Below are 141,935 nucleotides of genomic sequence, written 5' to 3' on the forward strand. Positions count from 1 at the left end.
TGTACAACAGTGTACAAACAAGTTATAGGTGGGATAAATTGTAAATGGGTCACAAAGGGAAGACACTTTGTTTAAAGGGGGATCTGAAAAGGTTTCTTTAGCTGAGACTCAAAAGATGGCAGGAGGTCAGGGAGATGAGGAGGGATGAGGGGTATGGCCAGTGCAAATGTGCACTCAGGAGATAAGAGTAGCTTGTGAGGGAAAATAACAGAGGCTGGTGTCACCAGATGGAAGAGTATGAGAAGGAATAAGAATGGAAAGTAGGAAGGGGCTAGGTTAGGATGAGCTTTGTACCACACATCTTTGAGGTGAGAAGATGAGTCCTTGAAGCTCTACATCAACTGAATTTTTTTCAAAAGTAAACCCTGGGGGCGTCTAGGTGGCACAATGGACAGACCACCAGCCTTGGAGTCAGGAGACCTAAGTTTAAATTGGGCCTTAGACACTTCTTACTTAGCTGTGTGACTTTAGGCAAGTCACTTAACCCCATTGCCTTGCAGAAACAAAACAAAACAAAAAGTAAACCCTGATCCCAACCCTTCAAATGGTGAACCGCTTGTAATTTTAAAGTATTTGGTAGTTTGATCACAACCCTTCATCTCCTCCCAATTCCTGTTTCATCCCTTCTACAGGTTTTTAAAAACCCTCCCTTGTAACAGATGGAGCCTACACATTGGTCATGTGTGAAAACATTTGTCTTCTGTGTCTCTAAGGAATCAGAGGTTTAATCAGACTGACAAACATCAAACAAAAAATATTTACTGAGCAATATGTGTGACCTGTGTTTTAATCTTACCCAACTCTGTGACATAGGTGTTCTTTCTCGACAAATTTAGTTGGGATGGTTTGCCCTTTCCTTCTCCAGATGAGGAACAAAGGCAAACACAAAAGGTTCACAACTTTTGAGTTAGTGAAACTTCAATGTGGTTCTTTGCAACTCCTCTGCCCTTCTTCCCTTTAATCATACTTCCTTTCCCTAACTGCTCCTAGGTCTGACTTTCTGGCCAAGAAAATCAAGTGAATTCCTCTTGGACATTACATGTCCAAGGGGGCAGCAAGGTGGTACAGTGGATAGAGCACCGACTCTGGAGTCAGAAGGACTTGAGTTCAAATTTGACATCAGACACTTAAAATGGCTTACTTAGTTGTGTAACCTTGAGCAAATCACTCAACCCCATTGCCTTGCAAAAACAAAACAAAACAAAAAAAGATATTACAAGTCTTTTCTGCTCCAGACCAAACATTCCCGGTTTCTTCAAGTGGGAGAAATAACCCTTAGTCCACCTGGTTGCCGTCTTCCTGATGCTCTCCATCGTATCAATAGCCTTTCTGGAAGGTGGCACCTTGAACACTCTGACTGTGGTTTGACTCCAACAGAAAACTGGGGCTCTGAGCTCCTTATTCATCAACGCTGTATCTCTAGGTGGTGCTGTGGATAGAGCACTGGCCTTGGAGTCAGGAGGATGGGAATTCTCATCCAGCCTCAGACATGTAGTAGCTCTGGGACCTTGGACAAGTCACTTAACCCCGACTGCTGATCCGGCCACCCGCTGGCTCCCCAGGAGAAAGTGAGGCTGGTGACTCGGCACAGCCCCCCTCCCCTCCCCTCCACTCAAATCAGTCCACCTGCTTGTCATCCTGATGACGTGGTCTGAGAATGAAGGACAAACTATTATTATTATTATTATTAATAATAACAATAATAATAATCTCTGGCCATCAGTCCGTTAACCTGCATTTATTAAACGCTTCCTGTATGCTGGATAGGATTCCATATACTGGGATAGAAAGGCAAAAGATTGTCCGGGGTCCAGGAGGGGCAGTGCGGCCGGGAGCCAACCTGTGGAGCACAAGCTGAGATGGAGCTAATGGCAGAAGGCGGGCATTGTGGCCCGTATCGATCCCATACGGGTCCCCTATCGGTCCCATACGGGTCCCCTACCGATCCCATAGGGGTCCCCTATCGGTCCCATACGGGTCCCCTATCGATCCCACATCGGTCCCCTATCGATCCCATAGCGATGCCAGGTGCCTTCGCTTCACAGGTGAGGATTCTGAGCTCCCCGGAGGGTCGGGGGTCCCGGGTGCAGCCGGTACTCGCGAGCCTCGCCACGCCCCTCTCGCGCCCCTGCGTGGGCCCCTGGGGCGGAGCGGGGGGCGCCCCGGCCTTTGCCCGGCCCGGGCCGCGGAGGAGGACAGGCCGCGGCCGGCGCGGACGTCACCGACAACCGGGGAAATCCCATCCGGCCCGGCCCCGAGGCGGAGCGTTCTTAACTCCGATTGGCCGATCCCCGTCAGAATGGCGGCCCTTTGGACCAATAGCCCCACGAGGAGGGCGAGCCCCTGAGTAAACAACCCCCGAAGGTACTCGGGGCCCCGGGCTCCTCCCCCACGTGGGGACCGTGTTAGCCCCTGGGCCAATCTCGGCTCCGGATCGGCGCGGTCGGGCTTCGGCCAATCAGTGACAGCCTTTCCGCAGCGCTCGCGCTCCACCCCGAGGGGGACCCCGCCAGAGCCCCCGAGCGTCGGAGTGAGGGAGGAATGACGTTTACTACATCCAACCAGGAGCCGGGACGGGCTCGCGGAGGGGGCGGGGAGACGCTCGCATGCGGGCCAATCCGAGCCGGAGGTGCCCGTGGCTGGGGCTGAGCGGCAGCCCCCGCCGCCCAACGGGCCGGCGAGGCGGCGCGCGAGGGCCAATAGGAGGGCGCAGGGGCGGGGCGCGGCGAGGGTGCCGAGGGTGCTAGCGGAGCGGGCGGCCTCGGCGGCGGCGAGGGCGGCGAGGACTGCGGGGCTCGGGCTCCCCTCCTGGTGCTTGCGGCCGCGGGGCGGTGGCGGGGACGGCGACGAGGGCGGCGGACGGCTGGCCGGCGGAGAAGCCTCTGCCCGTCCCAGGTGAGGGGGGCCGCGGCGGCCGCGTGCTCCCGGCCTCGGCGCGCGCCCCCGGCTCCGCGGGCGCGCGCCCGGCGGGGAGGGAGCGGCGCGGGCGCGCGCGGGCCCGGGCGGGGTGTCCGGGGCTCGGGACCCGGGGGCCCCTCCCCCGCGTGTCACTCCTCGCCTCGCACCCCGCTTTCCGAGGGGCCCCCCAGGCTGCCCCCTAAAGCGGGGAGCGGGGGCCCGGCGCCCCCTCTTCGCAGGGTCGCCCCGAGGACCCCGGGAGCCTCCGGCCCGGCGGGGGGGGCCTCCCTGCTGCGGCTGTGGCCCCCGGCTCCCAGGGGCCCCTTGCTGCCCCTCCGAGGACCCCCCGCCTCTGCCCGAGGGAGCCCCTGGTCTGTGGCCTGGGCGACCCCCCCGAGGCGGCCCGGGGCCGGGGTCCCCCACGCCGGACCCGGGACCCCCGGAGGCGGCCCCGGAGCGGGGAGGGGCAGCATCACTTCCCCGGCAGGTTTCAGGGGGACAAGCCACAAAGGTGCCCGGGCCTGCGGCCCGCCTCGCCCGGCCCTGCCCGGCCCGGCTGCCCACTTTTCTTGTCCAGGTTCATCCTTTCCCTGCAGGGAAAAGCGCTGCCCAGCCTAGTGTTTGCAGCATCCGACAAAGCCTATTGCAGGAACTTCGGGGGGCTGGAAGGGGCCGGCCCGTTGCTTTACAGATGGGGAAACTGAGGCCGGAGGCAGTCATTCCTCTAGGAAGGGGCAGAGCCAGAATTCCGGCCCCAGACAGCGCCCACCGCCCTGCTGGAAGTAATCAGGCCCGTGCCCCGGCCCCCAGAGCTCAGAATAGGTGCCTTGGTAGAAACACAGTCCGTGAAGGCCAACACCGGGTGGTGGCCTTGGGGGGCAGCCAGCCCGGACTAGGGGTGAAGCTGGGCTTGCTCACGGGCCTTCTCCTCATTCTTTTGGACTTCTCTGAACTTGTAGAGGAGAGCGTTTGTCTCATTCTTGCTTACAAAACGTGTGTGTGTGTGTGTGTGTGTGTGTGTGTGTGTGTGTCTGTGTGTGTGTGTGTGTGTGTGTGTGTGTGTGTGTGTGTGTGTGTGTGTGTGTGTGTGTGTGTGTGTGTGTGTGTGTGTGTGTGATGCATAGAGCACCGAGCTTCCCCTGTGTTTGTCGAGATAATGGAACGGTGTGTTGTACTGTTTGGAAAACTTGTCCTTCTGGTCCACCCTGCTTTCAACCTTGAAACTCCACTTTCCAAGTTATACCCTCTGGAAAACTGTGGCCTTCTGACAGTCTTTGGGGTCTCTGGCCCACACTGTCCAGGCAGCTCTGCTTTCACGCTCTCCTCCCATATGTCCTCTCAGTATTCCGGGCAGCTGGATGGCACAGAGGATAGAGCACCGGCCTTGGAGTCAGGAGGACAGGAGTTCGAATTTCAGCTTCAGATATTTACTAGTTGTGTGATCTTGGGCAAGTCACTTCACCCTGTCTGCTTTGCATCTAGGGCCCGCTCCAGTCATCCCAATCCATATCTGGCTACTGGACCCAGATGTTCTGGAGGAGAAAGTGAGGCTGGGGACTCAGCACAGCCCCCCTCACCTAAATCCACTTCATGTGCTTGTCACAGCATCACTTCTCTGATGTCACGGTCTTCTTTGAGAATGAAGGACAACCATTTTATTTGCTCTCAGCACTCATTTGTCATTGAACACGACACTTTTAGTTTTCATGAGCCTGTACTTCTGCTTCCCCTTTGCTCCACATTCTAAATCATTTCAGCATCATGGCTTGGGTGAAACTGCCAGCCACAATTTTGTTGAGTTTCTACCTTTTTTGAACTTTTCTAAAGCAATCAAAGATTGATTTGTGTGTACCTCAACAGGTTTCATTTCTGTGACACCCCAGCTCTGAAGAACCAGTGAGTGCCTCCTGATGCCTCCCATCTCTCTTTTGACTTGTATAGAGTTCTAATGGTTAGGAAATTTTCCCAGGTCGTCGTCCCCCCCCCCCCCCCCCCCCCCCCCCCCGTCCACTCCAGACTAAATGATGCCAGTTCCTCCAACTGATTCTCATATGCAGTGGTCTTGAGTCTGTCCATCCAAGACTATCTTCAAGCCAGACAGTCTCCAGCCTGTCAGCAGCTTTCTTCAAATGCCACTTCCCTGCTGGAATCAATATTTCATTTCTGCCATTGCCACAGAGTACTGTGGATTATTGTTTCCTTCCTCCCCTGCAGTTTTTAGTGCAGCCCAAGATCATGGTAGTGTTTGGGACTGCCATATTGGCCTCTTAGCTCAGACTGAACTGGAAGTCAACCACATTAAGAGGTTTGGGGTTTTTTTCCAGACAACTGCTGTCTTGCTGTGCTTCCCTTATCTGATATTTGTGAGCTGCGCTTGTTGAAATTGTGTATAAAATTTTCATTCATCCTCATTAAATTTCACTTCTCTGTATCATGAAATTGAACAATTACTTATTCTCATGATGTTTTCTAAATGATTTCTACGGATTAGTCTTGGTTCCCCAAATAGGATGTCATTTCTTTATAAGGGCGGAGATCAAATCTTTACAGGCCTAGACTAGTATTTAGCAAAAAAGTGCTAATGTATAAAAACTCTCCATCTATGGAGTATTTGGGTCCCATTCATATTTCAGTGTATTAAAGTGATAGAAAACCATATTGTTTCTTGCACCAGATCTTGTACGATCTTTAGCGAGATTATAAATTAATAAGACAAAAACATGCAGTATTTGTTGAGATTGATTCATTTAAGTTTATATTCCTTAACCATCCTGGAGAGGGAAATTTAATTGCCATGTTCTAGTAAAAGCCGTAGTTGAGTATGGATTGAATTTCATTGAGCAGCCAGCCATTCCACAGAAGGGAGTTCTAGCATGTGATTTCTCTGATGAAGTGCCTCTTGGGGAATCTGGCAGTAGTGATGTCTGTATTTCCTTGTGGGAGAAATAGGCAATTGGCTTCTCCAGCTCTATGTGTGCTAAAGATTTTAGGTTCCATTATGTGAATGATCTGAGCACCCAAATTTTGTTTTTATTTTTATTTTTTAATTTTTTTTTTAGGTTTTTGCAAGGCAATGGGGTTAAGTGGCTTGCCCAAGGCTAGGTAATTATTAAGTGTCTGAGGCCGGATTTGAACTCAGGTACTCCTGACTCCAGGGCCAGTGCTCTATCCACTGTACCACCTAGCCACCCCTGTTTTTATTTTTAAGAAGTATATTTGATCAAATCCTGGGTCATAGGACTATAGCTTTGGATCTTGGTGGTCAGTTAGTTCCTTCCATTTCATTTATGAGAGAGGAAGGGACTTCATATAGGTAATAAGAGGCAGGACATGTGGGACGGCTAGGTGGTGCAGTGGATAGAGCACCGATCCTGGAGTCAGGAGTACCTGAGTTCAAATCCAACCTCAGACACTAAATAATTACCTAGCTGTGGGGCCTTGGACAAGCCACTTAACCCCATTTGCCTTGCAAAAACCTTAAAAAAAAAGAGGCAGGACATGGTTACTGACTCCCAAGTCAGTGACTCTTTCACTCAACTATACAATCAAAACCTCATAGGATATTATATATGTTTTTTTTTTTCTGGGGAAGAGTTACCCTTTTTTTTTAAAATTGTGTTCTCATTTGAAAGATTAAAAAAAAAGATTTTCAAGAAAGATTAACAAAATGGTCAAGGAATTAATATTTGGATCTGAAATCACTTCAGTATAGGAGTCTGTCCTTATAAGAACTGATGCTCAGTGGTGAGCAAAACCAAGAGCATATTGTATGCATTAACAACATTTGGAGATAATGAACTATGATGGATGTAGCTCTTCTCAGCAGTTCAGAGATCAAGGTCAATCCTAAGATACCTGTTATAGACAAAGCCATCCACATCCAGAGAGAAAAAACTATGGAGTCTAAATATAGAGCAAAGCATACTATATTCACTTTTTTCAAACTTTTTTTTCCTTTCTTTCTTATTTTTTTTCCTTTCCCCTTAGTTCTAATTCCTCTTTCGCAACGTGGAAATATATTAAACATGGTTGTACACGCACAGTTTTTACCAGATTGTTTGCCAGCATGGGGGAGGGGGAAGGAAAGGAAGGTGTTGGAAAAATGTGATACTCAAAAACTTGCAAATAGATGAATATTGAAAATTCCCTTTGTATGTAATTGGGAAAATGAAATAAGATTTCAATTTAAAAAAATTTAAAAGGAGAGACAAAAATTCCATGTTCGTGAGGGATCTGTAATTATGGCCAAAGGGTTAGTAAACTACCCTTTGACACTCCTTCAACAATATATATATATATATATATATACACACACACACACACACACAGTCACACACACACACACACACACACACACACACACACACACACACACACACACACCCCCAGTACCTGACAGAATAGGGCCATGGGAAGGAATGAATTCAACAAAATGTGGACCCTTTCCTTGGAGTCCCAACACATTGCTGGATGACAGACCCTATTATTTCCTAATTTCAAAAGAGATCTAATTATCTTCCGATGATTAGGATTTTGAAATCTGTCTCAACTTTCTGGGCTGAGTGGCTCCATTGTTAGTTCTCAGTTTATGTATTGCTCTTATTTCCCCCTGAACAGTAATAACTAACTTTCTGTCATCTTGCCAGAGCAATGTGCTTGTCATTATATGAATCACATGCCTCTGGTAAGGTGGGGAAGGGTCACAGTTCCTGCAGACAATATCTTGATTAGTGAAAATTAAAGTGACCATAGGTACTGGGGAGTTTTGCAAACCTTTGAATCGAGAAACAAGGATGGTGTCTTCTTATATATGTATTTGTAACTATATGTATGTATAGTCTTAATTTATATATATATATATATATATATATATATATACATATTTATATATTATATATTTGTGTGTATATATATATTTCTCACTGCTTTTGTTTTTTCCTGGCAGTTTCCATCTCCAAATTCTGCCATGTTATAGATGAATATAGCATTTGATTGTTTTGCCAAAATTTATAGTTACATAAGGACTATTATTATTATTATCATTATTATTATTATTATGTTAGGTTTTTGCAAGGCAATGGGGTTAAGTGACTTGCCCAAGGCCACACAGCTAGTTAATTATTAAGTGTCTGAGTCTGGATTCGAACTCAGGTACTCCTGACTCCAGGGCCAGTGTTCTATCCACTGTGCCACCCAGCTGCCCCTCATTATTATTTGATATCTTGTTTTTAACATGTATGGAATTGTGATAATCTCTGTATTTGTGTCAGTATTAATAAGACTGTGGGAGAACCAGATAATTTTGTTCCCCATAGAAGCAGCTGTGGAGAAACTGATGTTCTGTTCATAAGTACTGAGATATCCAAAGTCTCACATTTATGAACCTTAAAAATTAATTCTAAATGATGCTCAGAATAAGCATGCAGAATTCCTGCCAGATAGATTTTTTAATTGGATTGAACCAGTATGGGAATTAAGGACAGAACCTTTTAGAGTATCTGACAGAATAGGGCCATGGGAGGGAACGTGTGAGAAAGTGTGGAAGCTCTCTCTGGAGCCTTAACACTTTGTCTAGATGACAGACCCTATCTCCCACGTAAACAACATCTCCATGTAGGCGGTTGGCTGTCTATGGAGGCAGTACCTCAAGGTGTGTGGCAGATATTTAGGACAGGCATTTCAAGTGAAGCCTACAGGCTTTTAATCAGTAAACATTTATTAGGCACCTAAGTGCTAAGGAGGCAAAGAAAGGGTCTCCACAAGTTCACACTCTTAATAGGAGAGACTCTGGCCACAAAACAACTCCTATTAACACTAAGTGAGATTTCTAAGGAGAGCTGATGTTATCCTCACAACAATCCTGGAAGATAGGTGCTGTTAACACCTCCATTTTGAATTTGGGGACACCAAGGAAGACAGGTTAGCCCACCTAGAGTCATTCATCCAGGAAGAATGAGGCTGGATTCGAACTTTGATCTCCTTGCTTCTGGGGCTAACCATCTAATCTCCTCTATGCACAAACTAGATAGCTGCATGTAAACTGGTGAGCATAACAGGGAAGGCTTGGGATTGGGGAGGTGGGACCCATCTGGTAAAAAATGGGATTTTATTTGAGACCTGACAGAAGCCAGAGGAGCATTTCAGGTGCAGGGTATCGCTGTCAGAAATACAAGGAATCTGGAGATTATGAGAGGAAGAGAGGGCAGCCCAGAGGAGAATAAGTCAGCAAGGCCAAATTAAGCCCCATACTTGATGCTAGGCATGGGCTAAGCCCTGCAGAGGAAGGAGCGGGTGAGGAAAGGCTGTAAAAGCAGTGATCCTGGGGGCACTGGGGAACCCTAGAGTTTACAGAGTTGGACAGTGACCAGGTCAGCCCTTTGGCTGCTGAGGAGAGGGTGTGCTGGAGTGGGGAGAGACCATAGCAGGAAGACCAGCCAGCAGACAACTGTGGTCGTCCCGGCAGGAGGCCAGGAGAGGCTGCTCTAGACAGTGATTCTCACAGGAGAAAAGGGGGTACGGACGAGAGGTGTCAAGAAGATACATTGGATAGGAGTTAACAAATTGGGTGTGGAAGGGAGAGAGAGGGAAGAGTCAAGGAAATCTTGTTTTGAGTCTGAGTAACTGGTAGCATAGTGGTGCCCTTGACCGAAATGGAGAAGCTAGGAAGAGAGGAAAAGAAAATAGGTTCAATTCTGAATGGATTTGGTGTAAAGTCAGAGTGGAGGTCAGCCAAGAGCTTCCAACTTAATAAATGAATCTGAGAATCAAAACCATGGAGACAGTCACAGAATCCATGAAGCTGATGTGAGCACCACTTGAAGTAGTGGAGAAGGAAGAGAAGAGAAAGAGGAGGAGAGAAGGAAGTGTCAGGAGGAAGAGAATGATAGTGTCAGAGGTTGTCAAGAGACCAGGAAGAAAGAAGATTGAGAAAAGGTCATCGGAGTTGCCAAAATTAAGAGGTCATTGATAACATTTTGGTGAGAGCACTTTTTTGAATCATGAGATCAGAAGTCAGATTGTAGAGGGTTTAGAAGAAAGGTAGAGGAAAGGCCTTCTCCAGTAAAAAACGAATGGAGATGGATGAACCTACTGAGGGTTTTTGAAAAGGAGGGAAACGCAGGCGTGTTTATACAGAGTAGTGTAGCAGCCAGGATGGGAGAGATGGGGACGATGAATGAGATAGGAATGGAGCATTGGGTGTGCAGTTGGCCTTGGCAAGAAGGAATTTCTACCTCTCCGTGTGATGTTCTATTTATTTCTAGTATAGTGATAGGTTGATTTGAAGTAATTTATTATGAAATAACAATTGTTATTGTGTGATGTATTACAAGAGGAACTCTCCCATGTGATTATTAACGCATTGACTTGCTGACTTTGAAAATATGTAGGAGTCTACCTTTCTTTCTCTTTCTTAGAAAACAAATTTAATTTTCCTTTTAGATGGCTTTTACTCGGAAGTCAGTTGGACAGTTCCAGCTGGATGGCCAGCAGCATGCTCCAAGAGCTCCTTCTTCTACCCTCTTCTAGTCCCCCTCTGTTTCAAACTCCCCCCATTACTGTTGGGGGTTCATTCCTCTGTCCTTGTTTCTGTTTGCCCAGGTTTACAATTTGAATTATCTTTGACTGTCCCCTCTCAATCTCTCTCTCTTTGCACCCCTTAGAGTCAGTCCTAGCCTGACTTTCCTCCCTTGCTTCAAAACTGTTTTGGGTTTTTATGTGTTTATCTGTGCTTGTGGTTTACCCCAATAAAGGATATAAGTTTCTTAAGGGCAAAGATTGTTTCATCTTTGCATGATTCCTCAGGGCATTGACTGACTCAGAGTCCCTAGATCTCTGATTGACTAACACTCATCATTTCTAGCTTGACCCCAAGTTTTCTCTTCATGCTCTGCTCACCTCCAGCCAAACACTTCACTGACCCATCACGGATCCCTGGGCTTCCAGCTGACCATTTCTAGCCTGGCCTGGCCTTTCGTGTTGCTATTCTCCCATTGTCTTCTCACCATACTGCTATCAGCTGTGATGGTTCCACTCACGATCCCACAGTACGCTTTCCTGTTCCCCCTCTCCCAGATGTGTGGTCTTCTGTTAGAATGCCAGCTCTTTGAGAATAGGGCATGGCTGGCTTCTTCTGTTCGTATTATTAGTGCTTGAATGAGTACAAGTGTTGCTTTTATTCAGTGAAGAAAACCTGCATGCTTTCTCTTCAAAGCCCCTAAACTAATAGGGACTTGATTTTTGAAAAAAAAAAGTTTTATTTATTTTTCCAACTACATGCAATGATAGTTTTCAGTGCTCAGTTTTTGCAAGGTTTTGAATTTTACATTTTTCTCCCACCTTCTTTTCTCTCCCATCTCCCCCTGACAGAAAGCAATCCAACATAGGCTATACATGTAAACAAGAATCAAATGAAATTGGAAAAAAGACATAATACATAAAACAACTTTAAAAATTGAAGATAGTACACTTTGGTCTGCATTCAAACTCCACAGTTTCTTCTCTGGATATGGATGGTATTTTCCATCGCAAGTCTTTTAGAATTGTCTTTGATTATTGTACTGCTGAAGTAAACAATTCCATTATAGCTGATCATCACCCCGTGTTGTTATTAGTGAACAATGTCTTCTGGTTCTGCATTACTCTGTATCAATTCATGCAAGTCTTTCCAGGCTATTCTGAAGTCCCGTCCCTCATGATTTCTTGCAGAACAATAGTGTTCCATCACATTCATATACCGCAATTTGTTCAGTCATTCCCCAGTGGATGGGCATTCTTTTAATTTCCAATTCTTTACCACTACAAAAAGAACTGCTAGAAATATTTACCCTTTTTCATAATCTCTTTGGGATACAAACCTAGAAGTGGTGTGGCTGAATCAAAGGGTCTACATGGTTTTATTGCCCTTTAGGCATAGCTCCAGATTGCTTTCCAGAATGGTTGGATCAATTCAAACTCTACCACCAATGCATTAGTGTCCCAGTTTTACCATATTCCTTCCAAAAACGATCATTTTCCTTTTTAGTCATATTGGCCAATCTGATGGGTGTGAGGTGGTATCTCAAAGTTGTTTTAATTTGCATTTCTCTAGTCAATAATGATTTAGAACACTTTTTCATATGACTATAGATAACTTTAATTTCTTCATCTGAGAATTGCCTTTTCAAGGACATGTTTTTTTTAAGAAATGTTTTCAAATGATAAGTTCTGGTTACATAGTGACAGGAATAGGTTTTGAGAAGCAATCCTTTGAGAAACCATACACTTTGCTATTGTACTAAACTAGTTGTTTGGCTATCTCTAACCCATAGCAAAAATGGTATCCAACCCCTGGAACTGTTCCGGGTCAAAGATAAAATTTTTAAAATTCTTTACTAAGTATCTACCATGTGCAAGGTCCCGGACTGAAAGGGATGGGACGTCATTTGACCTTCAGAAAGCAGAATTAATCTGTCAAGGGCATGTAAAGTGAATTGGATAGAATTTAAGTTTGGATTCAATTCTAATATATATGATTGGTGCTCTTCTCTTCTCCCTCTACATTGTTTTGCTTGGAGATCTCACCAAATCCCATAGTCAATGGTTATCTTTATGCTAATGATTCTCACTTCTCCTTAGCCAGCTCTGACTTCTGACCTCTTCTCGAACTTCCACTCTCCCATCTTCTACTGTCCAGCTGCCATCTGGATCTGAATGGCTCACAGATATCCTAAACCAAACACATACAAACTGAAGTCCTTATCTTTTCCCCAAATCTCACTCTCTTCCCAACTTGCCTATTATTGTCAAGGGCACCAGCATCTTCCCAGTCAGCCTCGATGACTTCAAGATCAAATGTACAATCCTGGGAAGTCTTGAAGTCATTCCTCACCTGGTCCTTTTCTGCCTGCCCAGTTTTCTCACAACTCCTCCTGTACACAGCGATCCAGTGACCCTGGTCTCCTGGCTGCTCCTGGAATGACACTCTGCTTCCCAAACTCTGGGCTTTTACTCTGACCCCAGGTCTAGAATGCTCTTCCTCATCATCTCTTTCTCCTGACCTCCTTGACTTCCTTCAAGTTTTAATTCATTAAGCAAAATTTTGCTTTCTCTTGTTCTTTTGCACCCATGAAATTGGTATGAGAAAACTTGATATGGGAATGCTATATGTGGTAAATTTTTGTTAACTGATAGTTACATCCTTGCTCCAGAAATTGAAAAATAGTTCTTCAAGAGCATTATCTCATTTTCCTGCCTTAGTTAGCAATGTATACCAAATATAATTGACTTTTTCTTTGATGATTCTGAATTGGGTACCTGTGAAGATCCTAAAAAATTATCAGTCATGGAATGTAGAAGGGTAGGATGTTGACCCAAATTTGGGCCTAAGAATCTCCCTTAAGTTCTTGGTACAACTTGTTGCCTTGTTTCTTATCTCTTTCTCCTTGAAATTTGAGCCAAGAATATTACAGGTAAACAACCCAACAAATGAAATGAAGGATTTCCCTTTTAAATTGAATATCTGCATCTCATTTATCAGGATCAACCACACCAACCTTGACTTTAGCCCCTAGAGAAAGAAAGCAGTCTCATTTTTGCGTTGAGTGCTAATGACCACAGGACAAAAGCACAATTCTTAGGAAATGTGGTAGTTGAAAAGTGCTAGAAACGTGAAAAACTGGAGTCAAAAAACAAGGGAACATTCATCTTCTGCTGCCAGCAGATGGATTTGATGTAAATAGGAAAACACAATTTTCCCTTTTAGACTCTTTATCTTCTCACTTTGAAAGTAGAGAAGAGAGGAAAGCAGTAGCCACACCTGCCCCTTTTTGAAAGTTTTGCTTCAGCCAGTTTTTCTTGTCTGCTTACTTCTCTGTGATGGAGCCTCCCAATTGCTCTGGTATTTCTTAATTCAGAAAAGGTGCTGAGCTCGGGCTAGCCTGGTGGGACATTGGGAATTTGGAGTGGCTTCTCTCCTTAGAAGCTGAGAGCTGTCTTGTTCCTCCCCCAGAGGGAAGAGAAAGGAAAGGGGGTGCACACTGCTGAGAGGAAGGGCAGAGCTGGAGCCTGCTGTCTAGACACATCTGGCCAACTGTTTTAACCAAGGAGTGTGAGGTCATGGTTGGGTTGGGAGCCATCTGAGCTCCCTGTGTCAGATGTAGGGTTGCTTGAGGTTGGGTGGGAAATCCAGGATAGAATTCCAATGTGGAACTTCAATTACAATAACCTGGGTCTTGGCCAGGTTTTATTTTCCTTCCCATGATCTTACTCAGGCAGTTGTCCCAAGTCCTTGGAGTCTAGGGAGAGCCAAAAGAAGGTGATTGTTTTTGTAAGTGAACCTGAATTGGATACTGTGGTTCCTTTGAGGCCAGCACAACCTGCAGTTTCTCCACCCCTCTTCCTGGGAGGCTGCTTGGGCTGGGGTTATTTACCCAGTCATGTAGTAGGGAGACAAGAACAGCTTTCAGAAGCAGCTTAAGTCTGAGGCATGTAGGTCTCTCCTTAGAATATTTGTAGGGATCCTTGCCAGAGACTTGCCTCCACTCATGCTATTTTCCCGGAGCCAGTCTCTGTGCCAGTGTACCCTTTCATGGAGACCCTCCAGTTGTTGACGTTGTCCTGTTTTCTCAGGTCCCAAAGTGCCCATATTACTAGGTACTTCGTGGGTGGGGGCGTTTCTCTTTCTCAAAGGCCCATTGTAATCATGAGTGTTGACCAAGCATCCCTGATTGGATAGATGGTTGGATTGATGATAATATCACAAACCAGTGAGGAAAAGTTGTTTACTTAATGTGCTTATGAAGGCTCATAACTGGGTGTGTGGGGCATGGAGGCCGCTTTGACATTGGTTTTTCATTGAATGTTGCCTCCAGAAAGTGGGGAGTGGTTTTGGGGGCTAGTTCCAGTCTTAGATCAGGAGCCAGGACTTGAGAGTGCTTTAGATTCACTGAGTCCTTTTTATGTAGCACTTCTCACGCACCCAGGTGGGTGAAAAGAGCGGTAGGAAACCAAGCCAGAAGAGACCCTATGGATGAAACAGAGCCTGAGGAAGGCATGGGGAGTCCTCCGAGTGAAGGTCACCAGGCCACAAGGGCAGAATGCACACCCACAAACTGCAGAGTCATTTTAATGTTCCAGTCATTCCACATATAGCAGTCCTTAAGGAGGAGGATTAACCTCAAGTTTTAGGCTACTATGGAGAAGTCTGTAGGGTCACTGTGGTGGCTGATTAACATTGTGATTTCTTGGAAGGAATGGTAATTACAGCTGCATTAAAATTTCTTTTATTGGCTCTGCCATTGATTCATGGTGCCCATAATCAAAAATTCCTTAGCTGGCCTAAAACTTGGGTTTGTTTGTTTTTTTTTAACAAATTGAAGGGATTGTGTTTAGGGTGGAAAAAAAGTTGTTTGAAACTTAAAATATATTTTCTTATCAAAAGGAATTATAATTCAGTCAGGCTATCAAGGGTCTACTATCTGTAAGGCCCATTTTCTCACTTAGGCCTGAGATATACACAGATAAAGAATTTGCCCGACTTCTGTGCCAGGGGCTGCAAAGAACAAGCCTAATGACTGCCCTTGCCTTCAAGGAGCTAACGTTTGAAGGGTGGAACCAGACAATAAGTGTCTAATAAAGCATCTGGTTTTAGCCAAGGAAAAAGAAAGGGGGGAGAAGTGGGCAAGGAGAAAAGGAAGAAGGGGCTCCCTTGGGCCCCTTCAGTCAAGGGTGTCTGGAAGACTTCTCCAATCAGAGAAAGATGCTGCAGTCCAGGGTCAGAAAAAGAACCACAGGCAGCCCCTACTCTCTAAGAACTAAGATTCTTCTGGATAAACAGAGAAGAATATGCCTGATGATTGGGGATGGTGCCAAAGAGATCAGCTAGTGCTTCAGGCAAAAGATTTCTCCTGGGACAGTACTTGAAGGGGGCTTTAGATTGTTCCAAGCCAAGGTGAAGAGAAAATGGAGTTTGGGGGATGTTTAGGGGGCAGTGTGCTAAGGTGCAGGTAGGAGATATTGGGGACGAGTAAATGAACTGGTTTAACTGGAAGGCAGCAGGAGAGAATTGGTTAGGTTTCCCGGCTAGGTCTTAGAAGCTTTTTCCTAAACTCTTTCCTAAAGTTAATCTTTAGTTTGTAGTTATGTGAACTGTGGGCCAGGGAGAATTTCCTCCCTTTTTCTAGGTGAATGGTTGTCCCAAAGCAGTTTTCAAATGCAGGAATTTGTTTGTGGCCTTTTTAACCTATGTATGCCTCTGCCTCTACTGAACCTCAGTATCCCTGGACTCTTTATTAGATTTCTTTTTTTTTTTTTGCAAGGCAATGAGGTTCAGTGGCTTGCCCCAGGCCACACAGCTAGGTAATTATTAAGTGTCTGAGGTCAGATTTGAACCCAGGTACTCCTGACTCCAAGGCCAGTGCTCTATCCACTGCGCCATCTAGCCACCCCAAGTTATTAGAAATAGATAGATCAACTCCAAGACTTCTGTCTCCTTCTGTGATTGAACTATTTTAAGATAGTGAGTGTGGTTTAAAGATAATTCTTAATGAATACATTGCAGAATTTCAGACAGAATCAGGGAAGAGTTTTTGGGGGGCAGGAAGGTATGTCACCTTTACTTGCGAATCTGAACCTTTCCTTCTTTCCCCTCATTTTAGTTTCTTACCCCTTTCATTTTTGACGCCCAAAGGTTATCTATAAGAGATAGGCTTTTATAATGACTTCATGTGCTTTGGGGAGAGAATGGAGGCAGGAGAGGAGAGTTTGGAATTTTTGTAAAGTTGTTCCCTCCCAAGGTAGTAGAAGGGTTTTGGTTAGTAGAATGATTGATGTCATTAGTCCAAAGGTGAATTGCTCATTTGGTAGTTTTAAACAAGTTTCAATGCCACCCTCTTCCAAGACACAATCCCAGTTGACTTTCTTGTTTGTTTGTTTTTGTTTTTGCAAGGCTATGGGGTTAAGTGACTTGCCCAAGGCCACACAGCTAGGTAATTATTAAGTGTCTGAGACCAGATTTGAACTCAGGTCTTCCTGACTCCACGGCTGGTGCTCTATCCGCTGCACCACCTAACTGCCCCAACAGTTGTCTTTCTTAAAGAAAACTCACCAGGCAACCCTGAACAACTCCCCTTCTGTGTTGATTGCCTTCTGCCTATTCATCTTAGTCAATTCTTTTTTTTTTTTTTTTTTTGCTGCTCTCTGTGATTTTTTAGGTTGTGGATTCTTTATGTGTTCAAATAGTGGTGGCGCCATTTTCTGGCTGATAATCACTTTGAATGTGTTGGAAAGGAAAAAATGTTGGCCTAAGAGTTGACAGAGACTTGGCTTCCAATTTCACCTCATCTTCATCTCTTGACTAAGCCTGTTGTTTCTTTACCTTCAAATATAACAAAAATACTAACACTAACCTCCCAGGGCCTTTGTAAGGACAAAAAAAAGATTGTTTATAAAGCTTTTTGCATACCTTTAAGTGTTATGTAAGTACTACAGGCTTGGATCCAGCTCTCGAGGAGGCTGGATTCAATTCAGGAATATTTATCAAATACATATTACATTGAAGGAACTTGAGAAAATGAAGATTCCTTGTCCTAAGGTGTGAGAGGAGAATGACACAGGAGTAACTCCAAAGTGATCTGAAGAGGCAGAGAACAGTACGGGGGAAGGAAGGCTTCACAAGTCCTGGCTGAGCAGAGTTTCAGAGGTTTTGGAGGCTGAGCATGTCTGGCATGCTCTGTGTGAGTGACTTTATGGAGGTGGGAGGAGTACATGGTTCGGCTTGAATCTCGATCACGTGAAGAGGAGTAATGGGGCAGGATCCCTCTAACTCTAACCAAGAAGTAGAGCTTAGAACACCAGGCAAAAGTTTTGTCTTTTAATCTAGAGCTTCCAGGGAGCAGTTGGGAGTTTTTAGAAGGGCAGGAACATGCCCAGCCTTGTTTTTTAGGTAGATTCCTTTGGCATCTAGCAGTAAGAGTGACTGAAGAGGGTGGGGAGAGTGCTTTGGGAGGCTGTTAGAATCATCTCAGGAAGGCTGATGAGGACCTGAAAATAGAGGAGGGGAAGTGTCATTGATAGGGCTTGATAATTAATGCTGAGGGAGGTTGAGTCCAGGCAGACATCCAGATTTTGTGTCTGGGTGCTCATCTCAATTAGAAATCAGAATTTTTTTAAATTTATTTTTATTAAAGATGTTATTTGAGTTTTACAATTTTCCCCCCCCAATCTTACTTCCTTCCCCCAACCCCCCCAAGGAAAGCAATCTGTAAGTCTTTACTTTGTTTCCATGTTGTACCTTGATCCAAATTGGGTGTGATGAGAGAGAAATCATATCCTTAAGGAAGAGACAAAAAGTCTAAGATGTAACAAGATCAGACAATAAGATATCTGGTTTTTTTTCTAAATTAAAGGGAATAGTCCTTGAACTTTGTTCAAACTCCACGGCTCTTTATCTGGATACAGATGGCACTCTCCTTTGCAGACAGACCAAAATTGTTGCCGATTGTTACACTGATGGAGTGAGCGAGTCCTTCCAGGTTGAACATCACTCCCATGTTGCTGTTAGGGTGTACGGTGTTTTTCCAGTTCTGCTCATCTCAGTCAGCATCAGTTCATGCAAATCCCTCCAGGCTTCCCTGAAATCCCATCCCTCCCGGTTTCTAATAGAACAATAGTGTTCCATGACATACATATACCACAGTTTGCTAAGCCATTCCCCAATTGAAGGACATTTACTTGATTTCCAATTCTTTGCCACCACAAACAGGGCTGCTATAAATATTTTTGTACAAGTGATGTTTTTACCCTTTTTCCTCATCTCTTCAGGGTATAGGCCCAGTAGTGGTATTGCTGGGTCAAAGGGTATGATCATTTTTGTTGTCCTTTGGGCTTAATTCCAAATAGCTCTCCAGAGAGGTTAGATGAGTTCACAGCTCCACCAACAGTGTGATAGTGTCCCAAATATCCCACATCCTTTCCAACAATGATCATTATCCTTTCTGGTCATATTGGCCAATCTGAGAGGTGTGAGGTGGTACCTCAGAGAAGCTTTAATTTGCATTTCTCTAATAATTAATGATTTAGAGCAATTTTTCATATGGCTATGGATTGCTTTGATCTCCTCATCTGTAAATTGCCTTTGCATATCCTTTGACCACTTGTCAATTGGGGAATGGCTTTTTGTTTTAAAAATATGACTCAATTCTCTGTATATTTTAGAAACGAGTCCTTTGTCGGAATCATCAGTTGTAAAGATTGCTTCCCAATTTATTACATTTCTTTTGATCTTGGTTACAGTGGTTTTATCTGTGTAAAAGCTTTTTAATTTAATGTAATCGAAATCATCTAATTGGTTTTTAGTGATGTTCTCCAACTCTTCCTTAGTCATAAACTGCTCCCCTTTCCATAGATCTGACAGGTAGACTAGTCCTTGATCTTCTGATTTGCTTATAATATTGTTTTTTATGTCTAAGTCCTGTAACCATTTGGATCTTATCTTGGTAGAGGGTGTGAGGTGTTGGTCTAATCTAAGTTTCTTCCATGCTAACTTCCAATTATCCCAGCAGTTTTTAATCAGAGAAGGAGTTTTTATCTCAATAGTTGGATTCTTTGGGTTTATCAAACAGCAGCTTACTATAATCCTCTCCTGCTTTTACACCTAGTCTATTCCACTGGTCTACCACTCTATTTCTTAGCCAATACCAAACAGTTGTGATGACTGATGCTTTATAATATAATTTTAGATCAGGTAGGGCTAAGCTACCTTCTTTTGCACTTTTTTTCATTAAGCTCCTGGAGATTCTTGACTTTTTATTTCTCCATATGAATTTACTTACAATTTTTTCTAACTCATTAAAGTAATTTTTTGGAATTTTGATTGGTAGGGCACTAAACAGATAGTTTAGTTTTGGTAGAATTGTCATTTTTATTATATTAGCCCTACCTATCCATGAGCAGTTGATATTTGCCCAGTTATTTAAATCTGATTTAATTTGTGTGAGAAGTGTTTTATAATTGTTTTCAAAAAAGATTCTGAGTCTGTCTTGGCAAATAGACTCCCAAGTATTTTATATTGTCTGAGGCTACTTTGAATGGGATATCTCTTTCTAGCTCTTCCTGCTGTTTCTTGCTAGACATATATAGAAAAGTTGAGGATTTATGAGGGTTTATTTTATAACCTGCAGCTTTTCTAAAATTGCTAATTGTTTCCAGTAGTTTTTTGGATGATTTCTTGGGATTCTCTAGGTAGTAGACCATCATGTCATCTGCAAAGAGTGAGAGTTTTGTCTCTTCCTTCCCGATTCCAATTCCTTCAATTTCTTTTTCTTTTCTAATTGCTGATGCTAACATTTCTAATGCAATATTGAATAGTAGTGGTGATAATGGGCACCCTTGTTTCACCCCTGATCTTACTGGGAATGCCTCTAGCCTGTCCCCATGAAATCAGAAATTTTGGAGGATGAATAGATAATGAGGGGAAATGATTCTCTGTGGTTTTGACCTGTTGAATTTGTGTTTGAGATATCAAGCCAGGAAATTGAATATGTGTGAGTTGAAATTCTGATGAGAATTTTTTTAGGGTTGTCTGTAGAGATTGGGGAGTTCTTTTGGTGAACATAATGCAACTCCTTAGGATGGATGGAAGCACAGAGAGTCACCAAATATTTATTGAACCAGGCACTAGGCTAAGTGCTAATGTAAATGTAATTTAACCGCTTAAGAAGCTCACATTCTAGTGGAGAGGACAATATGAAAGCAATTGTAATAGCATGTGGGAGAGAAGAGAGAGGGCCCTAACACAGTTCATCCATCTGGAGGTCCCGACACTGCCAGGGCTTCAGCAAGGAAAACTGAGGAGGAAGGAAGGAAGTAGGAAAACCAGGAAAAGACCCATCATGGACACTGGGAGGGAGAAAGTGTCCAGGAGGAGGAGATGGTTGAGAGTCAAAAGCCAAAGGCTAAATAAAAAAAGGTGATTTGGCAGTGACAGTAGCTTGGGGTGATGATTAGGTCAAAAAAAAAGGAGCCAGTGCTTGGGGGGAAACTGAAGATGAGAGAGAGGGAATGAATGAAGCTAGGATAGGAACAAAGTTCTCACATGCCAAGAACTATCCTTAGTAAAGAGGGCCACCTCTTTAGTAGAGAATAACAGGAGGAGTGAAGATATGAGGGGAATTTTGGTGTATGGGGGAAGCAGGAGAGAGAGCTTGCAAGGGACCCTCCCTCAGTTTTCCTAATTTTTTTTTTAGGTTTTTGCAAGGCAAATGGGGTTCAGTGGCTTGCCCAAGGCCACACAGCTAGGTGATTATTAAGTGTCTGAGACCAGATTTGAACTCAGGTACTCCTGACTCCAGGGCTGGTGTGCCACCTAGCCTCCCCAACCCTCAGTTTTAATAGTTTTTTTTTTTGTTATGGATTTGATAAATATCATCAAGCATGAGCATAAAATGGGTTGTCTATCAAAATATGAGCTCTTATTGGTTAGTTTCTTACATTTATATTAAATTTTAACCTAATAATGATAAAACTATCCTGTTTTGCGCTTCCTGAACTTTAAGATTGGCCCTCATCAATGTGCTTAATAGGTTATTCCCTTCAATCTGCCACCATACTCTTTGTCATCATCTTCCAAGGGTATGTTTAGATATGCCTTTATAATCACTAAAACTATGATCTCTTGTTAATTAGTGAATCAGCTGAGAATCCACCCCAATTCATTAAATATTGTTTATTTGAAAACTTGTAGAAATTTCATTCCTTATAAATAACTTCTCTCTATAAAGCAAAACTTTTAATCTCCTTATGAAGACAGGAGGAAATAGACTTCAGAAAAGGTGGCTTAAAGATCATATTTGTTTTGAGGTGAAGAATTCACCAGTCTGACTCAGGGTGATAAGAAAGGCTTAAATTTTCACAAGTTATTGCAAAAGTTCACATTGTTACAGAAAGTTCATAAATTGCTACACAAAGTTGACAGGTTAAGTTCTATGGAGAAGCAGCAAAGTCTGAGTTTCTCAAAGAACAGGCTGGTTAGCAGAAGTTGAAGTTAAAAGGCTAAAGTGCTTAAAGGGAAATGATGAAAGAAAAGAGGCTCCTATTAGCGCAGATCCAGCCTCATGGAGCCGGGGCCATATTGGTAGTTACAAGCTGGGAAAGGAGAAGTCAAGTTAAAAAGGAAAAGAAGAGAAGGGAAGGGGAGAAGAGGGGAGGGGAGGGGAGAGGAGGGGATCAACAGATCCAGCCACATGGAGCTGGGGCCATATTGTTCCAGCAGCCTGGCCAGATTAAAGAAAAGAAGTGTGAGCCTTGGGCCAGGAGTTTAGGAGAGAGAGAGAGTTTCTACTGGACCAGAAGTCCACTTAAACTCCTTTTCAGTGGGCAGGACAAGGCTGGTGCTTGAGGAGTGATTTAACACCTGCCTCCAGGTATTCTCCAATGTACATGCTACCAAAGTGGTCCCCCAAACAGGACTCAGTGCACATGAGTGGCATTCTACATATTAAGTGCCAAGCCTTGTCCCCCAAAGGATATGACCAAAAATTAGTGACAAACAACCCTTGGTCCAAGACTCCTGCTATTATATTAAGTCTAAAGTCAGCATGAAAGCCACTGACTATACAGTGTATTAACAGTGAAACGAAGAAGACAAAGGCTTCAATAATAATGACAGTGTTTCCCTCTGAGAAGTAGCCCAGAGCACCTCTAGCCCTCTAGAGGAGCTGATGTCTTAACTGCTGATGTCTCAGTTCTGGAATGCAACTTTCTTTGGCGAGCAGCCCGAGTTTTTCAAGAATTCTCTTCTTAATGTTTATTCAAGAGAGAGTTCCAGCTGATCAACTAGGATAGACTCTGTTCTTCTCTTCTCAATTTTTCCTTCCCACCCTTGCTTGGTTTTCATGACTTGCCTGTATCACTCTCCTTTTTTTTACCCAATTTTTCCTCTCCCTCCCTTACTTGATTTTCAAAATTGTTTTTGAGCTCTTCCCTAGCCTGAGAACGATTCTTACTTTTCTTGGAGGCTTTGGATTCAGAGGTTTTGACTTTGTTACTGAGTGTTGCTCTGAGTGTGTATTTTGACTTTCCATAGGACTATTTTCTTCTTCTGTTTGCTCATTTCCCCACTCTATGACTTGATTTTAACTCTTTCATAAGGTGGGGCTCTGCTTCTAAGGTGGAGGAAGCACTATTTCAAGCTTTTGAGGGTATTTTCAGCTGTTTTCAGGGATATGCCCCCAGGGACCTGCAAGTTCTCAGGAGAGGCTCTGACTGATCTCCTGGGCTTGTCTGTGGGTGACTACCAGGACTCCCCTCCCTCTGCCCTGAAGCCATGAGGAGGGTCCCTGTTCTGTTAAGGCAGCAAGCTCTGTTATCCTTCTGCTCCTTTTCCTGAGATTGGAATCCCAGACTGCAACCTGGATCTGAGTATGGGTGAAGCTTCAGAACCTTACCTCAGGGATAGTAAAGAGATTTCTGCAATCTCCTCTCACCCCCTTACCTATTGTGGGCTGAGAGCCCTGAGAGTGGCTGCCTGGCATCTCTCTGCCAGGTGGCTCCCCAAGCCTGCTCCTGGTCCTCTGGGGCTGAGTCTGTGCTGAGGCCTGCATTAGACTGGGCTCCCCTTTCACTCTGGTGTGGCAGAGTTTTCTTGCTGACCTTCCAAGCGTCCTTGGCTCAGAGGTCTGGAAACCTTCACTACTGCAGGACCCAGGTGCCCTAGGAATCCAGGCACCCTGGCACCCCAAGGTCTGTTCTTGGATGCTTTGTAGTAGCCTAAGTTGTACTGTGGGCCCTTTCTAACCCTGGTCTAATAGATCCTTCCCACAGATCTTCCAAATTGTCTTGGATGGGAAAATTGTTTCACTCTGTGTTTTTGTGAGTTCCGCCCCTCTAGAATTTGATTAGTCATTATTTAAATGTATTTGGAATAGTTTTGGGGAGAGCTCAGGCAAGTTCCTGCCTTTACTCTACCATTTTGGCTCCTCCCTGACCTCAACTCTTCTCAACACAATGAACAAAGATAAATCTTTTTTTTTAATTAAAATTTTTTTTATTTGTTTTTTTCCAACTACATGCAGTGGTTGCTTTCAGCAGTCTTTTTTTTTTGTTGTTGCAAGCATTTGAGTTTTACATTTTTCTCTCTCCCTTCCCTCCTCCTGACAGAAAATAATCTAATATAAACTATACATGTATAACCATGCTAAACTAAACTAAAAGATCCATATTAATCATGTTGTGAAAGAAGAGTTAAATCCAAATGGGAGGACAAAATCTAACAAGCATTAGAAAGAAAAAAGACATATGACAACTTAAAAATTGAAGATAACAAACTTTGGTCTGCATTTAAACTACACAGTTCCTTCTCTAGATGTGGAAGTTATTTTCTATCACAAATCTTTTAAAATTATCTTTGATATTGTATTACTGAAATGAATAAGTCCATCATAGTTGCTCATCATCCAATATTGCTATTAGTTGCATAATATTCTTCTGTTCGCTTCATTCTGCATCAGTTCATGCAAGTCTTTTCAGTCTATTCTGAAATCCCGTCCCTTGTGATTTCTTATAGAATAATAGTGTTCCATCACATTCATATAGCATATTTTGTTCAGCCATTTATTTGCTGGGCATCCCCTCAATTTCCTTTTCTTTGCCACTGTGAAAAGATTGAGTGAAGATAATTCTAAACTTGTGATGAAAATGCCAAAGACATGGAGTTTGAAAGCAGACTGTTTTCAACTTTTTAATTAATGTTTTATGTTTTTTCCCTTTTGTTCTGATTCTTCTTTCACAACATGACTATTATGGAAATATGTTTAACATAGCTTTACATTTATAACCTTTATCAAATTACTTGCTGTCAAGGGGAAGGGGGGAGGGAAAAAATATGGAACTCATAAGCTTACAAAAGGATGAATGTTGAAATCTATCTTTTTGTGTAATTGAAAAATAAATAAGAAAAATTACATCAAAAAAAGAGAGAACATGTTGTAGCCACATTGGTGGCCTGTGACTATAATCCCAGCAGAGGGAGGGGAGGCTGAGACAGTAGCCGGGTCTTGGCTCTTTTTTCTATCGTACTTCTTAATACTTATAAGAGTGCTTTGCATATGGTGAGCACCTGATAAACTCTTGTATATTAATTCAGTGAAAAATGTTAGGATGTTTTCTTTTTCCATCTAATACTAGGATTCTTAGGCTGCTGGAACAAAGACTGGGACAATGAACATTTTTACAATTTTTTAGTGATATTTAGTGGGATCTAAATTTTCCCTGTATATTTTTCCTTACCTGTCCCTTTTTTGTCTTTTTTTATAAGAACTATGATAATTTCATTGATATAGGGAATATTTTATGAGGAAACAATGCAAATTAACAACTGTTCTTCAATTTGAAGTTTTAGAGAAATGCCTGTGGTTATGGAGGTACTAAATAACTTGTCCTGGATTAGATTCGATAAGTGTATCTGAGGCAGACCTTAATTTGTCTCTACTATGCTATATTAGCTTTTTTTATTGATGTTTTAACTTTCCAAATATATGTTATGAAAGTTTTTTTTAACATTCATCCATACCTATGCATATTTCTAAGTTACTAAATTTCCTTCCCCCTCTCCTCAGTGGCAAACACTGTACTTACACATTTGTGTTAAGCATGTTTACAGGTTAGCCATTTTTGGTATGAGAAATTAGGATTAAGGGGACAATAGACAAGAGCTATTTTTGTAAAAAGCGAATGTAGTGTTCCTCAGATTCTGAAGGATTTTTGTTTTGTTTTGTTTTTCTTCTTCTGGATAGGAATGACATTTTCCCTAGCCGGTCTAATAGGGTTTGTCCTAGCTCTCTGAAATTCTGAGAGAAGTTGCTTCCATCAGCGTTGATCATCTCATAATGCTGTTAATGTGTACATTGTTCTCTTGGTTCTGATCCCTTTTCTCAGCATCAGATCCTGGAAGTCATTCCATCCTTCTCTAGAATATGACCACTTATGATTTCTTATAGAATAATAATATTCCATAGTATTCATGTACCATAACCTGTTCAGCCATTCCCCAGTTGATGGACATCCTCTTCATTTCCGATTCTTAGCCATTACAAAAAGAGCTGCTATGAATATTTTGGAACTTGTGGGATTTTCCCCATTTTTTATGATTTCTTCTGCGTATTGACCTAGAACTGGAAATGTTAGGTCAAAAGGTATGATCAGTTTTATTGCTCTTTGGGCATAGTTCCCTTTTGCTCTCCAGAAAGGTTGGATCAGTTCACAACTCTACCAAGAGTTGTGTCCCAATACTCCCACAACCCCTCCAACATTGTCTCCCTTTTTGTTATATTGGTCAATCTGAAGTGTGAAGTGATACCTCAGAGTTGTTTTAATTTGCATTTCCCTGAAAAATGGTAAAAACATCACTTGTACAAAAAATATTCATAGCAGCCCTGTTTGTGGTGGCAAAGAATTGGAAATTAAGTGGATGTCTTTCAATTGGGGAATGGCTTAAGAAACTGTGGTATATGTATGTCATGGAACACTATTGTTCTATTAGAAACCAGGAGGGATGGGATTTCAGGGAAGCCTGGAGGGATTTGCATGAACTGATGCTGATCGAGATGAGCAGAACCAGAAGAACATTGTACACTCTTAACAGCAACATGGGGACAATGATCAACCTTGATGGACTCGCTCATTCCATCAGTGCCACAATCAGGGACAATTTTGGGCTGTCTGCTATGGAGAATACCATCTGTATCCAGAGAAAGAACTGTGGAATTTGAACAAAGACCAAGGACTATTACTTTTTTTTTTTTTTTTTTAGGTTTTTTGCAAGGCAAATGGGGTTAAGTGGTTTGCCCAAGGCCATACAGCTAGGTAATTATTAAGTGTCTGAGACCAGATTTGAACCCAGGTACTCCTGACTCCAGGGCCAGTGCTTTATCCATGGCACCACCTAGCTGCCCCTATTACCTTTAATTTAGGGAAAAAAACGGATATTATCTGATCTTGCTATCTCTTATACTTTATGTTTCTTCCTTAAGAATATGATTTCTCTCTTATCACATTCAGTTTGGATCAGTGTGTATACCATGGAAACAATGTAAAGACTGGCAAATTGCCTTCTGTGGGGGGTGGGAGGAGGGAAGTAAGGTTAGGGGGAAAATTGTAAAACTCAAAATAAGTAAAACCTTCAAAATCAAAAAAATTTGCATTTCTCTAATCAATATTAGAAGTTTTTTCATATGATTATATATAGCTTTAATTTCTTCATTTGAAAACTGTCTATTCTTACTTATCCTTTGATCATTTACCAATTAGGGAATGACTAGCAAGCTTATAAATTTGGTGCAATTCTGGGGCGGCTAGGTGGCACAGTGTATAAAGCACCGGCCCTGGAGTCAGGAGTACCTGAGTTCAAATGCAACCTCAGACACTTAATAATTACCTAGCTGTGTGGCCTTGACCCTATTGCCTTGCAAAAAAAAATATCCTAAATTTGATGCAGTTCTCTATATAGTTTAGAAATGAGAACTTCATCAGAACTCCTAGTTGTGAAGATTGTTTCCCATCTTTCTGCTTTCTTCTAATTTTGGTAGCATTGATTTTATTGTTGTAAAATCTTTTAAATTTAATTTAGTCAAAATCATTCATTTTGCAGTTTATAATGTACTCTAATTCTTGTTTGGTCATAAATTGTCCCATTTCCATAGATGAGATAGATAGGAGTTGCTCTTTATGCCTAAATCCTGTATCTGTTTTGATCTTTATAATAGGGTGTGAGATGTGTCTGTGCTTAGTTTTTGCCATACTATTTTCCAGTTTTCCCAACAATTTTTCTCACATGGCATGTTCTTATGTTCTTGTAGATTACTGTAGTCATTTTACTGTAGTCATTTGCTGTGGTTTCTTTTGAACCTATTCTAATCCACAGATCCATTACTCTATTTTTTTAACCAGTCCCAGGCAGTTATGATGACTGCCGCTTTTTAGTATAGTTTTAGATCTGGTAGAGCTAGACCACCTTCCTTTACATTTTTTTTTCATCAGTTTCCTTGCTATTGTTGACCTTTTCTTGCTCCAGATGAATTTTGTTACTGTTTTTCCTAGCTTGGTAAAATAATTTTTTGGTAGTTTGATTGGTATGGCACTGAAAAAACAATTTCATTTGGGTAGAATTGTCATTTTTATTTTATTATATTACCTCGATCTAACCATGAACCACTGACATTTTTCCGATAGTTTAGATCTGACTTTATTTCTGTGAGAAGTACTTTATATTGTGTTCATACAGTTAATGAGTTTGTCTTGGGAGGTCGATTCTCAAGTATTTAATGGTGTCTATAGTTAACCTTAAATGGAATTTCTCTTTCTACCCCTCCTTTTGGGCTTTGTTGTTCATATATAGAAATGCTGATGATTTATGATTTATGTGGATTTATTTTATATCCTTCTACTTTGCTGAATTTGTTAATTGTTTCAAGAAGTTTTTTTAGATGATTTAGATCATATCATCTGCAAAGAGTTGAAAGCTTTGCTTCTTCATTGCCATTTCTGATTCCTTTAATTTTTATTTCTTCTCATTTCTAGAGTTTCCTGATCTATTTCAATTCATTCCCTGTAACTAAAGACTTTTTAAAAATAGAAATAGGTTCAGCAAAAAGAATAGTCCATACATTGACTAAATCCGGCATTGTATGTCAGAGTGCCTCACTCCCAGACCCACTCCCTTTGTCCCTGCCTTTGTAAGGTAGTAGGGAGAAACGTACTTTCATGTCTATTCTTTGGGGTCAATTTTGTTCTTTGTAATTTTCCATCATTTGTTTTTTATTGTTTTGGGGTGGTTATTCTTTCCTTTTACTTTGTAGTAGTCCTTGTGCATGTTTTTTGCTTAGATCTGTTGACTTTACTTTGTTTCAGTTAATGTAAGTCATTCCATTCTCTATATTCATCATATTTTTTCTTGTAACAGTTATGTCTTTCATTTTATGTACCATAATTTATTAGCCATTCTCTTATTATTCTTAGATCTTATCTACCATAAAAGTGTTTCTTTTTGTCAGGGACCTCAGTGCCAGCACAGGGTAAGAGGGTATTGTCGTTTTAACTGTTTTATTTGCCTCATTCCAAGTTGCCTTTCAGAAAGGCATCCTAATCCATGCTTCCACCAGCCATACATCAATTTCCTCCAACCCTCCAACACTGATTAGTCTTATCTCTCATCTTTGCCCATTTGCTGTGTATAATTCAAAACTTCATGATTGTTTTTAATTTATATTTCTCTTATTAGTTGTGATTTGTTAGTCAATAAGCTTGTATTCATCACCTGCTTGTGCAGGTGTTATGCTAAATGCTGATGATGTAAGAAAAGGTCCTGAGGAGCCCGCAGTCCAACTGTGCAAACAGCTCTGTTCAAACTGGCTAAATGGGAACTCCTAGCAGAGGTCAGCAGCATCGGGGAGAAGAAAGGGCAGCACACTGCATCTTCTTTTCTAACATTTCCAGTTTCTGCTGGTGAACCGTTTGATGGTGCCAAGTGTTTTCTTTTTCATCTCCTGCGTAGCTGTGGCTTCAGTGGGGGTGGGGACTTCAGGAGTTGCCAAGCCACGTCTTCATGGGGATCACTCTCCTGAGTGATGGCCTTGAGGCCAAGGCAGAAAGAAGGATGGGTGGTGCCCCTCTGGACTCCTAGGCTTCCCTGCCCTTTGGTGGCAGTGAAGTTGGGCCCTGGCTCCAGTGTCCAGGCAGCTCTGCTTGGTATTAAAAACATCAAGAGCCATAGAGATAAATGTATTGTTCCTTAATATTGTCAGTAACATCTAAAACCAAAAGCTAGCATTCTCTATGTAGATAAATGCTAAAGAGGCAAAGTAATAAGACTTCTGTGGTCTTCACTCTTATTTGAAATAATTATAGAAATGCTAACTACAGCAGTAATATAAGAAAAAGAGTGAGGGGATAAGTGTAAAAAAGAAGAAATAAACCTTTTTTGCAGATGATATGATGACTTAACTGAAACAATAACTGTGTCAAAGTTGCAGATTATAAAATAAACCTACATGAAATATCAGCCTATTTTGATATTAATAGTAGAAAGGAAACAGAGAAAATTCATTCAAAATAACTGGGAGTCTACCTAAGACATACAGGAATTATACAAATATAACCCCGAGGCTTATATAAAGCCAAACACCGTGGCAAAGTGTTTTATAAATGATCTCACTTGACACTCACAACAGCTCTCTAGGGAGAGGCTATTATTTTACACTTGAGGACACTGAGGCAGGGTAGTAATTAATTGACTTACACAAGGTTATCCATGAAGGATCTGAAGCTGTGTTTGAACTCACGTCTTCCAGATCCAATGCTCTGTCCAGTATTCCATCTTACTGCCTCAAATACTACCAAAAACTCTTTACAGAAATAAAAGCTTATCCACGTAATTAGAGAAATAGTAATTACCCATGGTTGGGACATGCCAATATTATAAAAATTACAATTATTTTATAAACTTCGTTTTGTTTGTTTTGCTAAGCAGTGGGGTTAAGTGACTTGCCCAAGGTCACACAATTAGGTAATTATTAAGTGTCTGAGCCAGATTTGAACTCAGGTCCCCTGACTCCATGGCTGGTGCTCGATCCACTTCGCCACCTAATTGCCCCTTAAACTTCTTTACTTATTCAATATCATACCAGACAACTAACCAAAACATTACTTTATATAGCTAAAGAAAGTAATAGAATTCATCTAGAAAAGTGAAAAGTCAAAAATTTCAAGGGAAATAATGAAGTGTCTACCAGTACCATATCTCAATCTAAGCAGTAATAATGCAAATAATTTGGTATGAGTCAAAAAAAACTGAAAGCTGAAAACAGAAGTAGAATAACTTAACAATTGTGTTAAGGACTTGTTATACAACTCAAACTGTGGATGTGTTTGGTTATCTGTTATTTATTACATATTTGTTTTTTAGTGTGAAGGAGTTGTGGAATAAAAACTAAGAGAGAAAAGGGGAAAAAGAAACTTAAAATACATAGTTCAGATAGTTATTCATGGACAATCAGAACGTGGAATTACTGTTAACTGCATTATATATTTTTAAAATAATTATATAATTGAGATTTATGGTTTCACACAATTTACATTTTCTGTTCTTTGTATAAAGATATGATCATATTTGTTCATATTTGTCAAGTTCTTAGTGATCAGTAAAATAACAGGTGTCACCTAGCTAGGCCTGGCAGGAATAAATAATGAGCCAGGTGAGGCTCTTCCCAAAGAGATCAGCCCAGGGGTCCTGCAGGCCCAGTTCCTGTGAAGCCCTGAAATCACTGGGTAGTATGCTTTTTAAGGCTAAGCATTTTATATCAGATCATCTACTAAATAGCTCTGTGATTTTTTTAACATTAATTTTTTCTTTCTTTTTTAATATTTTCCCATCCCAATTACATATAAAAATAAATTTTAACTTTAAAGAAAAGATTTGAGTTCCAAAATAGTGTGTCCCTTCTACTCTCCCTTCCCCTGTTTCTGAGATGATAAACATTCTGGCATAGGTTATATAAGTTAAAAAAAAATAAAAATTTCTATAGAAATCATTTTGTCAAAGAAAAGTTTTTAAAAAGTAAAGTTAAAAATAGCAAACTTTGGTATGTATTTGGATATCATCAGTTCATTCTCTGAGGGTGAGCAGTAATTTTCATTAGGAGTTCTTTGGAGTTGTCTTGAATCGTACTGCTGAGAATAACTAAATCATTCATAGTTCTTTATCATACAATATTGTGTTACTTTGTACAGCGTTCTGGTCCTGTTCACTTCACTCTGTGTCAGCTCATACAAGTCTTTTCAGATTTTTCTGAAATCATCCTCATTGTCATTTCTTATAGCACAGTGGTATTTCATTGCATTCATATACTACAACTTGTTTAGCCTTTCCTCAATTAATGGATAATTTTTCAATTTCCAATTCTTAGCCACCATGAAAAGAGAATAAAAATTTTTTTAGGTTTTTTTTTTCCAAGGCAAATGGGGTTAAGTGGCTTGCCCAAGGCCACACAGCTAGGTAATTATTAAGTGTCTGTGACCGGATTTGAACCCAGGTACTCCTGACTCCAGGGATGGTGCTTTATCCACTGCGCCACCTAGCTGCCCCGAATAAAAATTTTTGTACAAAAATAGTTTTGCTGTCTTTTGTGACATCGTGGTATTGATGGGTGCATGGTTTTATTGCCCTTAGGGCACAGTTTCAAATTGCTCTCCAGAATGGTTGAGTCGGAATTACCAGAGTTAATGCTGAGAACATTCTACACAATAACCACAACACTGTAGTTGATCAACTTTGATGGCTGCAACTCCTCTCAGCAGTTTAGGGAGCTTGGACAATCCTGGGAGACCTGTTATGGATAGCGCCATCCACAATCAGACAAAGAAAAAAACAAAGCCAAACTACATAATGGGGAATGAACATTTTGTTCACTTTTTAAAAACTTCTCTTATGTTATTCCTTCCTATCCCGTGGTTTTCTTTCTTTCCCTTAGTTCTAATTCCTCATACAGAAAAATGACTGATATATGGACATGTTTAACATAAATGTACATATACAGTGTTCCACTAGGCTGTTTGCCACTGAAGAGCGTAGGTAGGAATAAAATTGTGTAACATCCAAATATGCTTGTGGATGAATGTTAAAAAACAATGGTTGAGTCTATTCACAATTCCAGAAGTAGTGTATTAATGTCTCAGTTTTCCCTTCCAACATTTATTGTTTTCTGTTTCTGTCATTTTAGCTAATCTGATAGGTATGAGGAGATGTTTTGGAGTTGTTTTAATATACATTTCTCCATCAATAATGATTTAGGACATCTCTTATTTAACTATATATATATAGTTTTAATTTCTTTGTCTGAAAATTGCCTGTTCATATCCTTTGATCATTTACCAACTTGTTTTCTTAATAAATGTGATTCTATTCTCAATAAATTTAAGAAATAAGATCTTTATCAGATATACTGACTGTTAAAAAAAGTTTTCTTCCCTAGTTTTCTGCTTTCCTTCTAATTTTGGTTGATTTTGTTTATGCAAAAACTTAAATTTTAATGTAATCAAATTATCCAGTCTTCTTTAGTCCAAAATTCATCCCTTATCCATAGAACTGAGGTAAGCTTTTTCATGCTCTTCTAATTTATTTATGGTATCACCTTTTATGTCTAAATCATTGACCTTATCTTGGTATGCACTCTGAGATGTTGGTCTATACCTAGTTTCTGACATATTTCAACAGTCATTTAAAAAAAGTTAAGTTTCAGATTCTCTCCCTTCCTCAGTCCCTTCCCCACCCATTAGAAGGCCACCAATATGATCCCCATTAGATTTATGAAGTCATGAACAACATATTTCCATATTACCCATATCCCCCCCCAAAAAAAAGATACCCTTTGCTTTTTAGACAAGTGACTTACCTTCTCAAAGCTTGTTCTCTTCATCTTTGTAATCTGTCTTTTGGGCTAAGTTTTGCCTGGGACACTGTGCTTTCCAGCCCTGACATTCTTTGACTAGAGACTTAGCAAATCTCAGGAATAACTATGAAGACAAGTCTGTGTGGGAGGCAATCTGCACACCAAACTAAATTGATGGCCATCCAAGCAGCAGGGTCTGCCTACCTTTACTCTGTCCACTACTGGAAAGTGCTGGAAAGACTCTTGTTTCAGAGCTGCCTCTTCTTACACAAGGGGCCTCCTTGGCATATGTGAGGATTGTCCATGAGAGATGGAACCATCGAGTTAAATTAGCTACATGAGAATTGTTTAACAGTGTTGATCTAGGGAAACAATCTTTACAACTAATGATTCTGACAAAGGACTCATTTCTAAAATATACAGAGAACTGAGTCATATTTTTAAAACAAAAAGCCATTCCCTAATTGACAAATGGTCAAAGGATATGCAAAGGCAGTTTACAGATGAGGAGATCAAAGCAATCCATAGCCATATGAAAAATTGCTCTAAATCATTAATTATTAGAGAAATGCAAATTAAAGCTTCTCTGAGGTACCACCTCACACCTCTCAGATTGGCCAATATGACCAGAAATGATAATGATCATTGTTGGAAGGGCTGTGGGAAATCTGGGACACTACTACACTGTTGGTGGAGCTGTGAACTCATCCAACCTCTCTGGAGAGCTATTTGGAACTATGCCCAAAGGGCAACAAAAATGTGCATGCCCTTTGACCCAGCAATGCCACTACTGGGTCTATATCCTGAAGAGATGAGGAAAAAGGGTAAAAACATCACTTGTACAAAAGTATTTATAGCATCCTTGTTTGTGGTGGCAAAGAATTGGAAATCAAGTAAATGTCCTTCAATTGGGGAATGGCTTAGCAAACTGTGGTATATGTATGTCATGGAACACTATTGTTCTATTAGAAACCAGGAGGGATGGGATTTCAGGGAAACCTGGAGGGATTTGCATGAACTGATGCTGAGTGAGGTGAGCAGAACCAGAAAAACACTGTACACCCTAACAGCAACATGGGAGGGATGTTCAAGCTTGAAGGACTCGCTCACTCCATCAGTGCAACAATCAGGAACAATTTTGGGCAGTCTGCAAAGGAGAGTGCCAGCTGTATCCAGATAAGGAGCTGTGGAGTTTGAACAAAGTTCAAGGACTATTCCCTTTAATTTAGAAAAAAAAAGCAGCTATCTTATTGTCTGATCTTGTTACCTCTTAGACTTCTTGTCTCTTCTTTTAAGGATATGATTTCTCTCTCATCACACCCAATTTGGATCAAGGTACAACATGGAAACAAAGTAAAGACTGACAGATTGTTTTCCTTGGGAGGGTTGGGGGGAGGGAAGTAAGATTGGGGGGAAAATTGTAAGACTCAAATAATATCTTTAATAAAAAAAATTTAAAAAACTGTTGATCTAAATAGAACCCTCATTCTCAAGGTTGCTGGCCTGTCTCCTGAAGGATGTCCTGTGAAAAGGCTTCCCTTGAGTTCCTGAGGGTCTCTAGGTATTCTTTGATCCCAGGGAGTCCTGGCTCAGTGAGATCCAGAGCCTTTCAGAAGAGATTGGTCCAAAGGAGACCAAGGATAGTCAATAGAGAATGTGTAGGATTCACATGCCTTTCCAATCCAGTCAACTGAGTTGTTCTGTTAGTATGTTTATCTTGAACAGACATTAAAGATGGAAGCTGAAGCAGAGGTGAATTGAAAAGAAAACATCCAGCTGGGCCCCATTTTGGAATTGGGCAGAGGTCGGTGATCTCAGGATGCCCCTTGGTCTTTCATGCCCTCTGTCCCAGCCCTCCTCTGGGGTTTCACAGGAGGCTTCCCCAGTTTTCCCAGGTAGAGCCAGAGCCCCACATGCTCAGTCAGTATAAATTAGCCCCTCCCCAGTACCTTGTCTGTCTTTCTCTCCAGGCACTCATTTGCTTCATTGTCTTTTTTTAATATTCATATAGTAATAATGTATTTTTCTTCCCAAACACTGCTCTCAATTAACTCACATAAGTTAGGCTTATTCAAGATACTTTTCTATTTGCTCTTTTCATAATGCAGACTTCTGAAGCCCAACTTGGTGGATGACCAGGGAGCAGACTTGCCACCTCACCCCTTCCCAGAGCAAGAGAGAATCACCATGCAGAAGGCAATAGCTCAGATAGCTTAAGGGCCACCGACTGTCCCTTCCTTCTTCCCCTTTGGCCCCAGCCATGGGTCTAGCTTCCAGCATTACCCTCTTTTTGGGGGGCTCTCAAAGTTAAGAGAAATACACAGTCAGCTCTTTCTGCAGAATGACTGGAACGATTTACAACATAGGAAACTTTCAGCTTAGAAATTAGCATCCAAAAAGTTTATATGTGTTTTAAAAGTTGGTGGTTTAGAATTTGGAATTCATTTTTCCATGGAAACAGTGATAGAAATGATAAAGACTTTTGTGGAGATTCCGAAGGGACTTCTGGGCACTTTCAAGGGCATTAGAGGTTGATAACACTGGTTATTATGTCTAATTTCATTTTATGACTTAATGATTTTCCTTTTTCTGAATACAGATTGATCATTAACACTATATGCTTCATAGTCATGATCAGGGTCACTTTTTGGGCACACAAATGGAATGGAGAGAGGGACAGAGGGAGAGAACAACAGAAGAAAGAGAAATTGTCTTGCAGTAACTGAGGATGAAGTGGAGAAACAAAGGGAAGGAAGAAGGGAGATTAGAGATGTGTTTGTGCCTGTGAGAGAGAAACTGTGTAAACTATAATTAATGAGCCATAGGGAAGAAAAGAGGTGATGGGGAAGAGACTTTGGTTAGACAGGGAAGAGCCTTGGTTAGAGTGGATCACATAGTTTGTAAGTAATTTTTGATTAATATAAGATGGCCTTAATCCAGGGAAAACCTTGATGTATCCTTTAAAGGGATCTAAGTGTGTCTCACTATGAGTCTAAAGGAGGTTGGGGAATATATTCTTCCTACTGTTGAAATAGGGCAGTGAGGTGACACAATGGAGAGATGGCTTTGGAGTCAAGAAGACTCATCTTCCTGAGTTCAAATCTGGCCTCAGACACTTCCTAACTGTGTGATTCCAGGCAAGTCACTTAAGTCACACTGTTTGCCTCAGGTTTCTCATCTGTAAAATGAGCTGGAGAAGGATATGACAAACCAGTCCAGTATCTTTGCCAAGAAAACCACAAATGGGGTCATGAAGAGTTGGACAACAGCACGATTGTTGTAATAGTTAATATTTCATAATTAGCATTAATTGCTAATTAAGTTGATGAACAAAGTTTCTAGTTTGCATTGGTAAAGGAATCCTTAACGAGAGTACACCAGCTCAGTGAAATCAGAAGTCTAAACTAAAATCTGAGTGTTAGGATTTAGGGCACAATGTTAGGGACTGTGTTGCTGTGACAAACCAAGGGAAATTAATAAGTTGCTTTGTAAACTATTAAGCACTCTATCGATGAATGATGCTGTTACATTTTCAGTGCCCCTGGAGTCTTGCAAGATGATAACTTGGTGGGTTTACATCATTGAGCATTCATAACAAAAATAGAGTGGAAAATGTCTAACCCTAACATTTCAGATTTAGGAGTATTTTTTCCATTTGTAATTGACATTTAAAATAAACTTAGTTTCCTATTTGCCTTTTTAGTATCTTTTATGATGGTCAGTTGCTTGAAATCTCTCCCTTCCCCCCCAACACTTTTTTTTAATTCTTTACATGTTGAGAATGCTCACTGTCAAACTTCTTTGGGTGAGTGAAATAAATGTAATGTGTGCTTACAAGGCTCAGGCTAAGGCTTTTTACTTGAAGTAGAGGGAAGATGACTAAGGCAGTAGCATTTGTGTATCCAGGCTGCTGGTGCCTCAACTCTTAGAATGCCAGGCTTCTTGGTGAGCACATAGAATAATAGTCCTATGCATGGAGGAGATTATTTTCATTTTCAGACTAACATAGAATCTTATTGTTGGGGCACTTGGAGGGACACACACACACACACACACACACACACACACACACACACACCCCCCACTTATTCCAAACTTCTGTCTCTTTCCTTGAGATACCAGAGAAGAACAGTGGGTTTATTTAGTTCATGAGAGTGGAAAGTCATGTTGAAAACAATGGAAATGTCATTGTGATTTTTGATGAAAAAAGATTTGCCTTATTCCAGATCTTATTTTTAAAAGATTTTTGTCTTTTGTTTTGTCATTTTAAAGGAGTCTTATGGAGTTAGTTCACTCCACTCAAGTCACCAGAGATAAAGATGCGAAATGTATACAAAATGAGGTTCAATCTGAAAAGCAAAGTACTTGTTAAAACACCTGGAAATAAAAGAATTCTACATTAAAGAAGAAATCTGAGTGAAGATAGTAATGGCAAGGTTGTTGCCTGCTTTAGAAGTGGGTATGGGGTATAGGGGTGAGGGGTAAAAAGCAGGAAAGAAGAATGGGAAAAAATGGAGCTTTTAAAGGGATCTGGGAAATCTGTCTGAAATGAAGCATCTGGAATAACAAATTTGATTCTGCATTTACCTAATTCATCTAGTCCCAGTCAAATGGAATTGTCCTCTGCATTTGGCTAATAAGGATTCACTTCAGCAAACCCTAAATGTTTTTTCCCTTGAAGTGGCTCTTTTAAGTGCTGGCTTACAAGGATGTCTCAGCCTCTAGAAGGGACGAAATGCACACTCAAGTAATACCTGAACAGTGGACAAGGAAATGATGCCATACTTAGGAGAGATTAGAGGGGGACCTCTAAAAGAGGGGCAGGGTATCCTAGAAGCTTCCTGGGAAATGTGGCAGCTAAGGGCTAGAGGGCTGGGGGCAGGAGACAGGGAAGGAAGTTCAGAAGGGCACAAGGAGATGGGGGGGCAGGATGAAGTATACATGAATGGAGAACTAGCAGCTCTAATCTCAGAATTTAAATCATCCAACTAAGAAGTTAACTTGAACTCCAGAAGACAGAAAGAACTGGGCCTGTGGACTAGAGGGAAACCAGCTTCCAATTATAGAAGGAGGAACTCGCCGGTAGCACCCAGAGCTGTCCAACAGCAGAATGAACATCTTTGAGAGCAAAGGGAGAGGAATTCTGCCTGATGTTCAAGCGAGAGACTGTCGGGAATGGAGGTGAGAGGATTGCTTCTTGCATGCGGTAGGACATTGGTTCCACGACCTTGAAGACCCAAGGCAGCTCTTCAGGTTCAGTGCTATGACTTAAGCCAGTGATATGATAGCACCTGCTGTAAAAAACATCAAAGGAAAACCAGGAATGAATGGAACTGAAACCTGGAATGAGGGTGCTTGACGTCAGTCATTGGCCCAGCTGGGATTGCGGCACTTTATAATTAGATTGGCTGAAGTGGCCCCTGAGTGGTCATTCTCAAGAGTGTGCCCCAGCTACAGCTGAGTGAATGACCCAGAACCTCATGGGGCTTATGCTTGGATGCACAAAGGAGCTCCTCTGGGCCTTGAGCAGAAGAGCTTTGAGAAGTACCCCCACAGCCAAGGCTGACCTGGATGGGCAGATGAAGACAAGGTGAGAGCCCTGCTAGATTTCAGCATGGTGCGTTATGTCTAAGACCCTGTCCTGTCAGTGCGTGATCCTGATGAGGTGTGTGTGCATGGATGTAAAACCACTTGTAGATGTGAACCTGCCCAGACCAATCCCAGCCACTGGGGCTTTTATTTGCAGAACTAGACCCAAGTGGAGTGTCCTGGACCAAACTGTCGCTTAAGTATTGCTACTTTTTTTTTTGTAGTAAAAAGTACCGTATGCTTCCTACCTTGAGCCAGAATGCACAGCTGCTGTTTCTTATCTTCCAGAAAATTTTCATCAACTTCTCTGTAAAGAAGAATAATATGGATTTTAAAAAAATCATGTTCGGCTTTCAAAATAGTAGCGATCTACTCCGAGCTTTAGAAATAGACAAACCAGGCAGGTAGCCCCTTCCCTGACCCCATTGTGGAGGGAAGTTGCCTGGAATGAGAAGTTTCTCAGCTTAGCAGTGACCTCCAGGCTTTGACTTTTGTTTTGGGGGTAGGTGACAGGCTCTGTGGCACCCAGTGATTCATTTGTCCTTATTGGTCAGCTATTATCATTTATTGAACACATGGTGTGGCTGTTGGGGTATGTTGGATCCTAGGGCTGTTATAAGGAAGAGGCAAGCCCTGCTCTTTGATGTTTGTCCTTCATTCTCAAAGAAGACATCAGGGAGGTGATGCCATGACAAGCACATGAATTGGGTTGGAGGCCAGGGGTAGCCTCACTTTCTCCTCCAGAGTCCTCTGGGTCCAGTGGCCAGATATGAATCAGGATGACTGGAGATGGCCATGGACGCCAGGCAGTCAGGGTTAAGTGACTTGTCCAAGGTCATACAGCTAGTAAGTGTCAAGTGTCTGAGGCCAGATTCAAACTCCCATCCTCCCCAAATGATAGCCAAATGAGGTAGATGGGACAGCAATACACACACACACACACACACACACACACACACACACATATATATCTTCACATCAAGCAGCAACATAGTAGAACCAACTATATGAAAATGAATGAAAAAATTGCAATGGAATTTCTAAAATCCAAATGTGGGAGGAAGCCTTGTGGAGACATGGGTTTTTGTGTTGAAGGAGTGGGGGCTTTTAGATAGGAGAAATGCCATTTATCAAGTTTGAGACCAGGGACCATGAACTATTGGCAGGTGAGAGCAAATTGACTCTTGTGATTGGGGGATGGAGCACAGGTGAGGTAGAGTGCTCAGCAGCTGTAGGTGTTTCACACGGATTGAAAAGATAAGCTAGAACTCCAGAGTGGTGCTTTAACTTCTTTGGAATTTCTTTTTCCAATACCCTAAATGGGAGGCCATTAAGAATTCTGTGAATGGTCATTTGGCAGAGCCAGTATCTCCAAGCAGAATAGTTCTCCAAGAGTCCATCTTCTCTAAGTTAATATCTTTCTAATTTCTAGTGATGTTGAAATGAGAGATTTGTTGGGCCATTTATTAACTATTTATTAGTATAACATATATGTGATCTTTTTAAATGTTCTCTTTTCTCTCAGTGGGTTTTCTGTCTCTATTTTGGCACCAAATGAGGATTTCCTTGGTTTACTTCTAAGAAGAGTTGAATATTTTTTCACTTAAACTATTAATAGATCCATTTCCAAATGAGTATGTGGAAGTTTTATTCATGATTCTGGCAGGAAAAATACTTTTCACCTGGATTGTCTGCTTAATGTAGGCTAAGACAAAGAATTGACCTTGACTATGTAATCTGGAATTGGTTCTTTGGATGCCCTGCTAGCCCTCCAGCCTTCCTTCATTGATTTGCCTCCCAGAATTACAGAGAAAATAAATGAAAATTCAGAGACATCTAAAACAAAATTAGTTGATTTAAAAAAACTTGATTCCTCTTCGAATATTATGTTTTCTTGTGAAAAATGTAACTCATCTTTTTGCTCCATCTTGTAACAGAAAGATGACAAGTTTGGCAACTTTTCATCATCCTTTTAAACTATTGCTCAGATCAAGATTGGCCACTTTTCAAAGGTGGTGCCAAAATCATCATTAATTTACTCTCAAAAGGGAGAAGGCAGAAGGTAGACAAGTCCCTACTTGAAAGATTTATAGTCCAAAAACACAGAGTAGGTGTTAAATGTTGGTTTTAAATCTGTGTATAAAGGTCAAGGAGACTTATTGAGGACCCTAGGCAATGGGGTTTTTCTAGGGGTTTCCTTGGATGTCATGGACAGACCCCTGTTGTCATTTTGGATTTGATTTATTAAATGTATAGATTTCTAAGATGCTGTTCTAAAAAGTCATGGCATGTTCTTAAGTCTTGTTAACCCTGTGATTTTCCTGTTTTAAATTGGAAAGTTTTCAGTTTTGTAGTCCTCCTTTAAAAAGATAAAAACCTGTCTTAGTCTGAACTGCCTAGGAGCTCACATCAATGCAGGAGACAACATGCAGATTTTTCCCAGAGGTGAGAGGGAACCACTGGAGGTGATTGAGCAGGGGAGCACTGCAGTCAGATCCCAGGTTTAGGAAGATCATTGATCCAGTTGGAGTGGGGAGATCTCGTGCAGGGAGCCCAGGCTGCAGGTTCCGATGATAGTCCAGACAGGGTGATGAGCCTGCCCCAGTGGGGTGGTAGGAGGAGAGAAGGGCCTGGTGTGAGAAATCAGCAGGAGCCTCGGTGCCTGGGCAGAGGTCAGTGCCCAAAAAGGGAATTCATCTCTTCAACCAGACCCCAAGCCTGGGGTATCTCCCCTTCTGATACTCCTGGGCTATCAGCCCACCTCTCACTCCCTCTTCCGCTCCACAGCTTCCTGGTTTGACAAGAGAAGTGGCCCCTCCTAGAGGCAGAAGCTCGCCTCTCTGGCCTGGATCCCTCGCTGTTTAGGGAGAGGACAAAGGACCTCATCTGTCGACCAAGAAACACTTCCTTGGAGCCATGACCCCTGTTGGGGGTGCCGTTTGAGGCTCTCACCAGAAGCTCCTTGAGGACAGGTGCCATCTTTGTCCTTTGTTTGCATCTACTGTGTTTGGTGGGGACCTCATAAAGGTTACTGATTGCTTAACATAAGGAGTCTTTACAAGTTTACTTCCCCTCAGCCTTCTGTATAGGGGAGCATGCTTCACCTTGAGGAGCCTGGTTAAAGACAATTTTGATTTAGGATCATGAATTTATGGATTGAGAGTTGGAAGGGACCTTGGAAAGCCTCTCATACACTCCCCTCCCAATTTTACAGCTGAGGAAATTGAGCCCAGAGGAAGTGAGAGATCCAGGTGTGAAGGCAGGTCTTGACCCCACATCCAGGCCTGGTCCTCCCTACACTGTGATCCTGCCATCCCAGAGGGTATTTATCAAATCAACCCACCGACGAAATACCTCGGGGGAGCTCTTTAAAAGAATCTCGTGGCATGTACTTCCTTTGAAAACAGACCCAGCCTCCAGCAATGTGTTCTGTGAGTGGGGGGGGGGGGGGGCTTTAGTTTGCGCTTCCTTCGCCCTCTAGCGGTGGGCTTGGTAAATGGGCAGTGCAGTGGCACCGAATGGGGTGAGCCAAGGCTGGGCTTGGTTTTTAGTCAGGACTTCTCTGTCTCTGCATAGGAGAGTTGACTAAGGACCCTCCCAGTGATAGGCCTCCTACCCACAGAACTGATGGTCACTTCTTCAAAGTGTCCTTGAAAAGTTGTTCATTTATAGCAATGCTGCCTTCAATCAGAGAACTGCTCTCAGAGTCTAAGGAACATTCTTTTGAGTAGCCAGAGTGCTGGTAAATTCTTTGATGGTGGATCTGATTTTTTTTTCTTTTTGGATAGCCAGAAGTCATTCAAAACTGATTCTGGTAGTCAGAATGGATAATAACATCTTGAAATTTAAAAAAAAAATTGTGATTGTCAAGCAATGCGATATATTTTCTAGAGTGGCTTATTGAACTGTCTCTGAAGGCACTTTTTAGATGTGACATCTTCATTGGAACACATGAGTGACTTTGCAAATTAACTACTTTAAAAGAATATACATTTGGATGGATAAGTCCTGTTATGTTTTGTATTTAATTTTCTTATGTTGTAAGTAGTTGCCCTATTATGATGTCTTGGTGCCTCTGCCCTTTTTCTTGACCCTATCTGGCACTTAATCCAAGGGCAAAATATGACTGGAAGTGGGAATGATTCAATTGGAGGTTATATTTAATAAGATAGATTATTTTACTTTAGGGACCACAACAGTCTGACTTGCCTTAAACATGTCCCACACATTTGGATGGTTAAGTGAAAGCTGGGTGCTAGTGTTTACTTACACTTCTCTGTGCTTAACACAAGAGTCCATGTTGTCAGTTCAGATTGACATGTACCTGGGAACTCCAAGTGCCAAACTAGAAGGGCAAAATGTCTAGAGATGATTCATGGGGAGATTAGCATTCTCTGTGTGCTAATCCTTCCTTTGACTTTGCCTTAGTCCACACAGGGAAGTTTAGTGACCAAAAGGAAAAGAAAAGTGCCAGAGACCCAGGCCACCTTTGGACACTTGAATTCCTGTCACCTGCACAACCAGACACACACACACACACATATCATAATCACACACATTCACATACACAAACATATACTACATTAACACATACCATACACACACTCACATTCGCACATACACCTAACTAAATACATACTCTCACACACATACTATACACTACATTCACACACACACACACACCCCTATTTGGGCTCCTCGTAATATCCTAAGGAAGTGTGCCATTTGCTAAAGCACAACCCTAGTTGTGGGACTACTGAGACATGAGCTCTTCTCCAAAGAGAAGGTTCTGTTCAACCCGGACGCCCTACACATTTTTAGCATCTCCTTTGTTCTTACTTGAGAGTTGCTACTAAAACTTTGTAGCAGATTGACTGTGGTTTGGAGGATTGTTCAAATAATAATTTCACCATGATCGTGTTGAGTCCATTCTGGACCTGAAGGAGGAGAGATGTGATTGCTGGCCTCTAAGACTTATGCATATCATTTCATAACTCCTTGGCAGCCTTTTTACAAAATGTCATAGTTTGGCATTTGTCTGATTTTGAGGCATTTAAACCTTGATGTTCAATATCAAACTAAAGTAATTTTCCTTGCTTGTTTCTTTGAGATTTTTTCCCCCCATGAATAAATACAAGCTGATTTGAACTAGCTTTGCTATTACAATTTCTTGCCAGAAACAGGCATATGGAGGGGTTTGGAAGCTCAGCCCCTTAGCTTGGCCTTGCTTCTCCATGGCACGATCTTTTTCTCATGTCATTGGAGCCATAGGGGCACCATGGCAGATGGACTGCTGAGCTCTAGCCCTTTGGTATAGCTCCTCAGACCGTTTCACACTTGCTTAGTGTCCCAGGAAATCTGCAACAACCTAAATCTTCTGTCATTTTTTTTCTTTTTTGTTTCATAGAAAACTTTTGTTTTTACACTAAAATTGTTTTAAGAGTATTAGTAAGGCTTCTTCCACATCCCATCTCAGTTGAATCCTCCCTTGTGACAAAGTGTTGTTAAACTCAAAAGGCACTCCACACCCAAACAACTCCACCTGTCAGCAGAAGAGAGTCCTCATTTCTTTCATGGGTCCAAGATTGCTCATCCCATCACCAAGGAGTGTCTCTGCAGCTCTTCACTTGACTCTCTCTCATTTTACCAGTTCACATGTATTTTAAAGCATAATAATTTTTCCTTACATTCACCTATCACAGTTTGTTCCTCTTTGAAGTCTCTTGTCTCAAATTCTTAATTAACATCAGTTTGTCTGGGGGAGTCATGTAATGTTTTCCAGCCTTAGCATAAATACCTGTTAAGTGGGAATGATAATAAAGCACCTATCTTTCATGCATGTTAGAAGGATCAAGTGAGATAATGTTTATGAAGTGTTTTAGAAACCTTAAAGTTTTATGGATGTTGGTTATGATTATTATTAATTGATTGGCAGCCTTGGTTCTTTTATTTTCTGGATCCTTTTTTGAAATCCCCATAATAAGGAGTTTCATATTGAGTAGAAACCAACATGAATTTATGTGAACAAGGATGGTTAGAAGCATAGAGTCAGACTGCATTGAAGTAGACAGTGGGTATACACTGCTAATGTGAGTGAAAAGCCCATCTTTCAGCTTTTCTCAGGATTATTTCTGGTGCTCTTAGCTCATGGGAAATCATTATGTAGTTTTAGGATTGTCTTCTTATAGTCTTGTCTCATTCTTCAAGCAGTAGGGTGATTTGTTCCTCCTTCAGTCTTAAAAAAGGATTTGATTGATTTCTCTGGCCCAGACAGATAATTCAGAGCATTGACTTTTCATTGATAGGGAGGAATCCACTTGCCATTTGTTACATCTGCCAAGTGCTTTTCAAGCAGGCGAACACTGTAACATGCCTTTTGAACAAGGTAAAGGAAGTTACTGTGAAACAGTTTATCCAGTATGGCACCTTTCATCCCAGGAGTCTTTCTTAGTCCTGCTTTGAGGCTATTCTCTTGCCCATTCTTGTGTGGTTTCTATGACACTGGCAAACAGGCTTGCCAGTTGTCCAGTAGATGACCTATGATTAAGTGGTGGAAATGGAGAGTGCTTTAGCAAGTGTATTTGGTTCCCAGGGGAATGATCCATGCCTCCTCAAAGAAGCTAGGAGAGAAATTTCCTGTTGGATTGGCCTGTTTATCATTAGTGATGTCCATTGTAACATAAGTAGAAGTCTCAAATTTTGTCTTCCCTTTAGCAATCTGGTTTTCCTCCTTTACATATACATATGTGTGTGAATGTGTGTGTGTATGTATTAGGAAATGGCACAAATTCTTCATAAGGATGGACCTAGGTTATGAATCATGGATTTGGAGCTAGAAAGAACCTTGGAGTTCCTCTAGTTCTGGGATTTGTTGCAGGTTTGCCTCCATGGAAAAGGTGATTTTTTTTTTATGCTTGTCTACCAAAGTAGGAACATGGAAACAAGAAGGACAATTTTTAGAGAGCAAAGTAGATGATTGCTAGACATAGAGCCAAAGCCTCAATTGAATTCTGACTCCCTCATGTTCTCTCTGTGTAAAATTGGCTTTTAAGATTCTGGTTACAGAGTTGGAAGGGACCTCTGAGATGTCCCTAACCCAGCTCCTTCATTGGGTGGATGAAGAAAATGAAACTGAGAGCAATCCCATTCCCTTCCTTTTGTCTCCAAGATCATTCTCTTTACCACCAGGCATACTTTCTCAACTTGTGTTCAGTCTCTCCTTGCCCCCTGGCAGTTTCACTGCTGTCTACAAACTATCTCTTCTCCATTCTTAGAAAACCCTCTCTTGATTCCTCCATCTCTGCCATTTCTCTCCATTTTGTGAATAAACTCCAGAATCACAGCACTTCCTTTCTTTTTCCTCTCTTCTGAAAACTCTGCAGCCTGGCTTCTGACCTCAAAACTCAAAGTAGAAGAATTATTTCTCAAGTCTAGGGATCTCTTAGTAGCCTTATGTAATCCTCATTCTTCCTAGCTCTGCAGGCTTTGAAAAGCTCTTCTCTCTAGATTGTTCTCAGTCCTTTCTCCTGGTTCTCTTCTTCCCTGATTGACCACTCCTCAATCTACTAGTGCATCCACTAAAAATGGGAGACCAGTCTGTTCTGGACCCTGTTCTTGCCCTCTCTTCAGTTCTTTGGGATCTCATCAGTTCTCAGGCTTGTACTTCTCATCTCTATCAGTTGATTCTCAGGTCTTTGTCCAGCCTTAATCTCTCTCCTGGTTGCCAACTGCCTTGCCTTTTAAACATTGGATGTCCCATAGGCATTTTAGATTTAACATATTCCAAACTGAGCTCAGTCCTTTTCCCCAAATCCTATTCTTCCTGACTTTTCTCTTTACACCACCCTCTCAGTCATCCATGCCAACGCCCCTCCCCTGTCTGATCTGTTGCCAAGTCCTATGGATTTTGTTGTTGAATAGCTCTTATAGGACTCCTCCTCTGACACTAAAACCTTGGTAGAGTCTTTCATTATGCCTGGATTATTGCTAGAGCAAATGGCTGGGTCTCCTTGTCTCAATGGCTAGGTCCCCATTCTAGTCTATCCTCTACCGCATCTAGCATAGTGAGAGCCAGGTCTGACTGTGTAATCCCCTATACAGTAAACTCCCAATGGCTCTCTTCTAGGATGAAAATCCTTCCTACCCTGGCCCTTTCCATTCTTATTACAGCTTACTCTGTGATCCAGTAACATTAGTCTTTCTAACTCTATGAGGCATCCCTATGCCAACTCGTAGACAGAACTTTCTCGTCTCTCTTTTAGGTCTCCCAGCTTCCTTCAGATCCCAGCTAAATTCCCACCTTCTGATCCTGCTCAATCTTGGGGCCTCCCTCTGAAACTGTTTCCAATTTATCCTCTATGTGTCTTGTTTGTGCATGCTTGTCCTCCGTTGTCTTCCTCCTCTCTTTTGCCTTTCCTTTTGCCTTGTGCCTGGCTCACAACAGGTGCTTAATCATCAGTGTTGTTGCCCATTGCCAAGTGACGTGGCAGCTGGCTGCGGGCAGTGTTCTGTTCTCTCTGCCCTACATTTTTCATTTAAAGGACTCTTTTTGTAAGATATCACATGGCTTGGAAGGATAGAGCCCTTGGGCACATGTAGGAACAGTGAAGGCAGAATGTCAAATACCAGCTACTAGGGCCGGAGAGATGTTCTGGGGAGAGAGCACTAGCCTTATGAAATATATTTTTTAGCTTCTCTTGAGGTAGCAAACACAAAGAAGAATCCTGGAGTCTTTGTCCACCATCTGTCCTGGCTGTGAGATGTAGGACAAGTCACCTACTTTCTTGGAACCTCCTTAACACTGAGTCTGCCTCTCTGCCTGTGTTGTGATCCGATGAGATAGTATATTTAAAGACTTTGTCTTTGCTCCTGCCATCTGTTTAAACCAGCTGTTTTTTCCCATCCTTGCCCTCCCTTCCAGTTTAGCAGAAGAGAAATGCTGAGTGATTAGCTGTGTGCCCCCGACCAGCTAAAACGTAAGTGCTTTTCTGTCTAACTTGAAGGAAGGGAGGAGAGCAGTGCCAGCTAATTCATCAGAGAAGGCATCAGGGAGTAGGTGAGACTTGAGTTAGGTAACATTTGAAGCATGGCCAAGAATGAAGGAGAAAGCCTGAGTATGACGTGGGGGCAGGGCAGAGAGGAGGCTGGTTTTTCTGGAGAAGAAGAGTCATGTTGAAGAGGATTGGGAAATAAAGGTGGCGGCCAGTAATAGATAGGGTTGTTGTAAGCCAAGCAAAGGTTAGATTTGATGTGCTCAGCAAGTATAGGTCTGGGAACATGATTCAAGCCGTATTTTAAGGAGGTTAATCAAAGGTTATCTATTTTAAAGCTGAAAAGGACCTTGAAGGCTATCTTCAGGCCCCTTCATTTTTCAGATGAGAAAAATTGAGGTTGAAGGAGGTCATCCAGCTAAGAAGTTCCCAAGATTACACAGTGTCTGAACCAGAGTCTTTCTGATGCCTAGCCCATCTCTCTTTTCTTTAATAAGCTGTCTCCCCTAAACTGGAAGAAGTAGAAGCTTGTCAGCAGAACATACTACTAGGGATCATGATTTTGGTGTAAGGTGTGAAAGGCTTGGACTAAGGTGGGGACAGTGAGCCTGGAAATGAAAGAGTCAGTCCAAGAGGTTGTTGTTGTTCAAGAGAGGAAGGAACATCACAGCAGTTTGTGATTAGCTATGGGGAATAGTGTGATAAGGGGAGAGGACAACCATTGGACTATAAAAAGCATCAATAGAACAAAACATTCATCTGTTTTTTAATTGAAATTTTATTTTACTTTTCCACTTACATGCAGTGGTAGTTTTTCAACATTCATCCATTTGCAAATTCATGACTTGCCCATTTTTCTACCACCCGTCCTTCCCTCCCCATTTCCCATGGCGGCAAGCAGTCTGGTAAAATTTTACATGTACATTCTTTAAAATACTTATCTTTTTAAAAAATCAAAGCTGATTCTCAGATTGTGAGCTCTGTTAGAATAGGGGACAAGTTTTATTTTTCTTTATATTTATCCAAAATGTAGGCATTCTTAATTTCTATAGACATTTATTTATAATTTAAAACAATGGTGTCAAAATAGAAACAGGATCACTTACCCATATATAAGGAACCCTGAGGCCACATGACAGTTTGAAAATGTTATTTGTTTTGTTAAATATTTGCCAATTACATTGTAATATGTCTGGGCGGTGTTGAACTGTGTTGTGTTGTTGGCCACCTGTGGTCCCTGAGCTCTGTTGGATGTCTCTGATGAAGCTGATAGAGAACTAGTTTCATATCCAAGAGGAAGCAGCAATGTTTTTATGGTCCTACCTCTTGATCCATCCTGGTTGTGGGACCCCAAGGAAGTCCCTTAGGCTCTCACTGCCTCATGCCTGCTGCTTGCTCTTCATGAATCAAGTCTCTTCTCAAATACCAAAGCAATTTATATAAAATATTGATCTGTCTGTGAACTTGGGGAAGTTCCTCTTCTCCTAGAATCAGGGATGAGACCCTGAGTCTGACTTTCAAAGTCCTTCCCAGCTTGGCCTCTCTTTTCCCCTAGCCTCAGCCTTTTCCCCTGCTGCTCCTCCGTCCGGACTGCTGCCTCCCCATCCTCTTCTCTCTGAGATAGAGCTGGATAGACATTCATTTGTCCCCCATTCCTGGGAGGCTCCTGAAAGGCAGAGACCCTGGTACCTTTCTCTGTATCTCGTGGTGCTGGTCCACCTGCCCAATCAGCTCCAGGGGTTTGCTGTAGCCTCTCAGCCAAATAGAAGCCCTTTTGTTCCGTGTTTAAGTTTAGTTGTCTGGCCTCATTGAACTTGACTCCACTTTCTTACTCTTCAGTCCAGCCTTATTGATCCATTAGCTGCTCCTAGGTGGACCCCCCCCCCCCCAATCCCTGGAATACATTGCCACTGCATTCTTCTTCAAAGCCCGGGCCTTCCAGATACAGCCTCAGGCTCTTTTTCCTGTCCACTTCACAGTAACTTTTCCCTAAACTCCCCTACAATTTACTACTTGCATATATGTATATTTATTCCCTTTAGGTTTGTGCCCTCTCTGTGTGTATGGGTATGTTTGTGGGGCATGTGGATTGTTCAGGGAGGACTGGTGCCTCTTTGGGGCTGCTCACCCACCTTTGGTGTCTGCTTTCCCCTGACCCTCCCTTGTGGATCCATGACACTGTAGCATGCATGTAGCAACACCCCAAGAAATGATCTCAGCAGATGGAAGAGAGAGCCAGGCTGAAGAAGATGTTGGACCATTTTGCCTCACTTAAATCCAGTTCACGTAGGAATTAAGACATAGCCCTGTGAGGTCATTGGTCCTCTTTGACAGTGAAGGACCTCCAACAAAGGTGATTGTACTTATTTCTCTATTGGAACATTCATTTTTTACAAGTAGAGATTGTTTCATACTTTTGCCTCTGGGGCCTGAGTACCTGACCCCTCCTAAACACTTACTCAAGTCCTTGACTCAGGAAAAGAGAAAACTCATCTTTTTCCCTTCCCAGCAAGACTAGAACTCTACAGAAACTCTCTCATTTGGTCCATGTTGGTTACTTTTGCTGAACTATTTGGTTTCTACTTTCTTTATTCTTTGTTACAAGGAATAGTTTGAAATGTTGGGTCAGGGAGGAGGGAAGCAAACTTCAGAAGTAAAAACAAAGGATGAATTAAATTAAAGACTTGGATATGTACTTCACACTCACTCAGAGACACCCTATGACCTATACTGATAGAACGCATAAGGTAGTGATATGCAATAGAAAGAGAATGGAAATGCAGGGTAAGATGAACCAGTTTTGAATCCCTGCTTTGCCACTTAGGCTGTGGTGGTCTCAACACAAGTAGCCAGACTTTCTGGAGAAAGATAAATGAGTTCTGTTTTGGAGATGTTCAGCACACACTTAGTGGTGAGAGATTGACACTCCCTCAGGAGAGGTTCATTTGAACTAGATGGATGAATCTGGAAATCATTGTGAAAAATGACTAATACATAAATATATTAAACAGAATGAAAAATGACTAATACATAAATATATTAAACAGAAATGTACATGTACAACTTTTTCCAGACTGTTCGCCACCAATGAGAGGGGGAGGGAGGGTGGTAGAAAAATGTGTAACTTAAAAATTTGCACATGGTTGATTGTTGAAAAACCACCAAAGTATGTGATTAGAAAAATAAAATATCAGTGTAATAAAAAAAAAAGGAATCATCTGAGTAGAACTAGGGAAGCTAAGAGATCACCAAGTGAGACTTGGGGGATGGATATCTATGATTACAGAGGGAATCCATCAAAATACTAAGAAGACTAGTTAGACAAGAGAACCAGGAGAGAGACAGCAGAGTCCCAACAGATTTGTCAACTAAGAGTTAAGAACATGGGAGAGGGTGATTTTGCTTGAATGATGACAGAAGTCAGACCTGAGGAGACTTAGTATACATCCCAGGTGTCAAAACTCTCACCAGCTGAGGCACACCCAAGTGGAGAAATGTTGAACAAGACAAATGTTCACTTAAACAGAAACCACATTCTTGTGTGGTTTTCCCAGTTAGTGTGCCAGCTGCAGGCCTCTCTCTCTCTTTGAGTTTGACACCACTGGTGTAGATGATTTTCTCAAGGAACTTAGTTGGGGGTGGGGGGGAGGATTGATCTGATAAGGGCTTTCTCAATAAGGAGATAGAGGGAAGAGTAGAATGTGGAAATAATAGTGAGGGGGCACTCAGCTAGAGAAGATGGCAGGGATTGGATCAAGGATGTCTGTTGAGAGGCTTTCCTTGGGCAAGGCACCACCACCTTGTGAGATGAGAGAGCAGGAGAGGGTATTCCTCCTGAACTGTGGAGCCTCTTGGTCTTGGCTTGAAGAGAAATGAAAAAGTTTGAAACAGTGACTGTAGTGAGTAAGATTGTGAATCCCTGAGGGAAGTGGGATGGAGCATCACAAACCCAGTTACAGTTAGGGGGGAATAAATTGTAGTAGATCATTTAGTAGGGGTCTGTGACTTGTTCTCAATCCATTCAGCACCATATGAACAGGAGTAAAGGAGGCAGATGGGAAGAGTAATTCCAGTCTGACAAGGCATGGTTGCTGAGAGGCCAAGGACGCAAGGGATTTGAGAGTAGAGAATAGTGTCTTTTTGGACTGCTTTACCAGTAGGTTGATATTATGAAGGATGGACAGTGTGGTCAGTGATGGCCTGGGAAAGAGCTGCAGAGGAAAGGAATTGGAGGAGAGAGAACCCAGTAGAGATGGTAAAAGAAAAGGTGGTCTGATGTGAACCTGAGGCTTGTCTACCCTATGTAGGCTGGGCTGGAGTGGTGTGAGAGCCAGACTGTGAGACCCCCTAGGGGACTGTTGAAACAATTCCTTAGGCGTCCAGAGGGCCTGGACTGAAGTGAAAGCCATAGGGAGAGAGAAGGGTCTGGTTGTGGGAGATGTGTGGAGGTGGACATGGGAAGACTGGCAGTCCTCCCGTTTGTGGGGAGTTCAATATTCAGTTTGTGCTAGGGTTGCTGGTCAGGAAAGGTCACAAAAGGAGGTTAGAGTCTGAGCTAGGCTTTGTAGAAAGCAATTTGTGGAGATGAAGGGAAGGAGGGAATGAGTTCCAGACCCGAGGGGTCCTTGTGACAATAAAAAAAGAGGAAAGGAAGGTGGACAGGCCACATGGGGAACAATCGGCAGAGTGACTGGATGGAGAAGGACAATGGATGAAGGAAATTCTATGAAAAAAGACAGGAAAGGTCCAGGGTAGGCTCAAATGTCAAGCCCCATAATTTGTATTCCGCCCTTGAGGGCCCAGGTGATCTGTGAGTAGGGCAGAGACTTGGTCAGGGCTCTGTTTTGGCAGCTCTGTGGGAGAGGGGTTGGAGAAGAGGGATGGCCGGAGAGGACATGCTAGCAGTCCCCAGGTAAGAGGGAATGAGAACCTGAAGCAGGCTGTCTGGGTGTTTAGAATGAAGCAACCAACATATTTGTCTGCAGATAAGTTCCCTTTTCTTTCTCATGACTTCTTTGGCTAGAGTCTTCAAGAGAATCGCCAGGTCCTAGGGATGGATCTGTTATGTGACTTTTTATATTACCATGCTCTTCTCCAAAAATGATTGATTAGCCTCTTGTACCATAAAAATATTATGTCTTTTTCCTTGAAGGCCTGTAAATGGTTATCCCTTCCTTATCATGGTTTTAATATATGTCACTAGTTAGGGGGCAGCTAGGTGATGTAGTGGATAGAGTACCGGCCCTGGAGTCAGGAGGGCCTAAGTTCAAATCTAGACACACACACACACACACACACACACACACACACACACGCTTAATACTTAGCTGTGTGACCTTGGGCAAGTCACTTAACCCACTAAAATTATATATATATGTATATATATATGCATATATATGTATATATATATATATATTACACATACACACACACACACACATATTTTTATGTCACCAGTTGGCATAAGAAATTAAATGGGAATTTTGGGGGAGTTTTGAGGAAGCTTCAGACAACACAGGAAAAATTTGGAAACTCAAAATGCTATTAATATATTTTATTTTTTAATATCAAAATAATTCATATTTCTTCTCTGGTATGAAGGGAAGGGCAAAAATATTTTATGCCAGTGGAGGTGGAGGGGTACGCAACCCTGAGATGTGGGCCAGGAAAACTATATTGGATTTTTATCATGGGGGGGCCAGCTAGGATTTCCTATTTAGTGAGTGTAAGATGTTTTCCTAAAATTGTCTTGATTTGAATTTCTTTGATTATTAAGGAGTTTAGGCATCTCTGCATAGAATTACAATTAGGAATTTGCATTTCAAAAATTCAGTTTATGTCCTTTGAATGTTGTTTCATTGAAGAATGTTGTGTGGTGGTGGAGGTGATTGATGGTGGCGATGATGATGATGATGATGATGATGATGATGATGTCTGTCCTTCATTCTCAAAGAAAAGTGACAACAGGGAGGTGATACCAGGACAAGCAAGTGAACTGGATTGGAGGGAGGGAGGCTGCGCTAAGTCCCCAGCCTCACTTTCTCCTCCAAGCCATCCAGGTCCAGGGGCCAGATAGGGATCAGGATGACTGGAGATGACCCTGGATGTGAGGCAGTCAGGGTGAAGTGACTTGGCCAGGATCATGTAGCTAGTTAGTATCAAGTGTCTGGGACTGGATTCAAACTCCAGACCTCCTGACTCCAAGGCCAGTGCTCTATCCATTGTGCCACCTAGCTTTTTCTAGTTGCATATGCTGAGTTTCGTTTTATTTACTGGAAATATTTTTCCCAATCTCTGTTGCTTTTCATTTTTGCTATATTGCATTTGATACACAAAATCCTTATATATAGCCTCAGCACTAACAGCTTTTAGACTAAGGGCCTTTTGGTACATTTTTGTCTGATAGAACAAGTCTCTTTTTGTCCCATTCCTTTTTGTATTCTTTGCAGATTTACATAATCCCCATACTCAAGGTAGTTTTATGATCTAATGATTTCACCTTTGCAAATCCTAGAGTCAGGAAGTTCAGACCTGAGTTCAGACTCTTTCTGTTTGGTTTTTTTTTTTTTTGCAAGGCAATGGGGTTAAGTGGCTTGCCCAAGGCCACACAGCTAGGTAATTATCAAGTGTCTGAGGCTGGACTTGAACTCAAGTACTCCTGACTCCAAGGCCAGTGCTCTACCCAATGCGCCACCTAGCCGCCCCTTTCAGACTCTTTCTAGCTGTGTGACCCTGGATGAGTCAATTAACCCTGTTGCCTCAGTTTCTTCATCTGTAAAATAAGGTACAGAAGGGAATGATAGAACACTGCAGGATCTTAGCTAAGAAAACCCCAAATGGAGTCACCAAGAGTCAAACACAATCACAGCACCTTGTTAGAGAAGCATTCATTTAAGAAACTATTCATTTAACTTGCCTTAAGGATGTTTATGTATGTGTTGTAACTGTTAACTAGAATTTTTCAAATAATCATACAAGTTTTAGAGCTACAAAATGGACCATAATACCACTCATCTGGGATATGCCTCTTATTTTACAAAAAAGATGAAGAAACTGAGGTAGAAGGGAAAGCCCCTTCTTCTAGATCACCCTGGAGAGTAACTGCCCAGGCCACTAGGTGCTAAAACCCACATCTTCTGACTATGATTTTAGAGTCACTTCCCTGGTATTCCAGGCCACATTGTGCACATACAACACATGTATGTATGTGGGCAGTTGGTCTTAGTGAGTTTACAGCTTCTAGGTCCCCCAACCCCTCAAAAAAAAGGAAAAGAAAAGGAGGGAAGGCTCTTTTAAGATGTACTCTTTATATTCAATTACTTGAAAAAGAGTAATTATATATGATCTGATTTTTTAAAAATATTATGCTTAAAGCTAATACATCTGTGAAGCAGAAATAAAGCCATGTCCTTGGGCCTGCCGGGAATTGGCATGAGACCACAGCTTAGCAGGGATTGCCGTTTAGACGTGTTTTGTTTTTAACTTCCTCTGAAGTGTAGACAGTTTATCTACTTGATAACCAGAGGCATAGTCCTTATTGGACAGGAGGTGCAAACTAATAATTTTGCTAACCCTTATTGAAAAACTGAGATGTCTGTGAGAGTATGGAATCATATTGCTACCACCTTGTTCACACTTTCCTTTTCTTTTTTCAGATTCTTTAATGATGAATGGGTCCAATGTTGCCAACACAACACCCAATGCAAAATCCAAAGAGGACCAGGTAGTGAATGGGCGAGATGAAAAGGAAAACAACCCCTTTGCTGAGTACATGTGGATGGAGAACGAGGAAGATTTTAATAGACAGGTAAAGGAAAGTGTGAGTACCAATCCTCTCTTTAGTTTTCGGGACTTTTTATCACCTTCTTTCCCCAGACCTTTTCAGGCTTACCCTTTCTGCCCCCTACCTCTCTGCTCTTTATCTCAGCACTGGGCCTTGCTCTCTCTCCCTTGTCATGATCTCCAGTTTGTCCTGCTAAAGTCTTATTTGAACATAACTCATTGGTCTGAGGGCTCTCCGATCTTCTGTCTCTCCACTGCCTGCATGTAGTGTGGTACTAGACTGATCCAGGGCTCTGGAGGGGGATGTATTTAAAAATAACCTTGGATTCCACAGATTCATGAGAGGACATCATTGTTGATGGCCTTCCTCCTGGAGAGGTTTTGGATCAGAAGTGGCTCAGGCTGGGTAGGGATCTGATTTTTGTCTCTGGGGGCCTCTGGAAGCAGTCTTCTAGAAGGTCACTAATGGAATAGCAGATTGATTTCTGAGTTCAGAGCTCCCCAATCACAGACTTGGACGTAGAAGGGACCATCTAATCCGATCCCTCTTATCTTATAGAGGAGGAAATTGGTTGTCCATTAAAGAGAGCTGGTGCTTGGACCATGCTGACCCACACCTAGCTTGGTCTGCAGTCTGCCTTCTGAGAGGACTCTCACAAAGGGGTGCATTTCTGACCAGAACACAGTGCCATAACTTAACATTTCCTTCTTAGTTTATGGACCTGTGCTTTTTTTTATGCTACTGATTTCAAGTCGTTTACTTTTCTGCTCCACATAATTGAATTATAGCCCAAATGATAGCAAAATCATCAAGGTATTTATCAAATATCCCATGTGGCACAAGGCTAAGCAAGAAGTTTAGGAACTACTCTGGAGGAGACCAAGAGTCGAATCCCCTTGAAGCCTTCGAGACTCAGTGAAGTCCCGTAATTTTCACTGATTGTCTGGAATAATAGCTTGATACTTTCTAGGCTTCTTATTTGAATGCTTGGACATCATCCTTGGTGATGACCTGAAATGGCTGCTGAAGAGAGAGCAACAAAATATACAAAAATCACTCTTCTGTAAGCCTTAGTTCACAAAACATTGTGGTGATTTGGACTTAATTGGATTTCTTATAACTTTCTGCCTTGAGGCAGGAAGCATTCTTTTATGCTAGAAATATTCTACTTTTCAGAGTTGCAAATCCCAGAATGTAAGAGTTGGAAAAGACCTCAGAGGCCATCTAGTACAACCCATCCACGGAAGGAATCCCCCTCCACACTCTCCAACAAGAGCTGCTCCAGGCTCTGCTCTTTCCAGTTTAGGCCAGCTTTCATTAAGGGAAGACCTTCTTCCCCTCTGCCATTCTGCCTATTGCTCCTGGTTCTGGCTTCTAGGCCAGGCTTGTTCTTCCTCCTGCTGACAGAACTCAAATGCCTGAAGACCTCCACACATCCATCCTTAGTTTAATTGAGGCTCAGCCTGCTCATCTCCTTCCCTCCCCATCATGGCATGGTGATCCTCTGTAAATTTCACCTATGGTGCCCAGAACTATTCCCGGAACTCTTCATGGTCACACTCATTGTCTAGCTGCCCCATCACACAGTGGACTCACTGAACTTGGAGCAAACTCAAACCTCTAATAGTTTTCAGAACAACATCTAATCACACCTCTGTGTTTTATACTTATGAAGTTAATTTTTTTTTTGATATCCAAGTAAAAGTCCTAACATTTAGCTCTGTCAAATTTCATCTTCATGGTTAGCACAGCATGCACGAGCCTTGAATCTGACCATCCTCCCTACTAGCTTTCCCTTCCAGCCTTGGAATGGCTGCCCTTTTGGTAAGTTTGCCTTGATTCAAGGTGTGATAAACAGACAAGGGCCAAGTACAGATCACTGGGGTCCTCCACTGGCACCTGCCCCCTTAATGTTGAGCTGTCCATGAAGTCTGCAGCCAGGTATCTCATCTGCTCCACAAAAAGAGGTGCTTTATCACAAGCTTGGCAAAAATTTAGGTAAAATGCTTAATGGTCCTTCTAAAAATTTTCGCAGAAATCAGTGTCAAACTTATTGAACTGTAGTTGATAGACTCTTCTCTTTTTCTCCTTCCTTTTTTTCCTTCCTTTCTCTCTTTCCCTCTTTTTCTCCTTTTTTTTTTTTTTTGAAAATTGAGGCATTTCCTCTTCCTCAGTTTTGTGCTCTCTCATTTCTCATGATTTTTCCAGTGTCTGGACAAAGACCCAGCAAGTACATTTGCCAGTTCTTTCAGAATCAGAAGTTTAGGATGCTCTCTCTGGCTAGGTGACTTGACTCCATCAGGAAAAACCGGGTGCTCTCTTACCATCTCCCCTCTTATCTTAGGGAAGTGCTCTGTTCATTTTTCTCTGCTTTTGTTCTATGTAAAAGTTAGTGAAAACAGAATTAAGCTAAGAGCTGTCACTTTGTCCCCTTCTCCATTGTTCATTTTCATTGTTTGCTCTCAACTTTTCCTTTCTTGGAGTTTTCCTTTCTTCCTCAATACAGTTTAAACAAACAAACCTTCCCAGAGATCCCTACCATCTTCCTTGACATTTTTGGTGCAGAGATGTGATAAATTCTTATATTTGTCCTCTTTTATGGAATCTTGCTCCCATCTACTATACAGTTTTTAGAAATCTCATTTGGTTATTGAGTTGCTCACTGTTATGCATCTTTCTGTCCCTTCAGACATGTCTTGAGAATCTCCTTCTTGACCACCTGCCCTCCCTCCTGGACTGACTTAACAGGGCCTTCCCTGGGATTTCAGTGTACTTACTGACAACTCTGGGTGTCCTGTCAAACTCTGTCCAGGCTCCTTTCTCACAAACCTTGGTACTCTTGGTCACCTCCCCTCAAGAACGCCCATTATCATTGTGCCACATTCTCTACTAGTAAGGATCAGTTCCAAAATGGGATTTTCCCTGGTTAGCCCCTCCCTTTTGAAGGGATGACACCGTGCCCAGGCCGGGCAAAGCCAGAGGGGACTGGTAGAGGTCCGTAGCAGTTCTGATGGGCACATCCATAGTCCAACTTGGGTATAGGGGCAAAAGACTAATCGAACCATCGAATAGATGGTTCTCTCCGGTTTCCCTCAGGATGGCTGGTGCTCTGGCACAAGGCTCATCATACAATTTTATCTGGTCAAGCAAATGATCAGAGGCCTTGAGGCTGAAATGAGCTCAACCTATTCTCAGACTTTAAATGGGTAAGAAGCCTGGCTTACTGGCTTGGACCTGGGCATGGAATGTGAGTGCCTGGTGGACCACTTTTGGTAAGCAGATCTGGCGCTGTGGGATGAACCAAACACTGGGCAAGATGCCGATACTCTGAAGAGCATGGACCCCCAAAGAGGTGCTGGTCAATAGAGAGAGCAGATGGTGACCACGGAAGTTGGAATCTGCTGAGGGAGAGTGTCCCAACTCATCTGCTGATTCAACTGGCCCTAAGCAGGAGGTACTGGAGTGTCAAGGCCAGTTTGTACCAGAGAAGTAACATAAAGCATCCTTTGACTCAACTGGAGCAAATTCTCCCCTGATTTGGACCTGAGTTCCAAGTTTTATTTTCTTGTGTTTAGAAGCCTGTAACCTGCAACCTGGAATGAGAGTGGGGAGCACCTTGTATGTTAAGTTGGAGTGGTGGTCCCAGGGGCTTCCATCTCCAGGTCAGTGAGTAAAAGACCTTTGCAAATCTTAGAGCATTCTAGAGATTCTGAAGGTAATCATTCCTCTGGGCCAAGGAATGGGAACAGGGAACATGTCCAGAGTCTCTAGAGACTTGTAGAGCATCATCAAGATGTCAAGTCTCTGCTCCTATGATCACCTCAGATCCTTACAAACACAGGCAGTGGGTGGGGTAGGGCAGCAGCCCATGTACCTGGAGTCAGAAAGTCAAGGTCAAACCCAGTCTCAGACCTTGCCTTGCCGCCTCAGTTTCCTTTCCTGAAGGTGGGGATGATAGCCACTGTCTCTCCAGGTTGGTAGGAGGACAGTGAAGTTCTGTGTGTGCTATGTGCTGTATAAAGACTTGTTTCCATCACTCCCCTTGATCCTGAGTGCTACAGATTTCTATGGCTCAGCTCAGGCTGAGGGAAGTCAAGTGGTTTGCCTAGGGAGATTTGGCTAATAAATGACAGGGCACATTTTTGAACCCTGGTCCTTCCTGACTCCCTGGTCCAGTCACCAGATGAGAGGTTAACCTGTAGAAATATTCTCTGAGGACCATGGGAAAGAATTTTCCTTAATTCAGAGTGTTTTTTACTCACTCAATTATCAGGTGATACATGTTTTTTGGAGACTTTGGATGCTTGTAACTCCCTGGGTAAGGATTTCTTTTTTGGAAAATATAGATCTCTATATAATACATATCATATTTCTATATATATTTTATATATTATATGAGGTATAGTATATCTATATATATATATATATATATATATATATATATATATATATATATATAATCTATATAAACATAGGTCAACCAGATAAGACTGAAACAGGCTGAAAGGAAGACAATCAGAACCTTTGGTGGCCTTAGAAAACCCCACTGGTTCCAGAGTGGTGTCTATGTGCAGCCCTCTTGAGGCTTCTGACTTCATCAGCTTCATTCCTCATTCATCACACCCTGAGGTTAGGGGCTGGCTCCTCGACCTTGTAGACCTGGACTCAGGTGACTTGATGGTCAAGACGCTTTCACTTCCCCTCTGACAAGTCAGTTTTCTCTTGGACAGTCCACTTAGGCTTCAAAAGTGCCACCTGTGCAGTGGTAGGCACTTTAAAGAGACCCTCCCTGCGTCCATGAGGCTGGGCCAACAGCTGAAAGCACCCAGGACGGTTTGTTTTTTGGTCTCCTTAATGTTTCTTTGGAGCAGGGCAGGGGGAGGCGGAAGGCAGCCTGCACAACTGCAGAAGGATTTTCTTACCCTTATGATCCTATGATCTCTGCCTGGGATTATCTGGCCCCGTGCAGTGACAGCTGCAGACAGACTCCCTTGCTCAGGGGTGTTCAGCCTGACGTAGCCCAGGACAGTGGGTTCGGGGCCCATGTAGAGGTGACAACCGCTCCATCAGCTAATGATGTGGGGGGGCAGTGTAGCAGGAACCATCAGCAACTGTGACCATGAAGGATGGTGGAGAGTGTACCCCAAAGACAGGGCTGGCCCTGGTCACTTTGGTTAAGTCATGAAGAAACGGAGAGGTTGCGGGAAGACAATTCCAGCTGCAAGCCCGTGATCCTGTGGCTCTCTGTTGTCATGTAGCACAGAGAACAGACAGCAGTGCTGTTTAAACAAAAAGTTAGCTGGATGTGATCAGTGAGGGGAGGACAAGTCTTGGAGCTGGAGTCAGAAAAGTCCGGTTTATCCTCTGCCTTGGACACGTGCTAGCTGTGTGACCCTAGCCGGTCACTTCCCCTCCATCTGCCCCCATGTCATGTATATGCATGTATGCATGCATGTGGGAACACATGTATGTGTGTTCGTATCCATGTGCTTTGTGAACCTTACGGGGCTGTATAAATACAAGCTATCATTATCCTCAGGTCTTCTCAGACTTTTCTTAACTAGGGGTTATGCACAAGAGAAGGAACAGTGTCTGTTGCCTCCATAGTCTGGGACTCCCAAGAATCTTAACCAGATGGAAGGCTCATCTCTCTTCCTGGTGAGCAGTTGAGTGCCCCCTTCCCTGCCACACATACCAGGTCTGTCCTTCCCACTTTGTAGCACTGCTTCATCTGAGACTCGAAGAACAGAGGGAGCTGTGGCAGGGTGCCTTGGGTGGAGCTGTGTGACCCCCTCACTGGACCAGGAGAGAGCTCAGCATCTGGCTCAGGAAGATTCCTTCTCCCCAGAGGTCATTTGGAGCAGGGCCTGGGACTGCTGAAATGTCAAATGCCCAATATGGGAGACAGCTCTGAAGTCCACGCCCTGGAAACCTCCATCAAAGGAGTCGTGAACACGGGGGGGCAGTGGAAGGAAAACAACTGAAATTACCAAGATCTCCAGAAGAAGAAGATTCAGGGAAAGACCTTGTGTATAAGCAGACAAACCAACAGGTTAAGTATTACTAGCAGAAGGGCACTGTGGCCTTCAGAACAGCCAAAAGAGTCCAGGTGCCTGTAAACAACTATGCCTACAATCCTGGACAAAGGAACATGAGTCAGCTCCTGGTGAGACAGAGGAGCCTATGGATTCTCGAGAGATGGAACCTGATCAGAATGTTCCTGAATAGTTTAAAAGAGAAATAAGAAAGTAAAATTAGAAATTATGACCTTGTACAAAGCAGAGATGATTGGCAGACTGTAGCGAGTCACCGAAGACACAAAAGAGGGGAACTGCATTCCCAATCTGGAAGACAAAGCCACAGCATTCTGTACAAGCTGAACCTGTGACTTTGGCAGGAGGCAAAGACTGTAGATCTCCCAAAAGATGAGTCCAAAAGAAACAGTTAAGGACAGTGGCCCCAAACTGGTGAGCAGAGAAAACCAAGTCACCCGTTCCAGTGTGTGTGTGTGTGTGTGTGTGTGTGTGTGTGTGTGTGTGTGTGTGTGTGTGTGTGAAGCCCTATGGTAACTCTGGTACCCAAAGTCAAAACAGTAATCTAATGGAAAGACTGGGGGCGGGGGGCACTAATGAAGCAGGAGCTCCAGGCCTGTGGGCTCCTACGGCAAAACTCAGAGCCGTACCATTTTTGTAGAAAGATCCATGGTCTGGATCTGTAAACACTATATTAGATTGCCTTCTGTTGGGGGGAGGGAGAAAAAAATTGTAAAACTCAAAACCTTGCCCAAAAGATTGGTAGAAACTACTATTATATGTAATTGGAAAAGAAAATATTTAAATAATGGGAAAAAAGAAATATCCATGGTCAGTCAAAGCAAGCTTTCATAGAAAGAAACCCAAACCTTGAGATTACCAGATCTTCAGACACACCCCCCCCCCCCCCAGACACCAGCAATACAAGAAGGGCAAACAAATCCAACAATACAAAATAACAGCAGAGGAACCATTAAGGTCTAAATGGATGGTGAGACTAGGTGAATGCAGAAGTTAACTCCATGATGGTGAGAAATAGGCTTGAACCATTGTGGTCTAAACCTCGCAACCTTCTTCATACAGATGAATTAAGTTTTGTTTGTTTTTGTGGCTTTTTTTTTTTTGCTGGAACTAAATTACAAAATGAGGTGGCATATAAAAAGGGAAGGAGGGAGAATATGAGAAGGATTAATATGAAATGTACCCTAATTTGAGTCAAAGGCTAACAACAAAGGGAGAACACCTATAGTCCCTCGGGAATGTGAACTCCAAAAGAGGCAAAAGGAGGGATCGAAACAGGGAAGGTAAAAGGAAAACGTTTCATGACAAAAGAGAGATATTCTATAAAGGAAGATGGAGGCCTTAGAAAGAATATGATTTGCAAGGATTTAGTTCTCAAAGAAACTACTCAGCTCCTGGGGACTACTAATAGAGACAGTCAATAGCCTCAGCAGAGCTGCAAAATAAACCCTCAGAAATCAAGAACATTTAGAATTACAGTATTAACAGGACCCAAGACGCAGTAATGGAAAGGGAACCCATTCCAAGTAACTACAAAACTCATTAGCACTCTGGAGATCAGTCTACCAAAGCACACAAAATACCTGTTTATATTCAATTACAAAATGCTCCTTAAAGAAATAAAGAATTAACTTTTAATAGCTGAAGGTATATTCAGTGCTTGTGACTGGACCATGCTAATGTAATAAATATGACAGAATCACCTAAATGAATTTATAGTTTTGATGTTATACCAATCAATAAATGTTATAGAAATTGATAAAATAATTAAATGCATTTGAAAAAATAAAAGATATAGAAAAACAGGAATAATTAAAAAGATAAAGGGATGAAATAGGAATAGGGCCTCCAGATCTCAAACTATATTATAAAGAAATCATCAAAACCATCTGAAATTGTTTTAAAAAATCACTAGAACTGAAAATGGAAGAATTAAAAACAATGAAACTTAATCCGGTGTTCAAAAAATTAGTCAGGACAGAGCTTCCATTTTGATAAAAACTACTGGGAAAACTGGAAATCTATCTGGCAGAAATTAGGCTTAAAACAGTATCCTATTTTGACAATATTCCACAATACAGTTTAAATGGATGTGTGACCTTAAAGATCATTAAAAATTGAAGGAGAAACAGATTATATACCTCTCACAGCTCCATGTAGGAGATATAGTCTTAACCAAACAGGATATAGAGCCTATTAGAAAAGATAAAATCGATTACTTTGGATTACATGAAACTGAAAAGCTTCTACAGAAACAGAATCCGTGTACTTAAAATAAGGATAGATTGAATGAATCTACCAAGTCTTTAGATTGAGTTTCTGATAAGGAGTTTAAGATTCAAAATTCAATCTACCTTCTCTTGCTGTTTCTCATGTATATGTATGTGTATATATACATGTGTATGCATCTGTGTCTAAAAATTGAGTCACAGAATATGAACTGTTCTCAAAGGAATTAATTGCAAAGTGTTAACTTTGAAAAAATTTTCCATTTCATTAATAAGAGCAATAAATATACCTAAAATTTTACATCACATCTTGCAAATTAGCAGAGAAATAAAAGATGACAAATATTAATGTTGGGGGCGGCTAGGTGGCCCAGTGGAAAAAGCTCGGCCCTGGAGTCAGGAGTACCTGAATTCAAATCCAGCCTCAGACACTTAATAATTACCTAGCTATGTGGCCTTGGGCAACCACTTAACCCCATTTGCCTTGCAAAAAAAAAAAAGCAACTAAAAAAAATGTTTACCTTGGGGGAGTTGGAGGAAGAGAGGCACACTAGTGCATTATTGGTGGAGCTGTGAAACAATTTTGGAATTATTAAATGAAATAATTAAAATGTCCATACCAGATGACTCATTGATTAGGCTTATATCCCATGGAGATGATTGATAATAAGATAAAGTTCCATTTATACTAAAATACTTAAAGTAGTAACTTTTCTTACAGCAAAGAATTGGAAACAGAGTGCGTGTCTATTACTTGGGTAATGGCTAAAGAAATTGTGGTATGTAAATATAATGGAATTTGACATGAAATATTACCTACTGTAAGAAATGAATGTGATTCACACAGAAAAGCAAGGAAAGATCTATATAAATTAAATTAATGCAGAATAAAGTTAAAACAGAGTTAAGAAAACAATATATTCAGTACTACTTAAAAACAGAACCCCCCCTTAAAAAAAGCAAACATTACAAAATTATACAAGAACAAGTGTGACTTGGGGGGGATAAAAAGAAATAAGCAGATACTTGTCCCCTTCTGTTTTATATAGGGAAGAATTCCACAAATGTTATAAATTGCAAATACATTCAGATTTGTTTATTGATCAAGGATGCTGATTTTTTCCTCTTTATATTTTAAAAAATATTATTTTAGGGGTGGCTAGGTGGCAGCAGCAAAAAAAAACAAAAGATACTATTTTTATTTAGAATTGGTCTCTAGCAGGAATATGATCTGGTGAATATAGTGATGTAAAAAAGCAAAAAGACATTTAAAAACTTATTTAAAACAAAACAATGAATAATTAATTTTAAGGTCAAAATTGTATTTCACATTATAAATCAATCTTTTTTATTTGTTTGTTTGTTTTAGGTTTTTGCAAGGCAAATGGAGTTAAGTGGCTTGCCCAAGGCCACACAGCTAGGTAATTATTAAGTGTCTGAGGCCGGATGTGAACTCAGGTACTCCTGACTCCAGGGCCGGTGCTCTATCTATGCAGTGCGCCATCTAGCTGCCCCACATTATAGACCAATCTTAAATAAAATTTCAGCAAAGAGATTACAAGTTATTACTAGGATAATATGGCATAATTAGGTAGGATTTATACCAGATAGGCAGAAATTTTTCAGTTTTAGGAAAACAATCAATATGATTGACCATATCAATAACAAAGCTAACAGTAATCATGTGATTATCTTAATAAATGTTGAAAAAACCTTTGACAAAAATACAACACCTATTCTTATTAAAAACACTAGAGAATGGGGCTGCAAGGTGGCACAATGAATAGAGCACCAGCCCTGGAGTCAGGAGAACCTGAGTTCACATCCGGCCTCAGACACTTTATAATTACCTACTGTGTGGCCTTGGGCAAGCCATTTAACTCCATTTGCCTTGCAAAAACTAAAAAACTAAAAATAAAATAAATATAAAAACACTAGAGAATAAAGTTTTCCTTAAAATAATAATATCTATCTAAAATCATCCACAAGCATTATATGTAATAAGGATAAACAAGGTCCATTTCCAACAAGATATCAAGGGTGAACAAGGATGCCCATCATCACCACTACTATTCCATTTAGTATTAGAACAGCTTTAGCAATAAGAGAAGAAAAAGAAATTGAAGAAAATAGACTAGGCAGTGAGAAAGCAAAACTCACTTTTTCCAGATGATATGATGATATAGTTAGAGAAGCCTAGATCAACTAAAAACTACTTGAAACAATTAAGAACTTCAGTGGAATGGCAGAATATGAAATAAACCCACATAAAACATCAGCATTTCTATATGTGAACAATAAAACCCAAAGGCAAAAGATAAAAAAGAGAAATTCCACTTAAAGTAACTACAGACAACATAAAATACTTAGAAACCTAGAAATTATATGAACACAATTACAAAGCACTTCACACAAAGTCAGATCTAATTGGAAAAAACATTAGTTGCTCATGGTTAGACCAAGCTAATATAATAAAAATGGCAATTCTGCCTAGATTAAGTTACTTATTCAGTGCCATATCAATCAAACTATCAAATAACTATTTTACAGAGCTAGGAAAAAAAAGTCACAAAATTCATCTGGAGCAAGAAAAGGTCAAGAATATAGTGGAATTAATGGAAAAAAATGTAAAAAGATGACCTAGTTTAGATCTAAAACTATACTCCAAAGTGACAGACAACAAAGTTGCCTATATTAAGAAATAGAGAAATGGACCAGTGGGTTAGGATTGGTATAAAAGAAAGTGGTAAATGTTTGACAAACTCAAAGATACTGGCTTCTGGGATAAGAACTCACTATTCAACAGAATTCCAACACTATCAGAAAACTGGAAAATAGGGCAAAAACTTCTCACACACCTATACCAAAATAAGGTCAAAAATGGGAACAGGATTTAGACAAAAAGGGCAATACCATAGACCATTGAACAGATGGAGAAATACTCTCTCTGCAGATCTATGGAAAGGGAAGAAATTTATGACCAAACAATAAATAGACAATATTATAAATTGCAAAATAGATGATTTTGACTATATTAAATTAAAAAGGGGTTGTACAAATAAAACCAATTCAGTCATGATTAGGAGGAAAATGGAAAGGTAAGAAAACAATTTTCACAGCTAGTTTTTCTAATAAAGGACTCATTTCCAAAACATATAGAGAACTTAATAAAATTTATTACAAGTCGTCCCCCAATTGATAGATCGTCAAAGGATATAAACAGGCTGTTTTCAGATGAAGAAATTAAAGCTTTCTTTATGTCATTCTTTAAGTCATGAAAAAATTGTTCCAGTTCATTACTGATGAGAGAAATGCATTTTAAAACAACTCTGGTGGGGACAGCTAGCTAGCACCAGCCCTGGAATCAGGAGGACCTGAATTCAAATGTGACTTCAGACACTTATTAATTACCTAGCTGTGTGCCCTTGGGCAAGTCACTTGTCCCCACTGCCTTACAAAAAAAAAAACAAATGAAGATTTGTCTTATGCATACATGACCTTCCTCCTATTTTTGAAGAATGAACAAATGACGTTCTCTTCAGTGAAAGTCCTTGGCTGACCATGAGGGCTCTTCATAGAAGAGTCTTGTGCCTCCAGTTGTCAAGGATATTGGTCACCTCCATTCCAAGCTGGTTGTCAGCCATGGGGCTGAGCGGCCCTCTGTGTGCCTCCCTCTCAAACATCAGGGCATTCCCATAGAGGTACTTTGGGAGGATGGGCAGAGCCGGAGTCCCAGAGTCATGGCACCGGGGCCAGACAGACTCTGGAGTCGCAGCAGGAGCCCAAGTTTCCAGTGACATCTTTGAAGGGCTTTGTTCTCCGGCCCTGCCCAATCATCTCAGGCATCTGCTCTTTCTGGGTCTGACTGGCAGCATTTTTTTAACTGTTCCCCTTTCTCACTTACTTCTCTGCCCACCACTCAGCAACTTCACCATCTAACAAAGATGAAAAAGATTCAGTAAAACTGAACATGACCCCATCAATAGCCGTTTATGATGTACTAAAAGAAAGGCCACAGCAATCCCTGCCCCCTAGCTTCTATTCTGATGGAGCTGAGAGCAAGGATTCAGTATACATACAGGAGAGAGAAGGGCACCCCAGGGCAGGAGGGAAGAACCCAACACAACCTTCTGCAGAGGGTGGCATCTGGGTTAGGTCTTGGCCCAGTGAGAGCACCTGAGAGGACGAGCTGAGGATGGAGGGAGAAGGCTCTGGATACAGTGGTGATAACCAGTGTCCCCCCCCCCCCCCTTCTTCCTCCTCTCCCTCTCCTTCCTTCTCTTCTCCACCTCCCTTTCTTCTTCTATTTCTCCCCTTCCTCCTTTTTGTTTGTGAGGACCAGTGAGTTGGGCCCTATGGCTCTGATATCCAGCATCTAAAGGGTGGAAGAAGGTGTGAGGAGCCTGGAAGGGTAGCAAAAGGCCAGGTTAGGAAGATCAGACCTCAACCAGTCCAGGGAGGACTCTCCTGTCACCTCTTCTCTGGGTCCACCCTTGGGCATCATCATTCCATCTTGTTTCCCTTTGACCATTCTGTGCCCTCCTGCAAGTCGGTTCCCTGGTCCTGCTCACCCCTCTGCAACAGTTCAGAAGGGCCTTTCTTGCCTCTGAAGGCTCCCCCTTTTCTGCTTCCACCCCATTCTCAGCCTCCTGTCATCTTCTTCTAGGTAGAGGAAGAACTGGAGGAGCAAGAATTCCTGGACCGCTGCTTCCAGGAGATGCTGGATGAAGAAGACCAGGACTGGTTCATTCCCTCTCGTGATCTGCCTCAAGGCATGGGGCAGCTGCAGCAGCAGCTTAATGGACTTTCAGTCAGTGACAGTCACAGTTCAGAAGATATCTTGGTAAGGGTCCCCCTGGAAGCGGCCTTCCCCAGTGGACTCTCCTTCCCTCTTCCTAACTTGAGGAAGGAGACTGACCACTGGACGTGTAGCCAAGGTCAGGACGAGCACTGCAGATGGCCGTCCTCTCCAGATGGCCTCCCTTCCACCATCCCTGAGACCTTGTCTCCTCCATGGGACTCCCAGTCACATAAACTACTTGTAGACAAGTAGGGGACATTGAGAAGGATCTTGTTTTTATTTAATCTTATTATTCCAACTAGTGCAAAAAGGCTCCTTAACATTCCTTCTTCTGTAAGATTTGAGTTCTACATATGTCTCCTTCCTTCCTTCCCCCCTCCCCCTCCTCTTGACATCGAGTATTCTGATATATGTTATGCATGGATACCTGTTAAATGTATTTCCAGGGGCAGCTAGGTGGCGTAGTGGATAAAGCACTGGCCCTGGAGTCAGGAGTACGTGGGTTCAAATCTGGTCTCAGACACTTAATAATTACCTAGCCCTGTGGACTTGGGCAAGCCACTTAACCCCGTTTGCCTTGCAAAAACCTAAAAAAAAAAAATGTATTTCCATATTATTAATGTTGTGAAAGAAAGAAAACAAAAGAAACCAAAAAACCATGAGAGGGTTAAAAAAGCATAAAGCATAAAACAGCATTTCTAAATGGAAAATAGTAAGTTCTGCTCTGAATCCAGACTTCACAAATCCTTCTCTGTATGTGGAGGGCGTTTTCCACATTGTCCCGTGGAGGAGAACCAAGTCCATCTTAGTTGATTGTCAGCCGGTCGCTGTTGGCGTTCATGGTGGTCTGTTGAGAGGGGCTTTTAAGGCTGCTGTTCACCTCCAGCTTAGGAGTCCAGACATATTCTGCATTTTAGCTAGGCATGGGTTTTGTTTAATTGTCTGGGGGTAAATTTCTGGCAGCATGGCGGGTCTTTGGCAGAAGGTTTGTGGAGGCCTCAAGCATTCGTTCACTTGCTAGCTAGCAGACAGCCTATGGTGCCTTCTGAAATCAGTTAAGGGGAAAAAATGAGCCCTCTTAGTGGAGCTGATTTAATGCCCAACCTCAGTCTTAGCTTGGGATGGCTGAGAATTGAGCTCATGCTGTGAGATCATGGCTCTTACACTATGACTTCAGAAGGCAGAGGTGTGAGGGGCAAGGTGGCCAGAGGGTTTGGGGGGAAGGAGTGCTGGTGGTCCTGAGGACCCTCAACTGGCCGCCTTCTCCTCCTTCCTTGTGGTTCTGACATCCACCAAGGAAGCCAGTCTGCTCTTTAGTCCCTCAGGTCCCAGAAGTCTTTTCCTGAAGCTCCAGAGGCAGCGGCACTAGGAGTGGGCCAGAGTCGCCCACTCAGCTACTTACATTCTTCTCTTGCCTCCTATTTCAGAGCAAAAGTAACCTGAACCCTGATGCCAAGGAGTTTATTCCAGGAGTGAAGTACTGAACCTTCCCGGAACCTTTCAGGAGGACTTGTGGGTCCCTCTTTCCAGGGACAAAACTGCACAAAGAGGCGGGGGCTGGAGGGGGGTGGGGGGCGCCAGGGGAGGGGAATGGAAGAGGGTCAAGCTCGACACTGTGAATCGAGTCTCTAACGTGGGTGATCTTATCTACAAGCTTCTGCGTATCTCTTTTGTTCTGCCAGTCTGCAGTTGGGTTCTCTTGGGTTTTTTTTTTTCTACTTTTTTAAAACATAATCGCTTTTTTTTTCCTTTTTTTGTTTGTTTTTGTGTGAGGGGATTGTGTTCTTTCTGTCTTTCCTTCCCCCATAGAGGATGTTTGTATGTTAAGCATCTTTTTCCAGGATTAGTGTTTTGGGAATGCCCTTCCTGCAACATACTTGTCAGATTTAAGGAAAACCTGAAGAACCCCTTAATACATCCACTGAGCTGGTGGAATAGGAGGAAGGGGAGGGGAAAGGGGGAGAGGAAAGGCGGGGGTGGGCTGCAGGCTCAACATTTCCACCCCCACAGGGCAGAGGTCCTTTTCTCTCTACACAGAATTGCATCCTAGGCCTCTATGAGAGCAGTCACCTACCGGCTGGCTCACAGTGACCATTCAGGGAGCAATGTCTCGAAATCTCCTTTCCAAACCATAATAATCACATTGGTCTCAGGTACTCCTGGTCCTGTGATGAGTCTGAAGGGTCTGCTCACAGTTACCTTTGCTCTCAATGTTCAGAAAGTACAAATAACAGTGAGACTTGATTTTCCATCTCCTCCTCTAGGGTCCCCAGCCCCCTTTTCCTTCCCTCAGCCTGTAGATCCCTTGGTTTTAAGTCAGTGTTAATGAGGCGGTGGGATTGTGGGTGGGATGGGGGGGGTTGCCACCAGCAGCTCAGACCTGGGCATTCCTTTGTGGATGTTCTTAACTCAAAAGTTGAACTGCACAACTGTGATTTTTGTAATAGTTACCTCTGTTAGCATTGGGCACCGTCTTCTCTCTGCCAGCTTTCCTCTCCATAAAGGCTGTGCTCCCCAGGGACTTGACACCACAGGGTGAGGGATGTCCAAGGAGAGGTCTTCTTGTTAACATGGGCCCCTCGTTGTGCAGTTTTGCCTGAGGGCCCTTCAAGAGGACCCTTGAATGAGGGGAGGGCACAATCAGCTCCTTGCTGGTGTGGCTGCTCCACCTGGGTCCATCAGGTCTTTCCTTGGGGTGGTCCCTCCATCCTCAGGGGTCTTTGTTATTACAACTCATCAGAACCTTAACAAAACACTAGCTTCGTGGTCAAGGGGAGAAGTGGGCCAAGGCTCCCTTCCTACCTGCTGCCACCTTGGAGTGGCACAAGCTAGAGGGGTAACCAGTAAGAACAGAAGACCACTTCCACTTGAAAGAAAAAGCACGTTCCAAGACCTAGCCACTGAAAAGAGCCACTTTGATAGAAGGCCTTGATTTCTCAATGAGCCAGATTAGGGTCATTTTTTTAAACTCTGAACCATTCCTTTTCCCTCTAATTTACCCTGGTGTCTCTTGCCTTGCTTGTTTGGAGACAGCACTCTCGTCTAGAAGGTTGCCTTTCTGAGATGCCAGCAGGGCCTCCCTCCATTCTTCCCTACCTTGAGATGTTCAGCTCCAGGCATCAGGTTTTCCTGTTCATGTTCCCAAATCCCCTTTCCCAGGCTGCTTTTCTTCTGCCTTCAGGGGGAGCTGTGAAGGCCTTGGCTCTACTCCTGTCCCTATGCTGGTGAGGAAGGGGATGGTCCATCACTGTGAGGACCAGTCAGCTATCCGGGTGTGACCTGGAGACTGAGCTCTCTCCTGCCTGCGGCATCATTGGCAAGGGTCTTGGCTTTTTGCCAGCACATCCTCTATTTGGCCAGTCCCAGATCCGTGAGGATGGAGGAGCTCTTGTGCCCAACTGGCTTGGTCCCAGTGCCGAGGCCCCTCAAGCCTGGAGAGCAGCTTTGCCGCAGGTGCCCCTCCTCACTGCTCTCACCAGTTGCCTTGCTTCACCCAGTCTGAGCAGTCAGGGGAGGTCTTGGAGCTTTGTGGGAGAAGAGGACAAAGCTGCCCCTCCTCCCCCCAGTGCTCAGCCCTTTGAAAGTTGAAGCTAGTATTTTAGAGAGCCTCTCTAGGGGGTTGGACTGAAGCAACTACTCATTTCAGTTTCAGGATCTTTTACTGGGAAATGGAAGCTGTGTAGTTAGTGGATCATAGATCGAGACCAACCTCCACATGTTACAAGGGTGGAAAATCAGAGACACTAGGCGTCTGAGGCTGGGTTTGAACCCTAGCCTTTGGCTTCAGGCCAGCTATTTCTCCAATTTTGGTTCTTGATATGCACTTAACCCTGGACCCTGGGCAAGCCTGGAAATCCTTGCTTAGGAAGGATTATAGTTGAGGTACTGTCTAATGAGTAAGATGAAATTCCTCATTAAGAGGCTTTTTTAAAGTCATTTTTAAAAAAGGCTGTTTTTTAAAATGGTGGCAGTCACCCTTGCCTTTTCAGATTTTCCCACAGTGCCAACTGAAGAGTCTGCTGTTGTCTCCTAGTGTCTTCTGATTTTGAATCCTTGTTGTGGTGGGGAGACTGAGACTTGGGGGTGTATGTGGGGGGGAGCAATGGCAGAGGGGAATTAGAAACACGTGAAGGTTTCAAAACTTTCCCCTAGGCCTCCAGGCTTCTGTAAATATGGGTCTTTAGGAAGAGGTCTTCATTAAGTTTGCAATGAAACTATTTAAAGTTTTCAAGAAATGCGAGCCCCATAGCGTGAATAGGATTATTGGTTGTATGAGAAGAAATGTGACAAGATGGTATGGCAGTCCAGAGAGGCCCTGGTACCTCAGATGGGGATGGAGTTGAGACAGGCCCTGGGGTGTCTATTAGAACCCCACAGATTTAATTGCTGGGAAGGTTGGAGAGCAAGTGGGCCAAGGGCTTCCCGCCACAGGATGAGAAGGCTTTGTTCCAGCCCCTCCCCTCTTCACCAAACCCCGGGAAAGGGAGGGTCTGAAGGCCACTGGGCCCTCTACTGTCCTAGACTAGAGCTGCACCAGACAAGTCTAGTAACAAATTTCAGAAAAAGAAATTTGTTTTATCTTCCATCTCTCCTTGCAAAGGGAGTTGGACCTGGAAGAAGGAAATGGTATCTTCCATTTCCCTTGAGCTCCTTGATTTTCTCTTCCACCCCTGTGGTCACAGTGGCCTTCTAGGGCCCTGGAGGCAGAGAACAGAGAAGTCCTTGAGATCTTCCATCACCAAGCACACTCATTTGTCTGATGAGCTGTTCTCATCCTGGTCACCCCCACTTGGAAAATAGAAGCACATTTTAAAAGCAGAAATTTTGTTTATTTAAGGTTATAAAAACGTGGAGTTTACTGTAGCCAAAACTAGATAACTAAGAATTCAGAACCCTTCATGTTGGTCACAAACACAAAGCACACCTTGACTTTCAGCCACCATTGCCACAGCTGCCTCAAGAAGAGCCATAGGAGCAGAGGGGAAAGGCCCGACCCAGCTCCCTCCACAGGAATGACCCTTCAGAGCCAGCCTCATTTCACACACTCTTCTCCAAGAGCCAAAACGTCTGCATGGGTTTTTTAAACGACAGCTTTTGCTTGTTGGAAAGCTTGAATTCCATTTGCTCTCAGTGCAAATATTTCTGGAGCCTTCCAAGGCAACTGTTGATGGAATAAATCATGGCATACCAAGTGGACTGAGCTTGAAAGCATCCAAGTTGAGAAATCTTTCCAAAGCAGTTTTCTAATGGATATGGGAACCCCTCTCCGTAGATCATGTGACCGCTGGGGAAGGGGGAAGGAGCTCTGGAGGCTGGGAGGGGTAGGACTGATGCAACGGAGAGCTCCAGCCAGAAGGGAGGCATGGACCAAAGGTGTCTTGGCTGCCTTTTGGAACTGCAGCCACTGGAATTGTCCCCTTGTCACCTCTTGTCCTTGCAGTCTCCTGGGGATGGGGAAAGACTTGTAGGAATGGCTCTTGTAGAAATATCAAAAAAGCACTTTGTTGAAGCACATGCTACACAGTAGTTGGGTGAAGAGCTATCCACAATATTTTGTTGGGAAGGGAGAACAGGAGTTTAAAATTAAATTTTTTTTCATAAAAAATGTAAAAAAGGGAAAAAAAGATACTTTTTCTGAACTTTGCTATTCAAACCAAATGGCAGCTCTTGAAAATGTCAATAAAATGAGAAGGCAATGATTGGCTGTGGCAGTCAGTTCTTCTGTGTGAGTCCTTCTTACATCAATCTCAACTGCTTTGGCGTCTGCCATGGTGGTTCTGTCTACTTGAATAGGAATCTGCCTATGAGAATCAGACTCAGGAAAGCAAGGGTGGAAATAAAACAGAAATTTATAAAAATTAGTTACAACACATAGAAAAGGAGAAAGAGAGGTAAAAACAGTCAAGCAGCATTGGCAGGAGCACAGGTCTGAGAAGACTGTGGCCCTAAGCAGGAGTCCAACACAGGTTTTTGTGTCTTGCCTCTTAATCTAGAGGGCAGAACGTGAACTCCCTTCCCATTACCGGACTAGGAATCACAAATGTTTCTGTTACAACCATTAATTCTTTATATCTTTCCAGTCAATTATTTGCATCTCCATCCAATTTCTACATTCGCAATTCATCTTTCCCCTGCATCAGTTCTAGTCCTTACTCTGCCACCAATTAGCCATCTGACCCAGCAGGCTCTTCCATGTTCCTGAGGGTCCTGATATATCCAGTGGGGAGAATCCCATCTGCCTTGCCTTCCTTGAGGTGATTTGATGAGGAAAGGGTTTTTGTAAAAGATTCTTCTCAAGAAGTCCTGGTTGAAAGAACTCAGCATGTTTGGCAAGAGAAAAGGAAACTCTTGTTTTCTAGTATATGAAGGATAATCGTGGAAAGATCAGAGGAGAGTTGCAAAAAGGCCAATATAAGTTTGAAATCAGGAAAACCACCTTAACCATCGAAGTGGTCTAGAAGTGAGATGGCTGGCCTCCCAAGGTGGCCAGCTGCCCAACCATCTCTTTTGTGGATGGGTTGGACGCCACATCTTCTAAGGGTCTTTCAAATCATATGAGTGTGTTTGGACTTACCTCTGAGCACTGTGAAGAGGTAACAGACATAGAAAGTACCAGTAAAATTTTGCTACCTTTATTGATTAACAAAGGCATTGTCCTTTTGTGGTGTCTAATGTCCACTGGCCCCCAAGTAGCAAGGCCTGTCTGAACTAAGGGAAGGAGTATTTAAAGAAGGAATCTACATTTTGTTCATAGTCCAGGGGAAGCATCTGCCCAACAGACTTAGCCCCCAGGCTTGCTCCCCCTATGGCAGAGGAATACTTCAGCTTCAGCAGGGTGAAGTGGGAGAAGGCTCTCTGCGTTTTCCTTCCCTCAGCCAGGGTGGAGATAAAGGCTAGAATGGGAGAGAAGAGAATCAGAAGTTTGAGCTCTGGCAGAGTCCAGTGTCTAGAAGCTCTAGTGTGGTAGGTTTTCTTGGCTAGTGGGTGCCCTCTTCCTCTTGCCCCTCCCTGCTTGCTCCTCACTTGGGGTCCCTGTTTACCTTCTTTTAGCAGCTCCCAGCTCCTCCATACAGAGCCCACACACAGGATGGGGAGGCCCATGGGACCCTGGAAAAGTGCCTGTGGAAAGATGAGAGTGCTTTACTGATGCTGGTTCTTATGAGGAAAGGGCTACCAGCTCAGCGTCCTCCAGCCCCATATCTGTCCATCTGCTCTGGCCCCCCCACAAAGAGCCCAAACTGAGAGACTTCCTAAGGAATGGAGGGAGATTAATGGGAGGTCACAGGTAACTGAGTCAAATGCCTTCATTTTATATTTGAGGGCAGAGGTCCAAGACTAAAAGTCTCTTGGTCAAGGTTGACATGGTCCCTCAGTTGCTACCAAGATACAGAGCTAGGATTCCAACTTGGATCCACTGCGTGTGTGTGTGTGTGTGTGTGTGTGTGTGTGTGTGTGTGTGTGTGTTAGGGGAGGGGAATCTAGATCAGTGATTTATTCCAGAGAGCCCCTAGAGTGGAAGTATCTGCTCTTGATGGAGATTGAAAGCTCCTCTACACATGAGGCCTGTTTTTAGCCTAAATGGGGTACATGCTCTTACCCAATCCTTTATCTCCTGCCTTTGGACCAGCTGTTACCCATACCCACAGTGCCCTCCCTTCTCATGCTCTGGGAGAATATGCAATTTTCTTCAAGGTTTCAGCCCAAGCAGCTCCAACAGGAGACATTTCCTGGTTCCCAACTCAACCAGTGTCTCCCCACCCATACAAAATACAATAGTGTGTATTTACTTGTCTGCATAGATAGAGAACACACTAAGCAGCACTTCTAAATAGAGCCAGACCCTGCTAAGCATATGGGTAGTTTTTCCCATGCAGTGTACGCTCCTTGAGGGAAGGCATTGTTTTATTTCTTTTTTTCCTCAGCATTTGAGTCTTGTTGAATTGGAGTGAATTAGAAAGTTGCCTGGGGAATCTCAATGTGAGTCAGGTCTTCAACCTTGGGCTTCCTGACTCCAAGGCCAGGTCTGTTTACTACACCAGACTGTCTCTGAGTCTAATGGACTCAGGTTAAGTGAGAGAAGGACAGAGATGTGGATGCATGGAAACAAGGAGCTAGAAGAGACAGAGATAAGAGAAAGAGAAATGAAAACAGAAGCAAAGTAAGCTTCATTTTAAGTCTATGGCTCTTCCCAAAGTGCCCGGCTTCCCTGTGCCCCACCCCCACCTCCACTTACCGGCTGAATACTGGGCAACACAGCCAGTATATGTCTGGCCAGTACTTCTCCAGCTTTCTTGAAAATATGCTGGCAGAGATGGTCACCCTGATCGGCACCTAAATTGGAGAGACAAAGGACCTGAAGAACAAGGGACTGGACTCAGCTTCAGCTACCCAGTCATTCCAATGCGCTATTGTCAACTCATTGAAATCAGGTCTTTATAGACCCCTCTTAAGAGCCCAACTCTGCAAGACATTTCAAGGAAGGAAGGGGAGAAAGTGGAACTGGTGGCAGTGGAAGCTTCCAATCTGGCTGGAGAAGCCTGATCACAGAGGTCAGTGGAGAGAGGGAAGAGTACGAAGAGTGGAAGTTACAGGGTGGTAGGCTTGGTGAGGAAGGACAGACACAAGGTGTTCTTATACCAAAATCATCAGGATTTGGTAACTAACTGTATGTGGGAGGTGAGAGAGCAAAGAGTAAAGTTTTGAGGTTATGTGTGGGAATGAGGGGAGGCTGGGGCCATGGACAGAAAGAATGACGTCAGAAGGAGGAGTGGGTTTGTGGAAAGTTAACAAATGTGAGGGATTCTTGGGATTAATGGGTGTTTGGAGATGTGGGTCTAGAACCATTAAGTTTGGGCTTTTCTTGATATAAGGGAAAATAAAGGAAGAGAAGGGAGTGAGGGAAAGAGTCAGATTTACCCAAAGCAAAGGTTTTGGTTTTTCATCTGTTTTCCCAGAAAGAGAGGTTCTCAATGGCCTGGGACAACTGAGAGGGCTGGGTCAAGCCTTACAAAATCATTGGAAAGATGAAGAACTGAGCAACAGGGATGCCAAGGAAGAGGGCCAATGAAACACTTTAAAAATGCACAAGAGAGAATAGAAAGAAGTTCAAGATGAAGGCCAGAGCAGCAACAGTTGGGACAATACCATGCAGAACTTTCTCTGAAATGGAGACCATGAAGTACCAGGAGTTGCTGGGTCCAGGGAGAGCATGGCCTTGGTGGACCCCATCTCTCCCACTGTCCTTTTCCCACCCAGCAGGAGCCAAGCTACACAAAACCACAAGGCCATGGCTTCCCACCAAATCCCTCCCGTACCTTCAGCAACTTTTTGGCAAAATCCTGCAAACATGGATTTATCAAAGTTTCTATAGAGGTGGGTGAGGAGTCCCATGCGGTCAGACACCTGAGGACACAGAACAGTGCTTAGACAGTCATCGGAAAAGAAAATGCTCCTTATGAAATGTAAAACAGATCATTTTAATTATATGAAATTAAAAAACTTCTGTACAAACAAAATGAATGCAACCAAGATTAGAAAGACAGCAGAAAATTGGGAAACAATCTTTATGGCAGGTGTCTCTGATAAAGGCTTCATTTTTCAAATATATAGGGAACCGAGTTAAATTAATAACACAAGCCACACCCACCCCCCACCCCCCAATTTATAAATGGTCAAGGGAGAGGAAAGGAAAGGGCAGTTTTTAGATGAAGAGATTAAAGCTTTAGTCCTATGAAAAAATGCTCTATGGCACTATTAGAGAAATGCAAATTAAAATAACTGAGATACCACCTCACACTTATCAGATTGACTCATATATGACCAAAAAGGAAAATGATAATTGACAGGAGATGATGTGGGAAAATTGTTGACATTCATGCACTATTGGTGCAGTTGTGAACTGATCCAACCATTCTGGAGAGCAGTTTGGAACTCTGTCCAAAGAACTAAAAGACTAGGTAGAGCCTCTGACCCAGCAATACCACCACTGGGTCTGTATCACAAAGAGATCATCAAAAAAGGGAAAGGACCTACATGTCAAAAGTATCTATAGCAGCCCTTTTCCTGGAGGAAAGATGAAGTCCAGGAGATGTCCATCAATTGGCGATTAGTCATGGAATATGAATATAATGGAATATATTGTGCAATAACAATGATGAAAGGTCAGAGTTCAGAAAAACCTGGAAAGACTTGTGTGATCTAATGCAGAGTAAAATGAGGAGAACCAGGAATGTACACAGCATCAGCGATATTGTATGATGATCACTACGAATGACTCAATTCTCAACAACACAATGATCCAAGACAAGTACAAAGGATTGAAGAAGGAAAATGCTGTCCATATCTAAAGAACTGATGGCCTCTAAATGCAGATCAAAGCATATTTTTTTCACTTACTTTATTCTTCCTCATGGTTATTTCTTTATATTGATGTTTCTTCTTCCATAACTGAGACTAATGTAGAAATATGTTTTATGTGATTTTATATATATACACATACATACACACACACACACACACACACACACACACCAAATTACCTACTATTTTAGGAAGAGGGAGAAAGGAAGAAAAGGAGGAAGAAAAATATGGAACTCAAAATCCTGTAAAAATGAATGCTAAAATTTTCTTGATATGCAATTGCAGGAAAAACAATTAAAAAAAAAGCAGAGTTTTTCCAGGCATCTTCCAGTGAATTGAACGGTGTCCAGCCCCATCACAAAGAATGCCAGCTTTGTGGTTTGAAGACAATTGGAGGAATTTCTTTTTAGAAGAAATTCTAGGAAGCCTGGGAACTATTTTCAAAAGATATGGATCTCAGAGCAATAGAATCAGAGTCACAGAATTTCCAGAGAATGAACTGATGAATCATCTGACCCTTAACAGAGAAAGGACCTGTCCCAAGCCTCAAAATCTTCTCCTAGAGCTAGGCAAGAATCTGGTCTCCAGACATTCATTCCAGGATACTCTTCATACCACCCTCCCTCTCTAACCACTTATGCCTTTTCCTAACAAATAGAGTCTTTTGTAGAAAAAAGTTAATTCTTAAGACTTCATCTGAAACCAGAGACCATCTAGACAGAATCTAGACCATATCCTTCATTTTATGACTAGAAAACCAATACCTAGACCAAGCCTTGATTTGCAGGTGGTCAAGATTTGAACCCAGGCCCCATATACAGGTTCCTGGACTTACAGTCTGAGACTTTGTCCACCTGTACACAAGAATTAAATAATTAAAAAAGAGAGAAGAAAACCAAATTATTATCAAAAATGAAAAAGGTGACTATGTCACTAATAAAGACAAATTCAAGCAACTATTGAGTTATTGTCCCAATTATATCCAATACATCTAACAATTTAAGTGGAATGGAAAAATATTTACAAAAAAGATAAACTAACTAGATTAACAGAAAAGGAAATATAATATTTGAATCAACCTACTTTAGCAAAAGAAACTGAACAGGCCATAAATGAACTTTCTAAGGATAAAAATCGTCAGGACCAGATGGAGTTGTAAGTGAATTTGTAAGTTCTACTAAACTCATTTAATGAAACAAATATTTTGCTGATACCTGAACCAGAAAGAGGGGGAAAAAATTATAGACCAATTTTACTAATAAATATGGAAGCAAAAAGCCTAAATAAAATTCTAGTTAAGAAACTACAACAATTTATCACAAAGATTATACATTGTGACCAAATGGGTTTTATATGAGGAATACAAGGATGGATTAAAATAAGGGAAACTTAGCATAATTGATTGTAAAAGTAACAAAAAATCATGTCATTGGATTTAGAAAAAGCTTTTGACAAAATACAAGAGTCATTCCTATTAAAAAAAACACTTGAAAACATAGGTAGAAATAGATTGTTCCTTAAAATGATAAACATCTACCTAAAACCACGAGCAAGCATTATTTGTAATGAGAATAAGCTAGAAGTCTTCCCAAGATGATCAAGAGTGAAACAAGTATGCTCATTATGATTAATATTATTCTCAATAATGTATTAGAAATGCCAGCAATAGCAATAAAAGAAGAAAATACTGAAGAATGGCCAATGAAGTAATAAAACTATCTTTGCAGAGGACAAGATGACACACTTGGAAAATCCTAGAGATTCAACTAAAAAGCTGGTAGAAACCATTTTTTAACAAAGTAGCAGGATATCAAATAAACCCAAAGAAACCATCAGCATTTCTATATAATGCCAAGAAAACACTGCAAGAGATAGTAAGAGATACCCCCTTTAAAATAACCACAGATAGCATAAAATACCCAGGAGTTTTATATATATATATATATATATATATATATATATATATATATATATGTATGTATATGTATGTGTATATGTATATATGTATATGTATATATATGTATATGTATATATGTATACACACCTGCCAAGACAAACCCAGGAACAACATGAACACAATTTAAAAAAAAATGCTTTTGAAATAAAGTCTGTTTTAAATAATTGAGGAAATATTAATTGTTCGTGGGTGGGCAAAGTCAATATAATAAAAATAACAATTCTACCTAAACTAACCTTATTCAATGCTATTCCAATTACAAAAAAAATTATTTAGCTAGGAAAAATATTAACAAAATTCATTTAGAAGAAGAAAACATCAAGAATATCAAAGGAAATGATGAGAAAAAAAATAATATAGGAAGGCAATTTAGCAGTACCAGATCTTAAAACTATATTATAAGAAAGTAATTATCAAAACTATCCAGTACTAGTTAAGAAATCAGTGGAAGTAGACAGAAAATACAGTGTAGTAATAAGTTATAGTAACTTTATACATGACAAATGCAAACATTTAAGCTTTTGGGATAAGACTTTACTATTTGATAAAAATTGTTAGGAGAACTTGATAGCAATCTGAAAGAAAGTAGGCATAGACCAGGGGTGGAGAGTCTTTTTTCTGTTAAGGACCAATTAGATATCTATATCATTTGCCTGCTATATTTAGTCAAACAATTCACCTCTAAAATGTTACTAGATTTATTGAATTTCAAGTCCCCACTATAGGTGCTGTGGCAACACCAGACCATGGGCCTTATACCCACAGGCCAGACACTTCCTGCTCCTGGTATAGACCAATATTTTATTCCATTTACTAAGATAAGGCCAAAATGGATACATGACCTAGCTATAAAGGGAGAGATAAGTAAATTAGAGACCATAAAACATATTACCTATCAGACTTACGAATAGGATAATTTATGAATAAACAAGAAATAAAAAACATTGTGACATATAAAATGAATAATTTTGATATCATTAAATTAAAAGTTTTAGACAAATAAAGTCAATTTAGCCAAGATGAGAAGGAAAGTGGAAAATTGAGGGAAAATATAGTTTCTCACTTAATGATCTCATATCTCAAATATATAGAGAACTTTGTTAAATTTCTAAGAATATTACTCATTCCCCTAAAAAATAAATGGTCAAAGGATCTGAACGGGCAGTTTTTGGCAAAGCTATAGTTATAGGAAAAAATTGCTCTAAATAATTATTGATTAGAGAAATGTAAATTAAAACAACTTTGAGATATCAATTGATACCTATCAGATTGGCTAAAATGATAGAAGGAAAGAATGAGAAATGTTGAAAGAGATGTTGAAAAATTGGGATACCTTATACACTACTGGTGGAACCATGAACTAATCCAACCGTTTTGGAGAGCAATTTGGAGTTATGCTCAAAGAATTATAAAACTGGGTATACCTTTTGACCCAACAATACCACCACTGGGTCTGTTTACCAAGATGATAAAGGAAAAAGAAAAAGAACCTACATGATCTAAAATATTTCTAGCAGCTCTCTTAGTGCAGCAAAAACTGGAAATTGAGAGGATGTCCATCAATTAGGAATGGCAATCAAGTTGTGATATATGATTGTGTAGGAACACTAATGTGCTGTAAGAAATGATGAGATGCTTGACTTGCATAAATGAAAAGATGAGCAAAACCAAGAGAATGTTGTTTGTATAAATATTGTTCAAAGATTAAATATAAACAACTAAGTTATTGAGTATTAGAACTTCCCGAATCAATCCAGGAAAACCCTGGAGACCTATTATGGACAATGCAATCCACATTCAGAGGAGGAAAAAAAACAACCCCCCACCCCGAATTTGAATGGATGCTGTGTTCGGTTTTTTAAATTTTCTCTTAGGTTTTACCTACCTATCTCATGATTTTTTTCTTTCCCGAGTCCTAATTTCTCATAAACAAAATGATTAATATATAAACATGTTAAACACAAATGTACATGGACAACTTTGACAGATTGGTCCCTGCTGAGGGGAGGAGGGTGGGAAAGGAGGGTGAATGTGTAACTTAAAAATAAGGAAGTGGATGAATATTGAAAAACTTTTATAATGTGTAATTGGAAAAATAAAGTAAAATATCAACCAAAAAAAAAAGAACTACTCAAATCAACTACAAAGGACCTATGAAAGAAGATGAGATCCATCTCCAGAGAAAGAACAGATAAATAGAAGGTTGCATAGTATGGTTTTAAACAAATTAATATATATGTGTGTCAAATGATGACCCTCCCTTAGCACAGAATGGTGAGGGAGAGAGGGTCAGTTCAGAATTTAAAATGTAATCAAAAAATAAAATTAAGAAAAAAAAGAATAAAGAACACCTCTCATGGCTTTTTCAGTTTCAAAGTACTTTCTTCAGAACCACCTGGGAAGGCAGGTGGTGTGAGAGCATTATCATCTCCATTGTAGCTGAGAAGGAGAGGTTCAGCCCAGGGAAGGATTTGCCTACTATAAAACAATCACCATGTGTCTGGGCCTGGGTTGGACCTGAGGTCTCCTGACTCAGACATCCTTTGTTTTATCTGCTACACCCATGCCCCTAAGATTTTGCTGGTTATGCTGGGTCAGAGTCCAGTTGTTAATGGACTGCCCCAGAGGCAGAAGGGTGCTCAGATCACTTGCCAGGGAAATTCTGGATGACCTAGGGCAAATCACTTTCTCTCTGAATTCCAGATGTTCCACTAGGAAGTTAGGCTAAATTCTCTCTCAGGTCTCTTTCCAACATAATTCTGGATAGCTGAATGAGCCTCTTTTTCATTACGAGATAACCCAACTTTGGCTCAGTTATAAAAGCAATATTACCTCATTTGAAGTTCACACAAACCCTGTGAAATTGGTTCCTAGTATTTTCCTCATTCTACAAGTAGAGGAAACTGAGGAAGTGAGATTAAGTGATTTGCCTACGGTCACATAGCTAGTAAATGTCTGAGGCTGGATTTGAACTCAGGTACCACCAAATGTCTCAAACATGTATAGCTGTAAGGGGGAGAAGAGAGGGAGAAAAAAGGTAAAATTCAAAACTTTGCCAAAAAATAATTGTTCAAAACTACCATTGCATATATTTGGAAAAATAAATAAAATATTTAATTTTTAAAAAAAGAATACTATTTAGTTAAACTGTACCCTACATGGAAACAGGGATCATATCTTATCACAACTTTGAATGAGAATGCCTAGTCGTCCTTTGATGAATTCAAGTTAGCAGGCCCAGATAAACTAAACTCTTGGATGGCTGACCTTCCAGGCTCTCAGGTTTGTAATCTCATATTACTGGTGATTCTTCATTCTTTTTCACTCCATTTATTTATTTAATTTAATTTAATTTAATTCATTCATTCATTTATTTATTTAGGTTTTTGCAAGGCAAATGGGGTTAAGTGGCTTGCCCAAGACCACACAGCTAGGTAATTATTAAGTGTCTGAGGTGGGATTTGAACTCAGGTACTCCAGGGCTGGTGTTCTATCCACTGCGCCACCTAGCCAGCCCTTTCACTCCATTTATGCAATCTCTTGTTGCATGTATGAATGTGTGTATCTTCGTACCTAGAATCATGCTGGGACAAAATGTAAACTACCTCCCCTCCTCCCAACCAAGGGGGATATGAGGAAAATGGGAGATGGGAGTTTGGAGGAAGAGGGACCTACCTGGAAGTAGGTAAACATGGCGTGTTTGAGGTAGTCTATGTCATGTGGAGACACCTCCAGCTTATCCATGGTGTCAAAGACTGTCTTCACTGCCAAATGTGCAATCCAGTAGGCTGTAGAGGGAAATGGGCATGCTTAGAATGGAAAGGGAGATGGCCTCCTATGAGACCCTCAGGGTCAGTGATCCACTAAGGTAGGAGCATGAGGGCTAGATGGCAGCGATCTGGGGCTCCCAACCTGAGCCACCATCAAGTGGGAACTGGGTGTGGTGTAAAGGCCTTCTGGATTTGGAGCCAGAGGATCTGGGTTCAGAATGGGCACTTTCTACTTCCACCACCAGCCCACTCCCCCCACACACACACACACACACCTTGGGTCTCAGGTGGGGCTGATTTGTAATATACTCTGCAAATCCTAATGTGCTCTATAAAAACTACAATGATTATTAACTATTTGCACAGAAGATGGAACGGAATCAAAATCACAATATCACAGCTGGAAGGGGTGTCAATTCTCCAGCAGTTCTAAGAAGAGAATCCTTGGCACATCCCCACTAAGGGGTCTTCCAACCTCTACTTGAAGACTTTCAGTGATGGAGAACTTGCTGCATCTTGTAGCAGCCTATTCCACCTATGGATATCTCTGTCATCAAAAATCCTTGTTTCAGAATTTTCCTCTGAAATTCCTCTTGTTGCTTCTTGGGTCAAATAGAGTAGTCCTAATCTTCCTTCCAAAGAGCCTATTTGGTGCCCCCTGAACCTTCTCTGCTCCAGGTCTAGGAACTCTCTAGTGAAGCAAGGTCCTTCCTAAATGGGATCCCAGGACTGAATATCTGGAGGTTGGTGGGGGGGAGAAAGGAAGGGTCTGGACCTGCGAGGGTATTAGGGGAAACTCCCCCTCCAAGTCAACTCTCAAGAAATTCACAATATCATGGGAGACAACATGAAACTACTCTGAACAAACAAGATACACACAGGATCAGCTGGAGATGATCAGTACAGGGAAGCCACTGACATTAAGAGGGAGGGGAAAGGTGTTCTTGAAGAAGGTGGTAGTTCATCTGAGACATGAAGGAAGTGGGGAAGCCAAGAGATGGAGATGAGGAAGGAGAGGGTTCCAGGCCTGGGGGAAGGCCAGGGAAAATATACAGATGAAAGATGAAGTGTTTGTGTGAGGAACAGCCAAGTCAGACTACATGGGGAGGGTGTAAGGAAGTGTAAGAAGCCTAGAAAGGTAGGAAGGAGCCAGCATATGGAGGGTGTGAAAAACTGGAGGATTTCATATTTGATTGTGGAGGCAACAGGAAGTTGGTGGAGTTGATTTAGTCAGACTTGCCTTTTGGGAAGATTAATTTGACAGCTGAATGAAGGATTGTCCCTTGCTCATCAGCATAGCATCAACTGATTAATGGACAGATATTATAAAATTATTGAGTTTAGGTCTGATGTCAGGAAAACTTCCAACAATTAGAATTGCCCGAGCATGCAAAAGGCTACAAAGTAGAAATAGACCTCCCTGGAGTTTTGCCAGTAAAACTTCAATGACCATTTGTGGGGTATGTTTATGGTCAGGTAGGGTTGGATGAGATGGTCTCTGAGGGCTCCCTTCCAAATCTATAATTCCAAGTCTGTGTTGGATGGATAAAGAAGTTCTATGTGAAAAGTTCAAAGCACTGGGTGCCCTGGAGAAGGGCCATGACATTGGGTGGTCATGACTCTCTAGTCTAGAGGTCAGTGAGTAGAGAGATACAGCTGATGGCACTACCACTTCCCATTCTCACCAGAGCCTTCATCACCCATGAGGTGTCCCCAGCCACCACATCCGTGCTCGGAGCCATCGGGGTTGACCAGTCTGCAGTTGGACCCTGTCCCGGAAATGAGCACCACACCACCTGGGGGAAGAGTCGGGATGGCTCAGCAATTTTCCAGTGGCAGAAACAGATATCAGAATTTTAGAAACATAACATCTAGGCTCCCTAAAGCAAAGAGTTTTGGGGACAGTAATTGTACTCTTCAAATGAGGATGGTTTCCAGTCTTCCGTTAAGGATAATGAAGTACATCCTCCAGGAAAGACCTCATTTGGTTGAGGTCTTTCTCCCAGGGAGTGAGGATTGTGTATGGAAACAGCTGTAATGGGAGTCCTGGATTTCCCACCAGTAGCCTGGATGCCCTGGAAGGGGTCATACCACAAGGCTAACCTTCCCATTTTTTGACAAAAAACCCATCTATGGACAAACTCTGTTCTAACATTTAATCCTGTCATGCTTTGGGGGATACTTCTCTGCTTCTAGGGCAAGGGTTCTTAACCTGGAGTCCCTGGAAATTATTGTTTTTCATATTCTGATATCTGTATTTCAATATAATTATTGTATATTTTATTCCACACATTTAAAAACATGATTCTGAGAAGGGATCCATGACGCAAGAGAAGTTCTCAAGACCCTGCTTTAGAGTCCGCAGCATTTTTACGCCTTCATCAAACTATGCCTCCTTCCCTTTCTGCTCTGGGCTCCCTGAAGCGGGACAGGAGAAGGTGAAGGCAGGTCAGCTCAGAGGATGTCTACAATGAAGTTTAGGGGCTAAGGAAGTTGCTACCAGCTGTTTCCAGGAAATAGCTCCTGCAGGGAGCAGAGAAATCTGGAGAAAGCTAGAGGTCTTCATGGGGGCTCTGCCAGTCTTACCATGGGGTGTGGCTGTGGCGATGGACCCCGTTGCATCCGTAGAGATGAAGTAATTTTCACTCAGGTGAGGATACGTGCTTTTCAACTGTTTGATCAAGGTGGACATTGCAGTGTTCTGTTCTGCCCCACTCAGGGTCAGGCCCTGCCATGTGGAACAGGTCAGAGTTGAGGGCCCAGGGCTCGCCAAACCCACTCTGATCCTGCTCAAGATTCTTCACTAAATTCCCCGTTTTTCAGGGTCCCATCCAACCTCTTTATCCTGGAATTCAGGGGTCTTCGACTATCTGACTCCAACGTACTTTGGCTGCCTCATCTTCATGCAGACTGTACTCCCACCAAGCCATTCTCCTCTAACTTTGCTAGTCTTTGAATCAAGACCTGGGTTTGGGATCTGCTAATGGGTCATGGAAAAAGTAGCCAATTAAAAAAAACATCCACAGAATAAAAAACCAAAACCCCCACTTCTAACACAGGGGGTCCTTAATAAATTCACACTGAATTGAAGTCAGGAGGGGGAACTTGTTTGGGCTTGGTTTGAGACCCTTTGAGTTTGGAATGCTAGCAAAACATGGAGGCAATGTGATGCCCTTAGAAGGATGGATGGATTTAAAATCAGGACTCAAAATATGATCCCTAACACAGCTGAGTGAACTTGGGGAAATCACTTGACCTCTGGGAAACTGAGTTCATCTTTCTGTTTCTTTCTTTCTCTCTCTCTTTCTCTCTTTCTCTCTCTCTCTCTCTCTCTCTGAGGCAATTGGTGTGAAGGGAGTTGCCCAGGGCCTTCCTGACTCCAGGGTCAATGATCTGGCCACTACACTACCCAACTACTCCTACTTCAGTTTTCTCAGCTGTTAAATGAGAGGGTCACACTAAATGATCCATGCTTTCTTGCTCAGTTGACTGCTCATTTGTCCCCTCCTGGTGACCTGGGGAACTCTAGGGGTCTTCTTGGCCCTAGATTTTCCCTGACACCCCATGTTGCGTCCAGACTCACCAGGCTGTGCAATGGTTTATCGAGGCTTATCCCTCCTTTCTTCTTGGCCTCATTCACAATGTCATTGATCCGTTCTGCACAGGCCTCTACTCCAATCAGCTGGTCCCGGGAAAGAAAAGGAATTATGGGGCTTTGGGCCATGCCACTATCATCCCCCTTCCCAACCTCTCCTTGCCAGAGGCTGGCCACACAATTCTGTGGTCAGGGATGTGCCAATGAACACCAAGCACCCCTTTCCCTCAAGCCAGCCTGGCTTACCCATTGGTTGGTGCTTGGTCCAGAAGCTTCTGCTATAACCTGGCCCTTTTCAGACAGCAGCAGGGCCACAGAATGAGTGGCCCCCCTAGGGAATAGGCCAAACTCAGTGTTAACTCTGATCTGATGGCAGAAACAGCCCCTGCCTTTAGGAAGCCCCTTATCTGACAGGGAAGATACAGTCCTAACTCCTCTTCATCAAATCCTCCCTGGCCGTCAAGGCCCAGCCCTTCTTCCAGGAGGACTTTGTCTCCTTTGGAGCTCCCGGAGCAGTGTGGACTGCAGGGGACCAGACTGGCGGCTTTATTAATGCTGGGAAGTCCCAGGGAATAACTTCTCTTCTTAGAAAGTTAACTGGCATTCCACAGCCAGAGAATGTTAGCGGCGGGACCCGAACCTGGGTCTTGGAAGCCTGCGCTCTGACTGCTAGGCCACAGCTGCCTCTGCTGCCAAGGGTAGCTGGCCTTTCTGAAGAACTTTCCAGAAGACTCTACTCAAGCTTCCCACCTCTGCCTCTCAGCCCCGGGGCTGACCACTCCTCCAACTCCCCATCTGATTCCAGAGGATTAGATTCTAATCAGGGCTGTGGCCTCAGTTCCCGGCCTCCCCCCCAGGGGGACAGGCAGGGTTTAAGGGGGCCCAGATAACATCTCTTTCCATCTTTTCATTTTATAAATAAGGAAGCTGAGGCCCAGACTGAAAGTAACACACCCAAAGATCAGGTTATTAGCCAATAGCAGAAAAAGGATCCGAAAGCCCAGGGTGTTCTTAAGATCCAGCCCCCTCTGGAGAAGCAATGGCACGGTGGGGTTCGGTGGGGTTCCCTGCGACCTTGGGCTTCCCAGGGTAAGCCCGTGCCACAATGGTTAGACCGCTGGTAGGTGGTAGTAGTTCCTGCGGTAGCTGGGGTCCGGAGGGCCGGGGCCCAACGCTGCCTCTGACCGCGTCTGCTGGGGGGCCTGGACAAGGCCCCCCCCACCCCGGGCCGGGGGCCCGCCGGAGGGGCCCGTGCTGGGCCTCGGCCAGCCTCGGGGGGCACGGGAGGGCGCGCCCCTGGGGTGGGGGGCTCCTCTTCCTCAGCCGCGGGGCCGGGCCTGCCTCAGTTTCCTCACCTGTAAGCTGAGGCGGAGAAGGGGACGGCGGCCCCGCGGGGCCAACAGGGCCGGGCCCCGAGCCGGTGTGGATCGGGAGGTGGGCGGCCCGAGGGCCGGTGGGAAGCAGGGCCCGGGCCAGCTGGCCCTGGGGCCCGGTCCGGGCGGCCGCCGCGCGGCTCCGGGTCTGGACTCAGCCCAGGACCGCCTGCCTGGCCCCGGCGGCTCCCCCTGCTCTGTGGGGCCGGGTCCCCCCGCGCCGGGCAGGGTCTCCCCCGTGGGGCCGGGTCCCCCCCGTGGGGCAGGATCCCCCCCGCGCCGGGCAGGGTCTCCCCCGTGGGGCCGGGTCCCCCCGCGCCGGGCAGGGTCTCCCCCGTGGGGCCGGGTCCCCCCGCGCCGGGCAGGTTCCCCCCGTGGGGCCGGGTCCCCCCGCGCCGGGCAGGTTCCCCCCGTGGGGCCGGGTCCCCCCGCACGGCAGGGTCCCCCCGCGCGGGGCCCGGGCCTCTCCCGAAGCGCTCCCCGAGCTGCACGGCCCCCGCGTCCCGGGGCGCAGCGGCTCGGCCGGGGCCCCCGGGCCCGCACTCACCCCTCCACGCCCCCGTACAGCCGCTCCATGGGCGCCGCCGCTCCGCGCTGCGGGGTCCGGGGCGGCCTGCGGGGCCGGGAAGGGCGGGGCGGGGCCTGGGGGGGCGGGGCCTGGGCGGGAAGGGCGGGGCCGGGCTGAGGGGCGGGGGCGGGGCGGGGCTGCGGGGCGGGGCGGGGCGGGGGCGGGGCCGGGCTGAGGGGCGGGGCGGGGCTGGCCGCGGCTCCGGAGCCTCCCGGGACCTCGGCGGCGGACTCGGCGCGCGGCCGGGCGGCGCTGTGCGCGTGCGCGGCGGTCCGGGGGCGTGCGCGCGCCTGGGCGCGAGTGCGCGCAGGCGCGGCCGCGGCGGGGGGCCTAGGCCCCTGTCCCGCTCCCCCGCCCCGGAGCCAGTGGCGGCGCGGGGCGGCGCGGGGCCCCCGGCCGTGTCCCCCCTTCTCTCCTCTCCCCTTTGGGCGGAAGCTCCCCGGCCCGGGCCCCGCGGGGCCCTCAGGGATGGCGCCGCGCCCCGGCCCTGCTTAGCGGAGACCCGGGCCCGAAGCCCCAGGGGGGCAGGCGGCCTGCCGGGGCTCCCCCCCTCCGGGAGACGAAAAGCCAAAAGGAACTTTTTTCTTTTGCTCAGAGGCGTCTCCAGACTTCCGAGGCGGCTTTGCCTCCCGCGCACGTGCTTCTCTTCCTTTTCTGTTTTTGGTTTCCCAAGGCCGGAGGCGGCCCACCCCGAGGGTGAGGGGCACCTGAACCCGGCTCCCTGTGGCCGCGGGGCCCGTGCCCCGCCTGCCCCGCCTGCCCCGCTCCTGAAAGGAGTCGGAGACCTGCCGGCCCGCCCCTGGCTCTCGGAGGCCCCGCTCCCGACGCGCCCCGCGGGGCACCCGCACCACACGCGGGGCATCCCGCACCTCACGGGGCACCCGCACCCCACGGGGCATCCGCACCCCACCGGGCACCCGCACCCCACGGGGCACCCGCACCCCACGGGGCATCCGCACCCCGCGGGGCATCCCGCACCCCACGGGGCACCCGCACCCCACGGGGCATCCGCACCCCACGGGGCATCCCCACCCCACCGGGCACCCGCACCACACAGGGCAGCTGCACCCCACGGGGCATCCGCACCCCACGGGGCACCCGCACCACACGGGGCACCCGCACCCCACCGGGCACCCGCACCCCGCGGGGCACCCGCACCCCGCCGGGCACCCGCACCCCGCGGGGCACCCGCACCCCCCGGGCACCCGCACCACACGGGGCATCCGCACCCCACGGGGCATTCGCACCACACGGGGCACCCGCACCACACAGGGCAGCTGCACCCCACCGGGCACCCGCACCCCACGGGGCATCCGCACCACATGGGGCACCTGCACCACACCGGGCACCCGCACCCCGCGGGGCACCCGCACCCCCTGCCCACAGCACCCACAGGCGTGGAGGCACCAAGGGAGGCTGGCGAGGGACTCTCCTCCCTCCACAAGTACTCCTTCTAGATGCTGCCGGACAACAAAAGCCATGTGCACTTGCATCAGGATCCACCTTCTCAGTTCTATTTCCCTTATTGCCTCCCTCAAAGACCACCTAGAACTCTGTTTATGGCTGCAGCAGCAGTTGGGGGGGTCAATAGAGGGATGCATTTGAGGTTAAATAGTCCTGGCTTCAAATTTAGACTCAGAAGATGGATTTGGGCTCAGAGGACCTGGGTGCTAGACTCAACACAGTCCTTTTCGTGGCCTCTTGGGGCCTCAGTCTCTTCATCTATAAAATGAAGGGGTTCTTGGTTGATGACCCATTAGTTGGAAACTCTTACTTATATCAAAGTATTAAAAATCACTTAGTTTGGATCTCCTAGTTTAAAACAAAAGAAGTAAAAACCATTTGTTTCAAATATTAACCAATAGGATATCAAGAAAATGCGTCTGCTCCTAATACCAGTAACCTCAAGTGAGTCGATCCGATCCCCTGGCCCAGCAATGCAGGGTTAGGAATCCGGCCCCCAGCTGGGGATCCCAGCAAGAGTAACTTGCCCATTAGCATAAGACTACTCCATTTTATCATAGTTCAAAAATTGAAGGGGACCCCAGAGACTATCAAGGCTCATTGAGTGGGGCCCCATAGTGTAAAGAGCTTTGGGTCTGGAGTCAGGAAGACTCCTTTTCCTGAGTTTAAATCTGGCCTCATTGACTACCTGTGTGACCCTAGGCAAGTTATTTAACCCTGTTTGCCTCATTTTTCTATTTTGTAAAATGAGATGGAGAAGGAGATGGCAAGTCATTCCAATATCTCTGCCAAGAAAAATCCCAAATGGTCATGAAAAGTCAAACCAGCCATGACTGACTGACAACAACCCCCCCCCCCCTTTGGATTGTAAACTATCTACATACAATTACAAATGTTCTATACACTCTAAGATGCAGCTTCACTGGCCTACTTGATGTTCATCATTACATTGTTCCATCTCCCATCTCCAGATCTTTGCCTTTGCTGGTCCTCTTCCCTAGAATGCCATCCCTTCTCACCTCTACCTCTTAAAGTTCCTGAGTTCCTTCAAGACAGCTCAAAATAAAAACATTAAAAAATAAGAAGACTCAGCTCAAATGCTACCTTCTGCAGGCCTTCCTCAGTCTCCCCCAGGTATTTCTCCAAGACAGCTTTCCATTTTCTCTGTATGTATCTTGTATCTAATTGTCCATGGACATTTCATCTGGTGCTTCACCTCTGGGGTGCTTCATCAGTGCAGAGGCTTACCCAAATCTGACACTGGCAGCTGGGAGGGAGAACGTCAAACCTCCCAAACCCCAAGCAGGATCACTTTCACCAGCCCATTTTTCTGTCCTCTTCTCCCACCTCCTTTTCCCAATGTATTTTTTTTTTTGCCAGGCAATGGGGTTAAGTGGCTTGCCCAAGGCCACACAGCTAGGTCATTATTAAGTGTCTGAAGTCGCATTTGAACTCAGGTCCCCCTGACTCCAGCCGGTGCTCCATCCACTGCACTATCTAGCTGCCCCCCAGTGTATTTAAAAAAAAACCTCCCTAAAATGAGACACACATTTGTGGGCACAGTCAATGGTGGGAAGTTGTTTTGCTTGACTATGGTGATTTGGAGGCAATTTTGTGTCAAAGTGGATAGAATAGGGGAACTTACAGGCAGGAAAGCCACATTTAAATCCTGTTTCAGTTTTGGTGGAACACTGGGCAAATCATTTAACTCTCTAAAATGGGTGTTGTACTAATAGTAATAATGATACCTAACTTACAGGGCAATTGTGAAGATCAGATGAGATAGTAGATGTAAAACCTCTTACAAGCCTTAAGAAGTTAGACGTATGCTATTATTATTTTTGTTGGAAGGTTATAGGAAGAAAAAATAAATACTTGATCACTGAAAATAATTAATAATTTTTTAAAAACCTCCCATGACTGTGTGTGTACGTTTATTGTGAATCCCCAAACTGTAAACCTTAAAAAATATAGTGTAAAAATAAAATGACAAAAAAATACAGATTGGACATGAAGTTTTATTGTCTGGGATTTACCATTAACCTATAGGTGGGGGCCATTCTGGGTATGACCACACTGAGCTGAGGGAGATCAGGATACTTATACAGCAGTAAGGGCTGAGGAACCAGAATGATGATGCTGATGTTTGTCCTTTGTTCTCAAAGAAGATCCCAACATCAGCAAGGTGATGCCATGATAAACGTGTGAATTGGATTTGAGTGAGGAGGGGCTGTGCTATGTCACCAGTCTCATTTTCTCCTCCAGAGTCATCTGGGTCCAGTGGCCAGATATGGAGCAGGACGACTGGAGATGGCCCTGGGTGAGAGGCAATCAGGGTGAAATGACTTGCCTAGGGTCACACAGCTAGTAAGAATCAAATGTCTGAGACTGGATTTGAACTCCCATCCTCCTGACTCCAGGGTCATTGCACTATCCATTGGACCACCAAACTGCAGCTAGGTCATCCAGGACACAGAAAAGGGGAAGAGCTCTTGCTATTCTCAAGAAGCCCCCCTCTACCCCCAAAGTATAATCACTGATAGTATTGAAACAAAACAACAAAAAAGGCAACTGTCCCTCACAGTACTTAATAACTTGCTTGCTTTTTTTTTAGGTTTTTGCAAGGCAAATGGGGTTAAGTGGCTTGCCCAAGGCCACACAGCTAGGTAATTATTAAGTGTCTGAGACCGAATTTGAATCCAGGTACTCCTGACTCCAAGGCCGGTGCTTCATCCATTACGCCTCCTAGCCACCCCCCCCATAGCTTGCTTTTTTTGAGCTGGTTTTTCATTAAAAGAGTGGGTCAGGTGTTTCAATTTGAATAAGTTAGTAGCAATGTTGTCTCCTCCATTTGAGCTGACTTCCGTGGTGGGTTCAAGCGTCTCCATTGATAAAACTGTAGTCAGTGTTTATACTGTTCTGATTGTGCTTCCTTTTCTCCCATTTCACTTCATAAAAGCTGCCTAGGTATCTTTTGATGACCTGTAATCCCCATTAATGGTCACTGGGTGACTCAAGCATCCCAGAAGGGGAAAATTCACATTGCTATGTGGAGGTCTTAACATATCTGATAAGGGTTGTATGGGGTTTGGGAGGAGCCATCCCTCCTGCCATGTCCTCCTGGGCATCCCTCCTAGGAGATGTGCCTGATGTCCATTCCCATCCTAAGTTGAAGGTCACCCCCTTCCTTGATGGAAAGGTAGCTTTTCAGATCCTACCTTCTGACAGTGGAATGTGTAAGGACCCAGTTGCAAGACTCTATCATGACAGTCTAGCTCTCAAGGTCTCTGCCATGTACACCTCTATAATTGACGGGGTTGGATGTAGAGGATTCTTTGGGAAAGAATTTCACAGATTCAGACTGTCTGTCGGTGAAGGAAGCTTTAATGCAGGAAAGTGGGGAAGAGTAGGTTAGGTAAGAGCAGTAGCCCAGGGGGTCGGAGGCAGGCTGGACACTGAAACAAAGTGGGCTTGACTGGGAGAGTCACTAGTCCTGAGGGATTGGGGTAGGGTCCTCAAATAAGGTGGGGTAAGCAAAAACGTTTTTAACAGGTGTGAGGATGTGGTAAGGGGGCAACTGGACTCAAGACTCCAAAGGGGGTCTCTGACAGGATGGACACATATTTGTTACAGGATGCATAGGGCTTGGAAATAAGCTTTTCAAAACATGTTTTTCTAGATTTAAGTATTGGCGTTCAATGAATTCAGAGTAGAGAAGATTGGAATCCCAAAGTCAGAATAGAATGGGATGGGAGTCTCATCATAATCAGCACGCTAAGAGAAATATTAACAAACATACATTAATTTAATTCAGTTTTGCTCTTTTTTTTTTTTTTTTTTTTTTTAGTTTTTGCAAGGCAATGGAGTTAAGTGGCTTGCCCAAGGCCACACAGCTAGGTAATTATTAAGCATCTGAGGCCACATTTGAACTCGGGTACTACTGACTCCAAGGCTGGTGCTCTATCCACTGCACCACCTAGCCACCCCTAGTTTTGCTCTTTCTTGAGGTAAAACTCTGGAGATTAATGTTTGTCTCTTTTTAGAACAAACTCTGAAGGTTAACACATATTTAATTTAATTATTAGTTTTAAGTCCAAACTCACAGAGGTATGTATATTTTGCAGATGGATAATTTCTTACTGTCAATAATTCTTTAGGATCTGAATCCAGTTGTGAGATCACTAGATCAAAGATAATAAATTGTTTTGTGACGTTTATTACTAAAAATCCAAGTTTCCTAGAGGTGGTTGGACAAGTGAACCACTGTGGTAATAGTGAATTAGTGCCAGTGTTAAGAAATGTTCGAATGAGTTCTTCCACTAAAAGAAGAGAGAATGATCTGGGTCCTTGCTAAGGAATCTGGGGCTTGGAGTTTTGTCACTTTTCCTAGCTCAAGAAGAGGATGGATGGAAATATTCAGATTTAGACATTGGGGAATTACAGTCACCCTGGAGATTTTAGGAAGTAAATACCTGTAAGTGGGAGAGAAGCATGGGACAGTGGGTGGCAGAGGCAGAGAAAGATGGCCCCAGCCCATCAGAGTCCCCATCACCATATTGAGGACTTTTCTCCCTTGGACACAGTCAATGGCAGAGAGGGACCAACTTTTCAGGGGAAGGGCAAGGATACCTCCTTTTCCTTTCTAATCTCTCTTCCCCCTCCCCTTTCTATCTGAAATATTTAAATTCAAAGGTCCTTTATTCTTTTTTTGGGGGGGGGGGCTTTGGGGTTAAGTGACTTGCCTAGAGTCACACAGCTTACTGTCTGAGGTCAAATTTGAACTCCTCCTGTCTCCAGGGCTGGTGCTCTATCCATTGTACCACCCAAGTGCACCCCTCTCACTATCCCCCAACCTTGTTCTTTTTAAAACTGTTCCTCATTGAAATTTGGCTTTCTCTAGTTTGGGGGCCTCTTCACTTTCAGTGTATTGAGGACCCCTTGTGCCTATGATCCTGTTTCAGAATAATTTAAATGTGTTTAAATTTAATATGTGTAATTTAAATGTTTGTAATTTAAGTGTTTAAATGTATAAAATGAAATGCTAAAGATTATAAAGAAAACTAATTTTACTCAAATACCATGGTCAAGATATATTTTTTTAAGTATATGAACTCTCAGTAAAGAATCTCTCCCTGGCTCTAGATAAAACATAAGATCCCTTTTTATTGTTTTCAGTTTATGTAATTACAATAATATGGTGAAAGCAAATAACTCTGAAAGACTTTGGAACTTTGATGAACATAATGACCAAGCTTTACTCCAGAGGACCTCCTCTTAGAGAAGGAAAGGTCTCAGAGGTAGAGGGAGGCATATTTTTGGCATGGCCACTGTGGACATTTGTTTTGATTACTATTCATGTTTTTAACAGGGGTTTTGTTTTTATTTCATTCTCAATGTGATTGGGGTGGGAGGGAGAGAATATGGCTTTTTTGTTGCTATTTAAATCTTGTGACTGACTACTTGGAATCAATTATCTGAGATGTATCTTTCCCAGATAGAGCCTCCTGAAGAGCTGCTGTTTGATTTTATAATTATAGTTCTATAGCCATCCCACATACAGAACCTTAAACTGAATCTGTGGTTTCTCTTCTGACACTAGATTAATGAGTTTATTGCTGCAAATGGGTGTGTGTGGCTAGTGATAAAAATTACTCAGGGATTTGTTCATAAGAATTGCTGGCAATCATACTTACCACTATGCAGGGACGTATGAATAACCAGTTTATTATAACCTCAGAGCACAGTTCCAGGCTACACCAATGGACCTGAAGAAACTTTTCAGCAGACTTTTGAAGGGTTCACTTCCAAACCAGGGTATATACAATTGGAATTTTAGAAAGGGCAAAGGAGAGTAGTTTTGCCTCCAGCCAGTAGAATGATACTGTAATGATATTGGCCTGGTCCAGGCTGATGCCATTCTACCCTTTTTCCCTAGAACAGCTGTTTAGACATTGAATGGGTCACCCCAGAGATGGTCCATTTCCCCTCCTTGGAGTTCTTCAGCAGAGACTGAATGACGAAGTGATGGATGTGTTATAATGGATAGGAACTGGAAGAAATGAGAAGGGAAGACCAACTAGTCCATGGAGATTGTTGTGGTTTGTTCCATTGCTTGATCAACATTCAATGATTCTCTTTTTGCTAATTTGGGTTAAGGTGATACCTCAGGCTTATTTTAATTTGCGACTCCAGAGACATTAAGAGGGAGAATTTTATAGAGATAATTATTAAAGAGAAAGGAGAATTCAAACCCAGGCCCACTGTCCACAAGCCCACCCTATCATGCATGTAACCTCTCTCTCTGATTGAAGTCCTTCCTTATCAGCAAACATTGGCTCCAGTAGGAGCCTTTTATGCAACTTAATTACTCTGACTCTGGTTCTCCAATCAACTTTATGATTGGGGGAGCCTAGAGAGGGGGTGATTTTGTTTGCTTGTATTTGCTACAAAGGTCTGGCTCAAATATCTTTGAGACTAGAAGAGGAAAAGCAAGGGTCCTCCCAAGGGAGGACGTCAACAAGTTGAATTGGAGGGAGCCTGGTTGAAGGTTACTGCTGGACTCTAAAGTTGGGGGTCTGGGTGTGTATGGGGGGGATGATGAAGGAGGTGATGAGGATGCAGACTGGTCCGGCAGCAGAGATGATGCTTCCTAGCTCTCTCTCTCTCTCTCTCTCTCTCTCTCTCTCTCTCGGTTTTCTCAGCATGGAAAGGAGGGAGCTAAGGGAGGGGCCTCCCATTCCATCTTTTTAGGAATGGAGAATGGAGCTGTTTCAGCTGGGTCAAGGATGCTGGGCTGTCCCCAGATGGGGAAGACCTCAGTAGAAGCTTGGATCTGATTGGGGTGGAGGGGGTCTGCAGCCAGGGCCCTTGGGCCGCAGCCTCATTAGTCTAGGCTGGAATGAATGGCTGGCACCAGCCAGTCTGCCCCAAAGCCTCCATAGGCTGGGGGAGGAGAAGGAGAAGAAGAAAGAAAGGGGGGAGTAGGAACCAACTCCTGCTATCCTCCAAACTTGTCCTGAAGGATGCAGATGCTCAGGAGTGCCAGAACAGTACCGAACAATACCGGTGAGTATGTGTGAGTGTGTATGTGTATGTGTGAATGAGTGTATCTACAAATCTGATTGTGTAGAAGGGGTGTGTGCACTGGTTTCTGTAGGTGTGGAAGCAGCTTGTAAGTATGTGTTTTCTGTATAGTAGCATGTAGACATGTAAGTCCATGGGCTGCACAGCATATTCTTGATTTATTCCACAAATATTTCACCAAGGGCATCTGCAGAGGTGAATAGTAGTGAAGGGGACCATTGGTATTTCCCTGAAGCTTGGGACCTTTTCCCCTCCTCAGAAAGTAGAAAAAAGAAATATTCTGCTCCCTTGTTGCTACCACAGGTGGTTCTCATATTCTGGGAAAGGTGAAGGAAAGGACTATGGATGCAGAGAGAAGTGGCTTTGATGAGCTGGAACCCCCAGAACCCTATATCAGATTATTCGTTGTCATGGGGAAGAGGGATGAAAGGAGGGAAGGTAGAAAAATGTGGAACTCAAAATCTTGCAAAAGGATGAATGCTGAAAACCATCTTTGTATGTAATTGGAAAAAAATAAAATAATATTCAAAATATAGTTGTGTGTATATATATATAAATGGGTGTGCATATAGAATATACACACATAAATGTGTATGTGAGTGTATACAATTTTCTTATAATTATTATTTAAAGGATAAGCATAGCAAAGTGGATAAACACCTCAAAGTTAGGATGACCTGAGTTCAAGTCCTTCTTCTGGCATGTTCTGTCTATATAACCTTGGAAAAAAGTCATGGTCCAGGAAATTCTCCAAGGCAATAGATTAATTATAATCTGTAAAGGGAATCTCTTCTGGAGTGACCCGTACTGATAAAATCATAGATCCAGACCACTAAAAATATTACCTATAGATTTCAATAAGTATTATTCAGTTGAAATGGGTAGCTAGATGGCATGGTGGATAGAGCATTGGCCTTTGAGTCAGGAGGATGGGAGTTCAAATCCCCTCTGACATTTGCCACTTACTGTGTGACCTTGGGCCAGGCACTTCACCCTGATTGCCTCACATCCAGGACCATCTCCAGTCTCCCTGATCCATATCTGGCCACCGGACCCAGATGGCTCTGGAGGAGAAATCGACTTAGCACAGTCCCCCCTCCCCACCCCTGTTACTTAAATCCAAATCATGTGCTTGTCATAGTAGCACTTCCCCTGAATTCATGGTCTTTTGTGAAAATGAAGGACAAAACATCATCATCATTTAATTGAAATGGTATAGACTATGGAGTGCTGGGCTAAGGTCCTTGGGAAGTCTTGGGTTCAAATCTCACTTTGGATACTTACTAGTTGTAAGACCAAAGGCTGAGACTTTTGTCTTGAGTTGTAGCTGAGATCAGTACCTGAGAAGGAAATCACAGACTGTGACCCATTATTATCAATTTAATTTACTTTACAATAAAAAAATCAATTCTATATTCGAGCAGCAATAGTGTTGGATAATCACAGACTTAGGGTGGTCTTAGGGTTGTGCAGGTTTGTTTTCAAATCATTGTCATATCTATGAGTGTGATCTTCTGGCCCCCCTTGTGCCCCTTTGCCCCCTATTCCTGGCTTCAACTAAACCCTTGGCTTTTCTGTTCCATTGTTTTGATGTCCCCATGTCTACTGTTACTAGGGTTCTTGGAATTGTGTAGACAAGCCACAAAGGCCTTTGGATAGAGGGAGTCTCCTTTTCTTTTTTGTTCTTTCCTTGGTTCATAGTTCCAAGAATGAGATTATTGGTCCAAAGGGCAGGTGGATTTTATGATTTTTTTTGGACTGACTGTTTCCAGAATGGCAGTTACACCAGCTTGTGTTGATCCTTCAGAATAGTGAGAGTATCTACCTCCCCACAGCCCCACCAGCTATGGGTTTAAACATTTAGATTTGAGATGCTATGTCAAGATTGTTTTAATTTATTTGTGTTAAATGCTCCTAATCAAGTCTTCTTCTGAGGCATCAAGATCTTTGGTTCCTTTGAGCAATGGACTGTGAACCTGCCATCAAAGTACCTCCTTAACTGATAAGAGATTTTTTTTTTTTTAAGATTTCTAAGGCAATGGGGTTAAATGTCTAGGTAATTATTAAGTGTCTGAGGTCGGATTTGAACTCAGGTAGTCCTGACTCCAAGGCCAGTACTCTATCCACTGTGCCACCTAACTGCCCCCTGATAAGAGATTCTTCAATGGAATCTTAGTATTGATTTTTTTTAAATGCACCCACCCAAGAAGATGCCCTCTTAAGGCAGTCTGGATAGCACAAAGGTAATAGTGATGCCACAAAGGGGATACAAGATTATTTACAAGGAACTGTTTGGTATTTAACTTATGAATTCTCATAAGTATGTTCTGGGAGACAATTGTTCAATTAGCAAACAACCTTGTTTTTCTGTTTTAAAAAAGCTATTGATTTATATATTTTACATCAATTAAATGTTCTCCATATCACTTCCCTTCACCACTACCATAAAGTCATCTCACATGCCAAAGACTGTTTTAAAGAAGATGAGAAAAAAGTTACACTGATTAGTACATTGACTAATTCTGACATTGAATGCAATATCCTACACCTGTGAACCCCCACCTCTGCATAGGTGTGGCTAGAAATCAAACAAAAATTTCTGAGGCAATTACTGTGTTCTCTGTGCTAAGTTTACAAAGACAAAATCAGGATCAGGATCAGATCACATATGCTATAGAAATAGGGTGACAGAGCATGTAAAATGAATACAGCATTCTTGGGGAGTGAGGGCATTAGCAACTTTGTGAATATGGCAAGTCTTGATTCAGTAGATGAATAGATGGTAGAATCTGAAATGTTAGAGGCAGGGGTCAAGGGCAAGGGTGCGAAGGGTCTGGCTGTCATGTTCTGGCTGGGGCAGTAAATGTGATCTGCTGATGGTCTCTTTTTTTTTTTAGATTTTTTCAAGGCAATGGGGTTAAGTGGCACAGCTAGGTAATTATTAAGTGTCTGAAGTTGGATTTGAACCCAGGTACTCCTGACTCCAAGGCCCATGCTCTATTCACTGCATCACCTAGCCGCCCCTTGTCTCTTCCTCTTGCTATGCCTCATGGAAGGATTCTTGGAAGAAACCATGGGGCAGCAGAGAGGGAAAAGATGCTGCCAAATGTGAGGCAATCACCTGGACTGATTCCTTCCATGGGCTTTGGGGGCTGTCCCAACCCCTTTTTTTTTCCTTTTCCCCATTTTAGTTAATAAATCTGATTTTGATTGGGTATGAGGATAGGCAGCTTAGAAATCAGCCCTTTCTGTCCCAAGAGTCCCAAAGTCCTTGTGATTGTGGGACATGCAGTTTGGGGACAAGACTAGAGAAGGGAGGGCTCGCTCCCCCTCCCATGACCCCCCTCCCCCTCAAAGATTCCCTCTCTGCTAACTTTCCCTTTCCTGACACCAACTACAGAGGAAGTTGGGAAATCTGGCTCCAAAGAATTACAAATCCTTCCATTCCAGGCAGTAGGAAGCCTGGAAGAGTTTGGTGTCTATTATCCAGTGATCTGATAAGGTGATTTGTGGGGAAGTCAGGTTCCCATCTTCGAGATCTTTCATTGATATCTTGAGAAGGGAGTGTTAAATCCAAAGAAATGAGTGGAATTTCAGGCACCATGATATGGGAGAGATTTGGGGCAGAAGGTTCCTTCTGGGGCCTTTCACACCCCATCAGCACCTCTCTCTCTAGCATAGTTCTATTCCCCAGATGATTTACTGGTGTGTGAGTGGGGGGCCATAGAGTCATCTCAGTGACTCACGTGGCCTGGTCCCACGTGGCCATGCATTCATGGTTCAGCAGCCTGGTGAAGCCTGAGCAGAGTGGACAGGAGATCCTTCCGTGGGACAGGCAGGGAGATAGTATCAACCACGGCTGACCGAGCGTTGACCTGAGGCCCATCACAGAGCCAATTAGCACCCACTGAAATAGCGGGCAGCTCCTAACGGCTTTTGGGGGGGGCACCTCGGGCATTGGGCATGTCAGCCTGAGTTAGTGCCAGCAAGGATGAGTGGAGCGACCTCAGGACCAGGGTGCTGATGGGAGGGAGGAAGGAAGAAAGGGAGGGAGGGAGGAAAGAAGAGGGAGGCAGTCTGGAGGCTCAGGTTGGAGACTGGAAGGAAACGGAGCATCTGTGAAGCATGCCATAATGTTTCACCACAGCGGACCAGGGTGTTGGGCACCATTTCCCTGCCTCTAGTTTGCCCCATGGTGCTTGTCAGAAACCTGAGGGAAGAGCCTGGTTAAACTTCTGTCCTTAGGAAAAGTCCTGTCAATAGGGCGATCCTCTGGAATCCTGAACCAATTCAGTTTTGAGCAAAGTTTTAATCACAGTAAGCACCTGGTGCAGGAATAGAACATTGGACCTGCAGTCAGGAAGAAGTGGGTTCAAATCTGACCTCCGACACTAGCTGCATGACCCTGGACGAGTCATGTCACCCTGTTTGCCTCAGTGTCCTCATCTTTAAAATGAGCCAAAGGAGGAAATAGTAAACCATTCCAGTATCTTTGCCAAGAAAACCTCAAATGGGGTCATGAAGAGCTGGGCAGAACAGTCCTGCTAAGATCTGAGGATCTAAATACCAACAAGCAAAAGTCCCCTGCCCTCAAGGAATTTACATTCTTATGGAGGAAGACAAAACAGAAGACTTTTAAGGAAAATCTAGGCTAATTTTGAACAGTTCCCACCATGCTCTGGTAAAGTGAATTTTCATAAAACTGTGTTAAGAAAACTGTAAGTTCTGTGTGTGTGTGTGTGTGTGTGTGTGTGTGTGTGTGTGTGTGTGAATTATGTCATTCTGTATGTGGGTATGATCACAAGCTTCTCTGCCTCCAGTTGGAGCTTGAGGAGGATGCCGTGTGGTTATTTATCTGGGATTGCTTGGGGGATACCAGAGAGGTGCCCAAACCCCAGATGGGACCCTCTGCTCTGGCCTGGTCACCTACGACAGAGACAACATTGCTTTGGAAAGGTGTTCTCTTGGGAAAAGCAGAGGCCCACAACCATATAACAGTGATTAAATGCTTTCCAAGTTTTAATGATTGGAAGAAACTTGAAATTGTTGAGATGTGTAGATATGTTTGTGTGGATGTGGGAATGTGCTTGCTCAGTGGGGTGAGGCAGGGAGGAGAAATGGCTCTGGATGGCCACATGTGACCACCTCACCCTAATATACCTAGTAGGAACCCTGCTGGAATGTGAGACAGCAGACTGGAGTTTGGACTCTCCCATTGCCACCTACCAGTAGCAGATGTTGGGTGGGTCCCCTTTGGGGGCCTCAACTTGACTGGAAGAGGAGGGTGTTAAGTGATGACCTCCAAGTGTCCCTGCCTCCGGTTCCTTTCCAAGTCGATTTTATCAGTTTTCCTAAAGTCAGCATTCTTTTTTCTAAAAACTGTTTATATGTAAAAGGGGCCACACCTATACCCCAAAGGCCAGCCAGGGTGGGTCAGTCTCACATACTGAGAGCTGCAACTCTCTTAAATCCATACTTGTGGACATACAAGAATATAAGGTCTTGTCCTATAGGAATTTCCTTTTTTGTGTATCTTCCCAAAGAGGGATTTAAATGTTCAAATGTGGATGCATAGAGGATAGATGGATGGATGCCTTCCTATCTGCCACAAATATGGGAAAGACAACTCTGAGGCCCAAAGTTTATGGAAGGTGAGAACAGACTAAGATTTTTGACCTTTTCTATCACCCTACAGTTTGAGGAGGATGCCCCAAAGGGGTGGAAGCCATCTTTTCAGAAGATGAAGGGTAGGACCCAGTGCTTTTGGCTGACAAGAGAGGGTAAAGTCCCTTCTGGGTCACTGAGGAAGATTCTGAGGGTCTAGTTAGTCAAGAAACAATCAAAGTGGTTATTATGAGGCTGGCATTTTGCTAAGACTTGGATTATAAAGGATCATGGTTCCTTCTCTGCCCTCAAAGAGCTTAGAGTCAGGATTTTATGATTTTATCCATTACTCTTTAGATAGTGGTATGTGTGATGCATACATGACACAGACAATCTTTTTTCCTGAGGCTTCTTCCAAATATGACTTTCCCAAACTGACCCTCAAAGCCCTGTCATAAAAGGGGCTGTGGAGAGTGGGGAGCAAATAAAAGGAGAGAGTGGGGAGAAAACCTCTTGGGTTCATTTGTTTACTTCTTTTTGATTGACCAAGAAAGTCAGAGGGTGAAGTTTTGCTTTGTTTAGCTGGCAAAGATGGGGTCTAGATCCCAAAAGTAGGCTCACAGTTTGGCCTTGGCCTGACTCTTGTGTTTGCTACTAGAAGAGTGTCCTTTCCTGCCCCTGCTTCCAACCTCCTTAGCTCTGATGAGCAGAAAGGTTGGTAGGATGTCACAGATCAAAGATTTAGAGTTTGGAAGAGATCTTTGAGAAGTCCCAACACCTCATTTCCAACAAAGAAGGAGACAGAAGCCAAGAAAAAGTTTAGTGACTTACTCAAGGACATACAACTAATGTATGTCTGATTTGAACCCAGTTCTTCATGATTCTATGACTTACTCATTTTATGAGGCTGGGCATGTATAGGGAATGGAGTAGAGTGAGAGAGGGCATTTTGAGGAGAGAGACTGGGGACCTGTAAAGGGAGGAGAATTGATAAGTTATCAGGAACCAGAGTTGGGGCTCAACTTCTTCATGATGGTCCATGGAAATATCTATATCTGTCAGACTGATCAGGAAATCGGGTGTGGGCTGACCTGGATATGGTGGCAGGGAAGGAAGATCCTGAAGAGATTTACACATGGATTTTTCTAGTTCCAGTCACACCCAGGAGAGAAAAACAGGTTCAATGATGGACATCTCCTAACAACAAAATTGACAGACGTGCTCCTCTGCTCACTGGTGTCTGTTTTCATTTCTTTCCATCTGCAGTGTCCTTTTCACCCCCACTTCCCACCCCATAGCTCTGATAAACAACAAAAGGCTGGTTGGATGCCATAGATAAAAAAAATTCAGTCACTTAACTCCATACATTTCTGGTTCCTTATCTGTAAAAGAGGAATAATAGTAGCACATATTTTAAATTGACAACTTACAGAAAAAAAATGAGCAATGGCACCCCTGAAAAACCATTTGTAATGGTGTGTGTGTGTGTGTGTGTGTGTGTGTCTTTGTATGAGTTTATTTTTGTGGTGATTCACCTGAGGAAGGGGGAAGTAGTGAGTTCCCCATCACTTGGGGTCTTCTATAGGAGGCTGGATGACCACTTGTTGGAGATGTCAGAGAAGGGAATCCTGTTCAGTAATGGGAGGAACCAACTGGCCTAAGGGGCATGGCCATCTCTGAGAGACTGAGTGTCTGATTCTCCTGGTTACGACCCAAGGGTGTGGGGCTGGCAGGGACCTCAAAGACCATGGAGTCTGACCCTCTCATTTTACAGGTGGCAAACAGAGGCAGAGGATGCTGGCCCAAGGAAACAATAAACTCCAGTCTTTCTTTTTCAGAGTCAGAGCCCTTTCTAATGCCTCTGGAAAGGGTGAAAAACAGATTTTTGCAAACTGTATGTGCATTACTCAGTGTATTCCATCCCCAGTGGTGGAGACACACCTCACAGATCACATAGGGCCACAGTGCTGTTTTTTTGACCAGGTGTGAGAAGCAGCTCACTATCATGCAAAGAACCCAGGACTTGGAGCTAGAAGACCTGGGTCTGAGTCCCAGCATTGATTAGTGAGAACTAAAGATTCAGAGGTGGTACAGTGGCTGGAAGACCTGAGTTCAAATCCAACTTCAGACATTTACTAGCTGTGTGATCCTGGGCAAGTCACTTCACTTCTGTCTACCTCAGTTTCCTCATCCGTAAAATGGTGGAGTTAGACAATTGTGGCTTCCAAGGTCCCATCTAGGTCTAAATTTGATTTTAAAATTGGAAGGGCTCTTCAAGGTGGTTTTATAGAGGACCCAAAAGTAGCGCAGTCCCTGGGAAGTACTTGTTTGTCCTTTGTTGTTGAAGGAAGACTGATGTCAGGGAGGTGAGGCCATGACGGATATGTGCACTGGATTTGAGGGAAGGGGGGGCTGTGCTAAGTCCCCAGCCTCACTTTCTCTTCCTGAGCCATCTGAATCCAGTGGCCAGCGTTGAATCAGGATGACTGGAGGTGGCCCTGGATGTGAGACAGTCAGGTTTGGGTAACTTGGCCCAGGTCGCACAGCTGGTAACCGTCAAGCGTCTGAGGCTGGATTTGAACTCAGATCTTCCTGATTACAGGACTCTGCACTGTGCCACCTAGCGGTGGGGCTTTCATAAATGCCAGTTGATTAAAAAATGACTCATGATTAAAAGTTATTAAAAATGGATGAAAAATAGGTTTTCTTATAGAAGTCTTGTATTTGGGGTCAGATGTGGTGGGCTGGAATCCAGGTCTTGTACTTACTGACCTGGGGACCTTGGGGAAGTCCCCGCTCTATGGAGAGCCGCTCCTTTCTTCCTCTGTAAGAGGAGCAGCTTGGGCAGGGGCCCTCCAAGGGCCCAGGCGTCCCTGCCCGCCGGGTCAGCACGCTTCTCTCCCTCCATCCTCCCATTCTTCCCCAGATTCACCTCCTGTTCCGGCCACCCCAAAGCGCCCTTGTGTGGTCCTCAGGAAGACTGAAGGGCGGCCCAGGCTGGGAGAGGGGTGTTGGAGGGGGGCTGGGGTGGATGAGGGTCCCCCTGCCCTCAGCCATGGCTGTGAAGACACAGGAGCGGATGCAGACAAAGCCGCCTAGCCTGGCCCCTTCCAGGCCGGGCCCCCCAGCCCTGCCCTCCCCAGGCCGGGCCCCCCCAGCCCTGGCCCCCCCCAGGCCGGGCCCCCCAGCCCTGCCCCCCCCCAGCCCTGGCCCCCTCAGCCCGCCCCCCCCAGGCCGGCCCCCCCCAGCCCTGCCCCCCCAGGCCGGGCCCCCTCAGCCGGCCCCCCCGGACGGGCCTCCCAGCCCTGGATCCCCCAGCCCCGGCCCCCCCAGCCCTGGATCCCCCAGCCCTGCCCCCCCAAGGCCGGGTCCCCCCAGCCCTGTATCCCCAGCCCTGCCCCCCAGCCCCGGCCCCCCCAGCCCCGGCCCCCCCAGCCCTGGATCCCCCAGCCCCGGCCCCCCCAGGCCGGGCCCCCCAGCCCTGCCCCCCCAGGCCGGGCCCCCCAGGCTGGCCCGTCTCCTCCGGGCCTGGCTGACATGGGGTGCACCCCTGATGCCCCTGGACCACGGGCCAAATGCCGAGGTGGGCAGGAACGGGCGGCCGGCGTGATGGGGCGGGGGGTCCCCGCAGCCAGCATTCCCTTTGGGGGGCCCCGGCGAGGCCCGGCCCGGCCCCCCGCCGCGGACAGCTCCGCTCCCCGCCGGGGGCTCTGCAGTGGGGGGGGGGCGGGGGGGCGGGCGCCCCCTGGCGGCCGGAGCTGCCCGCCACGTGCGCCCGCGGGGGGCGGGGCGGGGCGGGGCCCCGGCTGCAGTGCGGCCTCCGGCCGGCGGGCGCCGCTGTGGGCCGCGCCCCCCGCGCGCCGGGCCGCGCGCCGCTCTCGGTGACGTCGGTGACGTCGGCGGCGTGGGGGCGGGGCGGCGGCGGCTCCGTGTCCCGGGCGCGGCGAGGCCAGGCCAGGCCAGGCCGGGGCGGGGGGCGGCGGGCGGGGGTCGGGCCGGGCCGCGGCCATGTGGTTCATGTACGCGCTCAGCTGGCTGTCGCTGCTCGTCCAGGTGGCCTTCGTCACCCTGGCCATCGGTGAGGGGCGCCCCCGCGAGGAGACCCCTCCCCTCCCAAGCCGGGGGCGCGGGCGGGTCTCCCCGGGCCGACCCCTCCCCATGGCTACCCGGCCAGCCTCCCCCCAGCGTACCCCCCCCCAGGGTCTCTTGGGGGGCCCCGTCCCTTCGGGGCCCCTCAGACTGGGGAGCCCCCACTCTGCCCTGGCTGGGAGGGGGGGAGGCAGGGGGAAGGGTGCGGGAGATGCCCCGAGCCCCGGGGGTCCAGGGGTCCCTCAGGAACAAGTGGGGGGCGGCCAGGTAGTGGATGGAGCCCTGGAGCCTTGGGCAGGCCCCTTAACCCTGTTCGCTTTGCAAAACCTGGAGAAACAAAGAATGGGCGGAGGGCCCGGAGACTGCCCCGCGGGGCCAGGGAGGCTGGCCCCTCACTTTGGGGGGCACTTGGGGTGAAGGAGCTGGAAGCCCCGGGCGGGGCCCCCAGAGGGCCCGGGAGGGTGCTCTCTGCTCCGGGGAATGGGCTGCCCCTTTGCTACCGGGAGGGGGTGGTCCCCACAGATGGTCAAGGGGGGCCACCCCAGGACGCCCCTGAGGCCGAGCTTCCTGCCCACGACTGCGGACCGCCGGCCCCCCTCCAGGGAGAAGCCCGGGCCTGGGAGCCTCGGCCGAGCCCCCTCCCCCCAGACGCCCCTCGGGTTGGTGGGAGAATCCAGCAGCACCCCGGGGCGCAGCTGCCGCAGACGGCCAGCCCCGCTGACCTCCCGCCTCTCCTTCCAGCGGCCGGACTCTACTACCTGGCCGAACTGATAGAAGAGTACACGGTGGCCACCAGCCGCATCATCAAGTACATGATCTGGGTGAGAGGCCGGTCCCCCCGCTGCCCACCCCCGAGGCCTCTCTTCTGGGCCTCAGACTCGAAGGTCACCCCACCTGCCCAGGGATGTTGCTGGACGGCTTGCTGACCAGCGCTCAGAAGCGGAGGAGAAGGGGCACCTCGTCCTGCCCTCCGGACCCTGGGAAGCACCCTCCTTGCCTGGGGGCCTCTGCTTCCTCCTGTCACCTGCTTCCGGCGGGTCTCTTGCTAAGAGAGAGCCCTCCTGGACCTTAGCAGGTTGGGGTGGGGGGGCTTGTCTGGGCTGGGCTGGGGGGCAGAGATGGGACCCCCATGTGTCCCTCCCCCACCCCAGAGCTGGGGCATCCAGCTGCAGACCTCGACTGGGGAGGACCAGACTGGCAGGGAGACCAGCAGAGCTGTCCAGGAGGGGGGATGCTGGGGGGGAAGGATGACCCTGCCCCAGGGGAGGGGGCTGGGGCTGGAGGAGAGGCGAGCCTCAGCTCTCGCCCGTCTCAGTTTTCCACAGCTGTGCTGGTCGGCCTCTACGTCTTTGAGCGCTTCCCCAGCTTCCTGATTGGCATGGGGCTCTTCACCAACCTCGTCTACTTTGGCCTCCTTCAGACTTTCCCTTTCATCATGCTGACCTCTCCCAATTTCATCCTCTCTTGTGGTGAGTGCAAGGTGGGACCGGTGGAACCAACGGGACCGGTCCGGGATGCGGTCCCTCTCCTCCTGAGCCTGGGCCTTCCTTCAGGGACCTCCTGGCTCAGGGCAGTCCGACCAGTGAAGAGCTTCCCAGTCAGAGAATTCCTAGTCTTGATGGGCCAAGTCCCGGGGAGGACAGATGCCCTTCCTGGTGCCCCCCACACCAGTGGAGAAGCAGGAGGAGAGGGGGTCGAGCTCAGAGTAGAAGCCAGAACTGCGTGGGCTGGCCAGAGATCCAGGGCAGCCCGCGGGGCTCTGTGTCTGTGTCTGTTAGAAGAGGAAAGTGGGTTGGAAATAAATAGGGCAAGACTCACGGACAGGTGGGCAGCCAGAGCTCCCTTGTGAGGAAGCCCCCTCATCGCATCAGGGGCCAAACTTGTAGGAGGTCATGGACAAGAGGTACCCAGCATGGGCAGCTGAGGGTGGGTGGCTTGAGAGCTGCCTCACTGGGGGGGTGTGCCCCCTCATTGATGAATCCCAGTTCTGTTGGAGTATCAAATCTGGACTGTGAACTATTATTGGTGACCCCAGGCTGTGACAGGGATTGAATGGGATTTGTCTCCAGAAAGTTCCTGACTCCTCTTCCCTGACCCGGCCTTGCTGCTCTAGGCTGGTTGTTAGAGGACGGGCTAGTCAATGGCCCAGAGACACAGCTAGCAGCGCCCTGTGCCCCCGGATGTCAGGGCCTGTGTCCTTGGGAGGTTCCCTGGGAGTCTCTTCTAGTGCAGCCCTCCTCCCCCAATGACTGTGCCTTTGGGACAAGGACACCGGCCAAAGGGGAATTCTCCCCTTGGACAGGGTCCGTGGCTGTCCTCAGAACTGCAGGACCTTCTGCGGTGCCTGGGAGGGGCTTCCCTCCAACTGTCTGAGGAATCATTTGTGATCTTTTCGTTCAGTCAAGAAACTTGCTTCTTTTAACTCTAGAAATTTAACTCAAATCTGCGCTGTCATTTCCTCCTTGACATTTCACCCCCAGTCCCATTGCTTCTTATCTCTTGCCAAATTCTGGACCCGACTCTCCCCACCATCTGCCACTGAATGAGAATGAGAGGAGTCTCCTGTTAACTCCTAGAGCCACACAGCCTGGGGCTCCCCGAAAGTCCCCTGGCCCCTCACTGCAGCCACAGAGGCAGCGGGAGCTTGTCCACGCTTGCTCTTCTCTCCCAGAGCCCCCGAACCTTCCCCCCTTCCCTTCTGCCACTTTATCGATGGAGGCCAATCGCTGCCAGTCCCCATTTTTCCCTTTCTTATTCTCTCCTGACCCCATGATACCCTCCATTCTCTTTAGGATGGTCCTTGTCCTTCCTGAGGCCCCTTTCCCCTTGATCTTCAGCCTCCGTCCCTGACCACTTTGGCGCCCACGGTACCTCCTTTCCCCTCTTCTCCCTGAGCCCTGTGTCTCCGCTGGGCTCTCTCCCTCTCCAAAGCTCATGCAGATCTCTTCACCTCTGAGCCTCAGTGGCCAATCTTGACCTCTGCAGTGGTTGGCACCATTGATCCCTTTCTCCTGGAGACTCTTTTCCCCCATTCCCATGCCCCAGAACTGGAGATCTCCCCCAAGCACTGAGTCTACACATCCTCTGGGGCGTGTACAGCTCATTGTCAGCTGTGTATGTGTGTGTGTGTGTGTGTGTGTGTGTGTGGTGTGTATACATGGGCATACATGTGAGTGTGCATATGTATGAGTGTATGTATAGCTATGTGTATGTGGTGCACTTGCGTGTGTAAATGTGTGTCTGTGTATGGCTGTTCTCCCTTGAACTTCAGGCTCACCCCAGGCTCCTATCACTAGCTGTATGTCCTTTGGCATCTCAAGTACACCACCTCCAAAACAGACCTACCCCCGAAACCCTTCCCTTGTGTTCCAGGTTCAGACTCATCTCTTCTCTTAGTTTAGAAGACCATGGAGGGGAGAGGGGCTTCATTCTTTCTGTTTACATCCCTGAGCACAGCCCATAAGGGGCCTAATCAATGATCATTGATCTCATCTCTGATTCCTTGACCTGGCACCAAGGGCCACTGGTCCTCAGATGTCTAATTCAGACTTGTCCATAAACAGTGCTGCCCCCCCATTCCCCCTCTCTGACCCTTAGTTCCCCCTTTTCTAAAGTGAGATTGGACTGGATAGCTGATGACAACCCTTCAATCTGTGTGTTATTGAGCTTGTCTTGTCCATGTGCCCTTAGCTCTTCCAGGCAAGGAGGATGAGGCCTTAGATTTGCCCCCCCCCAGCCTCTTAGATCAGGCCTTCTGCCTGTCCTCATTACTGTGGGGGGGGGGTTGGGGGAGAGGGAATGGGGAGACCTCTCCTCTGAAGTGCTAACGCTCTCCTCTCTACTCCCTCTTACGTCGGCAGTCCTCGTGGTGGTCAATCACTACTTAGCCTTCCAGTATTTTGCGGAGGAGTACTACCCCTTCTCAGAGGTAAGAGCCTGAGGGACATGTGGGCAGTGGGATGGGGAGGGGAGGAGAGAGGGCCACACTGTATTTATTGGGCACTGATAGTGTTCCAGGCACTATGCTAAGTGCGTTACAACTTTGGTTCCCATGATGACCCTGTGAGGTAAGAGTTGTCATTCCTAATTTATGAAAGAGATAAGAGGTTAAGAGGAACCTGTCCAGGACCAAAGAATTGTAAGAGTTGCAGCCAGAATTTGAACTCAAGTCTTCCTGACTCAGGCCCTGCACACCTAGGCACCAAGGTGGAGAGAATGCAGTTGCTGGCACTTCCTGAGTCTTGTGATTTGTCCTGTGAACAGGGCTCTTTGGGCTAGTCTCCCTCCAGCTTCTCCTGGGCATAGCTTGGACAGGGTCCTTGAGGGTTGCTCTGGGGAGGCCTAGCATCTTTCTGAGAGCTGCTCAATCTAGGTGGGTCCGAAACCCTTCCCTACCTGCTCCTCCCACCTCGCCCCAGGAATCTTCTCTGGCCATTTCTCCAAGTCTTTCCTGTTTCTATTTCTGTTTCTAGCCTGGTTTTGTCCTTTAAGAGAGAAGTCACTGGTGGTTACTCTCTCCAACTTTTTTTTTTAATTTAAAAAACTATTTTCAGTTCCAAATCTCCCCCCCCCACCACCACACACATACACTGAGAAGGGAAGAAATCTGGTCTACGTTTCTTTTTTTTTTAAGGTTTTTTTTTGCCAGGCAAATGGGGTTAAGTGGCTTGCCTAAGACCACACAGCTAGATAATTATTAAGTGTCTGAGGCCAGTTTTGAATTCCTCAGGTACTCCTGACTCCAGGGTCAGTGCTCTTATCTACTGCGCTGCCTAGCCACCCCAATCTACATTACTTCTTGATGGGGAAGGTTGGCTTCTTGGATGAGGGATCTTATAGCTCTGAGTTCTGGGTAGGGGACCAGCTTGGAACAGTCCTCATGGCCATTTGGGTATTTTTCCTCAGATGCATCTTTCTTTCATGCTTGGAGAGGACCTTGCAAACTTTCTGCCCTGTAATTATAAAGTACCTTCTGTGAAATTTGGTTTGTCAGTGGCTATTAGAAAAGAGGCCCTATCCTTCAGCTTTGACCTTGTGGTCTTAACATTGATCATTGTTTTTGACTTGAGTTTTGTTGAAGCTTCAGGATCAGTATTTTCTTTTCTTTTTGAAAGAAGAAAAGAAAAGAGATTTAATGGGAACTAGAATATGTTGGGACTTTGGGGAAATCACTAATTTAGTATAAAAATCTATTATAAATGATTTAAAGAAATATATATTTTTTAAACTGTATTGAAATCTTTTTTTGCAGCATCAATTATTTTTTAGTTTGTCTCTCCTTTTCCCCTTCCATCATGTCATCCCCCAATAACAAAGAATGTTTTAAAAAGGAAAAAAAGCTAGGTCAGTAAAGACCAATGTACAACATAATAAGCAGTATTCCATGTTCTTAGCCCCCTACCAACGATGATAGACAGATGAATTTTCAAATCTCTTCTTTGAGACAGGCTTGGTCATTAGAAGTTGACAGCAGGGGGCAACTGGGTGGTGCAGTGAATAGAGCACCAGCCCTGGAGTCAGGAGGACCTGATTTTTTTTTTTTTTTTAGGTTTTTGCAAGGTAAATGGGGTTAAGTGGCTTGCCCAAGGTCACACAGCTAGGTAATTATTAAGTGTCTGAGACTGGATTTGAACCCAGGTACTCCTGACTCCCAAGGCCGGTGCTCTATCCACTGTGCCACCTAGCCACCCCCATGGAGGACCTGATTTCAAGTGTGACCTCAGACACTTAATAATTGCTTAGCTGTGATCTGGACAAGTCACTTAACCCCATTGCCTTAAATTTAAAAGAAGTTGACAGCTGGCACAGTGGACAGAGTCCAGATCTTGCGTTATAATAGACCTTAGACACTTCTTACCTGCATGACCCTGGGCAAGCCACCAGACTGCTCTTGACTTCAGTTTTGTCATCTGTAAAATGGCCATAATAATAACACCTGCCTCCCAAGATTATAGGTATAATTGGAAATAATATATGCACCTCTTCTTGGTGTGATGAGGAGGAGGAGGAGGAGGATGAGGAGGATAAGAACAGTGGTCATGAGGATGATGGTAGTGATGAGACTGGTGGTGGTGATGATGAGGAAGAGGAGGGTGGTGGTGGTCCGATAATTGTGATGAGGATCATAGTGGTGGAGGTGATGGTGGTGGTGATGGTAGTGATGGTGGCAATGATGATGATGATGGTGGTGGTGATGATAGATGTCTAACACTGAGGCTGTGCTGCCTCTGCACCAAACACTGGGCTTGCTGTTAGACCTTATGCAGCCTATTTCATTGGTCTTTTCACTTTGTGTAGATTATGCTTCTGATTCTGCTGACTTGACTTTACATCTGTTCCTGTAAACCTTTACTTGTGTGTGTTTGTTGCAACAAAGGACTATTTCATTGCATTCACATTTCCTGGGGGATGGGTATCTTCTTTGTTTCCAGGTCTTGGCTAGCCCACAAGGTACTGCTACTGCTATTTGGACTTTTCCTTTTTTTTAGGGACCCCCTTGGGGCATACCCAACATGGGACATTCATTTTAATTTCTTTTTTAACAGTTTTCATCTGCTCTCCAGAATGGCTAAACCAGAGGATGTAATTATTATTTTTAAAATGTATTTATTTTAAAGCAATGGGGTTAAGTGACTTGCCCAAGGCTACATAGCTAGGCAATTATTAAATGTCTGAGGGTAGATTTGAACTCGGATCCAACTGACTCCAGGGCTGGTGCTCTATCCACAGTGTCACATAGCCATCCTGAGAGGATGTAATTATTAATTTAAAGGTGCAACACTTGAGTGTTCCTGTAAATTGGATGAGAGGAGGTGAGCTCTCCTAGACCCACATGTTCTAAGACTGTTCAGGTTTCTGGGCTTCAGGTACCAAGGAGAGGGGACGAGAAAACAGAGAATGTGGGACAGACAGACAACTGCAGAGAGACAAAGAGAACAAATGAGGAATGGACAAGAGATGCCTGCCCCTTGCCTCTTGCCTCTTGCCCCTTGCCTCTTGCCCCTTGCCTCTTGCCCCTTGCCTCTTGCCTCTTGCCTCTTGCCTCTTGCCCCTTGCCTCTTGCCTCTTACGTCTTACCTCTTACCTCTTACCTCTTGCCTCTTGCCTCTTGCCTCTTGCCTCTTGCCTCTTGCCTCTTGCCTCTAGCTCTAGTCAGTCTGGGAGAGAGACAAGTCAGAACGTCCCCTCCTTAAGACTAAGCAGGTAATGGGTTAGTACCTTCCTCAAGGTTCCCTATTTTAGTCTTATTTTCTATTCTTTGTTTGGTTTTCTTTGGCTATCTAAATTATCCTTTGGATTTTATCTAGGTTCCTTGAGTCTCTTTGGTGGCACTCCTTTCACATGGGAATCCAGGGCCTTGCTACTGAAACTTCTCTTCCCTTTTTCTGACAGGTGCTGGCCTATTTCACATTCTGCCTCTGGTTAATCCCATTTGCATTCTTTGTGTCACTGTCAGCTGGGGAGAATGTTCTACCCTCTACTGTACAGCCTGGAGGTGAGAAGGGAGAAAGGGGCTCTCTGGAGATGTATTGAAGCTGTTTTGGGAGGGAGTGATTTGACAGCTTCTGGTGTGACTGGATCAGACAGGGAGCCCTTTGACCTATGAGCCATATCTTTATACTTTGGGAGCCCCAGTTATGGAAAATGCTCTGGTCTAGCCTGTCTACTGACAGAACAGATCTTATCTACTATTGTAGTCTTTATCCTGGTCTTATGGGACAGAGACCCCAGGCTGATAGGACACAGGCCTGGGAATATCCTCATCTCTTTGTGTACCACTACAGATGATGTGGTCTCCAACTACTTCACCAAAGGCAAACGAGGCAAACGGTCTGGAATCTTGGTTGTCTTCTCCTTCATCAAAGAGGCCATCTTACCCAGTCGTCAGAAGATATACTGACCACTTGGGGAGGGGGCCCAGGGCCGAGGAGGAGGGAGCTGGGGCAGTGAGCCGGGAATTGAACCTGTGGTCGTCGTCATGGACGTCTGTGGGGGACTCTGCCCCCACCCTGGCCCTCTCTCCCATATGCCCACACCCTTGAGGAGGTCTTAGTGAAGACCAGCTAAAACTGAAGGCCACATGATGCAGCCTGGATGTTGCTTCCAGAGCAGTCCAGAGCTAGGTGTCTGGGGGGAGGGTTGGCTGCCCATCTTTGGACTTTGGGCAGCCTGGAGGCCAGGAGGCCAAAAATCGCCCCATATTCTTTCCTTCTGAGACAGACCAGGAGTGGGGCTGGTGGGCCAAGTTCCCTTTCTAGTCCATTCTTCCCAAAAGTACTGGGTTCGGCCTTGGGGAAGGCAGAGAGAGGTGGGCGCCCCTCTCTGGGGAGGATCCTGAGGAGGGAGCCGTGACTCAGTGCATTTCCAAAGGAAATAGCTTTTTGGTGTTGAATCGAACTGTGATTTCTGTCCAAGTACAAATACTCATTGGAATAAAGATTCTAGGAGACATTTTTTTCCTTAAGTGTCCAAAAACTCATTTTCTTTCCTTTCCTCCCCGCCCACTTGCCCTCTGACCCACCCTGCTGGTCCAGCAGTTTAGCTTCGTGCCTTCTCCAGGTGCTTTGTCCCTTCGGCAGCAGCCACAGAGCTGCTACTGGGCCTCTGTGAGGTTTAGACCCCCATGGGGGAGCTGGGTGAGAAGCCCCTTCCTGGGGGTGGGGGGTAGGTCTGACAACGCAGGGGTTACGGCAGTGGCTTGGAGGGGCCGCCCTCGGGCCTGCCCAGGACCAGGCTCCAGCCTGGCCGAGAGAGCATCAGACCACGGGGTGTTGGGGAGCTTTGGGTCCACACCCCAGACCCTGGCCGGTGAGCAGCCCCTTGTAGAGGCTAGTTTCTCCCTCCAACCGAGCCCCCGGCCCATTGCCCTGGTGAAGGGGCAGTGCTAGGCCATGAGGACCCTGGCCCTCCGACGCTTTGATGAAGAGCAGCACGCGGGGAGGCAGGGTCGGTAGCTCTTTTATGGGGGTGAACCTTGCAGGGGACCGAGGGGCAAGGCCCGGGGGCGGCTGGGGGCGGCCGGCAGGCCCCCGTGCGCGCGCAGCGAGGCCACGAAGGCCTCGTCGAAGGTGTCCCGGAGCCTCATGGCCATGGAGTCGGTCCAGAGGCGCTGGTCCGCGGGGCGGCGCCTGCGGGGCAGGTCCCGGAGGTCCCAGCGCCGCAGCCCCTCGGGCAGGCGCCGGGCCCCCGGGCGCGGGCACAGCTCCCGCCGCAGCACCGCCAGGGGCAGGCGGGGCACCGGGAAGAGCCAGTGGCCCGCGGCCGTCTGGATGCAGGCGCCGCCCTCGCCGTCGGGGTGCAGCCGGAGGAAGCCCCGGAGGTCCGGCTCGGGGCCCGGCTCCGGCTGCACCCCCAGGCGCACGCCCTGCGGACCCGCCAGGCACGTTGCGGGCCGCGAGGCCAGGCGCGTGCTGGGGTTCCAGCGCCGGGCCGGGGCCGCCCTCGAGGGGCACCGCGCCAGGTACCTCTCCAGGAGCGACAGCAGCGTCTGCGGGGGGCCGGGGGCCGGCGGGGCGTCGGGGGCCGGCGGGGCGTCGGGGGCCGGCTGGGGGCCGGGGGCCGGCTGGGCGTCGGGGGCCGGCTGGGGGCCGGGGGCCGGCTGGGCGTCGGGGGCCGGCGGGGGGCCGGGGGCCGGCGGGGCGTCGGGGGCCGGCGGGGCGTCGGGGGCCGGCTGGGGGCCGGGGGCCGGCGGGGCGTCGGGGGCCGGCTGGGCGTCGGGGGCCGGCTGGGCGTCGGGGGCCGGCTGGGGGCCGGGGGCCGGCTGGGCGTCGGGGGCCGGCGGGGGGCCGGGGGCCGGCGGGGCGTCGGGGGCCGGCGGGGGGCCGGGGGCCGGCGGGGCGGCCGAGCCGCGGGGCGGCGGCACCTCGGACAGCTCCCGGGAGGAGACCCGCGCCCGGGAGCCCCGGCCCGTGGAGGTCCCGCCCGCGCCCCTTTCCTGGCCGCTCTCCTTCCGGGAGCTGGACCAGGACTCCCCAAAGCGGCTCCAGTGGATGATGGACGAGGAGGAGCGCGAGGGGGGCAGGCTCGGGGGGCTGGCCGGGGTCTGCAGGTCGGAGGGAGACGGGGACTTGGGGGGCGTCTCCTCGCTCACCGCGGGAAGGACGGGGATGTGGGAGCCCAAGCGAGAACCGGGCGCCGCTCTACTCCACGAGCGCAAGGCTCGGCCGGCCGGGGGGCTCCCCGGCGAGAGGAGCGGGCGGGGCGGGGGAGGCCGCTTGGGGGGCTGCGGCTTCCGGCCCAGGAGGACCTTCTTCAGGAGGGACACCTCCTTGGGCCCCGGGGGCTGCGGGATCTTTATTTTGGTAATTCTGCGCAGAGACTTAGCCCGGAGCCATTTGGCGAAGGCCTCTTGGTTCTGCATCTCCTTCTCCTTCTGGAACGACAAGAGGGCACGCATGCTGGGTGGGCAAGGGGCCACCCCTCCTCACCCCCACCTCCCTGTCGGAGACTTTCGGCAGCCCCCTCCGGCGGAATCCGAGTCCCTTCTGTCAGCCAGGCACTGGCCATTAGAAAGGACCAGTCTTCAGAGCAAGGCGGCTGTACTTTCCAAGGAGTTCCATCCGCAACCCACAGGCAGTGCTGGTCCAGTCGCTGGAGACCTGCAAGGAGGGGCGCTCCTCCAGCTCTATATAGGGCTGCCCATTCCACCTGCGTGTCCACAGTCGTGCTATTTGTTAAGACTTTTGTCTTGACGGCAAACCTAAATTTGCTTCTCTGCCTCTTCCCCCAGTGTTCCAGGTTCTGCCCTGTGTGGCCAAAATCTCCCCTGACACTCTTTCAAACCCTTGAAGCATGTTCCACTTCTCCCTCTCTGGTCCCCCAAACCCGGTCCAGACTCCGTTTTGTTAACTGGCCTAAGCTCTTCACCATTTTAGATGCCCTCCTATAAATTCTCTCCTGTTCATCAACTGGCGAATGGTTAGACTATTCCAGTTGAGGGCTGAGCAGGGCAGACCACCAGACCACCACGATCAACCCGGTCTTTCTGAAAACTCTGCCCCTAGATGCAACCCACAATCCCATTATTTTTTTTTGGAGATAACCAACCCCCTATATAGAGCACAAGCTCATGGATCCACTGAAACCCCCAGATCTTTTTCACACACACACACTACTTTCTACCACGCTTTCCTCATTTTGTACCTGTGAAGCTGAGTTTTATTTTGGTGCCAAAGGATTTGACTTTATGCTTATTATCTCCATTGAGTTTCACCTTATACTTTCAGCTCAATGTTCTAACAATTTTATGACCTGGATCTGGATTCTGTCATCCAGTGAATTAACTCTCCCTTCCAATTTTGCATCTCCACACATTTGCTGAGCATCTCGTATATATGTCTTTAGCCAAGACATTGATGATAATGGTAAACCAACCATAGATCCTTGTATACCTGGAGTACTGCACTACAGACCTCCAGTTACATTGACATCAAACTCTTAATGACTACTCTTGAATATTAACTATGCAACTAGTTCTGAGGACATCTGACTGTATGATACCATCTAGCCTGCAACTCCAGCTTTTCTTACAGGAATAGTATTTAATACTCAAATTGAGATAAGCTACATAATGTTCCCCTGATCAACCAGTTTAGGAAATGAGGTTAGTATGACATGATCTGCTCTTGATGAACCTGCTGGCTTTTGGTATCACTGCTTCCCCTTTCTAGGAGGAGACCAACCTTCTCTTTAATGATCTGTCTAGAATTTTCCCAGGAATTGCAATCAAGTTCACTGGCCTAGAGCTTTCAGACATTGATTGCTTCCCCTTTTTTGAATATCGAGACATCTGGCACCTCTCCTGTTTTCCCCAATCTTTCCAATATTATTGACAGGGAGGCTCAGCAATCACACCTGTCATTTCTTTCAGTACCCAAGGATGTGGTGCCAGTGACTTGAATTCCTCAAAGGAAACTGGGAGCTCTCCTACTCTCTTCCTACTTATCTCAGGCATCAGCTCTCTGTTAGCCGTTGTAATTTTGTGATGAGAAGGGTCTTTCTCCTTGCCAGAGAAGATAGAAGCAAAATAAGAATTGCCTTCTTTCTCTTGACATTATTGACCCATCCACCCAGGCAAAGGCCCATCCCTTTTTTTGGTTTTCATTTTTCTCTCAGTATAGCTTTAAAACTCCCAAACCACTTGTCATCACAAGCTTCCCTGACATACTGTAGTCTGAGTTTTAACACTATTTTCACCAGACTGTGCAGTTGCAGGACAATGAAGCTTCTCCCCATTGTGCCCAATGCAGCACTTCCCTTACACAGATTTCTACACCCCACCCTCCCCAATATATTGACCTGGTCTTCCACTGTACTTATCTATTACAATTATCAAAGTTTTTGTCTTATCCCCTTTACTGCATTGTAAGAGATCTTAAAAAATTGAATACATGCCTAATGAGAGACAACTTGTTGGGCCAGGTGGGCTGGCCTCCAGGCTGAAATGACCCTCAGTTGCTGCTTTACATAGATAAAGGGGATTTCTTTTCCCTTTATCAATGAAGTCACAGCTCTGAACCCTCTATGCCACTACCACTAAAAAACAAAAAATGTGCCACACACTGTGTTTAGAAAGGTAAACATAACAAGAAGTTCCTACCCTAATCTACAGACATCAGTAAATGACTCCATTCTAGGCCCAACCTCTTAGGTGCTGGGGAGGGAGAGAGAAAGGAGGGCTGGCTCAGGGGCAAACTATTTCAGAAGAAGGGAACTTCTGATGGGACTTACAGAGTAGATCCTGGTTGTGAAATGAGTCTGAGCTTTAGAGTCAGAGGACCAAGGTTCTCATTCTTTTTATTACCTATTTGACCTTGGACAAGTCATTGAACTTTTCTTTAGTTTTTGAGGAGCAGCTGGGGCCACCACAGTAGATTAAGCACTCTGCCTGAACTCAGGAAGACCTGAATTCAAATCTAGCCTCAGACAGTCAGACAAATGATCTTGGGCAAACCACGTAACCCTGTTTGTCTCAGGTTCCTCATCTGCAAATGAACTGGAGAAGGAAATGGCAATATCTTTGCCAAGAAAACCCCAAAAGGGGAAGAGTTGAATATGACTGAGCAACAGGTAAATCTCACCTCTAGTTCCCAAACACATTAAATTCATTTTCCTATAGACACATCAAGGACTTCACAATCATGGCTTATTGTGTAAATAGTGTCATCGCTCTAGAACTGTTAAGGGACTTCAGAGGTCAACTAATTCATATTTCTCCTCTTCCTATTTAAGAGGTGTGGAAACTTCGGTCTAAGGAACATTAAGTGATGTACCCAAAGCCATACAGGGAAGCATCAGAGATGGGCTCTTCCGTGTTTCCCTCTGTCCTTGACATAGTGACAAGTGCAGTCAATTGATACCTTTTCAATGAATGAATGAACTGAGGGACTGATAACTCTGAGTAGAGGAGCTCATTCTTTTCATGAATTTTCAACCCTCTTTACCATATCATGACTGTGGTCATCCAACTTCTTGAAGACTTCCAAAATGGAGAAATACCTGACTTGGCCTCATATCATCAAGGTGAGTTGGTCTAGTATTAGAAAATGGCTCCTATTCACACAACCATTATTCTGAATTTGTTTCTATCTTCTATGGAAATAAAGTGTAGAAAGTGTGGCTAAGTATTTATGTAGTATCAGAGACAAGAGAAGAAAAGAATGGAAGCTACTAATGGACCCCGAGAATGTGAAAAGGTTAGGCCTATAGGTTTGCTTTGAAGTAATTTTCTCAAGGCACTAAACCAACCGAAGGCCCCAAATTGTCCCAGACTGAATTTGGTTTCCCTAATCAAGTAAGGACAGAAACTCCAGGTCTGAAGGCAAAGGAATTCAATGAGGCCTAAGACCCAATCTGGTTCTTTTGAGACCTACCTCCCCCTAGCCCTTCCTCAATTCCCCTTCCTCATTCCCTCCTATAAGGTGCCAACTACCCACGTATTTGATGGTCCTGCATCTTGTTACCTTCTTTTCAAGGAGGTAATTATTCTGCATGACCAGCCATTCCTTCTTTAAGTGGTTCAGTTGGTCCATTTCTCTTGCCAAGTCTTGCTTGTCCTTTTTCCACATGGCATCCTTCAGGAACCTGCATTTAAGGTGGGCAGAGGTGGGGAGATGGGGTCAGTGTTGTGACACTGGGCCTTGATCTGAAAATCAATTCCCTCTTGCCCTCCAAGATTCTGAACCAGTTGTACCCACCCTAAAGAACAGCTAAGCTCCTTCCCTATCCCCCTACCCTCCTTCATTCATATCTTATCTCATCTTTTTATTTAAAACTTCCTCAGGCCATTTTATAGTAGCCTCTTAATGTGGTTGTTAAATGAAGGTCAAGGTGATATGAATTTTTCTACATACTTTGCTCAGAGGAAGGGCAGAGGGACACTGAAGGGTGAGAATAGAGATGGTTGAATGGCTAGAGAATGGGATGTGGAATCACTGTCCTGCCCTGAGGCAGAGAAGGGGAAGAGAGGAGTCCTGAAACCCTCTCCCAGAGAAGGATTCTTTATGGGAAGGTCAAGACATTTGTCCTCAAGAGTGAAAAGTCTGCTTGTCACCAGTGGACCTCTCCTCTCTGGATCCTTTTCAACTATTTCCTCCACTGGGCCCCTTCAGTTTCAGAATGTGGTCAGAGGAACCAAAGCTGATGTGATGAAGTATGGGCTAGTTAGGTTTGTCCCTTTGAGTTGCTGTTTACTATCCAATTCTTTGGAACCTCATTTGGGGTTTTCCCAGCAAAAATACTGAAGTGGTTTGCCATATCCTTCTCCAGCAAAAATATTCAAAGAGTTGAGTTAATCATCATTGTTTGTGCTCCTCTTCCTAATTAAGGCACTTGGACAAAAAGAACTGATCCTGTGAAGAATCCTGACCTTCTTAAGTCACTCCTCACTTTCTTACTCAGGAGGGGAGAATTCCAATAGGGAACTCAGTTCACTCTTTTGAAGGAAATAAAAGTCATTTTATGTGCTTCATATCCCTGGGGTCATTTTCTTGTGAATTATTCATTATGATCAACCCAAACTTTATCATTATGATTTCCTGCCTGGGAAGAGTATTGATTTTGACTCCAGGAGTTCTGGATCAGTGGTAAGCCTGAGTTGTAAGAGATTCTACAGTACAAGGTTTCCAACACTAATTAAAGCTATAACATTATGGGATGTTACCATCACACTGGTAATTACCATCACACACCCCTTGGGGCTGTCTGACATTGGGCAAATATTTAAATGTCTAAATATTTTGAAATTTGGTAATTAGTTTTATCAGTTATGATTATTAGTGAGGACAATTTCTCTTATAATCTAGACATTGAGAAATTGGAAACTGCCGTTGAAAACTGTGGGAAAATGACAAATTTCTAGGTTTTGCCTATACTAAAAGATGTTCAAAATTTGGCTATGACTTATGAATTTAGGTAAAGATATGTTTAAAGACAAGGCTGGGGGGCAGCTAGGTGGCACAGTGAATAGAGCACTGGCCTTGGAGTCAGGAGTACCTGGGTTCAAATCCAGTCTCAGACACTTAATAATTACCTAGCTGTGTGGCCTTGGGCAAGCCACTTAACCCCATTTGCCTTGCAAAAAACCTAAAAAAAAAAATTGGCATAGTTTCCATTTGGGATAAAAGCTCTCAGGACTATAACTGATTTTAAGATTTGAATTCAGATATTGAATGGATTGTTAAATCAGTTATCCATCATTTGAGACAAAGGCAAAGCAGGTGTAAACAGAGGGAATGTGGTTCTGTACTGTTGTTACAGGTGAATGTCTTGTATCTTTGGTTCAGTTTTCCCATTGTGTTTCTTTTGAAAAGTTTTTTCTACCTGTCTATTCCTGAGTGTAGCTATAAGATGGAATTGTTACTGCATGGTTGGTTGTCAAATAGGATTCTTACATGAAGTCAAACAGAGCTAAGGATTTTTTATCCTCCTGTATATGTATTAAGTCATCAAAGACTAGGGTATCTTGGAAAAGACTGCATAGATATGAAAGATTCATGAAAGCTTCTGGCTTTTCTCTTTATGGACTCCAACATTCATCCCACTCCTACTCATTCTTCTCTTGCTCATTTTTGGCTTGTCTGCTTAACCTTCTTGTAAGATTCATTTCCTCTAGGTTAGAAGCAGTACATCATCATTGGAGCAGCAGCCCTGGAGTGAGGAGGCTAACTGCATCTCAGCTCCCCTCAAATGAGACCCACCAGGGACAGTTCTACATCCCCTTCCAGCAGGAAGCAGACATCTTTATCCAGAAGAAATCTTTGTCCCAAACCCCGTATGAATTTGGGTCAACTATTTGAGGGGGGAAATGAAGGAAAAATGTGAGTTAATCATCCTTCTTTGTCCCTACTTTCCAATTAAGGCACTTGGCCATAATGAAACTAGTCCTGTGAAGAATCCTGCCATTTATAAGTCATTCCCTTTTCCTTCCCAGGGAGGGGAAGAATTCCAATAAGGAACTCAGCTCATTCTTTTGAAGGAAATAAATGTAATTTTATCTCTCATAATTCTGGGTCATTATCTCATGAATTCTTCACTATGCTCAATACAAACTTCAAGTTCATTTTACACATGAGGAAATTGAGTCAAACAAGGTGAAGTGTGGGCACTTCAGGTGAGTGACTTGTCCAACATCACACAGGAGTAAAGCTGAGTGGGCTCAAACCCAAGTATCTCTCCATTCTCACCACACTGCCAGATCCTGGGATGTCAAGACCTAGTATCCCTGGCCTGCCTGGACCTGCTTGCTTCCCCATCTTCCAGCCCCATCTTAGGTTACCTCCCCCCCCCCCACCAACTGGCACTTTGAGAGTCAAATAAGACTCCTATAGTTGAGATCCATTTGAATCTTCTCAAATTCCTGCTTCCTCAAGGTTCCTACCCCCAGGATTTAGCAAAAATTGTTTCAGGACTCCTGAGTTTGTCCCCTTTGAATTTCTTCCCAATCTCCAAGGCCAGTTCAGACAGAACTTCCTGTCTCAAGCTGTCCTTGCTTCTTCCTCCCTCTTCAACTCATTCTCTTCCTGCTGTTGTTACCCAGAACAAGACCCTCATTTTTGGTGACTTTTATATCTTTCCAAAGCCTAGAACTGGAGACCTTATATAGTAGGCACTTCAAATGATCAAGAAATAAATGAGGGGGTGGCTAGGTGGTGCAGTGGATAGAGCACAGGTGAGGTAGAGTGCTCAGCAGCTGTAGGTGTTTCACACGGATTGAAAAGATAAGCTAGAACTCCAGAGTAGTGCTTTAGCTTCTTTGGAATTTTATTTTCCAATACCTTAAATGGGGGGCCATTAAGAATTCTGTGAATGGCGGTGGCTAGGTGGCACCAGCCCTGGAGTCAGGAGTACCTGAGTTCAAATTCGGCCTCGGACACTTAATAATTACCCAGCTGTGTGGCCTTGGGCAAGCCACTTAACCCCATTTGCCTTGCAAAAACAAAAAAAAAAAAAACCCAAAACCAAAAATAAACCAACCTAAAAAAAAGAAATGAGAGGCAAGGTGGTAAAGCAGAGGACTTGGGCTGAGCAAAGACTGGCTCTAATGTAATCTGGGACAAGCTACTGAACATCTCTAAAATGAGGGGGTTAGATTTACTGTCCCCAAGATCGTTTTCCAGCTCTAATTTTAGGATCCTATGAATATTTTCTCCTGCATAGGAGTCAGAAAAACTCAGTTTATAAGTAACTCCTATACCCTAATTGGAAAAGGAAAGCCCTGGGTTTGATCATCCATTGGAAATCTGCTCAAATGAGCTAAAGGGAGAATTACAGGAACTAAGGTCAGAGAGCTGGCAGGTTCCATTCATCCTTCCCAGTCCCCAGCCAAGGATTTCTTCTAAGTCAGGATGAGGGTTGGGGGAAAGGGACCCATTATGTTTTATCCCATTTTCTGCCCTCTCAGCTCTTTGTTGGGGAATAGGCTCTTACCGGGCACACTTTCGGTGGTTCCATATCCTGGAGAGGTCAATGCTCTTCTGGTTGAAATTGTCCAGGGCATGTACATCAGCTCCACCCTTCACCAGGACCTTTAGGCATTCCAGCATGCCCATCTTGGCTGCCAGGTGCAGGGGGGTAAGGCCATTTCGATTCCGGCTACAAGCAGCATTCCAGGGAAGGAATTAGTAACAGAAAGAACATGAGACTTGATGTGTCACCCCCCGCCTTTACTGGCCTCAATTCCTTAATCTGTAAAATGAGCATAATCTAACTGTTGCCTTGCCTACCTCTCTCTAGGCTATCTGAAGTTATTTGACCCTATTTAAATAGGGTCAAATACAAAGATCGTTACTGAGAAGGTCAAGAGGAGAACAGACGTAAATCAAAGTCATCATACCAGCTCATTATAGGGGTTCTTACTCTAGGATTCCCCCCGTCTTACTCCAAATTTATTTTCATCGCCCTCTTAGGTGCAGTTTAGCTTTTCTTTCAATCTTTCAAAGACATGATTTAGAAAAGGGGTTCACAGGTTTCACTAGGTTGCCCCAAAGGTCCAGGATATTCCCTGCCTCCTCCTTGATTGGATTTAATATGTTTATTTTCAAGGTGGAGAAACCAAAGTCCACAGAGGGAAAGGCACTCTCTTCAAAGTCACACCAGAAAACTGGTGACAGGAGCAGGTCTTCCAAATCTCTCCTGGCTATAGTATCTGATTCCATAATTAACACTAGTGTGACCATAGACAAGTCTTTTCTCTCTCTAAGCCTCAGTTTGCTCATTTGTAAAATGGGAATAGGAATATTTGTAATACTCTTTATTGGGAGGATATGAGGAAAGGACTTTTGAAAAGTTATAGAAATGGGGATTATGATGATTATATTTGGGGGGGAGGGAAGATAGACTCATCATTTCATCTGCATGAGGGAAGTGTGAAAATATTGTTCCCTAGTCCAACCTGCAACTTTCTCTCAGTCATAGAGTTTTGCCAGGATCACATTAGACAGTCTGGGTCTAAGGTGAGATGTAGGCCCATGTGATCCTGACTTGAAGACTGGTCCCCTATTAGCCAGGCTATCTCTGAGGGTGTGTGGGCAGTGGCCAGGAGCCTTGGCACTCACACATTAACTGAAGCTCCTTGATCCAGAAGGTACTGAATACACTTAAGGGACAGGGTTGGATTATCCTTGTTAAGGGCCAGATGAAGGGGAGTCAAGCTCCTGGTTGTGGTAATATCCAAGGGGAACTTGTACTTCTCCACAAGCACTTTCATGCAGTCCAGGTTGCCATGTTCAGTTGCCAGGTGGAGGGCTGTGTAGCCCTGGGGGAGGGGTGGGAGGGAGGGCCAAGAAGAAGGGAGGAAGGATATAGTTGAGATGCATCTTTCCATCCTCTTGAAGCAGTCATCCACTCCTGTATTGTTTCCCCATGTGCCTAACCTCCTTTCCTAACTCCCTTAGGGACTTACCCACTCTTTCTCACTCCCTCTCTACTCCTCTTTCCCTCTTCCCCTTCCCCTCCTCCTCTTCCTCTTTTCCCACTCGCTTCTTCTCTCCCTCTCCCTCTCTCCTTCCCCTTCTCTCCTTTTCCCTCCTCCTCCCCCTCCCTCTTCCCATCTCCTCTTTTCCTCTTCTCTCCCTGCTCCTCCCTCCCTCCCTCTCTTCCTCCCCCGCTTTCCTCCTCTTCCTCCCCTTTCTCCTTCCTTCTCCTCCTCCCTCTTCTCTCCCCTCGGTTTCCCCCGCCAGTCGCTGCCCCGCACTACTCTCCAGGGACTGACAGAGAGCCCGGGGGCCTTCTTTCTATTTCTAAGAAATGTGCCTATGGGCGTTGGATATCAGGACAGCCTCTGGCTCAGCGGACTAAGCACAGGGGCTGTGCCCGCCCTCGGCAGCCTGGGGTCCCCGACGGGCCGGAGGGGCCCGGGCAGCGGCTTCTCCGGCTGCTTCCCAGAGTGCCGGCGGGTCGCACCCGCTGGTCCGAGGCGATGCTCTTTCTCTTCTTCAGACTGTTATGCAGCCATGCCAGGTTGCCCACCGAGGCGGCCAGCAGCTCCTGGGCTTGGGAAGTCCTGTGATGGCTGGGAGAGGAGGAGAGGGGGAATCTGGGAGCCCCTGGCCGGGAGCAGGGTCGGGGAAGGCTGGAGGTGGGCGAGGGAGGCGATGGGCAGCGCAGCCCCGGGGGAGGGGGTGACTCCAAGGTGAATGAGGCTGGACCTGGAGGGGTACGGACGGGGCCAATCAGGAAGAGGTGACTGGAGATGGGCGGTGGAGCTGGGGGGCGAGGCTCGGAGACTGAGACGAGGTCAGGAGGAAGGCTGGACCACTGGAGGGGAGGGGAGCTGGGGGAGAGGTGTGGCTGCGCGTCTGCCTTCAGGGCCGCCCCCAGGTCTCCCCCCCGCACCCCCAATCCCCCAGCTGGCCCGCAGAGCCGTGCGATCCTTTCCACAACCTGGGGGGAAGCGCAGCATCATGCCCATTTTACAGAAGCTGAAGCGAAGACTGAGGCATCCAAACTCCCCCGCCCCCCTTTATCCTGGTCGCGCCTCTTCGCCACCAGCTCCCTCCCTTGGCACACCCACCCGGCCCGGCCCCATCCATCCTGCCCCGCCCCGCTCCTTTTAATCCGCCCTCCTCCCGGCTTCTGGCCGGACCGCCCCCCCTCAAACTCTGCAATCCGAGCCAAGCCAATCCCACGTACTTGGTATCGAATGAGGCCCCCCGCATCTCTCCAGGACCCGCCCCCTCTCTCCCCCCCTTCCACTCTCTCTCCTAGACCCCCCCCCGTTTCTTCTTTCATCTCCCCTCCTCCTCCCTCATTCTCTCTCTCTCTCTCTCTCTCTCTCCTCGACCCACTTCTCTCTGGTTTCTTCTTTCACCCCTCTCTCCTGGGCCCCTTCCCCCCCCCGCTGGCCCTCTCTAACCAAGCCCCTCCCTCTCACTTTTCGGCCTCTTCTCTGACACTCGAGCCTGCCCACGCCCCTCCCCCTCCCCTCCCCACCTCTGTCGGGGGAGCTGGGGAAGGGCTGCAGCGTTCCCGTCCTGCAGGTCCCCAGGGTGGCTAGGAGGGCCAGGGCTCCCTTCCCTATCCCGCATCGTCCTCCCTGCAGCCCTACCTGCTGGCGGTGGACTGTCCCCGACCTGAGAAAAAGATCTTGGCGGCCCCCAAGGGCCTCCCCAGCTCAAATGGCTCCATGAGGGCCGGCACAGCTTCCTTCCCAAAGAATACTCAGGTGGTCGGACCCGAATCGTGTGTGTGTGTGGGGGGGCTCCTGAACCACGCGGGACCATTCTGGCCCTTGGTTAAGGCGGTGGGCGCAGACCGACGTGCAGGTGGGTTGCTTCTGCATCGCCAGCTGAACCCAAGTCCCGTCGGCCAATGGGGAGGCCCACAGGGAGGGCACCCACCGGCGCCCGCTGCGGCCTCACAGCCGGGACCATCAATAGCAGCCTCGGAACTCGAGCTTTTCGGGGACAAACTCGGCAAGGGACGGGGATCGTCTTTCAGGGCGCCTCCAGGTGGCCCGTGTGCCGGCCGGGGCCTCGGGCTGAACGAGAGGGAGTTCCTGATGTGGGCGACCTGGAAGACCCTCAAGGCCTGCCCTCGCATTCCTCAGGCCCACCTTGCCCTCCCTCCTGGGAGAGGGGGCCCAGATGGAGGGGGAGAAGCGGGGATCCATGTCCCAGAGCCCACAATCATCAGTTCAGGGGAGTTGGGACTGCAGTGGGAAGGGAGCGACTCGGGTCATATAGTGGTAGGGATAGGTTAGACAAGGGAAGGCAACACCCCCAATCCCTACCTTCATGGCACTTCCCGTCCAAGAGCTGCGACCGCGTGCGAATAGCTAGGAAACAAGAGGTCACCCCTGGTCGAAGACTGGGTTGGTCTGTGACGAGGGAGAGAGTGGAAGGCTAGTTTGATTAGGTCACAGTACCTAGTCATCCAGTCTCCTCCCCGATTAGGTCACAGTACCTTGTCATCCAGTCTCCTCCCCTCTCGGGACCTCCTTGACAGCTCTGCGCCTTTCCTCTCCCCCTGCCCACCTTTCTGTAATCCCTTCCCCCAGGTCCCCTCCACACCTTCCAGCTTTCTGTGACCCATCTTGCGGGCACCCTGGCTAAACAGGAAACCCGGAATTTCCGGACCCAGCCCCTTCTCCTATTAGATCTCTGGATTTGGGGAAGTTTTCAGAGCGGGTTTGGATCTGATGTGGAATTTGTATAGTGGCCCGTTGGAAAAAATTGCTCTTAATTCAATGTTATATCTGGACAATCGGTGCAATAGTTAAATCTATTCATGATCGTTCAGTTCACGTACAGCTTAGTTTTTGACTTTTCAATGATAAACATTAGTTTATGAAAGATCCTGATAATAGTGATATACAGAATCATCATTGTATTATACTAATTGTACAATTGTACAATCATAATCGTATTATACTAATTCATTTTAACGTATTTTCTGTAAAAAGATGCTTTGACTCTATTCTGGGGAATTTCCTCAGTTTGGCTTTGAGCTGAAAAAAATATAATTATGGCTAGATCTTGTGACAAGTCATGCATCTCCTTCCATTTCTCTTCATCCCCAGAATGAACGATTTCTAGTATGGAACTTCGAGATCTCTCTCTTTCTCTCTTTTTAGGTTTTTTTGCAAGGCAAACGGGGTTAAGTGGCTTGCCCAAGGCCACACAGCTAGGCAATTATTAAGTGTCTGAGACCGGATTTGAACCCAGGTCCTCCTGACTCCAGGGCCGGAGCTTTATCCACTGTGTCACCTAGCTGCCCCTCGAGATCTCTTTTCAACCAAATTCACTCTTACTTTCACTTACTTTTCAAGAGACAACTTTTCTGAATGAAAATGGGCTCTGTTTTGCCTCTCTTAACAGTCCCCCTTTCAGTTCTTGCATCAGAATGTATTTTAAGTTTTTTTTTTTGCAAGGCAGACGGGGTTAAGTGGCTTGCCCAAGGCCACACAGCTAGGCAATTATTAAGTGTCTGAGACCGGATTTGAACCCAGGTCCTCCTGACTCCAGGGCCGGTGCCCTGTATTTTAAAAGCGAGATTTCTTTAATCTTTTATTTCTGATAAAAGATGAGTGCAATAGGTGAATCTATTCACGATCTTTCATGATCATTCATGTTTGACTTCTCAAGATTTGGGTTTCTCTAGCTACGAGTCTGAAGGCACATTCTGTCTGTGTAAAACTACTTGGCCCCCCCTCTAATTGCATCTACAAATTTGGCTTTCACAGTTGTGCCAACAATTAGACAAAGGCCATCCTGAGAAGGCAGAAAACTGGTCGATGATTGCTCTAAGAGACTTAAATAAATTCTTACACTCATGATATTTTGGAAGGGAGAAATCCCAATGTTTTTATGTCTATATCCTATCTGATAAAATATCAAGGCACATAGTCATGCTGCTAATTGGATCTTAGTTCTGGCACAAAGGAGACCTCACAGATGGGTGGGAGGATAAATCAATGACACTTCTATGTACTAATAATAGCTTGATTGATTGATGCCCTTCCCCCCAAATTTTATGACTCTGTATGATTTCTATAAATCCTTTTCCTTCATTAAACTCTGGATTGATATCTTTAATGATGTCTTTCACCTATGGATTTTTTTTTTTTGTAAAATCTTAGAGAATAAAGCTTTGTCTAGATAACCTAACTTTTTTGTTATTTGAGTTTTTACCTAAGAAAATTAGGGTTAAGAGTATGTCTGAAGCCTCTCACATTTCATACACTTTCTCTGAATTAGCTTGGGAAAACCTGCCCTGGATTTTCATCGGTATGGGGTATGTCTGTCCAGGAGAGGGCAGTCATTCCATATGTGCTTTCTAGCAAGGTGACATTCACTAAAGGCTTACATATAATGTAATGGCTAGATTCTTTGGTCCTGGGTGAGAGACCAATGTCAGAATCTTAGGCCAATGTCAGAATCTTAGAGATAGAAGAGAGCTCTCTGGCCGTTCCTGAGGCAGGAAGCCCCATGAGATCTCTGATGAATGGTCACCTAACTCTTGCTCAAAGACTCTCATGGAGAGTAAATCAGATAAATCTCCTGCTTCCCTCCCCAAGCTCAAATTGTTAGGAGTTAGGTCAAGTTCAAATCTGGCTCTCTGCACCATTCGTCTAGTCAATGTTTGACAGATAAACTGACATCCAGGGAAGTTGGAACTTTGCTAAGTATAGTAGTATAATATATTTTGCTAAGTATATTAGAACTTGATAAGAATTGCACATCTCTGTCATTAGGAGGGACTTTTTTTTTATTTTAGGTTTTTACAAGGCAAATGGGGTTAAGTGGCTTGCCCAAGGCCACACAGCTAGGTAATTAAGTGTCTGAGGCTGGATTTGAACTCAGGTACTCCTGACTCCAGGGCCAGTGCTCTATCCACTGCGCCACCTAGCCACCCCTAGGAGGGACCTTAAAGATCATCCAGTCAGATTCAAGCAGCCTTTCTAATCAGTCAGTCAATAAACTTTAAGATGTTCCAGGCCTGGGCTGTGATACAAAGAAAGGTAAGAGTCAATATTTTCTCATAGTTTAATGGAGGTATCAACATGTAAAGAACATGTTAGAGAACATCTATGGTCAAGCTGGAGATGGGAACAAATTGGGGATAATTGATAGAAGGCACTAACATTAAGAGGGATTTTTGTAAAAGGTGGGATTTCAACTGGGACTTGAAGGAAGTCAGGGAATGGAGAGGAGGGAGAGCATTTGGAAGCATAGCAGGGACAGCCAAGGGAAATATCCAATTTCTTTGCTATAAAATGTAGTTAATCATGGTACTTGCAAACAGGGTTGATGGGGATGACCCCTGTTGAGATAATGTAGGGAAAGTGCTTTAACTGGTAGCCTAGAGAAGATAAATTGTTGAACGTGGAATCAGGAAGCCCAGGGTTCAGATTCTGTTCTGGACACTTGCTGTGTGACCCTAGTTTAATCTCTGATGTTTGTTTTACTCATTTGTAAAAAATCAATCACGAACATTTATTAAGGGCCCATTTATTATGCTCCAAGCATTTAGCCTTTGGAGTTTTCCATGAATTTTTGACTGCTTCTTTATATGATGTCTCTATTATAGTCTCCTCTCAGCAAGATTGAGTATAAGGAGGGGTCAATGTTCTTTTAAAGAAAGATATCCAGCTTTCCTTTGCAAGCTGCTGAATTGAGAAAGACAGTTGTCTTCTTCAACTTGGGCTTCGGAAGGAATGAGTTGGTTTCCAAATAGAGTTATGAAGTTAAACATAATTATAGCACCTCTCTTGTGAAGTTGTAAAGTTTCAAATGCAGTGCTTGTAACGCATTTTGCAACTCTTAAAAAGTGTTATGTAAGTGTGAGCAGTTATTATACTATAAGATATGTTAATAGTAATATCAATATTACTAGTATGATTCATTGAGTATTTTTTGAACACTTCCAAGGAATGGGAAGCTCACTATCTACAGAAACATCCATTCTTTTATTGGACAGGTCAAGTTATTTGAATAGTCTTTCATATATATTGTGGTTCAGTCTTTTTAGTAGTGTCCAACCCATTTGGCAGAGATACCAGAGTACTTGACTGTTTTCTTCTCCAGTTCATTTTAGTGATGAGGAAACTGAGGCAAACAGGGTGAAGCAACTTGCCCAGGGAGTAACGTGGTGCCACCTTCTGCTGGGTGGGCTCCATTTGGCTTTCTTTGAATCTCCAGTGTCTGGATCATTAATAAATATTTCTTGACTTGGGACCAAACAAAACCAATCTAGTCCCCCTTTTTATGACATACCTGACACCGTGCCTTCTTCACCCGTACTCTTCTTCAAAATTAAGCACAATAGGTCACATTTCTGTATTGGTCTTTAAAGGTTTGCAAAGTATTTTACAAATAGATTATCCCATTTGATCTTCAAACCAGCCTTTTGGAATAAATGATATGATCATCCCCATTTTACAGATGAAGAAACTGAGGCTGAGAAATTAAATGACTTGCCCAGAGCAACACAACTAGAGGGTACTTGAGGCAGGATTTGATTTGTTTGGCCCTAAGTCAAGTCAATCAGCATTTATTAGGCACCTACTGGGTGCCAGATGCCATCCTCAGCACTGGAGATAGAAAGGTAAAAACAACAAATAAACATGAGCAAATTGAGGCAAATGGGTTAGATGTCTTGTCTGAAGACAGGTTTTGAGCCAAACTCCACAACCAACATTCTATCCTCCACTACTGAGGATTGTTTTCTATTGGTGTATATGACAAGAACTGAAGACCTTTTGCCATTCTTTGATCATGCTTTGATCAAAGGATCCTGCTCTCTGGATACTATTTATGTTATCAAAGTCCATTGATAAGCACATTGTACCAAATGGGGTCCTGAGGGTAGAGGACAGCAGATATGTCCCCTCAGACTGGAACCCACAATGTAACTCAAGATTGCTTTAGTCTTTTTTTTGTCATCTCCCATTGTTGAGTCACATTGAGTTTGCAGTCCACTAAGCCTCTCAGATCTCTCTCCATCTCTCCCCTTCCCCACCTGGCATGGATGGTTGTCGATACTTTGAACCAAGGTAAAGAGTTTAATCTTATTAAATATAAGACTAGTTCTAGATCTGGAAAGGACCTCAAAGGCCATTCTCTCTAATGCTTTCTTTTTATAAATGATGAAACTTGAGCCACAGAGAAGTCAAGATATTCACCACAGCTTATACCAATAGTAAATGTCAGAGTAAGAGAGAGGCCCAAATGTCTTAGGGCTGAACCTGGGTGACCATCCCTATTAGACTATTTCTCCTGGATATGACTGGATTGACATCCACCTCTCTTCCAAGTGTAACTTCTTCCCTCTGGGTCCTGTGTCTTCAGGGTTCTCAGGTTGCCTTATGTGGCAGCACCCTGAGTCCTCTGTGCTCCTATTATGTGTATGGGAGTAGTCTCATTTGATTGGCTGTGGGGTTAAAACTGGTCAGTTGGGATTGTCTCTTTCCAGAGCTGAGGGATACACCCAGCTGGTGAGCAAACTGGAAAGGACATCTTCCTCTTCTCTCTTTTTTTTTTTTGCCCTGTCTCCAAAAAGTATGGGGGTGAGTGGTGGGGGGGAGTGTTTCTTTCTATCTTGTTCCCTTTCTCCTCAGTTCCAGTTGCCCAGGAATGTCTGCTGGACCAGAAATTTGAGCCATAGTGACGTTGGAGCCAATACTCTAAAGGGGATGTTGCAGTCAGACCAGCCTGGAGAAGCCAAGATATCCACTCAGATAGGGTTGAAAGGCGATCAAACTGGGAGCCAAAAAACCTTGCTTCAGCCTCTAATTTTGTTGAATCTGAGGTTATTTTCTTTGAACCTCAATTTTCTTCATATGTAAAATGGAGGTATTAGGACCTCCTAAACTTTGACATTCTGGATTCTAAATCCCCTTCCATTTCAGACATGCTGTATTCTAAGATCTCTTCTTGCTCTGTTAGTCTATTCTCCAAGATCCCTCTGATATTCTATGGTGCAAGAGAATGGTGTTTGGGTGAAAGTTGAATAATTAGCTCTCTGGGAAAAATATTCATGACAATTTAAAAATTTAACTCGTGTTATTAACATTTTCTGCATAAATTTTTAAAATTGATATTTCATTGTATCTTTCCAGTTGCATTGGTATGGTGGTTTTTCAACATTCTTCCATTTGAGAATTCGTAAGTTCCACATTTTTATACCACCCTCCTTTCCTGTCCCCCTCCCTTTGGTGGTGAGCAATCTGGTAAAAGTTGACGAAGTGCATTTCTGTTTGACATATTTACATATTGAGTCATTTTGTGTAAGAGGAATTAGGACCAAAGGGAAAGAAAGAAAATCATGAAATAGGAAGGAAAATCATGAGAAGTTTTTAAAAAGTGAACATAGTATACATTCAGATATTTTTCCTCTGGACCTCCATAACTTTTTTCTTTAGGTTTTTGCAAGGCAAATGGGGTTAAGTGGCTTGCCCAAAGGCCACACAGCTAGGTCATTATTAAGTGTCTGAGGCTGGATTTGAACTCAGATACTCCTGACTCCAGGGCTGGTGCTTTATCCACTACGCCACCTAGCTGCCGCCCCTCATAACTTTTTAAGGTCTAGACAATCATCAAAACAATAAACCAAGCCCAGATATATAGCATTTGCAGAATTTCTGAAATGAAAATGTTCACATTGAAAATTTAATACTTGGCTGTCATGAGCCACACCTCTGATCCAAGATAGTCCTTCTCAGGTTAACTTCCCTTCTCCTTTCCAGTCCCCCCTTCTGTCCTCCCCTTCTCCATCTGACTCAACCCATCTTGTTACCCCCACCTATGTATTTGAGCCTTTTTGTCCTATCTCTGCTACCTTCTTTTCTTTGGACATAGCCAGAATTGAAGGCATTAGAGGTAAGGAAATGCTCTGGAGAAAAGGAAAGAATCAAGAGAGACCTCCAGATTTCAAAGTTGACTCTTGTGCTTCCCTGAATGAAAGATCTGGAACAAGAATGGACCTAAGGACCATCCGGTCTAACACTCTCATTTTACACATCAGGAAACTGAGACCCAGGATGGTTAAATAACCTAAGGTTGCAAAAAAAGAGTAAGTAGATAGAATTTGAATCCAGGTCGTCAGACCCCAGACGGAGGATGCTCACCACTAATCTACATTGCTTGTCAGTGGCTGGGGTGAGAAGGATGACCTCTCCCATCCTGGAATATTTCTGGGCATGGTGTGACCTCTAGTGACCAGGTTTTATGTGGGAAGCAGCAGGAACTTGGTGGGGTGTGTGGAGAAGCCCCTTACCTCAATCCCTTCTCATTGTCAATCCAGATTATTGGACCTCCTCCAGCCTTGTGGCTATAGAGGAGAGACCAAGGCCAGAGAATGATGGCCATACTAGCTGTGTCTGCCCTTTCTTTGAGGATCTCAAAGCCCTTTAGAACTGACCCTCTCTCTTTTGCCTCTGGGCATCTCTTGGAAAAAAGTGCCATTCCTAACTCCCATGAGAAGTGACTCCACAAAATTAGGGGTGCCAGGCCCTTTCAAGGACAGGGATAGAGCCTGGATTTGTGATTTCAATGTTTTTATGAGTATGAGGAAAGACTCTCTATCTATGGTAGTTCATTCCCTGTTTTTCAATTTCCGGTCTTAGAGACAGACAGGGTCACGCAATTTGGAGTAATGCATCCTAAATGTATCAGAGGCAAGACTGGAGGACTGTGCTCCATTTAGGAGGACAAAATGAATTGAATTATTATGAATGTTTAATGTGATTTTTAAAAAGGCCTGGAGGAGAGGCTCATCCAATTTGCAGGTGATAGAAAAGTGAGAGGGGCATTCATATAATAGAGAGCTATCAGGATTCAAGAAGGTCTGGACAGCTTAGAAGATTGGACTAGAAGGCTTTATTCAGACTGGGAAAACTAGCCAACAGTGCAGGGCCCAGGAAGAATCTCTGGCTACTCCACTAGTACCCACCTACCAAATTCACTTTTTGTCTGTGACCATACATGCAGATTTAAATCCACCTAAGCGCACAGCGCTTTAACTTTTCCAGTCCTAAAGGTTAGAACTGAAATAGAATTGGGAGGAATTTGAGAGCACAAAGTGTCAGAAGCAAATAATCACAGAATGTCACATCCAGAAGGGCTCTTCGAGATCACAGCTGCAGGGAGTTTCCCCAAGGTCCTCAGAGACCATTCAAAGCCAACCCTCTCTGATGCTGAGAAAAATCAAGGCCCAGAGGAGATGAAGAGATTTGCCCAAGGTGACATAGGAAGTCAGGATCAGAGGGTATTTGAACTCCAGTCCTGTAACTTGAGTCATCTTCGCCTCATTGTTCCACATAGTTCAAACTCCAACTTTCAATGGTGAGAGAATAAATCTGTGGCTCAGGGAGTATATATCCAATGTCATATAGAAGAGTTATGGGAGAGAACCCTGGTCCTCAAGTTCTCTATCCGGGCTTTTTTATTACAGTTTTTAGCCTTTGTTAACCATATTTAAAAAAAATTAATTCTTATAAAAATATTTTAGCATCACCTACATGTCCCAGTGTATGTTTCCTGTCCCAGAGAATAATCCTTTATAACAAAGAAGGAAAAATTTGTTGGACAAAATGAACATATCCCCAAAGCTTGATTTTCTGTATTCTATACCCCTATTCATCCACTGGGCCTTCTCTAAGCTCTTTTTTTTTGTCAAGGTCAAGTTTGAAGCTGATCCTTGGACGTTGCTGATGTTTCCATTGGAATTCTTTGTTCCTATTATGTTGGCCTTCTTTCTACCAAGACCCTACCAAGACCAAGGATATGAAATAGAGTAGAATGTAAGCTTCTTGGAGGCAAGCAGTATTCCATTTTGTCTGTGTATTCTCAGCCTCTAGCACAGCGCTTTGTACATAGAACTGAGTCGAACCAACAGTAGATGTGGAGTAACCACTTATCAGGTATTCCTACTTAGATTTGAGCTAGATGGCCAGTAAGATCCCTTCCAACCTTCAAATTCTGTGACTCATATATATTTTGTCTTTATTTGTGTGTAGCTTTGCTGGTAGAATGTAAGCTCTTTGAGGGCAGGGACTTTTTGGTTGATTGACTTCAGGGGCCTACAGGTAGGACCACCCCTTTGCTATATATGGGAGGCCCCTGTGTAGGGGCGGGGATTCCTTTTGTGCACAGAATGGACAAGAAGGCTACTGACATTTTCTAACACTCATAGTCCTTAATTGTAGAGTTCTGGGACAATAACGGTCAATGCTTACCAGTGAGGATTGCTAATAATACCAATAACATCGCACCTCCAAGTTTGTAATCTGTCACAGTCATTGCTTCCATTTCCTGACAATTTTATGGTTTATCAGCTATTTTTCTCACCATTGATAGGTCAATTCCTTGACCTTAGCAGAGTTCACCCTTGAGTGGAGGAGGGCAGGGGATTGGGACATTCAAAATCTGGGTCTTTGTTTTCTGGCAAGGAGAAAAATGACTCAATCCGGTTTCTTGGTTTTTTCAGCATCAACTTTAATGACAAGGTCTGTAGAAATTAGGATGAGGAAATGAGTTTGAAGGTGGGTAGAATTTTGGTCCTCCAGATCCCCTTCTCCCAGGTCTTTGAGAGAAACATTCCCCTCCGCATTGCTCCTGAATCCAAATGTTTAGCTCTGACGGATGCCCTATCTTTTTCCAGGGTGGGGTGTGTTTGGGATGGGGGAACTTTAACCTCTGGGCTTCCTAGGGGAGGGGCAGCTGTAGCCCGAGCAGAGTTTCCTTAACCCTTCGATCCATCCTGCAACAGTTAGGGCTACTAGTTTTGAAGTATACATCCTTTCCTCATCACTCTTCACCATCTCTCTCCTTCCCCAGCAAGTTGGAGGCACTCCTGCTCCTTGTGCCACATTCTCCCTGGTCAGGTGAGGAAGTTAGGGGAGGAAACATGATTTTTTTTTCACAGGTCCTCTGACTGGCCCCAAAGGACAGATGCCTTTGATGGAGCTGGGGTTTTCAAGCTGACCTGGGCTTGGGGAATGGAGGCTTGATCTACCTTTGCTGACTCTGGTGGGCATTCCTGTGGCTTCTTGTCGAAGCAACATTCGGTTACCTGTTGGCTTCTTAATTCAGACAAAAGAGTCACTTGACCTACTCTAGGAAGGCCTCTTGGAGTGACCCCAGCCTTGTTCCTCTCATCGATTCTGTCCCTGGGTCTCCAGTCTTCACATTGGCCCTGGCTCTTGGATCCTTGGGCCTCAGCCCTATGGTCACCTCTGCCCCCTGATGCCGTGCAGTCCTGCTGCCCTGCTGAAGGGGTGTCAACCAGCTGGCGCCTTCTCTGCAGGATGGCTATCAGTTGGCCATCAGGGATCTTCCGGTTGCTCTTTTTTCTCCTGCTGCCTCTGTGTAGGGGCCGGGATTTGGAAGCCTGGGGAATGGAGTGACCCTTAAGAGATCCTTCCCTCACCCTCCATTCACAAGGAATGGGGAGGGGAACAAGGGAAGGCAGCGGTAGCCAGAGTTATTAGACTCTGCCTGGAACCAGAAGATGCAGGCAGCACCAGTCCATCTCCTGTTTCTTAAACATTCTAGAAAAGGGAATCTCAGAAGGGCAAGGGATTTCAGTGGGTATCTAGTCTGACCTGACTATACCCTGCAAGGATCCTGTCAATTTATCCCCAAAAGATGTTATATGGTCTCTTCTTGAGGTCCTCTGGTGATGGTGAGCTCACTACCTCCTATGGTGGAGAGCTCTAATCTTTACACATTTTTTTGGATTAAATTAAAATCTGCTTCTAGGCACTCTCCATCCATTACTCCTAGTTATGTCCTTAGGCCAAGCAAAAGAAATATCATTCTTCATTTACATCCTTGAAGATAGCTAGGACATATGCCCATTCCTCTCCAGAATAAACATTCCCATTTCCATTTCCTTCCGTGATAATTCTTTGTTCCCTTATCATCCTAGACACTTTCCTCGGAACAGTTTATTAAGGCCTTGCCCAAAGATGATGCCCAGAATCAGACACAATGCTCCTAAGACTCCTGGCTTCATGGGGCAGTCAATTGAACAAGGGTGGAGGTTGTATTAGAGAACAGGAAGGTTGAAGGGGAAATAGCCTCCATGACCCAGTTTGAACTGGCTAATAGGTCTGGTCCTACCTACAGGTCATATGACTGGGAAGGAATCCCCCCAAACAATTCTCTCACTACCCTGTCACTGTACCTGAAACCTCACCATTAACGCTGCACGCCCCATGCCCTTTGGATTCTGTAAGGCCCTCCTCAAGGTTTGGTTTGCTATTAGTCTCTTACATTAGGCTTCCAGTGAGTTTTGCAGCCCTTTTGATCCTTGACTAGAGGATTTTGGTTCAGATTGGATGTTCACTGCCTTGGCTTTCCAACATCTTGTGCCAAGGAGGATCAGATTTCCCCTTCTCCTCCCTCATTTCCCTCCTTGCCCCCCCAATTTTATGTCTCTTTTTTTTTTTTTTAGGGTTTTGAAGGGCAAATGGGGTTAAAAGTGGCTTGCCCAAGGCCACACAGCTAGCTAATCATTACGTGTTTGAGACCGGATTTGAACCCAGGTACTTCTGACTCCAGGGCTGGTGCCCTATCCACTGCGCCACCTAGCTGCCCATAATTTTATGTCTCTTACCAGAATACTCTGTAGCTCAGTTATTGCAGCACTTTTACGCTTGCTTTGGTCCTGGGAATAAAAAGAGGAGGACACAGATGGAATAATGCTTATCATGTAGCTTTCTGTGACAAACTCTTAATAGAAAACTTTCTGTGTATCTCTATGGACGAGATGCCATCCTCTTAGCTATCTAAGATTTCCATTTCAGAATCATCTTTGACTTATCTCTTTCCCTCATTCACACTTCCATGGGGTCCCCTAGAATTCTTATTCTCAACT

The 141,935-nt window shown here is 44.8% G+C and overlaps 5 protein-coding genes across 16 annotated transcripts in view; 2 read left to right on the forward strand and 3 right to left on the reverse strand.

Moving 5' to 3' along the window:
- Positions 1-2,751: 2,751 nt before the first annotated feature.
- Positions 2,752-70,307, forward strand: PAIP2B (poly(A) binding protein interacting protein 2B). Of its 9 annotated transcripts, none has more exons than XM_074195921.1 (4): positions 2,752-2,895; positions 55,546-55,709; positions 68,621-68,797; positions 70,183-70,307. In XM_074195921.1, exons 2-4 carry the CDS (start codon positions 55,554-55,556, stop codon positions 70,237-70,239), a joined length of 390 nt encoding a protein of 129 aa, XP_074052022.1. In that variant the 5' UTR covers positions 2,752-2,895; positions 55,546-55,553; the 3' UTR covers positions 70,240-70,307. The 9 variants fall into 9 exon arrangements, with proteins under 9 accessions (XP_074052022.1, XP_074052042.1, XP_074052034.1 ...); XM_074195941.1 differs by lacking the exon at positions 2,752-2,895 and adding an exon at positions 7,829-17,609; XM_074195933.1 differs by lacking the exon at positions 2,752-2,895 and adding an exon at positions 34,733-35,854.
- A 3,245-nt stretch (positions 70,308-73,552) lies between these two features.
- NAGK (N-acetylglucosamine kinase) lies at positions 73,553-90,432 on the reverse strand. The gene is made up of 10 exons (XM_074195944.1): positions 90,357-90,432; positions 88,683-88,767; positions 88,425-88,523; positions 87,428-87,569; positions 86,527-86,637; positions 84,747-84,859; positions 78,070-78,157; positions 76,989-77,086; positions 75,796-75,874; positions 73,553-75,648 (listed from the first exon to the last, which is right to left on the reverse strand). The coding sequence occupies exons 1-10, from the start codon at positions 90,383-90,385 to the stop codon at positions 75,464-75,466; spliced, it is 1,029 nt and encodes a 342-aa protein (XP_074052045.1). The 5' UTR covers positions 90,386-90,432; the 3' UTR covers positions 73,553-75,463.
- Positions 90,433-108,487: 18,055 nt separating this feature from the next.
- On the forward strand, positions 108,488-117,081 carry TEX261 (testis expressed 261). 2 transcript variants are annotated; one of them, XM_074195955.1, is made up of 6 exons: positions 108,490-108,606; positions 109,359-109,438; positions 109,933-110,086; positions 112,478-112,545; positions 116,010-116,112; positions 116,402-116,615. In XM_074195955.1, the coding sequence occupies exons 1-6, from the start codon at positions 108,537-108,539 to the stop codon at positions 116,515-116,517; spliced, it is 591 nt and encodes a 196-aa protein (XP_074052056.1). In that variant the 5' UTR covers positions 108,490-108,536; the 3' UTR covers positions 116,518-116,615. The 2 variants fall into 2 exon arrangements, with proteins under 2 accessions (XP_074052050.1, XP_074052056.1); XM_074195949.1 differs by lacking the exon at positions 116,010-116,112 and having other exon boundaries at positions 108,488-108,606; positions 116,402-117,081.
- A 20-nt stretch (positions 117,082-117,101) lies between these two features.
- On the reverse strand, positions 117,102-130,287 carry ANKRD53 (ankyrin repeat domain 53). The gene is made up of 6 exons (XM_074231075.1): positions 129,661-130,287; positions 128,517-128,761; positions 127,670-127,869; positions 126,543-126,707; positions 122,579-122,699; positions 117,102-118,989 (listed from the first exon to the last, which is right to left on the reverse strand). The coding sequence occupies exons 1-6, from the start codon at positions 129,833-129,835 to the stop codon at positions 117,577-117,579; spliced, it is 2,319 nt and encodes a 772-aa protein (XP_074087176.1). The 5' UTR covers positions 129,836-130,287; the 3' UTR covers positions 117,102-117,576.
- Positions 130,288-133,178: 2,891 nt separating this feature from the next.
- LOC141494767 (shootin-1-like) overlaps positions 133,179-141,935 on the reverse strand; it is a 22,937-nt gene continuing 14,180 nt past the window's right edge. For all 3 annotated transcript variants that reach the window (XM_074195965.1, XM_074195972.1, XM_074195980.1), the window contains 2 exons: positions 141,675-141,725; positions 133,179-140,444 (listed from right to left, as the gene is read on the reverse strand). In XM_074195965.1, the coding sequence (XP_074052066.1) occupies positions 139,974-140,444; positions 141,675-141,725 (522 nt within the window). In that variant the 3' untranslated portion in view covers positions 133,179-139,973. The remainder of the gene's footprint in view (positions 140,445-141,674; positions 141,726-141,935) is intronic.

The sequence above is a fragment of the Macrotis lagotis genome, chromosome 1 (assembly GCF_037893015.1).
Source record: "Macrotis lagotis isolate mMagLag1 chromosome 1, bilby.v1.9.chrom.fasta, whole genome shotgun sequence".
NCBI classification, from domain to species: domain Eukaryota; kingdom Metazoa; phylum Chordata; class Mammalia; order Peramelemorphia; family Peramelidae; genus Macrotis; species Macrotis lagotis.

What these genes read in the sequence shown, in the direction of transcription:
- PAIP2B (XM_074195918.1), top strand. Translation starts at nt 35,763, where the DNA reads ATGGAAACAGTGATAGAAATGATAAAGACTTTTGTGGAGATTCCGAAG. An exon ending in ATAGACAGGTAAAGGAAAGT is followed by an intron (nt 55,710 to 68,620) that starts GTGAGTACCAAT and finishes ATCTTCTTCTAG; the next exon opens with GTAGAGGAAGAACTGGAGGA. An exon ending in ACAGTTCAGAAGATATCTTG is followed by an intron (nt 68,798 to 70,182) that starts GTAAGGGTCCCC and finishes CTCCTATTTCAG; the next exon opens with AGCAAAAGTAACCTGAACCC.
- NAGK (XM_074195944.1), bottom strand. Translation starts at nt 90,385, where the DNA reads ATGGAGCGGCTGTACGGGGGCGTGGAGGG. An exon ending in ATAAACCATTGCACAGCCTG is followed by an intron (nt 87,570 to 88,424) that starts GTGAGTCTGGAC and finishes TCCACATGGCAG; the next exon opens with GGCCTGACCCTGAGTGGGGC. An exon ending in CGCCACAGCCACACCCCATG is followed by an intron (nt 86,638 to 87,427) that starts GTAAGACTGGCA and finishes CTCTTCCCCCAG; the next exon opens with GTGGTGTGGTGCTCATTTCC.
- TEX261 (XM_074195949.1), top strand. Translation starts at nt 108,537, where the DNA reads ATGTGGTTCATGTACGCGCTCAGCTGGCTGTCGCTGCTCGTCCAGGTG. An exon ending in TCATCAAGTACATGATCTGG is followed by an intron (nt 109,439 to 109,932) that starts GTGAGAGGCCGG and finishes CGCCCGTCTCAG; the next exon opens with TTTTCCACAGCTGTGCTGGT. An exon ending in AGTACTACCCCTTCTCAGAG is followed by an intron (nt 112,546 to 116,401) that starts GTAAGAGCCTGA and finishes GTACCACTACAG; the next exon opens with ATGATGTGGTCTCCAACTAC.
- ANKRD53 (XM_074231075.1), bottom strand. Translation starts at nt 129,835, where the DNA reads ATGGTCCCGCGTGGTTCAGGAGCCCCCCCACACACACACACGATTCGG. An exon ending in CAAGGAGCTTCAGTTAATGT is followed by an intron (nt 126,708 to 127,669) that starts GTGAGTGCCAAG and finishes TGCTGCTTGTAG; the next exon opens with CCGGAATCGAAATGGCCTTA. An exon ending in AACCACCGAAAGTGTGCCCG is followed by an intron (nt 122,700 to 126,542) that starts GTAAGAGCCTAT and finishes CCTTAAATGCAG; the next exon opens with GTTCCTGAAGGATGCCATGT.